Genomic DNA, 120063 nt, shown 5'->3' with positions numbered 1-120063 from the left:
AGGAATGAGCACTTGGCTACGGAGGCTCAGGAAGCTGAGCTGTTCATCCTGGGAAGGGAATTTCGCATACAAACCCCAAAACTGTGTGCCAGTGTCTGAAGGGGCCTGCCAAGAAGCCAGAGTGGGACTTTTCGCCAGTAATTGTAATGATAAGAGTAACAAGGAATAATGAGTACAGATCGAAAAAGGAGAAGTTTAGATTAGTTATTGGGAAGAATTCTTTTATTGTAGGAGTGGTGAGCTCACAGGTTGCTCAGCGAAGTTGTGGATGCCCCAACCCTGTCAGTGTTCGAGGGCAGATTGGATGGGGCTTGGAGCAACCTGGTCTAGTGGAAGGTGTCCCTGCCCAGCAGGGGTGGAACAAGGTCGTAAAGGTCCCTTCCAGCACTTTAACATTCCGTGATTCTGTGCAATGGTTTTCTTTAGGGGCTGTCTCAAATGAAAAGGTCCCACTTGACTCATAATCGTTACTCATTTTTGGGATGGCAAAATCATACTTAATCAGTGTGTGAGGCTTCCCAGGAGCAGCTGGAATTGTGCAGTGCCACGGTAAAGCACAGAGCTGTGGCTGCACCTGAACAGCCTCTCCCTCAGGGTCAAGGTCAGTGTGGAGGCACCGAAGGCCAGGGCTGCAGTAAAGCTTTACTGTTGGGTTGCTTCATGAGCAAAACGAGTACAAGCATTTTAACATAAGCCTAGTTTGTGTTGAAAGCAGTAAAATGTGAACAGTGGTGAGCAGGACTTGAAGCAGTGAGCACGAAGCAGCTGTTTTGTGATGCTCAGCAAAGTGAGTCCGTGTGTCTGAGTGTGCTGCAGCTCTGGTTTTGTGAGGAGATTCTGCACCTCTGTAGAGACATCTGGACATCTGCAACTCTGCATCCTTGCTCTGGGTTTTCTCCTTCTGTGAACACTACTCGTGTCTAAAGTTGTTTTTGGTTGGGTTTTTTTTTGCTGTTTTCAGCGTGATCCTGTCTCCAAAGCATAAAGAATCTTTTCTCATTTATGTCTGTGATTTTCTTTCTAAGATGCACTAGTTCATGAAGACTACTTTAAAAATGTTATACCCCAATATGAAGTAATCAGATTTTTTTGGTAGTAAAATTTTTCACGTACAACCAGTTGTCTTTTGAAATGAGGGCTTTAAGAGAAGCATCAGATATAAGTTTTGTGGTAATAATTTGGAGTTAATAACACTGCAACATTGCCAGTTACTCCAATGCACTCCAGTTCTCTCTAATGTTTTAGTTAATTCTAACCTGCAGTATAGAATTTCACTATTCTACTTTTGCTGTATTACTGTGACTGCCATAAATCCAAACCCCTGGTTGTTCATAGGAGCTCTTCGAGTAGTCCTGCTCTTGGGAAGACTCTGGACAATTCACAAGGTAAGATGACTTCATTACTGGTTCCTTGCATGTGTTCTTTGATCTCCAAACAACTCAGTGTGTCAGGAGATAAAGATGATGTAAACACCCTTTTTCCTCTTCTTGGATTTTCTCTCTCCCTTTCTTCATTGTGCAGAAGTTTCCTGGATTAACTTGATTCCTTACCTCATCACCAAGCAGCTCCATGCTCCAAGAGCATGAACTGAGTTGTGCAGCTCCAGGAGCCTACGTGCGACTGTAGTTTTAAAATCCTTGTTTTAGTACTCTCAGCTGGATCAGTTTAACTCATCAATTCTTGTAGAATATAGAATTTCTGGGGTAGGAGCAGCCCTCTGAGTTAGTGGAGTGCAGCTCTTAACCCAGTACTGCCAAGGCACCTCCAAACCACGTCCCTGAGTGCCACATCAACATGTCTTAACTCCCTCCAGGGATTGTGACTCCCCACTCCCCTCCTCCAATGCTTCACAAGCTTTTCAGTGAAGACATTTTTTCCTAATATCCAATCCAAACTTCACCTGCTGCAACTTGAGGCCATTTGCACTTGTCCTATCACTTGGGAGAAGGATTGACCCCCACCTTGCTACAACTTATGGGGTCAAAATTTTCTTTGGGCATCTCTTTGTTTCTAATGACCATTTTAATATTGTTAATTCTAACCTGCAGTAACTCAAGAAGAAATTGTACTCCCTCGAAGGAAAACATGGTGAGTGTTTACTTTTGGAATCTTCACTTGGAAAAAAAAAAATCTGTGTTAGGCAGCTAAATGTAGTCTGTCCACCAAAACTGAAAAAGAAAGTTGAGGTTCCTGCATTCCTTGATGCAATGTCCCACTAGGGGTTTTCCTGCTGGTTTGGAGCTCTGAATATTCTTGATTCTTACTGCAGATTATGTACCCGACATTCCTGACATTTCTTTTAAAAGCACTTACAACGACTGCATTTTAAGCATGGTTCTATTTCTTTGTAGAAGATCACATTTGCTAAAGATCTGTAGAACCAAGTTCATTTGGCTGTTTGCATGTGAAAGTGTTTCTTCCAGCAAAATAAAACTTGATTGTTCATACCTGACTGAATAAATCCTCCTTAGAAATCACACAACTGAACAAAACGTGTTTTGTTGGGAGCACTTAAAATGGAACTGCATGATGTACAGCAAAAATTAAGTTTATGGTCAAATGGTGTCAGCATGTAAACCTAAAGTAAGGCCACCTTCACCTAAACACTTTCACTGGCCTTTCCTTGTTTGCTGAAACAACCAAAGTCTTAAGGTTGCACAGGCACAGGAGTCCTGAGATACCTGGTTTTGCTTTGGTTTATTTTTTCTTGCAAAGACATGTCTTGTAGAATGACTTAATATATTTGTCCCTTGGAGATGCTCTAGGAGCAGCATTCCAAGGAATTATTTTTGTGTCTCTTCCCTATGATCTTTCTTTGATAGTGTGTGATAAGGGCAGGAGTAATAGCTGTATAAACACAGATGCTCTTCTGGTTTTCCTCAGAATCTTTTTTTTCCTGGAGCTGTTTAAGAACTGAGGCCATTTTTGCATTTTCTCTTTCTTTGTGGGAAGTGATGTTTTCTTAGTGCAGTAAAAACATTATTTCCTAGAATTTAAAATCCTTGTGGGCTAGGATAATCCTGTGCTTGTTCTCCAAACAAAGTAATGCACAGCATTCAAAGTCTGCAGCTGAGAATTAATCCAGTTCCTTTGTGCCTAGGGATAAGCTCGCTGTGCTCCAGACCTTGGCTTCTACTGTGAACAGGGTGAGTGGTTCTGTGGGCCTGGAGATGGGTCAGGGTGTCCATTCTGTGCAATACCCTTGTGCTCAGGAGGCCTTTAATTTCTGCTTTGGCCATAAACGAGAGATGGGACTCACACCAGGGTTTTCCCTTTGGCTCAGGGTGTTCTGCTGTGTCCTTAAAGCCTCATTCATGTGCTAAGAGAGAGCTGCAGTTACCAGAGAAAGCTGCAGTGCTTTGGTAAGGCTTTCACTAACATGGGGAGAAAGTTCCTTCCCCACTTCAGCTTCCCAGTCCAGAATGTCCTTCCCAATCTCAGTCCAGAAAAGCTTTAAAAAGTGCAATGAGTGTCTGCTCTTGCTGGGCAAAACCTGGAAATGCTGTGATGCTGTTCTTAAATCCCATCTATCTTGAATTCTGGGAATTGAATCAAAAGTTGCCAAGTCCTATCAGCTTCCCAGGACTGTTACACTTGGAGTCCTACTTGTTTTGCAGGGCACTTAATGCTTGTTATGTTATAGAAAGGACCCTTTTTGTCATCATATTAGCCTGCAAGTGTGTGTGTTTAAAATGGAAATATTTTTTAAACCATTTCCAAACAGGCTAAACCTTTTTGAACAAGAGGAACTTCTGTAAAATGTGCATTGGTGATGGTTATGATGGAAGAATTCTTTGTGCCCTAAATTCCATGAGGAGGTGTGTTGTGGCTGTGCATGTAACTATAAACTTCTCATTGCTGGGCTCTTCTTTCTACAGGATCCTACTGCTGCTCATTACATGTTCCAGGATGACCCTTTCCTGATGCCAAGAAATGCAGCTAATTCTGTAGGTATTTCCTTTCACATCCTTGATAGCTTCCCTCCTGCCTTTGTCTAGGCTGTGAATGCTCCTACCTAATTGAAGCCTGGTTTTGATTACAAAAGAAAATGAGGTATCAGATTGCTTTCAGAATTTTATATTCTCTCTAAAATGAGATGATTTTGAGCTTGAGGTAGTAGTGCAGCATTTCAGATGTCTGAACTATGACTCTTGACTGAGTAACAAGGAAGTAGAATACAATGGCATTTAAAGAATAGAGATTCTTATACTGGCATGAATACCAGAATGTTTACCTGGAATGTTGTCCCTGAGATTCTAGTAAGTTGAAAATGATATGAGTTTAATTTGATCCCATCAGAATGTTCATTGTTAAAGAAAATGTTTCTTCTAATTCTCAGCCTTGTAATTTGTGTATTTCTCTGTCTTGTTCTGTCTCATTTCTATGTAGCGTCTGTATTCATTGTCAAAGGAGTCTGGGAGGAATGCTGCAAAATACATCATAAAGAACTTCCCTCAGTATTTTGACAAGACTTTTGCAGAGCCCAACGTAGCAGTAAGCTTTTGTTCTTTATTTTCATTGTATTTGTGCTTTGTCACTGAAATCTACTGTTGGACTGGTCCAAAACTAAGATAAAAGGGTAACTTTTAAGCTGTTTTATGGACAGTATTAATACAGTACTGTATTTCCATTATGTTTTTTGTGGTGGACATTTTTCCTTTAGAGTTCAGTATCATGTCAGGTTCTTGAGATAAAAGCAAGAAAAGCAGTGGTTTTCAGATGTTGCTTCCTGGCACAAAGTGAGGGATGAGGATGTGTGTAGTCCATCACCAAAAGGACTGCTGTTGTTAGGCTGCAAGCAGTGTATTGAGTGACGAGTAAGGATATCTAGGGAAGGTTTGAACTTGTGACTAGATTCCTCTGTTTGCTTTTAGTGCCTGATGCCCGAGACTCTCACACCTCAGACTGAAGGAGTGAGTGAGGAAGCTCTGAGGGAACGCATCCATCTCAGAATGGTGAAAGAGTCTGTGGACATGTTTGATCAGCTTCTGCAGGCAGGTATGTCTGCCTGCCAGGTTCTGTGGTGGAGCCCTGCTTAAATTGTGCCAAAAATACTTCAGTAGCTGCCAGAGATTGTGGAGACAATTTTGTGACTCTGTTGCTTCTTTCACAACTGCCTCTGGTCTGGTGAAGTGGTTCTCTGGAATTCCTGGAGAATCTTAGCCACTGCTTGTCTGACATGTCGCTTTGGTGAAAAGGAGAACAATTGGCTTCTTGAAGAGGAAGCAGATTAAATACTTTTGTTGATTTTGAATGTTTCATAGAAAGTGAAACATGCAAAGTGTTCTTCATAGCAGGGTGTATCCTAGGAAGAGTTATGAAAAGCACTAGAAATTTCAGATGTGTGTTGGGCTTGTGCTGCTTCACAGTTCTGACTGACAGCTGCCACTTCCTTCTCCTACTTGATCAGGAAAACTCTACCCTTTCAGTGTCTTCAGTAGAAAAACATACTCTAATTCAGTGTTAAAATTCTGTCCTGGTGTCACAGAAGGGTTAGGGACTTGCTAGAGAATGTGTTGGAAGAGAGCAAAGTGGTGTTCACAGGTTTTCTATATGGCTGTAGAGTGGTGAGCTCTTCACTTTCTCTGACTGTCTTAAATTCTCATTTCTTAAAGGTACCCCTGTGTCTTTGGAGACCACAAACAGCCTTTTAGATTTGTTATGCTTCTATGGAGATGGTGAGCCTACTCCTGAAAAAGAGCAGGAAGAAAAAGAGGGCTTGGAAGAACCAGGGGTATGGAAAACTTGTTGATCTCTATTTATTCGTTTACATAGTGGGAGTATATCAAAGTGACATCAAGATTTTTGTACTGTGTGTGTGGGAGATGCCATGAGGTGGATCAGATGCAGTCAACATTCCCAGGAGATACTTCTATTACAAAAATCCATGACTGACCTAGTAGCCACAGTAGTTTGTGTAAAACTGTTAATATGTTTGATAACACAAACATTATTCTCAATCTAGTTATTGGTTCCTGAATGTTATGATAGAAATTATTCTTATATAACCCATTAAAAAACACCTTTGGCCCACGCTGCTGAACTTCAGTTTTGTTAGCAAGTTATGTCATTTGATGTTAAATCATAATTTCACTCTGAGAAACTTCTTTTTCCAAAACGCTCTCCAGGTGGATGCTTCAGAACAGAAAACTCCAAAGAGACAATTTCAAAGAGGTTCACAGTCATCTGGCCCCAGATGGAGGTATAGAAAATGTTGCCTATATTCCCATATTCCATGGATTGTGCACTTGTGTTGTTGCTGTAGAACAGACCTAAGTCTTTTAGCAGCCCATACTCACAGGTGTTACTTGTTAAATAAACCTGTGTTTGCTGATATTTTAAAGTGTTCAAGGAAATCTGGTAGGTGACTGTAGAATAGTTTCAAGTATCACAAGTGTGATATGTGAGTGTCAGTCTTTGGGGTTGCAGCCCTTATTTTGTTCTGCATATTAAATCCTTCTCCTAAGAGTATCTTTTATTTTGTTCTTTAACATGTGTCTTGTTTATTGGTTCTAGGGAGAACAACCATGCTGAAAGGATATTTAAGATAATGCCAGAGAGGAATGCACACTCCTATTGCACAATGATCCGTGGGATGGTGAAGGTAAAGTTATTCTTCAGTGCTGGGGGATTTTTTCAGCTTTTGAGATCTCACATACTCAGAGATGGTTTATTTTTGTTTTTGCAGCACGGGGCTTATTCTAAAGCTTATGACATGTACATAGACTTGCTGAATGAAAGGCACAAAGGTGAGTGTCCCCTGGGTTTTTTTGTGCTCTCCTGAGTAGAGAAAGCCCCTGTTGGGCACAGAGTGTTTGTTCATGGCAGTGATGATTGGCGCAGGGGTACGGACCTCAGCTGGATCATGGGAGCTGAATGCAAACTGGGAATTCCAGTGCAGCTGGCGTGTGGCTGGCTCACTGGAAACAGGTTTGCATGAGACTTTGCCAGAAACTGAGCCATGCTAGAACAAACTTATTTCCTGTAGGCTGTAAATTGTCATTTAAAATGGATTATCTTACATTTTCCAGCTGATGTGCACACCTTCAATGCACTGATCAGAGCAGTCCCATATCTAAAGGAGAGGTTCACAGAAAGGTGGGAATTAGCCAAGGTAAGGAGGGTAGAGCAAAAGAGGTGGGGAATTGGTAAGAGTGGGCTCTTTTTCTAATAAGGATCTGCCTTATTAGTAAAATTTTGTAGTTGTTGGAAGACTGAAAGCAAGAACTTTGTCCCCAGATACTAATCTCTGCTGTAAAGGAAGTACAGTAGTTTAAACAGAAAAGGTAACTATGGAGGAATAGCAAATGTGAAAAAAAAAATCCAACCTGGCTTTTGCAGAGTGATTTGCCTTGTGAGAACATACCTGATCCAGGAACTGCCTGGACAGAAAGTAATTGGGGAAATTACTGCTGGGAGATAAAGTAAATGTAAAGTTTTAGATAACCACTCTTTGAATTTTAATTCATGGTGTTGTGACAGAAATGTAATTTTGAGTTTTAATGATATGTCAGTAAGGAAAAATATTATGTAACTATAAAAGTTTTCCATTGTGTTCTAGACACAGTTCTCCAGTATTTATTCTGATGTAACGTAGCCTTGGGTTTTGTTCATTCAAAATTAGATAGTACTGATTAAACAATCAGTTAAAGCAGAGGTGTTCACTTTAAGGTGGGGAGAAAGCTTAGGTTGAGGAAATGAAAGCTGAACTGTGATCCATAACGTGAGGCACTAAGAATTTGGGAATTTTGTTTTAAGGACTTGCTGACTCACATGGCTCAACAGAAAGTGCAACCAACTCTGCTAACTTTTAATTCTGTACTGAAGAGCCTGAGAAGATGTGGTGGTGTGGGCAGAACTATGTCCTTATTTGTATTAAAGGAAATGGAAGCACTTGATATAGGTAAGAGAACCGGAGTATTTATTATATGCACTGATTGTGATATTCCAGTGCCCTCTCCAGAACAGAATAGTTAACGTAGGAGTTCAGCACCACACAGAATGGTGGGGATTCCCTGACTCCAGGAGAGATGTACTTCACAAGCCACCTAAGCCAGTTCAGGTCTATAGATCTACATCTCTACAGAAAAAGGCTTTTGAGCTAGATGATGATTTTTTTCTTCCAAATAAATATTGCAGAAACTGAGAATATCTGCAGAATTAACTTGGTGTCCTGTGGGCTGTGCTTTGTCCCAGTAACATGTTTGTTGATAGGCTAAAGATTACATTCATGAGGAAAAGAAAAACTAGCTGTGAAGTATTTCTGATTTTAATTTAGAGCAGGGAAGCTTGGCTGCTCCCCCATAGAAATAGGATGCTCCAGCTGGTGGTCCAGTGTTGGATATCACCTCTCCCAGGCGGGTGTATGTGAGGTCTGGTCCAGTGTTGGGATGGGCAGGGAGAGATACTAGAGTACATTTATGCATGCTGCCTGACTGGAGGAGCAGACTGTGAACTAGAGCAATGGCACAAAGCTCAGCCAGGAGTGTTGCAGTAACTGCAATGTTTTTGCTTTCCAGAGCCCAGCCTTGCATCCTATGATCATCTCCTCTCCATGTATTACAGAGGCGGTACGTGCGCTCCCGGCTTGTGCCTTGTGTAGCAGCTGCTTTAATGCTTTTCTTGTGTGATGGGTGAAGGCAGTTCACTTACGGATTGAAAGACAACCTTTAATGGGTGTGATCTTCGTGTTCCCTGTGCTGCCTGATTCTGCTTGGGTGAAAAAAAAAGAGGATAACCTCATACAGGGAGCAAATGCTTCTCAGTCACTGTGGAGGCTGGATCTCACCACAGTGTGTGTGATTTCATATTGTGCCACTCACAGCGAGTTTGTTTTCCTGCAACAGTTCTTCTGTGCATTAGAGTTGTCATGAAAAACAACTGTGTTAGAAGGCAGGAACCCAGCTATTTAAGATCCCATGCCCACAGACTTTTGGCTATAGGAACAGAATAGGCAAAGTAGCCATAACTGCAGTCCTTGTGTTTTAAGAAATGTAAAGGAATTGCTCTGGAGTTTCTCTAGGTTTGGTTTTGGAGTTTGGGGGTTAGTTTGGTTTTGGTTTTCCCCCTTTTAAATTTTTGTTTGTTTATATATAAATATGAAGTATATTTATATAGTATACTTTAAAACCATATTACATAAAGTATAAGTACTTTTTCTGGTGCAACCTTCTAACAGACAAACTTCCAGGCCTGTTTGATTCCTTGCTAGAAAGCACTTCTGTCTTTCTGAATCTGCCCTCCTGATGTGGAAATCTTGGCAATAGCAGGACAAATTTTGGAGCAAATTATATGGCAGCTGGTGTGGAGCACCACAGAAATTACATTTGTTTAAAATTATGTTGCTTGCTCCCAATTTCATATTGTATTTGCAGACTGATGCTCTTCACAAGGAAGTTCTTGGCACAACTGAGATATGTTTGTCTCTTTGTCCCATAGTTGATGCTCAGTCATCAGACATCATCTCTGAGGTGCTAGATGAGGTTGAAAAGCGAAGTTTCACTGCTCAGGACCCTGATGATGGTAAGGATTTCAAGCTTATGTGAAAAGGTACCTGTGAATGTCAGGTAGTTTTACTAGGCTAGGATAAATGCATGCAGCTTGCTTCTCTCAGTCCCGCTGATATTTCTGGAGACAAAGAGGAAATTCCAGTCTTGGGAATTGAGCTGTGCATTCCTGCACTGGCTTCTGTGTGAAAGTAGGTGTGTAGCATGTGTGAATGAGCATTTTCAGTCTATGTGATAAAAAATCCTAGGGTTATTTACCAGAGCAGTTTAAGGAAGAGCAGTTTCATGAAATTATGCACATCAGGTGAATGGCAGGTTTTTGTTGTAGGTGTGGTGTAGGTGTGGTGTGAGTTTTAGTTCTTCCTAATCCTGTTCAGAACATGTCATAATTTATAAAAAGAAATAAATTTAAATATAATATTTATAAATGTAAATAAATTTATACAAATAAATAAAACTTCATGGGGAACTGGAGTGTGGGTCTGTAGGAGGGGAACATCCTAAACATCCCATGGTGTTACTGGCTCTTTCTGCCATTTGAAGGTACACTGCTTTGCCCTGGGAAGTTCAAAAGCCTTTCTGTAGGTTTGGAAGCAGATGCAGCTTCCATCTGAAGATGGGTTTGGCAGAGAAAGGTCTCTAGACAACGTGGTGTTAATGGAGTGTTGAAAAGCACTCTTCATCAGCTTTCTATTTTGTCTTTGGAAGGATTCCTGGAAATAGATAGAATGTTGTACCCCTCCTTCCTTTGCTTCTGTCCTGCTAGATGTGTTAAACTGTTTCTTTCTGTGCTCTGAGTTGTTGCTAGAAGTGTATAAAAATCCCCACCCAACTCATGCCACACCAAAGACTACCAAGAAAGGGAAGAGTTCAGCTATATTGTCAAACTGAGCTACAGATTGAGTTTCCAATTGAACATACCTCATCCATCCTCTGGGAGGGTGGGTTAACGAGCTGGTTTATGTCTCCTTGGAAGCTTGAAGTTAACAGACTTTTGTTTGCTCCCTTTCAGCCAACTTTTTTAACACCGCCATGCAAGTGGTAAGTGCCTCTTCCTTGCCATCAGAATTCCTTTGAGCCCCTCCAGCTGTTGAATTGCTTGTGAGTTTACATCCTGTCATACAAGGTTTAGCTTTCAGTATCTCCCATTTTCATCTGTGCTCATCACCTCCTCCTTTCTGCCATAATTTTGCAGTTCTTTGCTTGACTCCTCCCTAACTGGTAATTTGCATGCCTGTGATCTGTGCATGTACCTCTGTGACTCTTGTGAGTTACATTGGGTAACAGCTTTCAAATCTGACTGGTCTATTGCAGTGCTGTGATCTTAAGGATATCAAGCTTGCCTATCAGTTAAATAAGGCCCTGGAGAAGGGAGACAATTGGAAATTCTTGGATGTGGATCGGTCAAATGGCTACTGGTGAGTGAAGTGGAGGTGGTATTCAGCATTTTCTGTGCTGTTGTCAGCTTCCATACAAACTGGGATTCAGACACTGAGCACCAGCTGGTTATTTTATGTCCAGTTTGGGAATTAGATCCTTCATAAGAGCAGGGATTGCTTAGGATTTATTTTCAGTTTGTGGCCTGTGAACTGAAATCCAGTGTCTTGGAGCATCAGTTTATCTCAACACCCATCCAACAGCTAGAACAACCAGTTGTGGGTTCTGCCAATCTGTTGTGTACCCTGCATGGCGGCTTTGGAGGTAACAGCAAAACGGCATCATTTCTTTGTGTAGGGATGTTTTCCTAGTCAGTGCATTGGATCAAGGACTCAGGCTTGTCTTGTGAACTTACATAAGTAACAAGGTTAATTTAGTTCAGTTCTTATATCCAAAAGTTGCATTTGAGGCAGATTCAGGTACCTTAAAACTGGCACCAGGCAGGAAGATTCCTTTTTTAATATATTTTAAAACAGAGTGGTCTAATTAGTTCTGCCAATAATCTAGTGTCAGCATTAAACTATTGTAAGAAACACTGCTGCTCTTCTGATTGCATGGATTGTGGCAATCAGTGAAATGTCCTTGATCTGCAATACAAATCTGAGCAGCACACCATCATCTGCTGGTACCTTCGTAATTTGCTTGATCTAATCATCACTGAATTAGGATATTTTTTTCTCTCTAGGTCGAAATTCTTTTCATTGTTGTGCATGATGGAACAAATTGAGGTGGTGTTAAAGTGGTACAAAGAAACGTCATCTTCGGTAAGCGTGTACCAGGGTAAGAGCTGCAGAGCTTTGCCATGGAGAAATGGAGCAGTGACAGGTGACTGAAATGATTCTCTTCCTTCACCAGCTCTTCTATCCAAGTCCTAAAAATATACTGGACCTCCTTCAAGCACTGGATGCAGCCAACCAGTTGGAAGTGATCCCTTCAGTCTGGGAAGGTCAGTGATGGCTACATGGCTTCATAGGCACTTTGTCTGACAGATGCCAGGAGCGGTGCAAAGCTGGAGCTAGTGCAAAGTTTGGAAACTTCCCATTGCTTGGAGTAGCCATGGTAAGGTGCAGTGCTTGCCTGTGGTACTGAATCACCTGGACCCTCTGCAGATCCTTGGTTAAGATTTAATCTAGCTCCAAAAAAATAAAAAAGAATACGAGTCACTCCTGAATCCTCAGCAGATGGTGGTGGAGGGTTCTGGCTGGGGGGGGTTGTGGGCCTCACTGTCCTGCAGGAGTGCAGGTCCATGTTCCCCCTGAGGACTGGTAATTGATGTTACAGACAGTGCTCTGTGTGTTGTTCCCTCCCTGATCCGTGACAGGGTCATCACCGCCACCAGGCTGGTCAGTGCAGGGGACCTTGAGGGCCTTTATCACGGGGAGTAGTTGGGCTGTCACCCAGAAATCTTGAGACCAGCAGGGAAGGCAAGAAGAAATCAGATTAGTTCATGTATTTGGTGCATAGGATCTGATAATGAGGGGAAAGAAAGGGAACTAAATGTGACCAGCTCAGTCGCAGAGCATGGTTCTGCCTTGTTAAAGTGTGCTGACCATATTGCCAGGATTTGGGAACAGGGGTACTGGTCACACCTACCAACTACTGCCTCTCTCTAAACAGATGTGAAACAGCTGGGGTTTAGCAGGAGACAAGACCTGTTGGAGGAGTTCTTGTCTTTGATGAGCAGGGACCAGCACCCCAGTGAGGTAAGGAAGCTGATAACACCCATGAAGAGCTGAGCCCCCACACAGCCACTTGCTGTGAGATGGTGGAGGGAACTGGGGCAGTAAAAGGGCAGAGCTCAAGCTCAGTTACCATTTCCCATCAAAGGCGGGTGTTCAGCCATCCCTAGGAAGGCCAGGCTCCTGGAAAGCTCATGTATAACAGTTACTTGGGAAGTCAAACACCATCACTCCAAATTAACCCCCGTTCCTCCTTTTCCCTGCTTTATCTGCTGAGCATGACATCCTGTGGTCTGCAATATCCCATGGGCATTTAGGGTCAGCTGTCTCAGAGGTGTCCCCTCCCAGTCCTTGTTGTGCCACACACCCTGTGCACCCCCAGCCCACTCCCTGGTGGTGGAACCCTGATGCTCTTTAAGCACTGCCCAGCAATAAGAAAAATATCCCTGTGTCTCAACATACTTCCCATCTTAAATATAAAACACAGCCCCATAGTAAGAAAGAAGAAACTGAAGAAATTTCACTCTATCCCAGCCAAAATCAGCACAGAAGCTCAGTAGAGAGTAGTGGTGTCTCCCTAGACTGGGTAAATGCTGTATCCCTGGTCAGTCCTAGAGATCCAGTTCCAGTGCATCTGCCACTGCAAATTTTCAGATCCATGTGAGCTTATCCAGGCCTGGTGAACCACTTGGATTGTCTTCAGCCTATAAAGAAACCTCACATTAACAGAGCAGGATCCCTTCTTACCAGGGTTTGGAGAAGTGATGCAGCCCAACCAGCCATATCTCTGGGGAAGCACATGGCAGAATTGAGGGATTTTTGCTAAGGATTTCATTGCAGTAATTGCTTTCTCAAGCTGAAGGGTGTTGAAGGCGAATACAGCTGTGCCTGCAAAGCCACCCTGGAGCTTGCCTAGTGGGGACAGCCTCCTGACAGAAGTGACAGATTTGTCTCCCAGTGTAATGATTCTTAATTCACAAATTTAAATCATATACAGAGCAAGCCTATAGGAGCTGCAGGAGAAATTGCCCTGAAAAGCTTCTGTTCATTTCAGAGGTTTTGTTCTTCATAGCACAATGTTTTCACAGATTCAGCTGGCATTTGCCAATTGTGCTGAAGAAATCAAAGCTGTCCATGAGGCTGCTGGGCCGGGGCAGGTCCCGCTGGAGTGGACAGGGAGTGCTCTGGGCCATGTCGTGGTGCTGTTTGCCAGGGTTGGGAGAACCCAGGATGCCTGGTACGTGTGGGCTCTCTGAGCTCTGGGCTTGCTGACACTGCAACTCAAGGCTTAATCACAAAAAGCAAAAGCTAATGACCTATGCCTTGGAATGGCAGTGCAGACAAAGGGAGGGGATAAAGCCTGCAGGGAATGTGATGGGGTTTTTCCCTTGTTATTGTTCCTTCATGACACCAGGTGACAGTTGTCTGTCTTAAAAATGGTTTAGAATCTAGTGTAGTATCTGGTGTAGAGCTTTGTACAGCCACTTATGGCAAGTTGTGGTCTGATCCTGAGCACTGCTGAGTGCCTACAACTCACCATTTTTGATTTTTAGAACTCATTGGAATTCAAGCTGATAAAGAGATTAATTAGTTTAATTAAATTTTTAATTAGCAGCAGTCCTAATCAAAACTCTAAATAGGCTACTTTTAGTACTCTAATAGGTAGAATTTACTGTCCTGTATGCTCTAAAGTTGAAATACAGGTTAAAATATCTAGCTTCTGATTAAAGGTTTTGAGCTATTTTCTGTTAAATGCAGATGTTCAGTGTACAGTGATTAATTTGAAACACAGAAGTAGCAACAAAGAGTCCATTAAAATACTAAAAATATGTCGTATTTTAAAGGAAAATTGCCACCAGCTACACTTACCATTTTCTGCAGAGTGTAAGATACTTTGTGTTAAACTAATCAGTGAGGTTAGCTCATACAGATTGCATTTGCAAGGATACAGCATGAGATCCACGGGGAAGATTGTTTCATGAATTTGAGCTTAGCTGTGTTTCAGTGGAGGCTCATCCATCAGGTTGAATATCTGTGTGTTCCTGTTATGTGCAGTTTTAAACTTAATGATTTTGTTTTCTTTTGAACAGGAACATGATGGAGCATTTCCAGAAAATCAATAGGATTCCCACGTAAGTATTTTTAGGTTCTTCACTTACTGAGTCTCCCCTTTGGCTGAGATCCTGAATTAAGGGATGAAGGAATAGTTTGGGATGAAAGGGACTTTTAAAGATCAGGTAGTCCAGCCTCCAGTTGTAACTAATAGTAGTAGTCCATTTATTTCCAGAACATGAATGTGTGTCTGTCCCTGTGAGCATGGCTGTTTGTTTATCCAGTGGAAATATTCCAAGAGCTTTCTGTCTTGGAATACCTGTTTCAAGCATGTTGAAAGTGCAGAGTGGGAGGGACTGAAGTGGTTGGTGTCTGAAGCTCTGGGCCATGGAGAGCAGTGCCACTGATGAACTCAGCTGTGCAAATCAGACTGAGCAGGACCCACAAATACCTGGTTTCATGTGCTCAGAAATATCCCAGTATGCTCTTAACCAAGCACGGGTGTTTCAGAGGTGCCTGGATTTCTGAAGACAAGTCTGTTGAGTCAAATGCTAAATCTTAGGTGGTTCCCTGTTAGGCTACACCAGCTTGCTTGTCTTGGGATTCTGGAGGAGGGAATTGTTTGAAGTAGAACACAACTTGTAAGGAATAGTAATGGGTTTTGTTTGGGTGTGGGATTTTTTTTAAAATAAAGTTGGAGCTTGCCCCAGTGAGCACCATGAGGGTGTGTGGTACCAAAGGCTGCACACCTAGTGGCACTCTGTGCCTGTTCTCTTCTGCTGGGACAGAAGTTCCCAAACTTACCACATAGCCTTCCCTCTGTACCAGAGGTGAAGTTCCTGGCAGGAGCAGAGATGAACTGGTTGATCTGAAAATGTCACCTTCTCTCCCTCTCTAAAGCATGGGCTATAAATTAATGGGCACCTCTCCTGTGACTCTGAGAACAGTCACCATTTGCCTTTGCAGTGAAAAGGTGATGGACGAGTTCTTGAACTGTGCTAAGCAAAACAATTGCCCAGATGAGGCAATTAAGATTGTAAAGCTGGCAGCATCCCTTGGGCTTCCTTTATCTCAAAGGCTGAAAAGCAGAACAGAAGAGGAATTTCAACTCTCTGAAACACAGAAGTAAGTTGGAATGTTTCATGTTACTGCTGAAGGGGTACAGTAGACAGGGTCTTGGTGGGGCAACATCTTTGGAAAGGCTTCTCTGACAAGGGAGCAGACAGCTGGCTTCAGAATGATGTGCTGGTGTGTTGACTCCAGGACTGAAATGGTCCCTCAGTTTTTGATTCCATGCTGTATCCATCCCACCTAGGAGGAAAGGGAATTTTCCATGGTGGGGTTAGCCTTACCCACTGCTCAGTCCTGCTATTGCCTTCCTTTCCTGGAATCTTTTCCTAGCTGGGTCTGGCTGCCTGAAGACACTGCAGCCCAGTAAAAGCAGGAGGGTGGTGCAGGATGGCCTTGCATGTGGCTGCCAGGTTCTGAGGCTTGTGGTCACCTCTCACTGCACTGCTGTAGCAAGCCCAGGTGATCCTCAAATGGTGATCGGGGCTTGAGGGACCAGTTTGGAGCCAGATGTGCTCCAAGGGAATAAATACCAGCACCCCTGACAGCTGGCTCACCACCTGGAGGGCAGCTGAAGGAGTTGGCTTTTCCAAGAGGATGTGCTTCCACCAAATGCTGGGTGCACTTGTCCTTTGGGGACAGTAGGCATTAGACAGCCCATAATATTCTGTGTTTGCCTTGTGTTTTGGGATCTCTCTTCTCAAGCACAAGTCACAACAGTGACTGATGACTGCTCTGTTTGACATCACAGGAAGGCACTGGAGAGTATCAAGTGGGATGGTGACAGCAGCGACAGTGACAGTGACAGTAGTGACAGTGACCGACTGTCCCTCTTCCTCTTGGGAAAACTGGGAGCAACTGTTGCCATGATACCAGGAGGCTTTGGAAGGAGTGGAATTACTGAAGGAATGGCTTCTGGGAGGTGCTGCAGCACTCATGAATGCTCGGAGTGTTCTGATACGGGACCTGCGTGGCAAGACGCCGTCCTCACGTGCCAGGTGGCAGCTGTTAAATCCTCTTGGTGATGTGGGACACAGCGTGGGCTACCCCAGGTCTGCTCCCCAGCACCCCTGCAAGAGCTGGCTCCTGATAAACAGCATCACTGGGGGTGGAGGGTGCAGGGAGAGGGGTGCTGTGCGCCCTGGGGGTTGCTCAGGCAGGCACAAGACTAACACAGCTTCAGCAAGACTTCTTGTGGGCCTCCTGTCACTCAACCCTGCACCAGATGTCACTCCTTTCCATCTAACTTTGCTGAACTACTTAAATACTGAGTTTACTCTGTATATAAACACTGAAGTAATGCAATACTCGGCACCTGTGGTGTTATTCCTCATCCTTTTGGTGTTTTGGGACAGGTGTTGGAGTCTGGATGTTAAATTACACTTTGTACAGCTGGAAACTGTCTCTAATAAATGACTGATATTAAAGCTGGCTGTATTCTGATAATGCTTGAGCAAAAACTGGTTGAACCAAAGTTTACCTTTCTGGTAGAAATACCTGATGTTCTAGAACTATGGCAGAGCAGCTCTGACAAGAAACCTACCAGGGCAGAAATCCAGGACAGGATGTGTTCTTACACCAGTTTTGTACATATCCTATACTCAAAGATAAATTCTTTTTTTTTTTTTTTAATGCTGTACAAATTAATAAATCACATCAGTGAGGTCTTGCTTTCTTGCTCCTCGAAAGAAGTAAATTAGAGTTTTAACTCTTTAGGTCATGGAGAAAGACTGAGCTTTGTACTGCCCAGCTGCAGTTATGTTTAAACAGGAGACTTAAACAGCAGCAGCAAGTGGTTGAAGTCTTGTTTTATTCAGCTGACAAAGTGGCAAATGATTAATGGCAGGTTACAAACATTATTTTGGTTCGATCACAAGCCCACTTGGTAAGATGGGGAAACATTAATTCTTACACAAATTGTAGGGAAGCTTCCTGAAGTTGGTTGTCATGACAACTCAAAACCAACAAAAATACAACAGATGGTGAAATTAAATACAGTGCAAGGAAACAAGACGGTACCCGTGCTTTGATTTACTGCTTCCAGCCCCTGCCAACAGCTCTGTTTGAACCCTCAGGAGATCATGGGATTTCTCTCTGGCCCAGAACAGCTGAACTGCCTCCAAGCTCCAATCCTAGCTCACTGCACTTGAGTTGTTCCCAACCCCACAGCACTGGCGTATGCTGTCAAGATATCCACAATCTGTTTGGTTTCTAGGGTCATGCGCGCTTCCGTGAGCCAGTCGTGTGCCACCCTCCTCGACTCCCCTCGTAACTGGTTGACAAATTTGGCCGCCAGCTCCAGGTCTCCGTGCTCGATGCAGTAGGAAGCGTAAGACAGTAACTTAAACGTGTCGAGGTCGTCGGGGCTGAGCTCAGCTGGTGGCTTCAGCTGCTGAGGGTGGAACACCAGCAGCGACTGCAGGTAGGACAGGAAGTATTGGTACAGGCTGTTCCTCGTCTCGTCGATCATGGCCACTCGTTTTGCCAGTTTTTGGACTGTGTAGAAGCGTGCTCTGAGGGCCTCCTCGCTGTACACGCCCCGCGTCAGGGACTCCTCTGGCAGAGCTGCTGTTAAGGCTTCCGTGAAGGCGTTGTCGGCGCAGCTGGCTTTGATGGCCTTCACCGCGCTGCCCAGGGGCTCCGTGGGACTGTCCCCCGTGCCTGACCTCATGCAGTATTTGAGCGCTTCCACAGAGAGCCACAGTTGATGGGCCTTCCTGGCCTCCTCTTCTGCTACTGCGTGACCTGCAAGGGAAGCCAAGAAGGGGCTCTAGTTGGGCACGTGTGGCTTTGAGAACAAGCAGCAAGAGCCATCCCTCTCCACCCTCTGCTTTCCAAAGCAGCCAACCCATCAGCATGTGCTCTAAAGCAGGTCTGTCCCACAGTTTAGAGCCAGAACAAGAAAACTTTTGAAAGAACCACCTCGGACTTCACTCATCTGGGATTTGCTGGGCGCTCAGCAGTGTGAATTACATGCCTAAGCCTGGGTTTAGATGCCCAAGTTTGGGCAAGGGGCCTTTGGGGAACACAGTTTTAGTCCTTAAAAAAGAGGAATTCAGTGCTCACTCTCGACTGCTTGCTCAATTCCCTTCAGCCTGGCATAGGCGGTGTTTATATCCAAGGTGAAGTTGTCAAGCTGTTCCTGAGTAAGGCGTCTGAACTGCATCTCCTGTTCACTGAGCTTCTCTGATAGGTTCTGAAACAGTGCAACAGAAGTAACAGAAACAGCTGGTTAGTAATATTTACCTTATTTTTAAGACATTTCTATAAATCTGTTGTCCTTGTTAGGGCCAATGCATACAGTAAATATACCAGTAAGAAACCTTATTGGGGTGAATTTAACGCTGCACTTACTCCAAAAATTTATCACCTATAGCAAAAGCTTTTCAGACAAGTCTGAATAAAACCTACACATTGAGTCACTCAGTATCACCTCAAGGTAAGCTTGCTTCCCTCCCCAGCCCCCATTTCAATCCCTTGGAACATGTTTCAGGACTCTTGTCATATGAAACCTGTGCTTTGCAAGGGTTTGAATATCCCTTTAATTCCCCTGGGGACTCCTCTCCCTTACCTGCTCAAATTCCACCTTTAGATCCTGCTCCTGGATCTTCAGGACGTCTCTGAGGTGGTCGGTGTGGGCAGCAGCCTGGCGCCGGAGCTGGGTCCGCATTTCGGTCTCCATCACCTCCCGCACCTCTTCCACCTGCACACACACGAGGGGTGTAATGCACCAGCACTGCTCAGCTGCTTGTCACACACTGTCACAGGATCACACCAGTGATGGCTGAGGATACATGTCAGAGCAGTAGCACTGACAGAGCGTCTCTTTCAGCCTAAAGACCTGTTGAGGTCCAGTTTCACAGCTGACCCTTTTCCTAGGGATGTTAAGGAATAGATTCCTGGTTCACCATGTGAGTAACTGCTGGTTACTCAGTAGGCACTTAGTGCAGCTACCAAAACAGTATATAAAAAATACATTAACATGTCAAATCAAACACTCAAACACTTTTGGAGGCTGGTTTATAAACGAGCTTCTGAGCCAAAGAGACTTTACCTTTTCCCAGTGTAGCCCTATAATGGCCACACAAGGTCAGATCAAACACTGAAATTGTCAGTGACAGTGGTGAGGCACTGGCACAGAGTGCCCAGAGAACCTGAGGCTGCCCAAACTCCTTCCCAAGATCATATTCAATGGGGCTTGGAGCAACCTGGTCTAGTGGAAGCTGTCCCTGCCCATGGCAGGAGGGTGGAACAAGGTGATCTTGAAGGTCTCTTCTAACCCAAATCATCCTAGGATTTATTTTGATCCAGTAATTCCATCTCCAACAGGAGCCAAGTAACTTCACAAAGTCATTCCCTGTATGATTTCACCCTTCTAACATTACAGCAGTTTCCTTGCTCAACATTTCCTTTTCATGTTTAGCCTGGGGGTTACCCATGTGAAGTCTCCCACGACCCAGAATATCCCAGCTGTCCCTCTGGCCTTTTCCATTAACTCTTCCACCTTCTTTTTGACCCAAAGATTTAACCAGGTGCTTTATCCACTTTACCTTCCTCTCCTGTTCTAATTCAATCTCATTTTTGTGACGCTCCAGCGCTTTGGCCACAGCTGCCTCAAATGCTTTTTTATCTTCAAGTTTCTGCTTCTCCAGGGCGGTTTCGATGTGCTGCTGCTCGCGCACGCGCTGCTCCGCCAGCTCCCGGTTCAGCTGGTCGATGCGCCGGTGGGCGTGCGCGATCAGGGAGTTCAGGTCATCTGTGGACAGCTGCCCAGCTGAAGGGAACACAGGGCATGAGGGGAGGATGGGAACCGCAGGGAAACTGCTGCAGTGCCCCCCCGCCTCCCACTCAAGTGCTCTGGGGCTCCAAGGGGTTATTGGCCAGAGAGCTTGTTCTAGGGAAGGTCTCTGAGCACTTCAAGCCCTTGACCTGTGCTAATGCCCACCTGAGACCACTTTCTGAACTCTATTTTCATTCCAGGAGAGAAATTATCTTAGTTTCTTCCAAATTATTCCCAGCTGTAATTTACACTTCCATATCCATGTCACACTCAGAGACTGTCAACAGCTCTGTCATTTCTTGGTTTTTACACCACCACATATTTTCCCCTCTGCCAGCACACAGAGCAGCAGGGACTGTCACTGTGAGGGACAGACAGAATTACATTTTCTCTTCAAGTCCTCCAGATGAACTGCTCCTAATCAGATTTTTTACCCCAGATTGTACCTTTCATGTTTGGCTACTCAGAGGGCAGCACAATTCACAACCACATTGTACCTGGGACAGGAGGACCCAAGCTAACCCTGCAGCATTTGGTGACCTGAGAAGAGCTTTATAAAATGCTGCAGCTCATTTTGCACTGGCTGCAAGTTAAATCATCTGTATGGAAAGCTGGGACTACTTGGGGAAGCATTCCTGAAGGGTCTAAAAGCAAGCAAGATTGCACAGTCCTTCAGACACCTTGCTGCTGAGTGCTGGAGAAAGGAGTGGCACAGGAGGACTTGGAGCAGTGGTGCTCATTGTCCAGTGGGAAAGGTGGCCAAGCTCAGCTGTTGGATGTAACAGTGTTACAAAAAAGACTTGTTTGTGGTTTAAGCCAAGTGTGCAACATGACTGGAAGGGGTCCCAAGGCGTACCTCAGCCTGGAATGTTCGAGGAATGCCACATTTCACTCTTTGTTGATAACTGCCTGTAACTTAAAGCCATGCCCCACACAAACATAAAAAGGACAAAGAGAAGAGATAACTTTCAAGGGACAGGAACAAGTGACAGTAACTCACCTAAGTCAGTTATCTCTGTAACAGAAAGAAGTTGGGAAAGTTAGTGCACATTCACTACAGCAAGGCAGTCATGCAGAAGTAAAATAGGAAACTAAGCTTATCTACAGTGATTTAAACATGAGACCAAGTCCTTAGGAATTCAGGAAGAACAGTATGTGGAGTATAAAAGCCTCTGTATTACAGCAAGATGTAGCCCAAGACACCCCAACCACTAAAACCACCTTGGAAACCCACAGATGGACACTCGAATTCAGCCAAAGCAAGGAACAGAAGTTTGAAGTGGGTAAGTGCAGCAGGACACTGGAAATTTTAGTCTGCCATTTTTAGGGTCTTACAAACAGAAGCAGTTGGTAAAGAAACAAACTCCCCAGTGGCAGTGAGAGTCAGGGACCCCAACAAGTCTGCCCCATTCAGCAAGCCACACCAGTAAGAAATGAGGCACATGGAAGCCACCAGGAGCTTCCCTTTCCTCCCACACAAGGGCAGTGATCACAAAACCCAAGATTTTGTCCTGTGCAAGGAAAGGCAGCTCCATCCCCAGGGAGCCTAAATAAGTTTGTTCTCTTCAGAACTAGTAACACCCCAAAAGCAAACTCCACAAACAATTTGTTAATTTCAAATATTTTCCCCACATATAATGGATGTGAAGTTGGCTGTTTTTTTAAATGAAAACTGACCATTCCAAAGGTCTGGTGTATTGATTTAGCCAGGAAAAATTATTTTGTGGACTAAGGTCCACATTCCTAAAGCATAAAGTAGAATTAAGAAAATGTGTTGTAATTCTGCAATGTATACTGCAAGAAAATATTAAGGCAATACTGACACTTCTTTCAAATGACAATTACTACTTCTACGACTAAGGTCCACATTCCTAAAGCATAAAGTAGAATTAAGAAAATCTGTTGTAATTCTGCATTGTATACTGCAAGAAAAATATTAAGGCAATACTGACACTTTTTTCAAATGACAATTACTACTTCTATAAAAAAAATCTGTAACTTGGAAATAAAGCCTTAACAGCTGCCTCTGAACACATCAGCTAGAAAAGTCTGAGATCATTTAGCACATTTATGTTGAAACCTGACTGGAAATATCTGGAAATCTGGGGTTTTTAGGGAACTAATTTTTTTTAACTACCACAGACAGTAATTGTTCCATGGACATACCACACGTGGGTTCTTGCAGGAGCTCATCCACAGTAATGGTGAACACACACAATCCACCTCCTGCAACTGTGCTTATCTTTAAAATGAAAGCAGCTAAGGTGAGCAAGGGCACCTGTGGCAAGGAGTGTGCAGGGAGCACTACTGGGGGTGAGCTGACTGTTCACTGCTTTTGTGCAGCACTGGTGTTGCTACAGGTGTGTTACTGTGTCAGTTTGGTTCAGAAATAAAATGTACTGGGGCAGGCAGGGTATAAACAATGAAACCTCTCCCTTTCAGTGATGATGTAGAAAAATTCAGGAAGTTCTTTATCACCCTGTAACAATGGTGTTTTATAATACCTCTAATCACAGTCAAGCAAGTATTTGATTACTGCTTAACATCAGATTTGATTGAAATCTGGAATGACCTGGCTCCCTTCCTGAAATACGAGGGAGGGGAGAGATATTCATACAACTAATATGACATTTATCACACAAGAGCCATGTTTTGTGATACTTCCCAAACAGCACAGAGAGAACTGATTCTCTTCATAACACCTGCTTTAGATTATTTAATTTAGTTGTGAAATCATTTTCACTTCAGACCAACCACATACTGTGAAAATTTGAAAACTGGGATGGTGGACATTGAGTGGTCATGCTCTACAAACCACAGTGCAACAAGCACAAGGCAACCCCTCTCCAATGGGAGACTTACTCATCCCCTTCCAGCCAGGCTTCACATCGGGGGTGATGCTGTCCAGCTCCTTCTGGAACTCCTCTCTGGCTTTGGCCACCAGCTCGTGGTACTGAGCCACGATCTTGGCCTCAGACTGTGCTGCCTGAACCTGAAACAAACAAGGGTGAGATTAATTTGTTTATCAAGGCAAAGGTTGAAATTGAAGGCATGTATCATTTAAAGCCAAGCCCTGGCATACTGGCACATATCAACCCCAGCCCAAGCAAGGCAAACTCACTTGGGAGAGCACAGAAACCCACCCTGTCATATTAAACCTCTCTCACACAATAATTATTTGCTGGAACTTTAACTAATCCATTTTGCCTCATATGCCCACTGCAGCTACACAGCCAGTCTGTAGCCTGGACAGGACCAAGAGTACCTTGAATTCAGTTTATATCTTAAACATCCCCAGCTCCTTCTCTCTGCTCACAGCCATCATACAGGCCTAGTAAGCGATGCCTGTGATTGCTGCTATCCTCAGTGAGTTCTGATGTTCCCACTATCAGGCTATATTCACTCCAAACACACCTGATGAATTACCAGCTGTCCTGCAAAAGGAGATAAACTTCACCTTTGCATTTCTTTCCCAGTCTTCTGAACTTCAAAGTGATTTACCATCAAGTCATTAATTAGCACACATTGAACTCCTCCCTAACCTTGTGGTAAATTACCTTGGAATCAAGTGGGAAGAATTACAAGTTGCCAACAGACAGGACTGGGACCATCAAGCCACCTGGAAGCTCTTTCAAGACAGAGATCAAGTTTTCATGAAGATCTTGCCATGTCTGATTACTGGCAGTACAACCAGCTCAAAGCCCGAGCACAGCTACAAGAGGATGGATTTACAATTCACAATGCACTGGAAGGGGTCACAGCACTGAGCCTGTCTGAGCCCAAGAAGGCACAGGGTGGGATTCTTGGGGTGTCCTGTGCAGAACCAGGAGTTGGACTCAACGACCCTGATGTGTCCCTTCCAACTCAGCATATTCTGTGATTCTATGAAATATCTCACTCCCTGCAGAGGATTTGGGAATGGGTGGTCTGCACAAATTGCCAAGGAGACCCTGCTCTAGAAGCAATTTTAAACAGTCTGAGGAAGCCTTACCTTTTTCACCACATTGTCCAAGTCCACAATCATGTGATGGAGATTTTCTTCTGCAGCAACAATGTGAGGTTTGGCTCCTGCCAGCTGAGACTTCTTGGCCCTCTCGATGACACCCTTTGTCTTCTCTAACTCCTCTCTGAAAAGAGAAGCAGCTGCTAAGTGTAACATACACAGGGCTTATCACCCCAAAGAAAATTTACTTTATGCTGTTGGTATTCACAGGAACAACTACTGGGTAACTCTACTGGTGCTTCCTATCTACCAACTCTACGATACTTTGACTAAGGATTACTTTTTTCCCACAGCCTGAAACCTAAAAATGTCAGTGTGGCTATTCCATGTAAAATGAGAATTATTTATACTGCAATTAGTAATCAGGATTTAGCTAGAGGGAAAATGGAAGTTCACTGAAAGGAGTTAACATTAGTAAAACTAGAATTAGAGATTAAAATTAGGTTAGAATTATACAGCAGACATTTCCAGCACGTAATAGCAGCAAGGAAACATTTTTAATATAGATGGCTTACGCTTGCAGAAGTGTTTTGGACATGGTGACTGGTGGAGATTAATGAGGATGGGAGAGAATTTATAGGGCTCTGTAAAGATAATTATGTTTTTTTGTAATTAGGAAAGAAATGCTTTCCTCTAGCATAATTGGAAATCAAGGAAAAAGTGAAAAATGTTCCTTTTCTAAATCCATTCAAACCAATGGAGGTTTCCAATGACTTCATTAGAATAAGGAACAAGCTTTAAAATAAGTAAATTAAGAAAATAAATAAAAGCAAAGATATCCAGTAGAGCAATAGAGAATGAAAGCTGCTGCATGTGGGGTTTCCATTAGCTTTGTTTAACAACGACTCCCACTAATTTCAGTCAGCCCAGCAACATCAGAGATAAGGGAAGTTTATAATGTGATAGCAACCATGCAGCTTCAAGAATGATGTTGCCTCTCAGCCTTAGAAGCATCAAAGGGCTTCCAAATTTATTTCTAACCTGGGCATCTTGGAGATACTGTTTGTCATTTTATTTCTGCTCCTTCAGTGCTCACAGACCAGACTCAGGACACATCAACACAGGTCAAACAAACCCCAGGGTATGAGCAGTGCTGCCATTCAGAATTCAAGTTTTTCTTAGGCATGTGCTCAGTAAAAATCAAATTGCTTAAAAGCAATTCTGTGGACACAGGGAACTGCCAAAGGATGCTGCAAGGTTTAATTTTTTCATTACAACTAAAAGAAGCTGGTGATGTTATTGACTCCATACACGAGTGCAGTCATGGAGTCATCCTCAAACTGTTTGGGATGGAGGGGACTTCAGAGATCATCTCATTCCACCCCCTGCCATGGACACGGACACCTTCCACTGGAACAGGTCACTCAGAGCCCCATCCAACCTGGCCTGGAACACCTCCAGGGATGGGGCAGCCACAGCTTTTCTGTGCAAACTGTGCCAGGGCCTCACCACCTTCACAGGGAAAAATTTCTTCCTAATATCAAATCTAAATCTGCCCTCTGTCAGTTGAAGCCATTCCCCCTTGTTCTGCCTTTGTAAAAAGTCCCTCCCCAGTTCTCTTGTATCCCCTTTAGGTGCTAGGGTGCTTGAAGGTCTCCCCAGAGCCTTCTCTTCTCCAGGCTGAAGTCCTTATGTTTATTATTAACAAAATTATTCAACAATAATACTAAACGGACTGTGGATTTTTTTTTCATCTTCCTTGAACTTACCAGCACTCTAATTTAGTAATAAGGAGGTAAGTTCTTAAAAAGAACAGGACTGTTTCAGACTCTCTGCTACAGGGAGGACTTTGTGCACAGGCACCCAAGGTTTGCACATGTCAAATTAAAATGCTCCTGGCTAATGAGTATTAAACCATTTTTTGATATGGCACAAACAGACCATTCCATATGAACACAGACAACTCCATACTTTCTAGAAACTCATCTGGTGTTTGCCAGCCCTCACATGAGCAATGTCACTTTTTACTCCAAGACTTCAATCCAGCAACTCACTTGGCTTTCAGAAGGGCATCAGCAGCTTCATCCACGGCTCTCCTGCGGTCCTTCAGCGCCTCCTCCAGCGTGCGCCACTGCGAGGATTTCTTCCCCCCGGCGTCCTGGGAAGCACAGACTCCTCATTAGGGTCAGCACCACCACTGAACAACAGCTGCCACACAGTGGAAGCCGGGTCACTGAACATTTCCCTCAAACTGAGCACCATTCTTGTGTTTTTCAACAGCACAGCTGGAAGCTTTACAAGTGATGGTTCTCTTCCAACGTTTTGGTTTGGTTTTGTTTGATTCTTAATGGGTTTTTTTATCCTGAGCCACAGACCTTTATTCACCCAGAAGAGTCTACATGAGAATCACTGTAAGCTGCACAATGTATTGTGGGAAAATCTCCTCATGTATTAAAATACTTTAATACTTTAAAATTGCTTTTAAGCTTAATACTTAAAGTACAATAATACTTTAAAGTTGGTTGATTTAAAATTAAGCTTGGTAATCTTAGTAAGTTTAAAGGAATCTTTTAAGGCAGTTATTTTACTAACTACTAGATTAAGTCTTGAGTGCTTGGTTGGTTGCCCATGTGCCTGCTAACTGAGTAACAACTGAATTTTATCTCTGCTGCAGAACTGAATGGGCAGTGGCAGACCCACACAAACCCTGGCATGAGCACACCACCAGTGTTATCACTTGTACATCCCCTTCCTATTTCCTGACAAGAAACAAACAATCCAGAAAGAGGATGTTGGCAAAGGGAAAAAGTTCAATGGAATTATTGGGGTGGACAGCATGATCTTAACTTGGTAAAGAGTCTTGTGAATTAAAATAAAATTAATTAAAATACAGTGTGAAAACTATTAAATGTCTTAACTTGAATTCTCTTCTTGCAAAAAGAAAATAGAGGAGTTGGGAAAAAAAACCCCAAACAACAAAATTCAAAATCAAAACCACTGTATTATTTGATTGTACCACATTTCACAAGTGGAAAGGTGAGTTAAAACTGTGATAAAGGCATTGCAAGAAATTATTCCAAGTTTATTTTTAATTCAGATTGAAGTTTTGCTGAACCCAATGAAAAAGAAAAAAATTGTCCCCACTTGTCCAATTTACCTCAGAATCATCCATGGCATCCTTCAGTATTTGGGAATGGGCATTCACTGCTTGCACAGCTGACTCCTGAGCAGTGATGGCCTGAAGGGTTACACGAGCAGTTGTGTTTAGGGCTCCTTCTAGAGTTGCTGCAAGGGCTGGGAAAAAAAAGTCAGTTAAACAATAAAGAAAAGAATTTTATAATTAGTAAAATAATATGTTACAGCCTCTACATCTCTTGAATTATTTTCTATGATCTAAAAGGGCTGGTCAGTTTGGGAATTAAACAGCAGCCTAGAGAAGAAGATCACCAAAATGCTCTCCTCATTTAGAGCAGAGGTATTGATGAGAGCAAAACATCACCCAGTGGAAGACCTCTCCCATGGGACTGCAGGGGGGTGCAGGTATATCCCATGTTCACTTGTTCTAATGGTTCTGGAAACAAATTTTCATCTCTTCCTTGAACCCTGAAGTCTATTCCAACCTCAATTTTTCCATAATTCTTCTATTCTCAGTTATTTATGAGTGGGGGGAAGAAGCTTCACCACCACTCCCTGTGCCAACTCAACACAGGGACAACAGCCAAGAGGTGTGTAAGGAGCTTAGGACTATAAAGTCAGTCCAATTCCACAGTTCTGTCCCATGCAACACACAGGAACAGTGACAGTGTGGACTTACCTGATACCTTCTCTTGCTCCTCTTTGTCTTGCTGGGCAAGCCGGGCTGCAACTTCTTCTGGTGGCCGTTCTTTGATAGCATGGGAACCTTCGTGTTGTTTACCTGTTCAGAAGTAAAAAAAGAGTCAAACTGCTTAAGTGGAGAGTCCCAATTAGTGTACAGAGGTTACTTGTAGGGATGTAACTTTATCAAAACTGATTTTTGTAGTTGGTATCACTTCGTAGATCTGACTTCTGCTCAAAGCCATGCTGGAACTACCTGAAGAATCTTTATAAGCATAACTACAAACCCAGTCTCACAACTTAAAGACAAGAGCATGGACACCTCACATGCATTTGGAGATTCTCCATTGTCTAGTTACAAAATTATACAAGACTCAGAAGTCAAAGGCAAAGCAAGAAGTGAGAAACACTTACAGAGCCAAGGTTAAATTTCAAGTGAATCTCCATTCTTGCTTTTTCTTAGTTCTCCTCTGGCATGCTTACAGAGTCCAACCAAAACAACGAAGGATGAGTGAGAAGGCTATGGTGGATCACAACTATACTCCATTCCCTTGCCTACAACCACTTAAAATGCCTTTAAGAGTGAGAATTGACCTAAGTAATGCTTTCAAGATCAACAGCAAGTTGCATCTGAACTGAGGAGACAGCCCAGAGCTCTCAACCTCAAGCTGCAACAAAACCCATCAGGTCACCTCTGAATAATGCTGATGTTACTCTGCAGCATGTATTTAACCCTGGTATGCTTTCTATGAAATGTTCATAACTAGAAAAATTAATATAACCTAATCTCATCTGGAAGAGACCATCATCTCAAGGCTGGTGTCTCTTGTTGAGCTTAACAATAAACACAGTTTCCTCACCACAAGGCACAGAAACTCACACCTTTCAACAATGACAAATACCAACACAGAAGCAAGAATGCATGCACATGAAGCTAGAGGATTTGGGTTGTCTTCATTGTATTCACATAGTTTTTTTCACCTTCTTCAGTCTGTATCTCCGGAGCTGGCACTGACACGGCTACCCCTGTTGCAGAGATGATCTGTGCTGCAGCCTTGCCTGCTGTTAAACACAGTTGCAGAACACACCAGTTAGTACAGCTGGGGAGATGGCCTCCATCTGCCAGAGCAGGATGGCCAGAGCATCTTTGGTCAGGGGCCTGCTGAGCTGGTGAAGAGGGGCTTAAACCAAGGCTGCTGGGAGAGGGGGCCCAGGAAAAGGGGACCTCATGTCATGGAGACATGATGGGATGGCAACTGTGACTGGAGGGTTGGAATGGATGAAGGCTCTTCAGGAAGGCCTGGCAGGGGAGACAAGGAGAGCAATTATCCCCTTTGTCAATGACCAACTGGAGCAAATGGAGCTCTGCCTGGGATGGAAGAGGAGCCAACCAAGAGTTTATGGGTCAGGATTAAAGGGAGGGCAGGGATAGGTGACATTACATTGGGGGTCTGCTGCAGGATGACAGAGGAGATGAGACCCTCCAGTGAGGGAGCAGCATTGCTGAATAAGAGAAGAGCAAGTGACATCACCTCTCTGGATTTCAGAAATTTGAAGTGGCATTTGCCACTGTCTTACATGACATCCTTATCTATGAACTGGAGAGACATGGATCTGATGGATGAACCACTCTGTAGATAAGGCACTGGCTGGATGGTTGTACTCAAGGAGTTGTGGTCAATGGCTCATGTCCAATGGATACCGGTGATAAGTGTGCTCCTCGAGGTCACTGTTGGGACCAGGACTGTTAAACATCTTTGGTAGTGACCTGGGCAGTGGGACTGATGCACCCTCAACAGGTTTGCGGATGACATCCAGCTGAGCTGTGCAGTCACACAATGAAGGGAAGGGATGTTCATCCACAGGGACTTGGAGAGGCTCGAGAGGTGGGACTGTGTGAGCCTCATGAAGCTCAACAAGACCAAATGCAACATCCTGCACTTGGACTGGGGCAAGTCCAAGCACAAACACAGGCTGGGGGGAGAATGCATCAAGAACAGCCCCCAGGAGAAGGACTTTGGGGTGCTGGTGGATGAGAGGCTCAACATGACCTTGCCACGTGCACAGGCAGTCCAGAAACCACCTGTGTGCTGGCTGGACCCCCATCAGTGTGGGCAGCAGGTCAAGGGAGGATTCTGCCCCTCTACTCTGCTCTGGTGAGGCCCCACCTGCAGGGCTGCATCCACCTCTGGGCCCCCCACACAAGGAGGAAATGGATCTGTTGGAGCAAGTCCAGAGGGGGCCACAAAGATGCTCAGGGGGCTGGAGCCCCTCTGCTGTGGAGACAGGTTGGGAGAGCTGGTTGTGTTCAGCATGGAGAAGGCTCCAGGGACACCTTCAATTACCTTCCAGTTTCTACATGAGAGCTGGAGATGGTCTTCTACAAAGGCATGGAGTGACAGGACAAGGGGGAAGGGTTTCACACTGACAGAGGACAGGGTTAGATCAGATATTAGGAAGAAATTCTTTATTGTGAGGGTGGTGAGGCACTGCACCAGGCTGCCCAGAGAAGCTGTGGTTGCCCCATCCCTGGAAGTGCTCATGGCCAGGTTGGATGTGCCTTTTGGGTCTAGTGGAAGGTGTGCTGGCCCTTGGCAGGGGGTTGAAATTAGATGATTTTTAAGCTCTCTTCCAAACCACTCCATCTAAGTGCTATAATATAATAACAGGGCTATAAGACTTAATTTTTTCCTCTGTAGAAAAATATTAATTGGATATGGATATTATTTCCAGAAGAAGATGATTTCCTGGATAAACAGCAACAAGATATTAGTTACACATACACAGAGCCATTAGATATAAATGTAAAAAGACATCACAAGTGCTCCTCTCTAAATGAGCTCCATTTGATCTGGCTTTACAGTAGCCCAGTAATTATCCTAAATTAAGTATCTTGTGCTGGCAAGACCCTCAGAGTCCAGCATCTGAAGTTCTCTTCCTGCTGAGTCTCACATCTAAACTAAGCAGGTTAATAATTATTTATCTCAGATTCCAAATATCCTCTAAATTAAATACAATTCTTAAAAAAGGGAAAAAAAAGCTAAACCCACTTTATGCAAATGTTATGACTTGGAAATAAAAAAAAACATTAATTCTAAGAAATTACAATATTTACCTTAAACCATTCAAAGGACAATTTTAATCTACTCTACCATACATGATGCAGGAGATCATTAGGTGATTTGCTTCTTTGTACATGACACTCTATAAATTTACCTCCTTTTTCCTCTGTAGGAGCAGCACCTTCTGGCTTGCCTATCTGGGATTTGGGAGCAGGCTGTTTAGACTCTTTCATTACTTCTGCTACAGATGAGATCTTCAGTGGACCTTGATGTATCTTGAAACATCAGAAATAAGAAATATCATCAGTTTTTCAAACAGCTTGGATTTCACCAATTCCAGTATAATTTTCCATATCCAAGTGTCTGTGCCATAAATCTGAGCTTCAAAGTGCAATTTAAAACAGCCATATAATGCCTTGATTTTTAATTCAGAAGGAATTTTTACAATTTTCTCCTCTCCAAAAATGCAGTTAGAACTGTGGTAGTTTTCACTATAAACAAATATTTATTAAATTATGCATAAAAACAAATAGTTTCATGCCCCAAATATTCCAAGCACTTCTGAGTGTGTTGAATGTAGAAACCATTAAGTTTGGCTTCACTGATTTCCTGTTGAAAGGCTTCAGATGCTGGTGGTTGGGGCACATAAACACTGAAACACAGAGTATTGTGACATTTTATGATATTAATCCCTTAACATCCATTGTGGAAAGCCACAAGGTAAATATAAAACCATCTGAGTTAGAGCCATGACTGGGGAGTTGATAACTCTGCTGATCAATCTGGTTTGCAAAATTCCCTAGTGCCTGGGAGGCACCAAGAGCTTGGATGATCACACAAACTGCAGCTAAAATGAGAAGAGAGAAAATTTTATTGACTGATATTTGCCCACTCATTAAGAACAGCTTTCTTAAAATTAAATTTAAAATATTTTCAGTTTGCTGAAGGCCAAATGGCTTCTGAAAGCTCAAAACCATGGCCAGATTAGATTTTCAGTATACTTGATTACTGGGAAGTTTCCTTTCACATGGAGGAGCAGAGAAACTTCCAGGTTTCAATTTCCAGAGTTGTGCCAAAGGCAGTATCAGATTTTCCTTTCTCCAGGGTAGTGCCACTAAGATTTCAAATCATTATGCTTATACCTGGCTCTGTACCATTCAAATCTTTACTTATTCAAGAATGTTCTCAGTCCTCTTTAAAATAAGTTCATTTAGAGTAAGTTTTGTAATTCTGCTACACCACTAACTAATTGAACAGCAGTTAAATTCCAGCCTATCACCCACCTCTCTCTGTCCCCATTTAATTTCTGAGTAAGCAGAGCAGCTATTCAGTTGGGATTCTATTAGATTGCTTTACTGTAAATACAAACAAGTTTTACAACCCACACACCACAATCATGAGATGGTAATGGGAAATGTACAAGCATCACTTTTGCAGCACCAAGTAGGAACTGAGTTCCTAACTCTTAAAGCTTAATTTAAGGAATCTTAATTCTTCAACTTTTAAAATTCTTAGCACAAAGCAATATTAATCAGAATTTGAAACCTAAGTGCAGACACTCTTTAAAAAACAGGTTAAGTGGATGTGTGGGGGTGGATGGGAAACACTTACTGGTTTCTTTGACACTGGTGTGCTGGAAGGTGCAGGGCCAAGTGCCATCTCAAAGAGTTTGTCAGAGTAGGGAATGGCCTTCTCCACGCTCTCCCTGAACTGTCTGTCATAGCTGGCATACAGGACGGTCCCACCTATCCCTCCTCCCACAAACAGCAGACCTGCACCAATGATTTTGCCCACAGAAACGCTGAGAAGGAAAGAAGAGTGAAAGGGATGTAAATTACATAAATAAATAAATAAATAAATTATATTGTGAACATCAAACAGTTTGTGAGTCTTCAGCTTACAGCTGGGGACCACCACTCTGTTCCAGAACCTGCTTTAAATCACCTTCAGCCTGGTACAACACTGGTTAGTGACTAACCCAAAGGTAAGATGCCAGCCCACAACTTCCATGATAAATATTGATCATCTTCATTTTCTTCATCTAAATCTGACTGAACCAAACAAGGAACACGCCCCATGACAACAGGATTTACCCCACAGAGAAATCCCACTTCCAGGAGTCTGCTGTCATGTGAAACCAAGGAGCAGAGCCCCTGTTGGTCAGCCAGAACCAGTCCCACCCCCAGACCCCGCTACGTACCCGGACTCCCCGGAGTGGGTGGCATATCCGCGGTACAGCCGCGATGGACGGAGCGAGGCTCTCACACACCGACTGTTCTGTAGGGAGGAGGCAGGGCCACAGTGAGACAGGGAAACATCTCCCTCCCAACAGCAGCACTGGGCTGATTGACTCCATTGCCACAACCTCAGTGTGTCTGTAGGAAAGCTGAGAGCAGCACTACAACGTTGAACTCTTTTCTGTGAAACATGGAGAGCTTTCCCATGTGCTACTGTATTTGTAAGGACCCTCGTGGCAGGGAGGAATGATGAATCTGACTCCATGTTCTCAGAAGGCTAATTTACTACTTTATAATACTGTGTTATACTAAAGAATACTATACTACACTAAAGAATACAGAAAGGACACTTACTGAATGTTAAAAAGATAATAATGAAAACTCGTGACTCTCTCCAGAGTCTGACACAGCCTGGCCCTGATTGGCCAAAGAGTGAAAACAACTCACAGCAGAATCCAGTGAAACAATCACCTGTGGGTGAACAATCTCCAAACACATTCCACATGAGCACAACACAGGAGAAGCAAAGGAGATAAGAATTGTTTTCCTTTTTCTCTGAGGCTTCTCAGCTTCCCAGGAAAAAAATCCTGGGCAAAGTGACTTTTCACAGAATGTGAATGCCACAATGTGCAGCTTCCAGGTTCAGAGCTTTTTAAGAAGTCATTCAATTCTTTGAAAAATGAATTGAAAATTTGAAAAATGAGAAGGAATAAACCCCTACCCCAGCTGCTTTCTGCATTTATTTTGCTGATTTATGTGCTGGGCAGTACAACTGGGTTAGTTTCAGATGCATTTCAACCTCACATACTAGAACAACTCAGTGTGAGTGGGACAGAACACAACAACAGCTGTTTAAATGCTTCAAACTACTTTTAATTCTTAAGATATACAAGCAATTCTCCTTTAGCTTCCAAACCAAGACCACTACTTTAAAAGAATTAATAACATGCACACTTTCCAGACAGACATCAGATTATAATATAAATTAAATTAGTATATGAAGAGTGATATTTTATTATATTCTACTTAACAAGATCCACATTACCAAGATTTTTATCTTCTCTGAAGGACTGGTTAAGCTAGTCTAAGCCTACAGAAGAAAACACACTGTTGGCCTCAGAGGTTTTTTCCCCCACATGGGAATTACTAACAGGGAAATACAGGACTCATGAGAAATCAAAGTGCAAGGCACAAAAAGAACTTTTCCCACAGTTGAGGTATTTTGCCCAACAGGGAATTTTTATTTTAAAAAAGAAAAAACTGGGAGATGCTTCACTACAACACAATCCCAAAAGACAAGTTTCTATATTTCCTTTTGCACATGGCAATAACATGCACAACTCTTGTGGTTTATGTCCTATCCCTGTCCAGCAGCACAGACAGGAAAAGGCAGGAACACTGCATTCTTATTCTTTCCACAAAGGCAGCCAAAACATTTTTAATTAGCAGCAGGAGCACATGTACAGCAAGAGGAAGAGTGCTCCTCTTGCCCCTGAGACCTCCAGGAGCCCTCACTGTGGGAGGTTTTCTGGATTATGATGGACAGAAAGGGCAACAAAATAATAAATATCTTCTGTAACATTTTTGATTTTCTGACTTGACTGCTCCAGGAGCACTTCCTGAGGCTTCACTGCTCCTTTCAAGGGGAATTTCACTAATAAAAGCCTCACAAATGATTTTGTTATCAACTTCTGAATGTGCTCCTGACTCTCTCTCTATGTCCCTATTACACCATGAAGCACAGGAGGAGCAAATAATCCAGTATTATGCATACAGCTCAATCCAACAAAATGAGAAGGGGAAAATACCCTGATTTTCTATTCATCAATTCAGACTGAATTTCCAGTCCCTTCCAACACTTTGGGACTGTGCTATTTTGCCTGATGCTCCCCTGGAAATAAATCATCACTTCTGAGCTCCTGGCCAGGCTTTCTGGAGGTGATCCCACCCTGCAGCACTGTCACTCCCACATCCTTGCTGGGGCTGGACCTGCCCTCTGGTCAATCCTGTTGGCTAAAACCCTTACTCACTCCTGGTGATGGCAAACATCTGGCTCCACACCTTCAGCAAACATCAGCTCCTGCCCTCGGGATCAGGCTGTGCCCAGGGAGCCACCAAAGCAGAGGAGAACACCTGCTTCTCTTAGCTCAGCAGTTATGTTTCATACACCAGGAGGGATTTTTTGGAGGAATGCTTGATTTTAGTCCAGATGCCCTTTGGAGCAGATGATCTTCTGAGATCTCTTCCAAGCTGGACTGTTCTAGAATTAGCCAAATCCTCATTTCTGTTTTTTCATCAGGATGAGAGGAACCAAAACACAAGCCCTCCACCTCTGGCACTGGAACTCTCACACGTGCAGCAATGGGAGCAGTAATCAAACCCTAAACAAGCCCTCACCAACTCAATCTTTCAAGTCACTGCAACAAATTTCCTCAGCTGGCCAGAGGAACAGCAAATGGAAATCTGTAGGTACCCATGTTTTATGAACAGAAGCCAAATTCTTCCTCCCTCACATCCAGATACACTAATACCTCCAAAAATCACTGATTTTTTTTAATAATTTTTTTAAATAAGTACTGCTCTTTTGGCCACCAAAATAGTATTGCTTGTATTTGCTGTACCACCATAATATGGAAATTAGGAAGTAATTTCCAATCTCCCCTTTGCAAAATTTCCAGGACTTTGTAAATTTTCAGACCCTTGTCATTTATTTCTAATAATGCCTCAAAGAATTTTGGAGAAATTCATCACATGTGCTTTGCAGTGCCCTTCAAAAGGCAGAAATAAACCAATTTTTGTCCTGCAGAAGACAGAAAATTCTTTGGATGAGGCAGCATGGACACAGCAAGGATGCCCACAGCAAGGGCACTGCAGGGCAGCTGTTTCTATTTCTTCCTTCTCCTCCAGCAGCTCTACATAATATTTGTTTCACTCAACTTTTTAAATACTTATTCTTTTGCCTTCATTACCTACTATTTAATCACCACAATAATCACTTAGCAGGGCACATCACACCTTCACTCTGGTTAATATTATGAGCCCAGTGATTAGGGACATTTAAGGATATCCAAGTGAGCTCACTCTGGCACGGCAGAACATCATTAAACAAATTAAATTTGCTTTGCAGGCTTATACTTTATATGTAACTTCAAATAACCATGGCCAGGACACACTATCCTCTGCTCATTCAGCTCCAGCTCAACCTCTCTTAGGCACCAGGCTCGAGTATCCTGATCCAGAATTTCTGTAACACAGGATTTGTGCACTTAGAAAGAGCAAACCAGAAACTTCAGAGAAGTTTTTCTTCATTAAGACACAGATCAGGTACAACAAGGACATCTCACCACAGAACTCTGATTTCCCATCATTCCAGACTTCTGCCAAATATCACATACTTTTACTAAAAGCCCTGTTCATTTCACAGAACATTTCAAAAATACTTCAAGAGAAAAGTCTCTCTGCAGCACTGCATGTGTAGCAGAAAACATTTCTGAAAGCAATGAAGATCCCCTTCTCTCAAAGCCACTTCAATTTACTTGTTACAAGTTTAGCGATGCTCCACACACAGAGCTCACAGTAGGAAAGAATGAATAAAGAGCTCACAGAAAAAAATGAAAGTAGGAAAAAATGAATAACAGGAAAGAGGGAAGGAAAGAATGAATAAAGTTTTCCCAGTCTCCACCACAAACTCTCTGGTACAGATATCAAACTTCAGAGAGTGCTGTGGCATCTGTGTTTGCACAGTTCTTAGGGATAAATCCTGCCCTGTGAGGGTGGTGTGGTGGTTCCCCAGAGAAAATGTGGATGCCCTCTATCCCTGGAAGTGTCCACGGCCAGGCTGGACAGGGCTTGGAGCAACCTGGGATAGTGGAAGGTGTCCCTGCCCAGGGCAAGGGGTTTGGAATGAGAAAGTCTTAAGGTCTTTTCCAATCCAAACCACTCTGTGACTCTTTCACCAAATATTTATAGCCCGATGACCAACTTCCAGCTGCAAAGCACCACCCTGGCTGTTCTGGAGCTGTACAGTCATTCCAGACATATTCTGTTAAAGCCAAGCACATGCAAATAGCCTCGAGTGATAAGTATCTGCCAAAGCCTGGTTTCTGTCTTCTCAACGTCCAGATGAAACTTTCCACAGCCAGGCAAACCCAGAGCCTTTTTTCAGTGGGCATCAGGTGACCAAAGGACTCTCCAGCCCCGGAGAGCAGCAGAGGAAATGCAGCTGCTGCAGTGGGAAAGGCTTTAGAGAGAAGAACCTACAGCTTCTCCTTTGCTACATCGTGTGAACGGAGGGTAATGAACACTGGGATGGAAAACAGGATATAAAAGTGATCGAATCAGGTTATTTTTTATCAGGCAGCTAAAACACAATTTGGGGCCTTGGTAAACGAGTCACTCTCACCTATAAACCTCTGTGGCTTCCTAAAGTTGGCCTACTGCTTTAAAAAGGCTCCAGAGCACATCACCACCCTTATCTCCGCTGATAAGGAGAGGCAAAGGTCCAGGACACAAAGCACGAGTCCCACGGGCACTTCTGCCCTGGGCATCGCGTGTTGTGTCCCACCGTGGGGACGGAAGGACCCCCTTACACATGAGCGCTGACACCACCCGTGTCCCCACGCCACACACCGCGCCGGTCCCGACCCTTCGTGGGGCCGGACCCGGCGGGCTCCGGAGGGGCTGCGCGGAGGCCGCGCCGGGGAAGGCAAGGTCACGTCCTTCCCGCCCAGGAGCGCGCCTGCCTCCCACCCACGCGCCATCCGTGCGGGGCCGCCGGGCCGTGCGCGTCCCCACCGAGGCCCCGCCGGCCCCCGGGCCACGCCCGCGGCTCCCGGCGTTGTCCCGGGGTGTGGGGGGCCGGGAGAAGCGGAGAGGAGCTCCGGGCCCAGCGCGGCCATGGAGGCCGAGACTACAGGCCCCAGCAAGCAACACGGCACCCCGCCACCCCATTAAGGACTAAGAGTCCCGGCGTCCCTTGCGGCAGTGCCACATTCCGTCCCGGGCTGTCCTGCCGCGGTGCACGCTGGGACTGGTAGTACACCCCACCCACCAGCGCCCGCCCCCCGCCTCCGTTGGCGGCCGCGGCCGCCCGTCAAAGGCTGCTCAGCCAATCACGGCCCGCGCGTGCGGAGTCATTCAGCGCGCGCCGAGTCGCGGTCACAGGGACTCCTCCATCCCCGCAGGCCTGGCCCGGCCGCACCGCTCGCAGGGCTGGTCACAGCGGGGGTGGGTCGCGGGGTTCCCCCGGGGAAAGCTCACCTGCTTGGCCGCGGCGAGCCCCGCTCGGCGGCACGCCCGCAGCATGGCTCGGAGCGGCGGCCGGCGCGGCCCGCGGGAAGGCGCCTTGCGCGGGTCCTGCCGGCGCCGCCTCCGTCCCCCCCTTCAGCGGGCACTGCGCCTGCGCGGGCGCTCCCGCCCCGCCAGGGGGCGGCCGCGCGTGACGGGTCTCGCGTGGCCAATGGGAGGACGGGCACGGGCCGCGCGACGCCGGCGGGGCGGGGTGGGGCCCGAGCGCGGGGGCGCGTGCTCACCCGGGACCTTCGGGGCGCGGGCGGGACAGAATAAAATAAAAATAAAAATGAAAATCACAGAATGGCTCAGGTCGGATGGGACCACAGTTGGTCGTCTGGTCCAACCTCCCTGCTTAAGCAGAGTCATCGCAGAGCACGCGGCACAGGAGTGCAACCAGAGAGCTCTGGAATGTCTCCGGTGAGGGACGCTCCGCACCCGCTCTGGGCACCGCGGCCCCGTGCCCGGTCACTGCCCTGTGAGGGAGCTCTTCCGCACGGTCCGGTGACGCTCCTGGGCATCGGCTGCTGCCCATTCCCGCTTATCCCATTGCCCGGCACCACCGAGCAGAGCCCGGTCCCTGCTCCGAGCGCTGACAGAGCACAAAAACATTCGGACACTGACGGGCATGATGAGTGTCCTTCCCGCGGCTGAGCAGCCCCAGCTCTCTCAGCCTGTCCCCCAGTCTGAGTGTAACACAGCACATTTTATAGCGTTTATCAACAATTTACAGCTGTAACCTTTCACAGCTCGCTCATAAACCTTCTCTCGCTCAGAGCACTCAGGAGCCATTTTTATCTCATCCTTCAACCAGTCCGGCCAGGCTTCTGAAGAGAAAAAAATCAGAATACACCAGTAATGCGCACAAACAATGAGTTAAATCCACCTGGCGCGTTTTGTAGGAGACTTTACTAACAGATCCCCGGGGGCGGAGGCTCGGTGTGTGCCGGTCCCTAAAGGAGACGGCTGCGCGGGGGGAAGGAGCGGGAGCGGGGCGGACGAGGAGGACCCGGGGGCTGTGAGGGATCCCGAGTCCGGTGCGGAACCATGCTCCGCTGCGGGATCCCGAGTCCGGTGCGGAACCATGGCTCCGCTGCGGGATCCCGACTCCGGTGGGGGGCCCCGGCTCCGGTGTGAGATCCGCAGTCCGGTGCGGGATCCCGGCTCCGGTGTGAGATCCCCAGTCCGGTGCGGGATCCCGGCTCCGGTGTGAGATCCCCAGTCCGGTGCGGGATCCCGGCTCCGCTGCGGCCGCCGCCCCCGTGGGCGGGACGCGGCGCGGCCCCGCCCGGCGCAGCGTGGCCATGGCTATGGCGGCGGCCCGCGGGGCCCTGGCGGGTCGGTACCGGGGCGGTTTCGGTGTCGGGGCTGGGGGTGTCTGGCTGGGATGTTTGTGCTGAGGCTCTCCCGTGTCCCCGCAGGGATCCTGCGGCGCTGGGCTCCCCGCGCGCTCCCGCTCGGCGGCCCCTCCGCCCGGTGCGTGGGGCGCGGACCGGCCCCGGCCCCGCTCTGGACCCCGCGGCTGCTGAGCGAGAACCGGCCCCGGGCAGGGACCCCCTCGGTGCTCAGCAGGTGCGGCTACGCGGCTTCTCCCTCGTGCGAAAAACCCTTAAAAGGGACATACACGTGTGTGTATATATATATATAAAATATATATATATATATATATACACGTATATATATACAGATATACACGGATGCGTTTCTCTCTATATATGTTATATATATGTACTTAATATATATTTCTATTTGCATACCTTATATATTTTAGATGCATGATATTGTTTCATATCAATATAAATAATTTGAAATACGATATATTTCAAATATGTGTGTATATATATGTATATAACTATATTTTATGTTAAAATGTGTTTATACATAAATACATTTAGGAATATATATTTTATTCCGCTACATATGCATTACATAATATGTAATATACTGTGGAATTATTATGTATCCTATAACATGTACAATTTATCATCGTGTGTATTAATATTATATTGTTAATATAGTCTATGTTATATTTAATAATATAATATGTAGTATTATATTACATATGCAATATGGGTAGTATATATGTTGAAATTCCTCCATATATATATATTAATATTGTAGAATCATAGGTTGGAAAAGACCTCTAAGATCATCAAGTCCAACCCTTACTCCAGCACTGCCAAGGCCAGCACTAAATCGTGTCCTCAAGTGCCACATCTGCACAGATTTTACATCCCTCCAGGGATGGAGACCTGTCCATTGCCCTGGGCAATCTCTGCCAGTGCTTGACAACCCCTTCTGTGAAGAAAGTTTTCCCTGGAGTCAATCTAAACCTCCCCTGGCAAAACTTTCTCTTTTCCTGTTGCTTCTTGGGAGAAGAGACTGACCTCATTCCCCATATATATATAAACAACATACAGAGATAGACAGACAGACAGACATATGTATAATATTTAGATTTCAGTCTGACACTCTTGGGCACCTTTTCACTCTGCAGTGGGTCTGTGTTAGCCCCAAAGCTTCCCACTTCAGTCACCATTAATGCTTGAAGCAGAAGGTAAATTAGGATACTCTTTGTAGCCATATTTTACAATTAGTCTTGTAATCACTACAGTTTCTCTTGCTGCTCATGGGTGTTGGACTAGATGATTTATGAGGTCCTTTCCAACTGAAACTATTTTGTGACTAATATTGTAAAAGTAATTTCTGAATCCAAGTAACAGCTGAATATTGGCTTCTGAGTGTTTGACTGCTTTTAGTAGATTAAGAAAAGGTGCTCTGTGTGGAATAATAAGTTTGAGCTGAATTTTGACAAGAGTCCAGCCCTGCCATTGTTATTCTACACCCATTAGATGCTGTGCTATAATATTAGATGAGTCCTTGTTACCCTTCAAACAAGCCCCAGCTCTTCTGATCTCCCTGTGTGTGATAAAGGCAGTGATTTCTTTTAGAAAAAGGTGTTTCATTCCTGTTCTGTTTTCCTCTTCACCCTGGGGTTGGTTTGGTTTTTTTTTAGTGTCACACCTCTGCTTCCAAGTTTACTCCAGCAGCCAGCGAGGAGCCTCACCTACTGCAGCCTACGGAAAGGGAAGAGGAAAAGTGTGAAAGCTGTGGTCAAAAGGTTCCTCCGGCTGCACAACGGCCTCTGGGTCAGGAGAAAGGTGAGGTTTTTTGGATAATGAGAGCCTGTTCTTTACAGTCAGGCTAAAGTGTTATTGTTTTCCTTCACTTGGAGGGCAGTGGCTGATGGGGAAGTTAAAAAAAGCTCTGTGGAGAGACTCCCATTTTCCTGACGAGGGGAATTTATCCAGGGTTGCTGAGCAGGTGGCTGTGTTTGTGCATTTGCAGTGAGCTGCTAAGAAGTGGGGTTTTTTGGTGTGTGTTTTCTCCTGACAGTCTGGTTACAAGAAGAAGCTGTGGAAGAAGTCAGCTGCCCAGAAGAAGCGTTTGAGGGAGTTGGTGTTGTGCACGAGGACACAGTGTAAGCTCCTGGATAAAATGACCACTTCCTTCTGGAAAAGAAGGAACTGGTACGTTGATGACCCCTTCCAGAAGTACCACGACCGCACGAACCTCCGAGTGTAGAAATCTTGGGTTTGCACATCTCTGGGAAAGGGGCAGTGGTCGTGTGCCACGGTCTGGCTTTTGGAACATACATCTGAACTGCCTGTGCTTTTTCAAATAAACGTGCATATCATCTGAGCAGAATTATGGGAATCAGTGCCCACAATAAAGGAATACTCGAATTTATCTTCATCTGCTGTTTGTTTTACTTAGCAGAGGTCAGGCTGGTCACCTACACATTCTGATGTCTGGTGGCTTCCTGTGATTGTCACGGAGGAATACACTAAACAGTACTAAAAGTGAATAATTCAACATACTTAATCTTATTTTTTAAAAATAAATATGTTTAAATAACCCCAAAATCTATTTTTCTGTATCCATACTAAGTGGTGGCTCACTGAATGGAGTCTTCTGGGGAAGAGGAAGAAGGAGAGCAGGGTCCATCTTAGCATTGTTGCCTGTCACAATAACACATTATTGCCCTGTGTCTATGCTGGAAAGTGTAGGGGGAAAAAAAAAAACCCAAACCAGAGTTTCATAGCTACATGCTGATTTTATGACTGATTTTAAAATGTTTTGGCCACCAGCTTTCATTACAATACTCACATTTTGTGTCCTCTGTTGGTTTTTTAATAGTAGAATCTATTCTTTGTGTCCTGCACAACATCCTCAAGCAGACAAGTCAGAGTAATTTCTTGTTTATTCATACTTCATACTGCACATTCCTGGTCACACATAAATGGAACAAACCCAAGGGTTTATCATGGGGTCTGTTTGGAGTGACCAGATCATCTACACCCTGTTTTTGCTAAGGGTTGGATCAGATGTTTTCTCTACAAAGCTGATACTCCAGAAAGTGTATGAAAGCAGTACTTTAAAGCATTCCCTGATCACCCATTTTTGAGCAGACAGTCCCTGGTTATCAGCCCCAGAGCTGCCTGTACAGCAGAGGTGGTTTGCTGTACAAGGCTGTAGCATTGCAATGAATTCACTAGTTACTCAGAGTGTTCAGTAGCTGTATTTTGTTCTTTTTCCAGTTCATGATACAGAAAGTTCTGAAGGACATGCAGCACTTAGTGAATACATCTATATACAGTCAGCCAGAATTCAGATAAAAATAATACAGCGATCAAAGTGATTATTCTGGCCTGCCAGATACATTGAACAGACTAAAGATGTTTGGTTTTGTTTTTTGTTCTTTTTTTTTTAATAAAGAAAAGATTAAGACTTTATTCAAGATGTATATCAAGCAGTATAACAAAACCAGCAAAACATCAACCTTTGGAATACTGTTGTAATGGCCGTCCTTGTGAGGCATCAAGTGTACCATTGTATCACAGACCTTTTCTACCCATCACAGGAAAGAAATCACACCAAGTGCACAATTATGAGCCTTAAATAGTTTGTCTAAACGCAAATCCCGACGTCTTCTCTGCTAGTTCAAATGTGCTGGATGCAAAACAGGTACCTGAAACTAACAGCAAAAGGGAGACTGTGGGTGAGGAGCACAAGGGTTCACCACGACACGAGGACTCGCCAGCAGCCAGAGGCAGCAGGTTGTTTACAGGAGGAGCATTGTCTCCAAGCAGCTTTCTCCCTCCTAGCAGGAATAAATTGCCTGGTTCTCTTTCCTTCTGTGCTGGGTTTGCACTTCCACAAGGTTTTTAGGTTGATTCATTCCAGGGTGACAGGGACACACGTGAAGTCTTTTTTTGATGGGATCCTGATTCAGCAGTTGGTGATGCTGGAGCTGCGCTGATGCTGACCCCTACGGCAGGAGAGGAGGCACAGAGGGGAGCACTGGGCTGCTCCAGGCTTATCTCTTCATAACTGCATGAGTTTATGGTAAACTGGGGAGGTCATTCACAGGCCTGTCTATTACAGACCACCTCCAGCTGCAGTTTCCCTTCCCTCAGCCTCAATTTTGTGTGCTTAAAATAATGCATATTTCACTGGAGCCTTGAGCTGGGTAAAAGCTGTTTCCTAGGGCTGGCCTGTTCTCTTCAGAGTTCCACTCTCTCAGCCCTCTCTGAGACATCAGGAGGCCTGCCCTACAGGACTGATGGTAGGGGCCAGCTGCCTGAAAGGCCCCAAAACTGGGCTTTTTAAACTGAGCCAGATCTATTTTAAACCATCAGCTGGAAGATTGCTCGATTTTAGGAGTGGAGATCTGGAAGTGCTCAGTCAACCTGCATACTCAGAGCTGGAACGGGAAGGGAGCTGAGAACTGCTCCTTTCCAACACATGTCTAGAAAGCATCCATCCATCCATCCATCCATCATCCATCCATCCATCCATCCATCCATCCATCATCCATCCATCATCCATCCATCCATCCATCCATCCATCCATCCATCCATCCATCCAGCCTCTCTCCTCTGCGGGTCCTGCACACCCCGGTTTGCCAGGAGGGGTCAGCAGCAGCGCAGGAAGGCGAATCACCAAACCGGGCTCGCTCCTTGGCAGAGGCTCCAGAGAAAAGCTGGAACAAAAGGCTTCACGGGTGGTGTTTATCCGGAACGAACACAGCAGCTGTGACACCGAACTGACAGGCTGGGGGCAGCCCCTGCTAACAACCTGTGCGAGGAAGGTGAGGAATCAAAGCGAGTGGCTGCTCTCGTCTGTACAGAGCACTGAGCACAAGGAGCACGAGGTCAGGCATTCACATGTCTGTCTATCTATATGCAAATATACAGCTCCGTTGATCATACATTTTTTTCTTTTCCAGAGATATGAAAAGGTTTATTTTTCTCATTTATACAGTGAATGTTTTGAGAGATATAAGGCAACTCCCTTGTCAACATTTCACCTCAGCACTTAAGAAATGCTAAACAGTCAAGTTTACAGTAAAACAGCAGATTAGACGCACATTAAATAGTTTTAGTGAGAATCAATGTTAATACAGCATGTCTGAGATTAGAACTTGTCAGATGTTATGCAGCTCTATGTTGTTTGGGTTATTTGGCATAATTGAGTGCAAACTTGTCAGCTTCTTTTTTATCTTACAGCAGCCCATTGCATAGCAGGGAAACATGGCTTGCTTGCAACAGGATTTTATTTTCTGCTAACTGCAGGCAGTTTTCCTATTTCTTTTTAATGTTAGCCAAAATAAATCAAATAAACTCTAAAGCTGCTTAGAAGTAAAATACATAAGCTTAGCTTCTCAAAGCTTTTGCTGAGTATCTTCCAGGGACCGACTCTTCTTTAACTGCTCTTTAGACAGGTTTGTTTGGGTTTTTTTTAAACTTACTTTCTGAAGAATTTTTCAAAATTTGCAAAATATGACTGAATCAGCACATGAAAATAAAATTCTCAGGTAATGAGGCCAAATACTGTGGCAGACACAGGAAACACCTGCTTGCTTTTTCCATTTCCTAGCCAGGTCACATAAACATTTCTGTGCGCACGTAATTTATTTCTTTCTTCCCCACACATGTAGGAAGCTGTGGGAGTGACCTCAGGGACCCACCAGATGAGCAGCTGGGATATGGATGCACACCTGGCAGAGAAATGGTTTCAAAGCCCACTTCAGAGTTATCTCTGAGCCTGGCACACTCCAGCTGGCTTTTGGCACCCTGGGCTGCTGCACCTGAGCCAGATGAACAGTGACACCATCGAGCCCCTGTGCTGATCCACTGGTGATGGCACATCCTACATAATGCTAAATCCTCTTCTAGTCTATGTGACAGGTCTGAGAGCAAACACAAAGGGTCACGTAATTAACTTATGTGTGAATCTCACATGCTCAACACTTACAAGAGACACCAACTTGAAGCACAAATACACAAACCCTACCATGTCTTCCTCTTCTTTTATATTTCCCATTTATATATGGATACAAATAAACCACTCCATCTGGTTCTTGTGGTTCTAACCAAACTCCATGCTACAGGAGAAACTCCAGGCTTCAAAAAGCAGCTCAGACCCAGCACCCTCCTCTGCTCATGCAAGCAGAACAGCAGCCCCTCAGCAGCAGAGCAGAGTGCTGGGACTGGCACTGTTGCAGCAGGGGAGAAAGGTGTGTTTTCCCTTGGAAATGCATCACTAAAGCAATTCTAATTTCTGTTGCTGCAGCTTGCTTAAGCCTGGCTTGCTCACACTTTAAAACTCACAGTAGAACATTGGCCACAAATGGTGGGATTTAGTTCTTCTATGCATCATTTTCCATAAAATACTCTCCTGGCTCAGGCTGATCGAAATTAGGACTCTCCCTTCATTACATCATTGAAACAATTTTTTTTTCTCTTGCACATCTCTTCCTCATCCTCTGTAAGTGGTTCTGTCTCTGTGGGTTTAGCACAATGGTTTTCTCAGAACATGTGATTTACTTGCAGAAAAACGCAGTTGCAGCTCAGCTTTTGCTAACAAATCTTGGACATTTTGTACAGTCAGAGTACTTTGACATTTGTTACATCATTCACAGTCTTGAGGAGGAAGGGAGGAAAGAGAAATCCATGGGTTCTGCAAATCCACTTCATCCATGATAAAGCCATAAATAAATACACTGTCAATGTAGCATCATGAGTAACTGATTATTGTTGTTTCCTCTGGGCATTCACAGAGCAAGAGCTATGCAGACACAAATGAAACTGTAAATGTACACTGTGGGTGGGTGCACACTCTGCAAACCAAACCAGGACCCCTCACCTGCAGGTGCCTGCCAGACTGTCCTACCCACGTCAGGGACAAACAGCAGCGTGCCACAGAAGGATGCGGAGAGAGGAGGAGAAAGGCCATGTCTACAGTGCTGTGATCAAAGCACATCCATCCCACTGCTGCTTCCTACGTTATGAACGAGTAGCTCTTTAAGGCAGAAGAGAGACATTCTGTGGATCTTGGTGCTATTGGCTCATTGCACTCACATTGTTTCAGTGGCAGAGGACGAGGTACTTTTCTTCCTGAAGCGAGGTCTAAGAGTCCTAGGCGGTGCCTGCAGAGAAACAAGACAAAACTTCAGACGCATAGTAGGAAACATTTTTTTTTTCCTTACAACTCACCCATCTTTGTGGGACCTCTGTGGCAAGGATGCTGTTCCATGCATGAAGTAATGCAGAAGTTTTGGCCATGAAGATCAGTTGTGAATGGCCAGCTGTGGACTAATCTCTTTAAGAAACCTGTTGTACACCCAGGTTACATCAACACATTTCCCTCTGGTGCTTGGTTACAAGTGTGGCTAAAGATTGCTAATAACTCAACAGTTGAAAGAGCCAGGTCAAACTGGTGCCATTTACAGCAGCTCATGGATCTAGAGATCAAACTGGTGACAAGAGCCAGTTCTGGTGTCTCCCAGCCCATCCTGCCCTGCCCAACCCATCCACAGCTCCTTGGAAGGTACAGCTCATGGCATTACAAAGCTTAAGGGTTTCCCAAGGTGGAACACACCAGGCTTGTAATTCTCATGAGGTAGAACTCCTTAAAATCACCCTCTTGCTTGGGAAAGAGGCCAGACAAAATCTGTTGAAATTATTTTAGAAACCAGCTATTGGAATTCTGCCTTGTAGTCAGCTGGTGCAGAGCTTTCACAAGGAGCCCTGACTGCCCAGGAGGAGGCAGACCGACTCCATGAATTTGGTTTCCTGTGGTTAACTCTGTTCTCCAGACTCAGACATTAGTTAGGCCAGCAAAAAATGAAAGAAAAAGCCCTAATCTGCAGAGCCTACTTGTCTCAGAAGAGTTCTGGTGTGGCATTGTGTCTCATGAGCTTCACAACAAGAAATGGTTATCAGATGTTGTAACAGGGCATGGACTCTCAGTGTGGAGGCCTGTCACTGCATCAAGTAGCACTGCAAGGTGTGGTAGGCTCTTCTACTCCATTTGCACAAACATCCAAAGCCTTGTTTTCTTAATAGCATTAACCCATATTTACCTGTAAGGGCCTGACAGGACCAAAGCAAAGACTTTTCTGTTTTACAGGACTTTCAAAACCAAGACCATGCCATGTTTCTGCGCTCCCATGATGCAGCAAAGTATAACTATTCATATAGACAAGGGACTGCAGCACGGTGAGGTTTTGTTTAGACTCCACCTAAATCTCCATTTTTTCTAGCTTGACCATAAACCAAAGTACTTTTTCACAGAGATGGGATTAATCCAACATTTCACCCCATCTTCCAAGCCTGAAATCTTACCCCAGGTCCGTGCAGTGAATCCCCAACAGCACAACAGATCTGGATGGGATGGCTGTGCCCAGAAAGCACAGCTGGAGCAGAGGTGAGGAGCAAAACTGCTATGCACAGCAGCAATGGATCCCACACCACACCTGGCTCCACAGCTGCTGGCTCAGAGGAGCTCTCTGTAAACCAGGAACCCAGGGACACAGCCAGACAACTTGAGCAGCACCTCCTGCAGCTTGGGACGAGGCTGCTCTTGGGGAAACCATGTGGCTCTTAAAGCAAAGCTGTCATTAACTGCACGGCCAAGGCTCTTAAACGGGGCATGAACAGCTCTGCCTCCTTTGGGAGGCCACTGGACAGCTCTGGGAGTAGCTGGAGGGGCTGCACCTTTCCATGGCTAGAACAGAGCAGCCCAGGCTTTGGTGAAAGCCCCCCCAGGTAGGAGAGCCCAGCAGAAGGGATTGCAGCAGCTGACCAAACCACACTGCTCTGCTCCCTCACACTGAGCCAAGGGAAGGAGGGAACCAGCTCAGCTTCCCACGGGTGGAGATCTCAGCTGCTGGCTGTGGCTCCATCCACCCTGCCCAGATCTTCAAGGAGTCTTTGCCTACAGCATCTCCCACAGAGGTTTTTACTTCCTCCATAATAAAATGTTGCTAAAATTTTGACAAATCAGGGTGAGATCTGCATTTCCTTTAGTTCTTTTGTTTCCAGGAAGCAACTTAAAGGGTATTTAGTGAGTTTAGACCAAAGACAGGTGTTTGTTCAGTTGAAGATTCCAGCTGAAGAATCAAGGAATGTCAGAAGGAGAAGCCTTGACAATATGGAAGTACCTCAAGGGGTTGATCCTTCTTTTTGGGCCTTTTGTTCAGGGATGCACAATCGTTCTCTTCATCATCTGAGAACACTGAGCCTTTTGTTTCACAGTTTGTCTCAGGTGGCTTCTCATACCTAATGTCCACACTTATTTCACCTATTTAACACAGCCATTTGCAGCCTAAATGTGAAGACACGGGATGAGGAAATCAGTGATGGTTTGATTACACAAACGTCACTCACTGCAAAGCCATGCATCTTCCAGGGATTAATAGACAGAAGGGCCACACATCACACTCTAATAATAGCAGCTGTGGGGTTAGAAATCAGTAGGCTCTTGTTTACAAAGCCATTATAAAGTCTATTTTGATTATTTTACACAGAATTGAGACTAAATTCACAGCTTTTGATGTTTGGGAGGTTGACACTATAAAGAGATTTTTTTGTTTGTTTGCTCAGGGATAAATAAAATAACTGATTTCTTGAATTGCTGGTTCCATCCATAGCTCCTGCATCTACTGCTTCCTCTAGAAGACTCCAAATGGGTGTTGAAGTCCTCTGGTGAGCACTGAGACCTGCCTGGGATGCAGAAATAGGAAACACAGCAGCACTTACAGACTTGAAACTGAGTGGTCAAGGCAAGCACTCAGTCTGAGATCCACTGAAGTTTTCAAAAAGCTTCACCAGGCATTGAATGGACCCTCATCAAGTGGGAGTGTTGCTGGAAAACCAGTGCAGGGCAAAGTCTCTCTTCTGTCACTCTGGAGTAAATGTGGTGGAGCATTATCTCTGCTGATGTTCCTGAAGGCAGTTTATGACCTCATAACTTCAAACCACAAACACTTGGTGGTTCTTACCCTTGGAATTTATGGCACAATCTTTGTGGGACTGGTTGTGTTACACAACACAATCCATTTGCTGCCTAAATACACACAGTAAATGAGACAGTATTTTTAATGACCAGCCCAAAGCAAGAGGTACAGAAGAGGAAACTCAACATGACCAAGTTTCCTGCTCTTACCAGCAGGGCTGGAGGTTCCTCTGTTTAATTGAGAAGGCTTTTTTGATTCCAAAACATGGTAGCAGGGGAACTATTTGTTTAAGTGGCACTAATCAGAATTACTGGGTCTATACTTTGTTGCATGAACATACATAGAAATAATGCTCTGTGCTTCTTGTCTCAGCCTGACTGTAAGAGTCTGCTGGACCAAAGACTGAACCCCAAAGACTGAAACCAAAGAGGACTCTTAAACATCTAATACTTACTAATCCCTCTTGATTCTTAAAGCCCAAAATAAATGAGTTCTTCGACAGCTCTTCCAGTAGGGTAACAGACAGAGGGGAAATGATTTGGCTACAGCAACACCACGAGTCACGAGCAGTCACTGGGGCTCTCCCCAGTGCAGATTAAAGTCAGCAGCTAATCAGTCTCAGCCACAGGATGCAGCTGCTGCTCGAGACAGCAGCCTGTGCACACCATCATCCTCTGCCCACTGACCCTGTGCTTCTACCCCTTTATCACCATTCACATGGGCAGGCTGGAAGACACCACTGCAGGTTTTCAGGAAGAGCTGGAAGTTGACCTTTTCCCCAGCGGTACTGAAGATGTTGATAGTCACATTGCAGAGGGGCCAGGAATAATGCTGAAATGTTTTTGTTCTGTGTAGGACTGTAGTGTGAATACTGCACTGTAGGGAGAATTAAATGTTCTCTAGACCACATGGCAAAACAGTAGAGGAATGTTTTAGTTTACTATTTTATCCCTCCACTTGGGAAGTGATCTACCCAGGAGCAGCCTAGCTTAGATTCTCTTGGATGTGGAAGCTGTTCTTTGCTGCCTGCCTAAGCCAAATCAAAATTCAGTCAAGTTTAGTAGAAGTGGGTCAGAACTTCTTTTAATGGCCTCACTGAGGTTTGCACAGTGACCCAACAACACACCTCCAGCCATGTGCCAGTGAGAACAGACAGGGGCTTTCACCAGGAAAAAGGGCTTTGAATGGGACGGGATGGAGGGGTACTGGAGACCCAGAGTTGGGGTGGTCAGTGACCAGAGTGAGGAGACACTGGCTGCTGAGGCTGAGTGAACAGAATCATGACAATGTGCCATGCTGCCATTCCACGACCAGCCACTCCACTGGAAAAGGAGACAGAAGGAACTGTCAGCCTGATAATGCTCCTGTGAATCCCATGGCTTTGCAGCATACACTGCTTTCTTCATTACTGTTCTCTCTCTTAAATTAGATGCTGGGCAGAAAAGATACCCAGTGAGCTCTGCCACCCGTGTCACCTCCACAGCAGGCACAGTCTCCTGCAGGCTTTTCCATTCTCCCATCAGTCCAAGCATCACATCCATGTCCTGAAGCTGCTTCCACGAAGATCAAGAGGAGAGCTCAGCCTCCAAGCTGGTCCATACTGCTTTGATTCCTGCAGCTGAGTGGTCTGTAAAGTTCACTGGAAGTTGGGCTGATGCCCTTTTCTTCCCTGCTCCACGTCATTGTGAGTGGGACACTGAAAACCAGCCAAATGGGAAGCAGTTTAGCTTCAGCCTCACTGAACTGGAAAAAGCAAAATGGGCTCTCCTCGGCTTTTCCATTACTTTTCTGGCCATGGATGAGAAAAGATCTTTAATACACACGGCACTTTCCTTCAGACCTGGAACAAGAAGGGAGGACTCCCTGCCCATCCTGCCTTGGGATGGACATGTGTATTTTGAGCAGCCCAAGCTCATATTGATCTGCCAGCCTTTGTCCCACATTTGTGGAAGCATTCTGCTGTTCTGGGATAGCAGAGAACTCATCTCTGAAGAGCAGCTGCTGTGTGAGCCCCAGCTCTGAAATTGTTGTTTTTTGTAAATATGGTGATGATATGATAAAAAACTGATTTTCTGACACCAAGAGAGTGAGTAAAAGTGTAAAGTAGGGGTTAATCAGAAGAACAAACACACATGTGAGGAACTGCTGAGAAGGGAGATGGAGGTTTAAAGTGAATGAAAGGGTTCTGGATTTGTTACCAGAGAAGGTAAAGACTGAGGAGCACAACATTGCCAGGGCTGGAGCATGCATTTTGAGGACAGCACTTGGCCTTGGGTGACCTCCTGTGTGTTTCTAAGAGCCATTTTTATGATCTGAGGCTGCAGGGCCTCAGGTCACTATCAGATGTCCCCAAAGGAGCAGAGTCAGCAGTGTGTGCTGCTCCAGGGAACAGCCAACAACCCAGGGACTGTCACAGCCAGGAGGTGGCTGCGTAAAAACATGGATCATACACAGACCTTTGCCCTGGCTCTGTCTGGGAGCCTCTCACTCCCCATCCCAGGGTGGGCTGTGTTTTAGGTGTTACATTTAAGGCTCCACAGCTTTGTGTGAAGGGGCAGAAGTGGCAGATGGGCTGGTGTTCCAGGACTAAAGGTGCTGCTGCCTCTTGCAGCACCTTTTCAGTGCACAGACCAGATTACACTCCTCTCTACACTAAAGCAAGATAGAATCTGTTTACAGTCTAAGGAAATGGATTATTCCAGTCAATTCCCTTAATTCCAGTTCCTATCATTCCATCATAATTCCTCCCAAAGGAACTGATACAACCAACACATTGTGTGGGAAGCCCTGAAAATGGGCACATTTCAAGTTAAAGCAGACATTTGAGTGCTCTGCAGAGGTGGGACCTGAGCTGTTACTGCACCTCAAGGAACAACCCAGCACAGACCAGGAAATGTAGGGCCAGATCATTGCAATCTATGATTCAACAAGGCTAAGAAATTTCACTTGCAAAACTCTTTCTACAGCAGTATCTGGGATTCAGTAGTGTGCTGGTTCAGCAATCACTTTGGTTCAGACTCTGGTCCATGCTGCCATGTAAATCTGTAGCAAATTTCTGTGGATTTTCATGAGTACAACAGAAATCAGGACCTGGTCCACTTTAAGTGCAAGTGAACTTAACTTGCACTTTGATCTAGATCCTCTGACAAATCTGGACACTTAAGTACAGTTACAGTGGGAATCAGGCAACTTTGACATTGGACCTCCCCTTATTTTGCTAGGCACAGTATTTCCATCACTTGAATTCCTTGCAACAATGGGGAAAACCACAGTCACAGACTACACAAACCAAGAGGGAGGTATTGTATTCTTGTAATGGAAGGTAAAGTCACTCCAAAGTTAAGACTTTCCAGGGCATCATTCATGTAAAGAGGTTTGCACACCACTTAATAAGCACAGGAGAAGAGATATTTATTATACGATGGCCATCAGCTTCTTTCCCCTGCAACAAAGATAAATTCACCATCATTTCCAAAAGACATTGACCCAAGTCCTGTACTTCCCCAGCAGTTTTCATTGCCAAACCAAAGAGTTAGGAGCAGCCAACTACACCAGCACACACTGCCCAGGAGCCACCAAACAGAGGCAGACATCCTTTCCAAAGCTGGAGTCAAATGCAACCAAAGCAAACAAGCCTAATTACATCAACAAAGTCATCCGTTAATGAAAACACATCCCACAAATGAGTGAGTTGTTAAATGCTAGTCTATTCCAAACACCTTAGAGGAAAATTCATGCAATCTGTAACACTTACATCAGAGTCCCATAATATTTACATAGAGAAAAAGAAAGAATAAACTGTTAGGAGAAAACATTTGGGTGCAGAGGGGGAAGGAGCATTGTTTCAGAACACAGAAATATTCATCTTCGCTTTTATCATATCTGTCATTCAGCTGAAGTTTATTAAACAGTAATTAATGTTTTCACTTTCTGCTGGTACAATGCAAATGTACTTAAAAACTACTGATTTTCTGTGATTTTTTTTTCTTCCCTGAAGTAACCAAAATACGTCTGAAACTATTTTTAAATCCCAAAAAGAAAATCACAAATTGCTATTCAGAAATACCAGCGCAAAGTGATGCAAACCAGCCCTGTAAAAATTTGCTTCAGTATTTAGTAAAGGGAAATTTTAAGGAACAAAATGCCTAGAGCAACAGAAAATTGCTGTTTGTTCTTTAAGTTCAATAAGGTTAAAAGAAATCCTCTGAATAAGAGCTGGAAGCAAAACTGGCTAAGAACCAAAATAAAACCACCTACACCATTTAATTGAATTAGTTCAGAGATGTACAATCAGCCCCGTTGACATAAAGTCAATTAGTGTTTTTAAAGCACTTTCCACTGTAATAACTCATGTGCACTTCTGAGCATACCACAAAGAAAGGGTTGGATTCAGCTAATAGACCAATGAGGTGATTTATTTAAAGCACAATTAAGTGGATGTCCCATCGAGGTCCTTGGTGAGCTGCACTGCTGGTGGGTGTGATCTGTCACCTTGTGGAGCACAACCCTGCAGTGCACACCCAAACCTGACCCGTTCATCACAAATGTCCCTGCACATTTCTCACACTGCCTAAGGCTTCTGATCAGCATTTTAATATTAAATGCCCCCTCAAATACTTGCAGTCTCAACAATTCTCCTGATATACAGCTGATTCTCCAATTCATGAGAGATAGATTTATTCTCTGCAAGAATTAAAATGGTTTCTCCCTCTCAACCATGCCCCAGGTCTTTGCAACAGCACCTAAGAGACATTAGTTGAGAGAACACCACCAAACATATTTTGTTACTTCTTAAATGCCGGTCCCAAGCAAGACTTTTTAATACTGAGCAGCGTTTAAGCATTTGCCAGGCACTGCCAAAAGACAAACAGATATCCCTGGAGATTTTCACTCTGTTCTCTCTGAAAGGGAAAAAGAGCTCTTACATAATTGTACCATTGCTCCTGAATGCTGCAGCCTGACTTTCCACACAACACAAAGGAGATAAATCAGAAACTCGGGTTAAAACCTGGAAGGAGTTCCACCAGCAAAGGCCTGGCCAGGAACAAAAGCAAGAGGAGCTGGCATAGGAGCTGTCAAAAAGATGTGCTGGAGTACATCTGTCAAACAGGCTTGTGTTTTAGTGAAGCTGCCCAGAGGAGAGGAGGATGAATGTCCTGAATTGCATCAATGCTCTGTCATGTGCAGACTGTGAGGCCAGTGGGAGTGATCCAGCTGGGCAGGAAAGGGCTCTTCTGTGGAGCTTCAGCACAGAGAATCCCACCAGTGCTGACAGGGACAGTCCTGGTCCAGAGCAGAGCAGCCCATCAGCCCCCAGCCCATCACTGCTGACAGGGACAGTCCTGCTCTAGAGCAGAGCAGCCCATCAGCCCATCACTGCTGAGGCAGACATCCTTTCCAAAGCTGGAGTCAAATGCAACCAAAGCAAACAAGCCTAATTACATCAACAAAGTCATCCGTTAATGAAAACACATCCCACAAATGAGTGAGTTGTTAAATGCTAGTCTATTCCAAACACCTTAGAGGAAAATTCATGCAATCTGTAACACTTACATCAGAGTCCCATAATATTTACATAGAGAAAAAGAAAGAATAAACTGTTAGGAGAAAACATTTGGGTGCAGAGGGGGAAGGAGCATTGTTTCAGAACACAGAAATATTCATCTTCGCTTTTATCATATCTGTCATTCAGCTGAAGTTTATTAAACAGTAATTAATGTTTTCACTTTCTGCTGGTACAATGCAAATGTACTTAAAAACTACTGATTTTCTGTGATTTTTTTTTCTTCCCTGAAGTAACCAAAATACGTCTGAAACTATTTTTAAATCCCAAAAAGAAAATCACAAATTGCTATTCAGAAATACCAGCGCAAAGTGATGCAAACCAGCCCTGTAAAAATTTGCTTCAGTATTTAGTAAAGGGAAATTTTAAGGAACAAAATGCCTAGAGCAACAGAAAATTGCTGTTTGTTCTTTAAGTTCAATAAGGTTAAAAGAAATCCTCTGAATAAGAGCTGGAAGCAAAACTGGCTAAGAACCAAAATAAAACCACCTACACCATTTAATTGAATTAGTTCAGAGATGTACAATCAGCCCCGTTGACATAAAGTCAATTAGTGTTTTTAAAGCACTTTCCACTGTAATAACTCATGTGCACTTCTGAGCATACCACAAAGAAAGGGTTGGATTCAGCTAATAGACCAATGAGGTGATTTATTTAAAGCACAATTAAGTGGATGTCCCATCGAGGTCCTTGGTGAGCTGCACTGCTGGTGGGTGTGATCTGTCACCTTGTGGAGCACAACCCTGCAGTGCACACCCAAACCTGACCCGTTCATCACAAATGTCCCTGCACATTTCTCACACTGCCTAAGGCTTCTGATCAGCATTTTAATATTAAATGCCCCCTCAAATACTTGCAGTCTCAACAATTCTCCTGATATACAGCTGATTCTCCAATTCATGAGAGATAGATTTATTCTCTGCAAGAATTAAAATGGTTTCTCCCTCTCAACCATGCCCCAGGTCTTTGCAACAGCACCTAAGAGACATTAGTTGAGAGAACACCACCAAACATATTTTGTTACTTCTTAAATGCCGGTCCCAAGCAAGACTTTTTAATACTGAGCAGCGTTTAAGCATTTGCCAGGCACTGCCAAAAGACAAACAGATATCCCTGGAGATTTTCACTCTGTTCTCTCTGAAAGGGAAAAAGAGCTCTTACATAATTGTACCATTGCTCCTGAATGCTGCAGCCTGACTTTCCACACAACACAAAGGAGATAAATCAGAAACTCGGGTTAAAACCTGGAAGGAGTTCCACCAGCAAAGGCCTGGCCAGGAACAAAAGCAAGAGGAGCTGGCATAGGAGCTGTCAAAAAGATGTGCTGGAGTACATCTGTCAAACAGGCTTGTGTTTTAGTGAAGCTGCCCAGAGCAGAGGAGGATGAATGTCCTGAATTGCATCAATGCTCTGTCATGTGCAGACTGTGAGGCCAGTGGGAGTGATCCAGCTGGGCAGGAAAGGGCTCTTCTGTGGAGCTTCAGCACAGAGAATCCCACCAGTGCTGACAGGGACAGTCCTGGTCCAGAGCAGAGCAGCCCATCAGCCCCCAGTCCATCACTGCTGACAGGGACAGTCCTGCTCTAGAGCAGAGCAGCCCATCAGCCCATCACTGCTGACAGGACAGTTCTGCTCTAGAGCAGCCCATCAGCCCCAGTCCATCACTGCTGACAGGGACAGTCCTGCTCCAGAGCAGCCCATCAGCCCCCAGCCCATCACTGCTGACAGGGACAGTCCTGCTCTAGAGCAGAGCAGCCCATCAGCCCCAGTCCATCACTGCTGACAGGGACAGTTCCAGCTCAGAGGGCTCAGCCTGGCCTTCAGGCCCTGCAGAAATGCAGAAATGCACACTCCATGGCACCTGCAGGCCCCATTCTCCTGACACCTTCTCTCAGGGTGTCATCTAGGGAGCAGAATACTTGGACATTTGCACCACCAGCCTGTGCTCTCCTAAGAGCTGAGGAGGTTTCTGTGAGTCAGAGAGTGAAATAATTGAGTTTTACCTGCAAGAGCATTAATGCAACTGCTCCTGCCAAAAAGATTGCACCAAGGCTCTAAAGCAGCTTTTAATATCCCTGCTTGAGGAAAGACTTGACTATCTGCCCATTTAGATTATAAACTCTTTGGAAATGAGAACTGTTAATGATGGGACACTGAAACTGGCTACACTAAAGCTTGCACCAAGAGAAGATGAGTGCCAATAGCTCAAGGCAACTTAGTCCTAGCTAAACAAAATTAGATTCTTTCTTCCCCCAGCTTTTTGTGGCCTTGAAAAATCTTCACATGACGTAGTCAGCTCTCCAAGCTACCAAAGATGCACTTACAAAGGAGCATTTTAATGGCAGGCCACTGTCTGAGAGTGCATTAATGTATCTATTGCCTTGGAGACAGAGAAAGGGCAGCCTGTGGAGACAGAATGAACCCTCTATGACACAGAGCCTTGGCACATCCCTATTGACATGGTCTAAGGGACTGGATTATGCTGGAAGGGGGCAGGAATAGTAAAACAAGCCAATGTGAAAGACAGGGGATGCAATTTCAACAAGATCTAAATTACTTTGGGTTTAATTCATAAACATATTGGACTGATTGCTGCTTTAGCATCATTAAAAGACTGTTCTAAGATTACCTCATGACTGTTAAGCCCATAAGGATTCAGTGATTCTTTTTATAAATAACACTTTGGAATCAAATCCATAAAATAGGTTTAGGCTAAAATTAGAAGAGTTCTAATAAAATGCCCTGTGAATACAAGTGTTTCAACAGACACCACCTTAAACATGCTTCGTTGTCCTGCACAATGGCACACCCACCCAGAAAAGGAAGGGTAACAAATCAAATATGAGGGTGGGTTTGCCACCCACTCAGGGTGCAGGGAGGCTGTGCCAGGCTGGAACCATCAGGCTCCAAGCACAGGGCTCTGGCACCAGGTGCAGGGCTGTGGGAAGGCACAGGTGGCTGCAGCACGGTGGCAGCACTCTGATCCTTTAGTCTTTCTGCTGCTGTTTCCACGTTGATTAGTGTGCAAAATACACAAAAAGCACATGAGATGAGAAGAAAAGGAGTTACAAAGGTTTTTTTGCTTCTACCAACATGAGACACTGCCAGTCTGTAGTTCTTTTTTCTCCCCAGACAAGCTGCTTGGCAGTCCCATCCTCTGGCATGCCCAAATTGGAGTTCTCCCACTCCTTTCATCTGTCACTGGGAAAAAAATGCAGAAGTGACATGTCTGGGCTCTTAGCAACCGAGCTAACTGGCACAGCACTGAAAAGACCACTGGCAGCTAAACCATTCACTGCACTCCGACATTTGTAAACACAATAAATGCTGGGGACAGTGGGGACATTTTTCAAAAATGCTTCTGCCAGAGACTGTATCAGGGAGAGTCAGTTCAAGCCTATTTTGTCTTACCAGGGTCTGCTGCTGGAATTTACCACATACCCTATTCACCCCAAACACAAACATGCTCTCCACCAATGGAGAAACATGTGCCAATCCTTAGGGAACAGAGCAAAACAGCCCAGGGCTGGGCTGATGAGGTTCTGCTCTTGCTGCATTCCCAGTGGATTTACACCAGCACTGGGGGACATGGGGCAGAGGAGTTACTCTGCACAGCAAGGACATGGCACATCCTCTAGAAGAGAAATGAATGAAGATCTACTCCAGAGGAACAATCCCCATCCTTGGGTAACACAGGTCAGTATGGTGAGAAGCACTGAGATTCTTGCCATGAGCACACACACAGCTCCCACACCCGCTCACAGCCTGGCCTTCCCCTGCTTTGCCCCCCTGGTGTTAGGAAACCCAGTGAGCAAGAGCATCAGGAGCAAGCCAGGCTGGGGAATGCAGCCATGCCCAAAAGGGATGCATGGACAGCAGGACACAGAAATCCAGCACTCACCTCTGAGGAGTCGGCATACCGAGCAACACGTGCACACTGAAAGAGGAGCTGAGCGTTAGGAACTCGTCGGTGAAGCCACTCACTCTTAGAAAACACTTGGCACCTTCTTGAAGTGCACTTCAAGGCCTGGTGTGCAGAGGGAGATGAGTGTCTCCACGGACCAGCATGGAGCACAGACTCAGGAATGTGCCTCATGTCAGGCTGTGTCCATATGGGTGTTAAGGATGGGATTAGATACAACTCCCTGGTGCTGTTCTCAGACCACTGAACAGAAGTAACTCCTGTCTGGAGGGACCTGGGATAAGTAATCTTGGAGCATGGATGCACAACCCAGTGCAAAAGGCTGTGTGATAACACAGGGTGCAATACTGGGATTTGTAAGGCTGTGTGTCTGGATTATTTCAGTAGATTTAGAATTCTGGTAGAAGTCTGGCTGCTGCAGCCACTCACACAGCTTCTAAAGGAATCTATCCACACACCCCTGATCTTCCTAAACCAGGAGGGTCCTACAGGAATTAATATCCTGATGGAATTGCCATAAGAATGAAAGCATCCAGGGGTATTGCATTGCACCCTTCAGCGAAAGCAGGTGATTCATAACTGTTCATGAACATGTGTGAAGTTTACAGCTTCATCTTGAGCACAGTTTGTGTTCCAGGAAACAGCCTAAATTTTCAGTTTGAGCCTTTCATTTTAGTGCTCACAGTGGCATCAATGATTCCACATTAAAGAAAGGTTTTGAAGAAGAAAAGGGTTTGAGCTCTGTACGATTTTTTTTAGTTATGATTATCCTGCACTGGGGACACTGGAAGTTCTTCTATAGTTTCACAGTCATTTTAAAGCAGCACCATTGAAAGCAGATGTCTCACTGTCCCTTGCACTCTGGCCTCCACCTCCTTGTCCCATTGCTGATGTCTGTGCTGCTGCTCTCCACTGGCTTGAGGATCTGATCCAGGTCAAGAGCATCTTGGAAGCAAGGGATAGCATTTAACTTAAACAATTCCTTGACTGGGGTCAGCATGTAAAAATAAGATTTAAATTCATCCAAAGGAAAAGACAGATGGGCCAGAGGCAAGCAGCTGGGTGGACTGAGTGGGAGTGCTGCCTCACATTGGCTGGATGCTGCTGTGAAACTATGGGCTTCATCAAGAGATCTGCTGTGGGTTCAGCCTCTGATCTTACACAGATCACAGTTTTATGAGAGTTTGTTCTCTGGGAGTTCATGCAACATATATCTGGGTTGTTCTCACACATCTTTCTGGTGGATGGGGACTGAATACCCAAACACAACCTGACTGCTGATGTTCCCCCACTTTTGTTCTGCACTGCAAAGCCTTCGGTCCTTCAGCACAAGACCAAAAAACCAGCTTTGATTCTCTCCTGCGCAGAGGAATGGAGAGTATCAGAAAGCACACTGTCCATTTCTGCTTTGAAATCATTCCAGATAAGAATGATCTTACCCTGGGACAAGCTTAAGCAGAAAGAACACTGGGTTTGGGCAATACAGAGGGTGTCTGCATTGTTTGTGATCCTCTGCGCCAGGCAGCATCAGCTCTGGACACTGACTGTCCTGTGATGCACCACAAATTAAGGTAATGCTGTAAGGTGAAGAAGTGCAAAAGTTCCTGTTAGTAAAGACAAGTCTGTATGTGGATTATTACTGGACATTTGCCAGAACAACAGGATTCCCTTGAAAAATATTTGGAAATATTGTTCTGGAATTTACACTTTTCCATAACAATGCACAGCCACATGACATTTACAGTTCCCAAAGGAAAGAGGCAGTTCTGCCTGTGGAAAGGGCACAGGTTGGAACAGGCATTGAAGTAAAATGTCACAGTCCATCATCTGGGTGCCAGGACAATAAACTGAGAAATGCTGAACCAAGAGTGAAGTGAAAAATCAGATGAAGAGGTGGTGGGCCTGCTACATGGAAGAAGAGGCTTGTGTGTCCTTGGTGCCCATCAAAGGAAGGTGTGCACATCTCCCTGGAGCTGGTGCCTCATGGGGTGTGCTGTTTGTGGGGTCAGCAGCCACCCACAAATCATGGCAAAAGCAGCTTCTGCCTCTTTATGTCATCTGGGTGTGGCTTTTGACTGGGTGTGAGGAGGAGGAGAAGGCTCTTTCTGTGTGTGAACACACCTAGAGCCCACTGTGTGCTGAGCAGTCCTGCTCCTGCAGAAGGAACATCCCCACAGCACAACTGCACAATGGACAGGCACCACTGAAAGGCAGCAAAGACAGCAAAAGGTAAAGCTGTCTCAAAGGCAGCTCTTGCTTATTGTATTTCTTGGCCTCATAAGACACTCTTCAGCAAGCAAAAAAAAAAAAAAAAAACCAAAAAAAAAAAAAAAAAAAAAAAACAAAAAACAAAAAAAAAACCCCTTTGCTGTATCTGCTTGAGGCTGTTACAAAATGGCAAACTCTTCACACAGTACTTTGTGTCAAGAGGGGATTCAAAGAATCACAAACCCATCTAAGCAGCACTATTCACATTACAAAAATAACAGCAATGGAAACAAAAGAAGCTGAGTGTCTGTTTAGCCTGGTCCTACAGCCAGCTTTTGTCCTCAGCCACAGCCCACTGGTGTCAGGAGAGCCTTTTCTCATGCTTCAGTGGGCTTGGAAACATGCCCAAGAGTTGTGAAACCAGAACCTGAACCACTTGCTGGTGCTCACAGGGGGCTGGGGGTTTAACACCAACAAAACTGAATTTTGGCACTCCCTTCTGTGCAGAAAAGACAACAGACCTCTCCCTATCCCCCTGTCTTTCCAAAACACTTTATTTCAGATATCACATCTGCTCTTAAACACAGCAGTCACACAACAGGATTGGAACCAGCTACACCAAGCTGCACACCAGGTCTGGCTGTGTGCCCCCTGCTCAGGGCGTGGGACCCACATAAACAACTCTGAGCTCAACCTAAAGAGCCTCTCTTCTCCCAAGTGGGGTCAGCTCTCAGCATCCTCCATGCCAGGTCCTGTGTGATGACAGGGGTTTAGCTTTCATTGGCTAATTTAGTTAACATGCATTTTTATGTTCAGACATCATTGTTCCAGCTATACCTTAATCCTAACCATATGAGTTTCAGAGCTCTCATCAAAAAGGGATGGTGGTTTTGGTGTGTGTTTCTTTCCTGAGTGCTTAATCTAAAATTCTATAATAGCAAGGTTATTAGCCCTCAGAAACTGAGCTCTGCTGTGTTGTCAGTCAAAGAAAACACACCAGGTGAGAACATGGCTCTGTGTTTTTCACTGTGAGCATAACCTTTAAAAGTCCAGCCCTCAGCTAATCCCCTGAATTAGTGTGGTAACAAAGAGATCAAGGAGCAGGCACAATTCTGGCTGGCAGCAGTCAAGGACAATCAACATAAGCCTCCTTTGAATTCTATAAAACTTTGGGGTTTGTTTTGGGAATCATTATCCTCCTATTTAAAGGTTTCTCTTAGAACACCAGGAATGGAGCATTTACAGAAGGAAAGGGTAAGATGTTTCCTTTTTTGTTGGTTCGTTTCTTAATGTTGCTAATATAATTTGTGGATTTGCAGTGGGACTAGGATGGAAGGAAAAAAGAGAGGGAAATACCTCTAAAAACAAACAAAACAAAAAAAAAGCAAAAAAAAAATCTACTTTGAGTCTTCTTTGGGGGATAAGCTGCTGATGTAAGAGGTGATAGAGCATCAGGAAAATAGAAGTACAGAATGCAGCTTCTGTAATTCACAAGAAAAATCCTCTATTTAAAATGTCAATACCCTCATGCCAAACACACAGTCTAGGTCATTTTTGCTGACTCCATCTGATGTCACATTGACTATGTCCCACTATTTCTAAAGCAGGTAAAAAACCAGAGGAGTTCAATGTTTCTGTGAGGCAGTGGGGACACCTGACAGGGACATTTATGCCATCTGAGGGCTTTGAGACAGGAGAAAGGGCTGTGTGCTGTTCTGTAGTGACTGCTCATGCACCTTCTCACATATGCATACATCACATGTATACATAACACACTAAGGGGCAGAGGCAAATTCTATCTATCCCTTAACTATGTCCAGCTCTCTAATTAAACAAATATGAAAGGTGGAATGATGGAACTATGTCTGGGATTAGTGTGACCAGAGAAGTGTCATGTCACCAGAATATGGCCCCCAGGACGTGGCACAGTTTGGATGACACATCACAGCTTACACACACACAGGACAGCTGACTCTGATCAATTCTCCCCTCCTGACATTCTGACTACACACAAAATGGTGCCACATGAAACAGCACAAGGACTGGAGAGAACAGAACTGTATCTTTCACTTCCTGTGATCAAAAGTGAGAGCAAAGCTCGTGGCTGGAGTCTCCCACCACCTGCAAGAGGAGTCTGTTTGTATTCTCTGCAGGTGGAGAATTAAGCCCCTCAATGAAATCACCAAGTGAGATGAGACGGATAGAGGTCTTGGAAGATTTTGCAAATTTGTGCAGTTTCCATTTAAAAAAAAAAATTAAACTCAAAATCTCAAATTACTTGAATCCAAAATTTGTGATGAGCACTTAGTCTGAGTTCCACACATTTATGAACAATTTTTCAGAGATTCTTTCTGAGATCCTTGTGCACTATGGACACAAAACCAGACCAAAATTAAAAACTCTTGTGTCTTGAGACAGAGGTTTGTGGCCAGGTGAGCTGACTTCACTGTCTCAAGAGCAAAACTACAAAGGTTTCTCTACTCAATGTGGAACTAAGATAAGTAAATTATGGTTTATTTGTGTCATTATTTATTTTTGTCTAAATATGTGACTTTTTAAAGACTTTTATATTCTGCATGTAAACACTGTATTTTCAGACTGATTACGTCAAGAGAAGTGTACACAAGGCCTTATATAAAGATGAGAATAAAACCACTGTGCACCAACATTTCAGTTTACCCATAAAGAAAATGTATTCAACAGATAATGTTTTAAAAAACAAGGAGAAGTATGATTCACAGAATTTGTAAAAGGCTTGAAGGATACTCTTTAGGAAGCATGAGACAGGGCATTTCTAATACCATTCCAAAACTAAAGCAAATTAGAAGGGGTAGCAACTACCCAGGCTTGAAACAGTGCAACTGTTTGCACAGACCTCAACACACACAAGTTGAAACTGCTGAATTTCTGACTTGCCAGCATATGTTTCACAAGCTACCAAGTGCAACACGCCTGCAACTTTCCATGGCTTCTCATCACAGCACTGGAGTTGAGTGATCTTTGGTGGTGTGTGGGAATCCCAGAAGCCATCTGGAGCTACCTCCTTGGGATAACCCTCCATGTCTCAGCTTTTGAGATCTAATCTGCAAGCTATCTCCAGTTAAATGTTTTGGATTTGGACTCAAAAAGGTTTCTTTAACCAAGCTTAAAATAAATTTTTTAACGGAATCCTCAGGAATGGATCTTATTTACAACATGATACTTCTTCCCTTTGTTCTTTCAGAATTAGAAAACAAACTGTTGTCCTTAGGAGACACCATTTTTTCAGCATGGCTTGCAGCCCCCAGCCCAACTTTCCAGCTCAGGTTGCAAAGACTGAATCTAGCTTCTCTGCACACTCAAGTCTCATCCTTGGTACCAGCCAGGAATAGTAACCATCAAATGATGATATTGTTTTTTTCTCCTAAGTGCCAAGAGACTCAACGGCATGTCTGTGTCCTGGGAATTCTGGTATGTGCTGCCTGCAGTGTCCGTTTCTCTCTGCTCCTGCCAAGGGCATGACTTCATTGAACACTGTCATATTCCAGACAGCACAACACTGAAAATAACACTGGCACTTACCTGAGCTGCCAGTGCCTTCTGATGCACTTCTGGATGGTTTTGGGTGGCTCTGTTTGCTACTTGTTCGTACAGTGACCGAAGGAGGAACGGTGCTGCTGCTGTCTCCACGAATGCTCGAGAGATCCTGCATGCTGAAGCTCCGTAGTCTCTCAGACAGGGCTCCCTGTCCCTAGGTAAACAAGCAAGTCAATAACACAAAGTTAGATCCAACATTTTGAGACCTTTTGCTCTCTTGGAAGAGAAAAAATTGTGTGGTCCAGTGACCTAAAGATGAGAAAAATATGTTGCTAAAAGCATCGTTCCCTCTCTTGGCTCTTCCTTTTGGAGTGGTTCTATGGCAAACATCTCTGATTCTTCACTGTGAGCACAGAGCAGCCTTGGCCATGTGTAAAGGAGCAGGATGTTGCTTTATCTTTCTAGTAGGTACTTTCCTTCACTAGGAATGAGTCAAACAGATGCTTGGCTTCAGAATCACAATTAAATGGCCTGTGTCAAAATAACTTTCTTTTAAAGTTAACCATCTATGATGATATTCACCCAGCCGTTCTCAGCAATACATAACATTTCCAGAGCACAGAAAATTTGAAATTTTAAGCTAATAAAAAGATATTGTTAAATTGCAAGAACTATAACAATGCTTTTTTCATGCAGCTTAATGAAGAAATCAACTAATGCGATATTTTTCTTTCTTTTTAAGCTAATTCTCAATCTGACAACAGAGATATTCCTTGGTGAAAGGAATGTAACTGTAAAGGATGGGTTGGTTAAGTGACACTTTCTATTAAAACTGCACCCCACCGAAAGGTTGACTGTAAGTATTCTGTAACCCTCATACTACACTACAGCCCTAAAGTAGGAACACCAGAAAAATCAATACATACAGAATCAGAACTTTTGAGCTACATTAAATGACATTCAGAATATAAATTGCATAACTGATTACATAAATTACATTTATGTTTTAACTTTTTATTGGGGGGGGGATCTGAAAGAGGCTTCATAGCACATAGTCTTGAAAAAAATACTAAAGTAAACACATAGAGCCTGATTCTAACATTCTTTCTGCAACTGTAAATTAGGAAAAAAATCAATGGATGGTTTCACTGAGATGAAATGAGAAAGAAGGCAAATAACAGACAGTAAATACTGTCCTGTTTAACAAAAAGATAAGGCAACCTATAGCAATTCACCCACCACTTTCATCTGGACTTGTATTTGTCCAAGCAGCACAGGCTGACCACTGCCACAGGACTTAGGCTGGGCTGGAGCAGAACACATCAGTGCTCCCTTTTGGGCTGCAGCTTTGAGTATCCTGGCCCAGGGTGCAGGGCAAGGCCAGTGGAGAGCTCACTCTGGTGCTGCTCTGGCAGAGAGGAAGGACTCATCCTGAACATCTACAATCAAAGGCAAAACTGGACACATTCCTTGCTAAAGCTGTTGGGCAACACTGCCTGTCCTCTATGCACTGGCATTGATCCATTGGGAAGGCAAAGCAATAATTTACCTACTGTTTTGTCAACACCACTTCAGAAATTCTGCATGCACAGTAAAGGAAAATCAGTGCCTCCACCTGATACAAATTCCTCAGCACTTTACTTTTAGGGTGTGTAAGTAGAGAGGGCATCAGGTGCTGATACCTACAGTCACTGTGACAGTCTGCACTTTTTACATTCAAGAAAAGTGACAGACCAGTAATCTCCAACTTTTCAGCCTGAAGCTTTTTGTACAAGAAAAATGAGTTCAAACTTCCTTCTCAACTCCACATTTAGTTTTCCTGCAGACTGTTACAGAGAAGCAGCAGACTTACTTTGCTCTTTCCCACTAGCCTACTCTACTTTTGAAAGCATTTGAAATTGATGGGGCTTCTTTGCTCAAATACCAAGACATATTATGTTGCTGATTTTGTATGCATGGCAGTGGAGTCCTTAGAACTTATATTGTGCTAAACTCTCACCTCTGCCCTCACGTTCTCCACACTGGCACAAGTGTTGATGCCTGAATTTTGGCTACTCCTGCCAGTGGCTGAGCCACTCTTGGGGTATGTTCTCACTCCAAGAGGCATCTCCAGTTAATCCTCCTGGGCCAGTGTAAGCTACATTTACTCTGCAAATGTTCCTGGGCTGGTAACTGTAGTTGCCTTGCATGGCTGGTCAGCTGGGTGAGATCTCAGCTGCCCAGAGCTCAGTGCAGCTCTGGATGGGTTTTGGAACCTGCACTGAATTCCTGCACAGACACCCTATTCTCAGTGACCGATTCAAAGCCAACACAAGATATCCTACCCTGCAGCCTGATTACAAGAGGCAGATCTCCAGTGAGAGCAATGTGACCATTAAATAATATTTTGCTATTGCAGAATGACTGGGCCAGCAGAGCCAGAGGGTTAGCAACTGATGAACTGTAACTTGAGTGCTGTATTCCTCCCTCACAGCCAGCTCAAGTGTCAGCAGGGCTCAGGCTTTTCACCTCCCCCCAGCTGCTCTGCTCAGCCAGCTAACCCAAATTCCATTTCAGTCCAGCCAGCAATTTATGTGTGTGGACATGAGTCAGGTTAGAGATGAGATTTCATGTGTCAGACCAACCTGGCAGGGAAGATGACACCAACACATAGAAAATGAAGAAGATGTGTTAATATTTTTGCACTGCACCTTGTGATATAGCAGCATAGAATGATCAAAGGCCCCAGGAGAGCTTTGAACCAGGGATCTGATATGTGCCTGTCATCTACGGGTACATCAGCATGTAATACAGACCCTTGAGCACAGACTGAAGCAGCTGAACTAAACAACTTTGACTTTCTCCAGGAAAAAAAGAACTGAAGTTGCTTTTTCTTAATTTTTGCTTCATTTAACCTGAATTTCTAACAACAAAAATAAAGATGGTTTATAATATAGGTAGTAGCAAAATATTACTGTTACTGTTTCTACCATTTTATGAAATAATTTTTCCAAGTATCAGAAATGGCAAGAACAGCAAAGGCCTGGGCTGAGTGAAGTGAATTGAACACCTGTGAAAACCTGCAGAGTTCCATTTCCTTTCTTTGGCCTTTGTAGGGATAAACTTAATTTACTTGCTCCTAGAATACAGTGTAACACTCACAGTTCTTGCCCAGTTACCATATTTTTACTTGACCCCAAATAGAAATATGACAGAAATTACCACAGAATGAGGATGGTTTCAGAGTTAAATGGAAAATATTGTTTACCAACCTTTATTTCCCTGCCATATAAGCAGCTGGTGTATATGAAATCACAAACATTTGAAAAACCAGCATGATGAGGGTTTGCAGAGCTGTATTTCAGAAATAAAGACTTTATCCAGATGAAATGTTTATTATTCCACAAAAAGACTTATCTTTTATTAGCAAAAGAAAATAACAAGTTAATAGCTTTATTTCTCAACAGAATAAATTTAGCATAGCACATGTTTTGGGCTGTGTTTTTTCAAAACAATCACGTGGAAGATGAAGAGCAGCTGTTTGGGGGAATTTTTGTTTACTGTTGTGATCATGATCATGCAGATGCTCTTCCAACTGCTATGGACATGAGAGATACCCCAGGAATTTCAGCACAGAGAGAGGATCCAGCTCCTGAAGCTATGCCTGTGCTGCAGGCCAGAGGCATGTTTGCAGCACATCCCCACAGATCTGGGCTGGTTTTATCCTAGAGAGTGTGACAGCAGTAACATCATGACAGTAGCTGTAGTAACACCATTTCACTGTGTCAGCAGGGAAACTGCTCAATGTTATTACAAAGCCTCCTGAAAACTGTGACTGGGAGGGCTGTGGGACTAAGGATGGCACCACCTCTCTCTCCTCCTCACTGAACACCAACAATTGCCAGGATGATTGTGCTGGCAGTGTGGGACCTGTGTTTTCAGGATTTTAGAGGACACAAGCATGAAATGGTGCTGGAAAACTGAGCCTTAACTTCCCTGGGCACAAGACTCCCTGCCTGGACTCAACTTCTCATCCAGCTTCTCTTCAGACATGGACCACTCCTGTGGAATGGCAATTCTGCTTTTACAGGCAGTGAGTTTGCTAGACAGTGAGGTTCTGGGGAACACAGGGGGGAACAGGTGTCTCTCTGTTCCCTGATCACTGCAGTGCATCTGTCCCCAAATTCATCTGATTGTGCCCATAGGAGAAGGTACAGCACAAACTGATAGTGGAGCTCTTCAGGCTTCCTTTCCCCAGGATCTACCAAACTCACAAGTTCTCTTTTTACAGAGAAGAGCCAGGGCTCAGTGCTACTGAATAGGATAAAAGACAAACACTAAAAAGGACATGGTAATATCACTGCCCAGTCACTGCTATCACTTGGTATCAACCTTATTTAGATTCATGACTGCACCAACAGTTTGAGGACATTGGCCACCAAGACAAGCTGCAGAAGTTCATTTGTGATTCTAAGTGAAATTAAAGTTCCTATCCACAATGCATAGTAATTAATCTCAAACTAATTTAAGTATATCTGCCTCATTTGGTCAAAATGACAGTAATATAAAATTCCTTCCTCACCCAGATCTAATACACTGTCTCCTTTTTGCTTTAAAGACTATGACAAAACAATATTAAAACACTGAGCTTCCAGAGCCAGAAACCTGCACACTGCCTTCCTCTTCGTGTTGCAGACATCACCATCATCATCTCCAAAAAACAAACATCAGCCTCTCTGGGTCCAGAGCACAAACACTGATGCAACCAGTATTTGCCTGGAGGGATCAGAAATACTTTCAAAAAACTGACATCTGCATTGTGACAAGTACTGCAAAAGATACTCCATGAGAAAGAGCTGAAACTGTCTTAATTTCTTTCACCACTTTATAATCAATATTTGCATTCCCATTTGAACTAAAACTTTTTAGAGGAAGACACATTTAGGAGTCTGGGAAAAACTGGGTTTAAATTCAATGGAATTATTCACTATAAATACTTCACTAACGTATGTAGGTGGCTAAAGCTACAGTACATAAAAATAAACACATAATTTAAAAATCTGCAATTTATATAACAGTCCCATTGAATATGATCTAAATATAAACAAATAACAGTGTCTAGATCTTATCATTGCTTCAGTCTGAAAATATGAAAGAATTCTGTAAACATTATTTAGGCTTCAAAACATCTCTAATACCTACAAATTCCATTTTGCAGCTGTGGAAACTATGACACAGCATGACAAATCAGGAACCCAAAATTGCCAAGTCACTAAAGAGAAGCTTTTAATACAATCAGTGTTAATGCAGTATGGCACCTCCTGGCCTTTTGTCTCTTAGGATCAGCAGTTAATGGACAAGCAAGGGAACACTAAGTCACACTTCCAGCACAATCCTCAATCTGTTAATGTTCTCCTCTCCTTTTGCTGTGACTGTGGTTAGCAGTTCTCCCCCACAGATGCCTGCATGCACATTGCAGCCTCCATCCTGCCAGTACTACAAAGTGTAGAGCACATTCCCAGGATGCCAGCTGGGGCTGCGGTGTCAGCAGGACTGCCCCAACCACACCTGTCAGAGATCCTTCCAAAGCTCCACTGCAGCCCCAGCCATCCTCACAGGGATCACAGCACAGGGAGAGAGGCTCCCTTCATCCATTAGTGAGAACACAACAGCACACACAGCAGCTTGGCCAATGAAGCAGCAATCAGCCCAGTTAAATGAGTGTTCCATGTAAAAGCTCCCTGCCTGGAGCTGGAGTCTCTTCCACTGCCAGCAGAGGACTTGGAAGGCAATTTGCTGATGAGATCAAGGACAGGCTTTTAAAGCTCAGGACGCAGGATCTACCCACTGGAAGCAGAGCAGACAGCATTTGGCCTCAGACCAATCTCAGCTGAAAACAGTCCAAACTAGTCTAACATCTAGTCTAACAACTAGTCTAACAGGGAGCAGACATTAGTTAGGGGTTAGTAAAAGCACTCAGCAGATTACCTGCCCTTTTTTCTGGTCCCAATACAAGTGTAAATGGAGTAGCTGAGAGACCTAGCAAAGGGAAAAAAGAGAGCCATTGTGGCAACACACATAAAAGCTTTGAGAATAAGATCTATTTGAAGCATAAGTAATTGAGGTGAGACATGAACATGACACTGGGCACCATGTGGAGGGACTCACATACACATAAAAAGCAGGACACCCACCTGTGGACTACACCTAGGTCCTCCATTCCTCAGCTTCCCCAGAGAGATGGTGAAAGCACTCCATAACCCCAGCTGACAAGGCATCGCCTAACATGTGTTTTTAAAGAGTACGGCAAATTATAAACACAATGGGCTGCTACTCCACTCCTTGCACTTGATTGATGCTTCCCACTGGAGAAATCCCCAGTGCCAGGCCTAATGACTAATTTAGGCACAGGATTATGTGAGGGACACGTGGCAGTCATTTTAGTCCTGGTGACTGACAGTTCTCCTGAGCAGTAGGGTGACAGTAGGGAATTGCTCACGGCAGTGAGCAGGAGTTTGCACACAGAAGCTTCCTCATGTCTGGCTGCAGGCAGGCCCTGAGCAAAACCATCAGCTTTATGGTCTGAGCACAGGCAGGAGTGAAGGAGTAAATTGCTTCTGCCACCATATGAACACAAACATCCTACAAGCAATATCCTTATTTATGGCCAGGGTCTGCGTGCCATGCCTAGTCTAGAAGAGCTACCTGTTTGGAAATAAAGACTCAAAGGGAAACCAGCTGACGTTAATGTTGATGGTGGAAACGTAATTTCATCCACCCTTTTTGTTTGTGCAGTTAATTTCCTCTCCAGGGAACTCTTTGTTATTGTTTTTCCCACACTAGTCTCTCTGTATAAATTTATTTTTTGGTTCTGCTGTCCTGTGCATTCAGTGAGTGTTGTTTGCTTGTTGGAGACACCAACCAAACAGCCATGAAAGAGAAACTGGAAAGAGTTACCTGGATTGTAACTCAAACAGCACTAGGATTCTATAGATTTGTGAAAAACAGATTCTTAAAGACTTCTGAATAAAAGATGCATCACACATGACAAGAATACTTCACAAAGTACTGTAATCAGTGGCATGCTACCATATATTTTAAGAAAGCCATTTGTTATTCCTCTTTATTGGCGCAAAATAGCTCCAAGATCTTTGAATTTGGATCCCAAATGCAGATTCTTTAAAGGAAGCTACTTTCAAAAGTAACAAGCTCAGCCCCTCTGAGACGAATGCAAAGTGTCCCCAAAGGCTTCTCAGACTGTGAACTCTAAATCACTCCTGACCTCTGCAGCTCTAGGCCATGTTACTGATGAGGGCACATGATGTGGCCAGCACAGATGTGGTGCTAAGCAGATTGGTCAGAACTGTGCTCCCATATGTTTGCTCAGCAAAGGAGCACTCTCCCTCTGAGCATTGGGATCTAATCATTACAAAGAGGCTTTATCAAGCATCTTAAGGGAAAGGATGCTCCCCACCCCTGCCTCCCTCTCCCAGTTCAAGTGCAGTTCTCCACTGTTATGTCATAAAAGGCAGTGTGTCTCTCCCACACAAGTATTTTTCTCCCAGTTTCCACAGTAAATAGGTCTAAAATTGCATGGTAAATTATGGATCTAAATATTGATTTTCAGGCAATTGCACTGGCTACACCAGCTGGATATTAAAAATTACTTAAAAGATGATGTTTGTGTAAAGAGGATAAAGCCTAAATCATCACCAGCATTCCCCTCCCAGTGTTCTGGTTTAAAATCCAGCAAATGCACTGAAAAACTTTCTGATAAATTTCTTGGGCTAAAGGGCCTTCAGGTAATGAAGCTATAACCCTCCAGGGGAAGGTGAGCCCAAGGGTGGAAATAGAAATGAATAGAATGGAAATGCCAGCCCAGACAGGCGGTTTGGGAACCGCTGAGGCTGCACTGCTGGGCATTAGTGAAGCAGGTGGATGCACACCCTGACCCTCCTGCCTGTCTGCGTGCCTGCTCCTCTGAGCGATACGCGCAGCGACTGCTGCCTCCCCGCGAGCCGCATTCCCCACGCATGACAGGCTCCTGGGCTGTTTCTCAGACTTATTAGGCACAAATGGGCTTTTCACTGACACCAGTCATGTGTGCCTGCTCCCTCCACCTCTTTTATCTTCTCCTGCCGAGGCTCTGCACCCACTGCCAGCACCACGCTGTGCCCCACTCCCCTGTGTAAAAGCAGGCACGGCACCAGCTGCTCTGCCACCTTACCTACAGAAGGGCAGGAGGAAAGCAGGGGAAGGTGCATTGTCAGAAACCTCTGGAGTACACTGATCTGTTGGCATGGGGTGTTTTCTCCAAATCTCCTTTGAAAAGCAGTGTTGAGGCTGAAACTTGAGGATGGTTAAGTGGTTGGGAGCAGGATTTGTCTTCAGGTGGGGAAAGATGTGGGTCTGTTTGGCAGAATTGGTTTGTTCAGGGTGGGGAATAAGGATACATCCAAACAGGATCTGGGAAACTCAGGAGCTTGAAAGAGAGAGTGAGAGAGCTGGGGGAGAGTATAAAACTGGTGATGTGTGGGTTGTAGAAAGACAGGAGGCAATGGCAGGGCTGGGCAGGCTTCTGGGAAAGCAAGCAGGGATAGAGGAGCTGGGGACTGGGGACATGGCAAAGCAGCAGGTGGTAGCAGGCTCAGGGTGACAGGTGGAGGATAAGTGTTGGGAGTGTGGTGACAGCAAGGGAGTACATGCAAGTGTGCTGGAGAAGGCTGGTGCTGCTTCCAAGCCACTGGAGCTTCTCCTTGCTGCAGCCATTTGTGTCCCAGCTGCTTACACTGAAACCTGACTGGTGGCAGTGAAAAGCCCACTTATGCCCAGGATCCATCTGATGGTTGCACTGCCTGGCCAAGGCCTTGAAGCAGCCCTGCTGCTGCTGCTCCCTTCTGCTGTGACTCAAATGCAAGCTTGTTTTCCTTCCACCAAAGTATGCTGGAAAGATGGTGGTGGTCAGGGCTCTTCAGGAATGGAAATGGCTGAATTAGCTGGAACTAACTGAAAACACACAAAGAGCAGCAGGATTTACTGCCTGGTCATTTAATCCTACCACTTAGGATTGACCCACTTGAAGTCACCACATGTGACAGAATCACCAAGTGGTGAGGACAGGATTAGAGCCCCAAATGAGATTATGCTCCTTGGTGGGGGATGTGAGCTGCTAGGGGCAGGGAAAAGATCTGTGTTGAGCACCTACCAGGAGTAATAAACCAAATATCCAACATTCTGTTTGTCTAGTGAGCATCAAAAATAGACTCTCCAGAGAGAGAGAAAACACCCAAGTGAGCCAGCTGGGCAGACCCAGGGTGCTTGGGACACTGACAGCTCCTCAGCCTGTAAAATGAACTGGCACAGGTTTGTGCCAGCATTAGCACAACTGTGGCTTCAAAACAGAACAGGGGCAGGCAGCAGGAGGAGGGGGAAGGACAAGCCTGCAGTTGGCTAACTGAAACCACAGGGTATTTAAGATAAAAAAAAGGGAAAGGGACAGGGGATCAGAGGTAAGGAAGGTGTGGCTGTGCACAGCTTGCAGCAGCTTAGCCTGCAGTAAATATATAAGCAGCAGCCTGTCACACACCAGTGGTAATCAGAGAGGTAGATGCATTGTGCTGCACAAGTAAAAAGATGATGGGTAAACAGGATGGATTAAAAAATACAATGGACAAAAATAATGGATAAAAAAAAATGATGGATGAAAAGAATTAAAAGATGGACTTCACCCAAAGATCTTATCATGAAAGACAAAAGACCATGATGGATCACAGCTCAGACAGAAAGGAGAGGACAGGGCTAGGCACAGCATGAGACAGGTTCTCCAGGTATAGGAGCCTTTAGATTTCAGCTAATTTACTGAAAACAGATCTGTACAGAGTCCCTTTCCAGCCCAGCAGCTCACTTTGTATTGCCACTACGTGAAGATGATTTGCAAAGCCTGAAGGTCCATTTCTGCATAGAAAACCATCTTTTCCTCCCCCAGTAATCCAAGTGAAGCAGTAAATAATCCTCACATTCACTTGCTGGTAAAAGCCATGTTTTCCATGGAAGCTGCAGGAGCTCAGTGCTACTGAATAAATCATCATCTCTGTAGGTTCCAATTGTAACACAATCCTTTAAAGGCTGAGACCAAATGAACTCACTTTCCTGCTACACTCAACACTTATCACAGACTAGCTGGATACCCTTAAATCTTGGCATTGGAAGAGCCACGAGAAGCCTTAGAAATAGTATTCTCTTTCCTCCTTCCCTGGAAACTTCCCCCTAAGGACAACACTGCAGTCTGGTCTGGCATCTGTCTGCTCAAAGTGTTTTCCAGACAATTAGCAATTTAAACTTCTCTCACGCAGGATGATCTGGCTCAGTTATACCTTCTCAAGTGAACAAGGAAGGGCGTTGACATGCAGTTGACAGCAGCTGAAAACCAGAAACAGCTCCCACCCCTGCCTGTTGTACCACTCCTCTCTGGGAAACAGCTCCCTCCTCAGCAGGGACAGCTACATGGAGACACATCCACACCCACCCAGTCACATCCTGGGTACCTGAGGAACCCCAGCTCAGCAGCCCTGCCCTGCAGCTCACCAGGCTGTAATTCACACCAGGCTGCTCTCCCTGCCAGAACAGCAGCACATTCCATCTCAGAAGGGCAAGGGATAGAAGCTGCTTTAACCATCCCTGGATATTACACTGGGAACAGATTGGGGTGTACTTCCATGGACAGAACAGCTAATCTGTCTGCTTCCCAAGACCAGGAAGGGATGATCTTGCTTTGCTTTTCTCTGACCATGCTCCTCACAGTGCAGTTCAATCCCTTTCCTTATGCTGGCTCAGCCACTCAAGATAAGTTTATGGGCTCAAAAGAACATACCCCTTTCTTTTTCTTTCAGGATTAACTTTCTGATAGATTAGAGATAACCTTAGGAGGTCCAAAATGCTGGTGCACCCTGGGAGCTGGAGCACTACCCCATTTTGGAGGAGGAGAGCTGTCAGATTGGCTCACTCTCTGTTGGATCTGCACCCTTAGGCACACAGAAACAAGCAACTTGCTGAAGGCCACAAGCCAAAGTAGTGAAGGAAGCCAGGGATCCTATTTTTTCCTCATACATTCAGAGTAATTTAAATGTTAAGGCTGAAGGAAATACTTGAACAGTCCTCGCTTTCTTGCAAAAATCAATCAATCTTTCTATAACCTCTTAATCTTATTAACAAATCCTTTTCCCCTCCCCAAAGTAGTGTGCAAGAAAGACTCTTCTGGCCCATTTACAGGTTGCAATGTCTTAACAGTTTTCTCTCAAGTTGTGTTGGCAGATGTGCAATACAATAATACCACATGAGTCACAGAGTTGTTTTCTTCCACCACTGAATGGGGAGCTTCATCAACTACGAAAAACAACACCATCCTTGTACATGGAGACTCTTCCCTCTCTTCCCCATTGCCACTGGAGCCACATTTTAAGGCAGAGAGAGTCTTAAGAAAAACAGCAGAAAAGTGGAATAGTAGGAAGGAAAACTGTGGTGCTGGCTGTTCATTCCAGTTGAACAGCTGATGCAGACACTGTTGCAGTCCTGATGGAGGAACAGGTTGGCACTGTGGGTTTGGGTTACTGCTGAGCTTCTCATATTCAGGAGCTACCTAGACAGGAGCCAGAATTCCTTTGGGATTCACACATAGTTTCTCACTGTGTCCTAAAAACAGCTCTAGCACAGACAGTCTGCTGCACCTTGTAGGAAGGGGCTCAGAGCAAAGGCAGTGCTGCAAAACTGGCATTCCTAGAGCCTATTTATGTCCCCAGTGTGACTTCTTCAGGCTTACATGGCAGCAGCAAAAGTGTTAAGTGTCCTGGAGGCATCACAAAAATGTTATTTCATTGGGCATAAGATACACAGCACTGCCCTAGCTTCATGTTTATCCCAGGTTTCAGTCCAAATTTGGTTTATCTCCCAGTCCCTGGGTTAGAAGAGTTTCCCTACTGAAGAACAACAGCTCAGGAGAGGACAGGCTGGACAATATAGTCTGCACAATGCTAGGCAGGGAAAAAGGAGACAATTTTTGGGTTTAGCATATCTTTGTGATCCCATGAGCATGGCACACCCTTTGGGCTCCCCCTTTCTGTAATACCTTGCTTTCAACAGGCTTTATAAGCTTTATGGTATTTGGACTCCCAAGGATACATTATGCATTTTTTGCAGGAAGTAAGGCCAAGACATACTAAAGTGATGTGCCTTAAGTAATAGGAAAAGCATTTGGCAGATGAAAATAACTTCCTTCAACTCCCATTCTCATGTTGTTCCTACTACCAGTACCCTCCTTGTCCATATGTTTCTAACTATCCTTTTGCAACAGGCATGGTAGCCAAGTCTCAGCCCCAAAACACACTATGCACATCAACTCTAAGCCCATGGCCAGAGGGCAGGACCTCGAAATGCAGTTATCAAGTGCTTGCAGCTTTTATGCAAGAAAAGGAACAACAGATAACAGCTATTTTATGGGTTTGGCTCTAAGCCAGGAAGAGAATATAGGACACATCCCTTCAGAGGAGACCCCTCATCCAATATCTACTCATCCTGCAGAAGCAACTAATGGCACTTCCCATTCACTCTTATATAACATCCCAGCAGAGAATTATACAACACTTATTATATGTTGTTATGTGTGTGCCTTACAGAAGAACTTTTAGCCTTCATGAACTTCATCTTCTTTCTTGTTACTACACAAAATTATAGGTCACGATACAAAATAACGAGAGAACCCTTACCCCCACCATCTCTCCCCCTTCACACTGTGGCTGCTGCTGGCAGTGGATGCAGAGAAGATGTTAATGAGTCCCCTTTACCTTTGAAGCTGCCATGACAGCTGCTGTGGCTGCAACGTTCAGCCCCCGCTTCCCAAAGTGCACAAGGGCATCGTAGCTCCGGTCTTTCGCCTGGATGAGGCAGTCATCGATCTCCTGTCAGAGCAGAACACAAAACAAACAATTAAAAAAAGCACAAGAAGGACAAGTTCAGGCTTATGCTCCCAGCCTCAAACTCTCGGCAGAGTCAGGTCATACTTTATGGAGGCAGATGTCCTCCATGTCCTCTGCTGTGGCTGGAAAGAAGTTCACAGCCAACACTTGCAAAGAGGAAAAGTTTGCTGGGGGGCAGTAACTCCCATTGCAGGATTGGGGAACTCTTTATTCTACAAATGGATGATTGGGACCCAAAGTTGGGGTCCTGGAAGCAAGAGAAATCTTCCTGAACAACATGGACTGATAGCCATTTGCAAACCATGCACTCCAAAGACAAATAGGATTGCCTCATGGTTAAAAATATTCATATGATGACACTGGGCAGCTGAAGCTGCACTGCCCTTTGTCCAGGACAGGTGGTCTCAGAAATATCTGGGATATTTCTGCACATCACAGCAGTGCCCAGCTTCAGATGCCCATGGAATTGGTTTCCCAGAGCTTCTGGACTTTGATGTTGCTCAATATACAGTGAAAGAGTTAGGGAGGTTCCTGCCCTCATTGTCTCCCTCAGGACACTGGGGTCTGGATGATAATGATAGCAAAGGCTTCTAGTTCTCAGCTGGTGCATGTGCTGGGTTAGTAGGGCCTGGAGGCTGTGAGGAGCTGCTGGCTGCTCTCCCTATTCCCCATAGGTAAGAGGTGGCAACTCAAAATGCATGAGCCCTTCTTGGGAGAAGCACAAGCAAAGGGAAGCAGAGACAAGGGACTGATTCCCACTGTCCCTCTTGGACAGGACTGAGATCCAACTGTTCCTTCACTGCCTGTGGCTAAAGGGAGAGCTTTCATTTCCAAGTTGCCAGTGCAGGAAACAGTTACTCACTCAGCAGTTTTCATGTTGGTTTGTGGCAATAGCTGTTCTTAGTCCATTTATTCTCATGAGCCAAATGGATCTGCCTAACAGTGTCCCATTCACAACCACAGGAATCTCCCAGGCAGGCAAATAATCCAAGTTGTAATGTCCCCCTCCCAAAATTAGCATCTTTAATTTGAGCAAGACATTTTTTAATCTAGGACCTCCACCGGCTATGTGCCTTTTTTCACCACACTACACAGACATGCATGTGCTTGCTAAGCCCATTTTAGACTGCCTGGGCTGTTTGTCTCATTGCTGTACAATGTTTTAGACAGAACAAAGTTGAGGAGTCCTGGCTGCCAGACCAAGTTTCTCTGTTTGTTATATCCAGCCACAACAGAGCACTGTAGCTATAATCAGCCAGTACACGCAAAGCAGCTCAGGAGGTATTTTTATCCTACTCCCTCCCACCTTCTCAACTGCACCAAAATGAGTTAATAAGTGTGAGTGCACTGAACAGATGCCAGTATTTAAAAACACAACAGCCACAAAGAACAAAAACACCAACCAAAAAGAGGGGATCAAATTATAGAGGAAGAGAATGCATAACTCCCGATCCTTCCACGAAAATGAATGATACAGGGACTGGAATAAACACACCATAGTTCTGTTCCACTCAGAGAGGATCCAGGCACCTGTGATTACCTTTTCTTTTGAAGACAGGGTTGGGTGAACGAATTTCCTGTACAGGAGGCTGGAGCCTTTTGTGTATGGAGACAGCAGCCAAGCTACAAAGGCTATTTTGAGTTCATAGTAGAATGGAAACCTAGAAGAAAAAGAGGGTTAGTGTCTGCTCCCAATTTAACCACTTAATTAGAGATGTTCAGCACAGGTAGAGATTTGCCAACCTAGCTCAAGGCAGCTTTTGCTTACCAAAAAAATCTAAGGATTAAAGTGTATTGATTCAGTTTTGAGCACATCTCAATCATATGGGTGAATCTTTGTTTGGTTATCAGGACCTTTATTAAATGGTCTGCAAGAGACTCTGACATGTGCTAAGAGGAGCTTTCTAAATGCAAAAATCACAGGTGCTGCCTTCACAGTATCCCCAGTCATTGTAAGCATAGACCAAACCAGCAAACCAATATTTCATTGATATGTATTTATGCACTTTCCATCTCCCTGCCTCTCAGCTTTTAAGCTAACACTTGCACGGCTGAAACTGAAATACAAGAGCCTTTGCTGTCCAAGAAACATAAAGGTGCAGATCCATGCTGACTTTCAGGTAGGGCTGCAAAATATGGAGGACATTAACAACAGGACATCCTTTAGCTGTAACAAGCAGCCAGGGACATCCTGAGATTAAATTTTCCAGACCTTTTTCTGGAGGGCAGAGCCCAGAGCTCAAGACTGGCCACCCAGCAGCATCTTCATTCGGGCAGGCATATTGCTGCCAGCAGTGTGATGAACAATTGTTACTCCTTGCAAGCAAGAGCAGTGCAGAGACCTGTGATGGCTGTGGACCAGCCCAGCTGGACCCAGACAGGCTCCTGCTGTGCCACTGTGTCACTGAGCCAGCTGGGCCAGCCAGCACCCAGGTCTGACACCACGGGCAATGCTGCAATGCTCCTCTGAGCATGGATGTGCCAGGTTGATCTCCCACCTCACTGAGCATCTCCACAGCACACTTGATTTCACAGGCTGGATGAGCCCTCTGCCGCTCCTCTTGGCAGACCCACATAATTCATCCTCCAAAAAAACCCACAAAGCTCCAGATGAAGACAGAAGAGGTAGATCTGCATGCAAATTAGATGGGCATTGATGTTTTTATCTCCTTTTCAATAGATCTGACATGTTGCCAAGTTGTCCAGATTTCCTTCATCTGGAGCACTCACTCAAGGCATGCAGTGCTGTGCAGGAACAGGCTGTAAGGGCCATGCACTACAGTTGCATTTTCATCCTAAAGTCTACTGATCTCACTGGTTTCTGGTAGAAAGGCCTTACTATAAAGCAACAAACACTTTCCAACCTGAGCATCCAAAATACACTGAAACTAATAAATGGGCATTTATGTACTCTCATCCTGACAGAGGTCACCAGGAGTCCTTCCACTGGCCACATCAGTGCTGAATGTCACTGTCCTCCATCAAACCAGAAACCCAGCCTAACCAGGAATGTGCCAGGCAAAACATCCCAGGAACAACCACCCACACAGCAACCTGCAAAGTCTTGCAGGGCTGTTTGTACCTGATCCACAGTCTGTGTATTTACTGTAGGATACAGCCAGGCAAGTCTAAAACTCAGCCTGTAGCTAAATCAACTGTTATTTATGTGATGACCTCTGCAGCATCCAACTGGGCAGTCAGCTGTGCCTCTCTGACAGGCAGGGCCTGAGACTCCAGTAATGATTTCCCACTAATGAGACACCACTGAGCCTTTCCACTTCTTTCTTTTTTTCTGTGACAGCACTGAGAAAGGAAGCATGTCTCCTGCAGACAAAAACCATCTATGCACTTGAAACTGCTGAACCCCTGTACAGGAGTCAGTGGCACCTTTGTGTGCCATTTTTCCCCTTGTAAACATTTCCATTTTCTTTTCATCTCATGCCAAAGAGCCTCTCCCCTCTGGTGCTTACCAGCAAAGAAAGATATCCGTGAATGTCTCTGCTGTCGTGAAGAGCGCGAATATGATCCAGTACATCATCCATTTGACCTGGTAAACAAAAACAGTCTCAAACTATCTCTTACAGGCACAAGTACACAGAATAACTCTCACAGAAAAAGAAATTCTTACCTCCTCACCCTCCCCACTGTGTATTTAGCAATTACTGTGGACTTGAAGGTGCCAGTTTGCCCCACTTCAGCACGTAACACGTGTCAGATTTACACAGCCCTTGGGAAGGTGACTGTGGCCTTTAGGACTGGTCTCAGGAAAAGAAGAGACTCTGTCCTTACAGAAACTCCACTGGCCAGTAGAGCATGACAGCCCTATCACAGGGCATTAAAAATCTCTCTTAGCTCATGCTAATAGCAAATGTTAATATAAGGTTGTTGGCCAAACTCCAGTTAAGACAAAATGTAATTACTTACATAATACCTACAGCCAGCAAAAGGCAAAGAGGTAACTGTCCATCCCATAATTCAGGGCTCAGGAGCACAATCAACCCACTACAACTTACTGACTCAGTGGGCAGCCCTGTAGTGGCTGTGCCTGCTCCCACCCATACCCAGTGCAGTGACAAGGGCAAGGGCAATAGTTTAAATCCCTTGCCTTAGGCTTAGGGAGGAATGTTTTACTTCACTCTGGGAGTGAGAGCATGTGCTGGGCTGTCTCTGTTCAACTGGAGAAACTCCACTGTCAGGGACGATGGTTTCCTTGGGGGTGACAGCAAGAGAGTCTTTGAGGATAGTGACTCAGTCAGATAAACTGTAGCACCTCAAGTAATTCAGGAATTTGGAAATTTTTTGTCACTGAGCACTAAATGGCGTCTAAAAGCACAGGTCAACTATTCTGAAGTATGTAGTATTGGTTCTTCTTAGGATGGAAAAAGATGGTGAGACAAAGGCTGTTAATTTAACTGACAACTGTTGTTTAATTAGGTGTATTTGAAAATGGAGATCCCTAAGCAGCTTTGCTGGAATATTAAAAAGCTTAAGTAAGTAAAACCCATGAAAATCCATGAAAATCCATGAATTAGAGAATTGAACCATGTTAGCTAAGGCTGGTACAATTGCAATAGGCTAAGGAAAGGCTGGAGGGAAGACAGTACAGGAGGGATACCTACACCAGGTGCTGCTCTGGGGAATGGAAGATAGAGGTGTCAATAAATCTGGATCTCACCAGCTGGGAAATGATATCTCCATCTTCTCCCCCATACAGTGGGGACAGTACTGATAATCTCCATCTCCCTGTAGGTGCTGGAATTATTACCTGAGCATCTGTCACTGTGCGCTACATCACTGCTCTCCTGGGATTTATATTTATGTGCATATTTATATCTATATGTAGTGTTACAACAATAATGGCACTGCCAAATGCCTGAGAGCATCATCTTCCTAGTGCAGCTTCTGCCAGACTTCTTATGTAACTGTGACTCCTCAGAGCCTCAGTGCCAACATGGCTCTCTCAGCTAGACATGACTGCCAGCAAAACTCTTAAACACAAACCAAGACCTGGTGTGGATGGGCTTGGATCAGCCTAAAACATTCATCAAAATTACTTTTACTTAAAACATTCATCAAAATTACTATTACCAAGCAGAACAAAATTACTTTAGACTGATGTAAGTTTTCATTAATAAGTAAAGGTTTGTCCTGTGTCAGTGTAAATTATTACTTCATTTATATTTTTTTTTTAATCAGGCCTCAATGAATACATTGTCACAACTGCTATATTAAACTGAAATAAATTGTAAGGGCAGACCAGGTCTTAGATCAGCTGTTCTCACATTTGCGTCACAACCACAAGTGTCTGATGTGAGTTCCTCTTTTACAATTAAATTTCCAACAGGAATTGGACCCTTCAACAAAATATCTTCTAGTAAGAGACCATGGAAACATTAAGTATCAGAGGCAGACACTGCTTGGAGATGCTTGTGCACATCTTCAGCATTTTCAGGCAAAGAGGCCCTGAGAAACACTGCTGTGCAAGGGCTGCAGAGGCATCTTACCTTAAGTATCTGCTGTGTTCTGTAACACTTATGATTCTCAAAACACCCAAAACCATTTTCTGAAGGAGGAAAATTACAAACAAAACTCTTAGCAGCCACAGTGAGTCCCAGACTGAGTTTGCACTAAAGATTTAATGGGATAGACATGTATGCTGTTATCCAGATGAGAAAATGGGCTCGTTATCCCTGGGGTCTTGAGAGGATTGAAGAGTCAAGATCTGGAAGCTGAGCTGGGTTCAATGAAATTAAAAGAGCTCAGGTTGTGAAGGGCACTACAAATCCTACAGGACCCCAATAGCATCCAAGTGCTCTTGATTCTCCCTCATTTCACTTTCACTGATGGCCCCATATGCCTTTAGAAACCAGGGCCCAGGGAAGATTTTTCAGCAAAAAGAAAAAAGAGAGCACACCCAGCTGCTAGACCTGCCTGTAAATAGGTCACTCTGCAAGGAAGGATGTTTCTGTCTGAGGATTCAGTCATATGTACTTCTACTTGCCTCCTCTTATCCTTGTTTTGAATAAGCAGTTAAAGCTTCAAGGCTTTTTGAAAAGGCTTTGATTTATGCTGCTCTTCAGAAACAAAGAAGAGCACACAAAGCTCTGGATGCCAAATGCCTTTTAAGTCAGCTGTATATCTCACCACCAGAGGAGCAGCACGCATTTGTCAAGGAGCACATCAGCTCTGCACTGGAGCCAGGAGCACAAACCCAAGTCTCATTTGTGCCCAGAAATCAACCATTCCACCTTCAGGCCAGTCTGCCCCTTGCACTGCTTTATGAGCTTTCCCAGAATACAGACAACACTTTTCCAATGTGGTGAGGAGCAATCTTAGCAAACACCCCCCCAGCACAGCCACAAACCTCATTACTCACATATTCTTTGATGTCCTTTGATTTCACGGCTTTGTAAGAATAATATGCAGGATAAAGTGTGCCAAATATAAGCCTGGAAAAAACAAACAAACAATAAATGGATTAAATTGATTTCCTGTCACAGGGAAAGATTTTTTTTTCCCCGTCTGTGTTTTAAATGTGGGTTTTGCACTGGTAAAAAGTGTTAGGATTTGATTTAAGCTTGAGTGCACTAAGTACAGCACAGGAGTGATTTTGCATCACTGAATTCAGAGCAGCTATTGCCAGTGACTTGAATGAAGAGCAGAGATTCAGGCTGTTTTTCCTTTTGCAATGGTTTCCAAAGCTGTACCTTATGAGTTACACACAAAACAAAGTAATCAAACCAAACAAAAAAGGGCACCACCACACATTCAAAAGGAAATTAGAAGTCTGATCTTGCAACAATCTACTGCAACGCCAGGAATATGGGAGTATTGCTTTCAGAGAGAGAATTATTTGTCTAAAATCCCTTCCACCTCTATTCAGTACTCTGAAAAGCTGGCAGATGATAAAGCAGGATCCAGGATCTACTGGTGCAAGGGTTTGGGTGCCTTATCCTACATTAAACCTGGTACAGAGAAGAACCTTGCACTGTTCAGTAAAGTCAATTTAGGCTCATGAAAGGAGGAGGAATCTGCCCACCAAGATATGCCAACATGATCAAGCCTAAAAATCCCAGCTCTGCTGTTCTTTCAGACAGCTTCCTTTCATTTTCAAGTCTGAAAGGGATGCTGTCAGCTTCAAGATCTCATGTAAGAAAGAAACAAGGATCTGTAAGTTAAAAATAGCACTACTGAGAAAAACACATGGAGAATTTTTTATACTAGGTTCTCTCTGCATCACTGCCTACATGCTTATTCACTTGGATTATTCTGGACGTAAGCATAGGCTTGTCAAAACCACTCTGCCCTGCCCAGGTTTTAGTCAGTTTTATTCAAAGCAGGAGGATGATGCTGCAAAGTCTAAATTTAATAGATTGCAGGGTAATGTTTATTGGCTTGCAACTACCCATCTTTCCGTTGAAGCTTTTGCTTTAAATTCACACAACTGTTTCCTCTGCTCCTGGGAATGAAAATGATCAATGCTTCAATCCCTAATTGTGGAGCCACATGGACCCACAGTCATCTTTTTCCACCCTGCCAGCAGTGAGTGTGTGCCGAGGGACTCGTAATTACAGTCAAGTCCATTACGTGTATAAGACATTAAAAATTAACACTCTGGGATATGGTGCACCATCATACTTCCCGGAGCTCAGGAAGGTATTTATGAAAGAATGGGGTGAGCCAGCACACATCTTGATTTCCAAAGCAATGACCAAAGGCAATTTGCCTGCTATTCATCATGCTCACTGTAGCATGGCTTAGCAGAACGTGAAGCACAATGCAGACTTCAGAGAAGCAGCTACTGAGTGAGGAGATTCAACATTTTACAGAGGCTTCACACTGGTTCCAAAAAGCTTTGCTGGAAGTAGTCAGCTCCAAACCTATTTCACTCAGAGGGGCTTGTGCTACCTGCAAGGATCAGATACAAACACTCAGAAAGATCCTGGGAAACCAAAAGCGTTTTTGTGCCTTGCAGTATCCCACCAAACAGCAACATGCGTTAAGGCAAGGATGAACACACACACAGTGGCTTGATCCTGTTCTCACTGAGATATAACAAATATTCCAAGTTCAGTGGTAGCAGGACCTAATCCAAAGAAGGAAGAGTTCACAAAAGGAAGAAAGCTACAATACTCAGAAAATAACAGCTGAGCACATGAAAAATATTTTTGGCTCTCCTTATAAAATGCACTGCAATGCTGTTCTTCCTTCTTGGCCTAGGCTGGCTGCTATCTCACACTTTTGTTTCCTGCAAGTAATCACTGAATGATTGATATTCATTTCCTCAGTTTGTGCTGGTAACAGAAAGTCACTGGATCCTGAACAAGCAAATGGTTTATAGGAATACCAGAAAATAATTAGTTGCAGACAATAAATACTTGGGGAAAAAATCCTGTGAGGGAAGGAAATTGCAATAATTTTGCATGTGCAGGGCAAGGGATTGTTAATAAGGTGACACAATCTCCCTAAACTGGAGATTCAGAGTTTCACTGATTTGCCTTGCAGTGTGTTGTGTGCATATATGGACATTTATTACTGCTGTGGTTTACCAGACTGAAAATTGTTTTAAGGAATGTTGGAAGTCAGTCTTGTCACTGCTGTGGCCTACTAAGTGGCTTGGGGTCACAGTCTCTGGGTACATGCTACAAATGGAAGACAAAAGATATTTGGGCATTTCTGTAAAGTATATTCAGGGTTTTTAAGGCAAATATTTGCATATAGGGATATTCCAAAAAGTGTCTTGAAGTTACTGTCTTCAACTGGCTTTGGATTAGGGTTGAGTGCAATTGATTTAATTCAAACACACACATCAATCCTGCATCTCTTCCCTCAGTTCCTCTACCCTGCTGAAGACAATAATTCTCACTTCCCCCTCATCCAAGCTTCCTGTGTAGTTAAAGTTATTGTTGATTCCTGCCTTCCTTCATCTCCATGCTCAGAATGTTGCCAAATCACTCCTTCTGCACGCTACATACAAACCTGAGGCTGACCCTTTGTCCCTCCTTTGTCCCTTGAAAGCCATAAATTCTTTCCTTGTCCAAGTCTCCTTTCCACCTCCTTTGTGTGGTCTCTACCCCACCTGGATGCACCTGTGTTTAAACCTCTCTCTTCTGTAACAGTCACCCCCACTCCCAGCCTAACAAGCTGAAGTAACTTATCTTTGCTTTCCATGCCTGAAAAACGCTGTTCCTAACCCCTGTTGGTTTGCTCTTTTATCACATCCTACCTCGGATCCTTCTCTCCTTTAATGACTGCAGTGCCACCACCCTCTCCCTCTGCTGTTCCCTGCTTGTATTCTCCCACACCCTGGAGCTCCTGTGCTCCTTGCTCCCCCATAGCACATCATTTCACTGCCTCCAAAACAAGCTGTTCCCTGGCAGTCATCCTGACAGCCCCCAGTCTGAGACAGCAGCCACACCAATTCCAACCATATCATTCCCCAGTCCTCCTCATCTCTATATTCTTCTTCTGCCACGCTTCTGATGTTCTCTGAAGCAGATCACAGGACCTTCAGCTTTCTTCCCACATCCCCAAAATCACAGGACTGCCCCTCAGTTCCCTCCCACAGCGGCCAGCTGAGCTGGGACTCAGATGTGCTGTGAGTCCTTCTGTGTTACAGGCACTGTCTGTCTGCCTGGTGCTGGCCAGCCAAATTAATGACCTACTATGGAGTCAGCACTGCAGCTTTTACCTCCTGGCAGACACTGCTATAAAACAGTCTCCTATCCAGCAGCTAATTCTTAGGAATAATGTAGGAAATTTATATTTGAGACCTCTCTGATCCATCTATTTTGGCCACAACCACTTTGCAGATCTAAAAGTTTTGCAGCAGTGGAAAAACAGAAAACTTAAGTCTCATTTCCTTAGGAAACCAGAATCAACCCACTCCCCACCCATTTCCATCTTTCAAATCTTCTTTGAATGAGCTGTGTACCCAAGAAAGCCTTGGCCCTTTTACCTTCTGTGCAGAAGCAGATATCCTGATCATCAAACCTCCCAGGACTTGAGCAGAATAGCTGCTACATTTAAAGCTACAGAAATGTTCTGCAGTCTGGGCTAAAGCAAGCACACACCCTCAGGGTACAGAGAGAGGCAAGGAAGTGGTGAAGTCCATCAGTGAGTTAGGAAAAGCTCACTTGCAGCACTAAACAAATAACCACAACAGTCTGACAGTTCTTACACTGCTTTGTGCTGGAGGTCTACACCAATTACAATCACCTTGAAGAGGGACAAAACAGCAGCTGTAAATAAATCACTGAAGAGTCAAATAATTGTGCAACAGGAGGCAAAAATCTAAGTAAAAGGTTAGTCTGCCTAAAGAATAGGATAAGGATTAATGCTGAAAATCCGATAATCCTATTAGGCACCTCAGCAGCAGCAATCCCCAGCCTGGATCATTACATGTGCTTCCGGTCATTCTTTGTCAAAAGGGAGACACAAAGGCAGGAAAGACAGGGAAAAGACAGGGAAAGTGGAAGTGCACTGGGGAGGATCCATACAGGGACTGTAAAGGCTGTAATTGTTTCTTTTGCAACAAAGACAAATAACTGAGGTTACTTACTCCTCCTGATGCAGTGTAAGAGGATGCTCAACTCAATAAAGAGAACAAAGGCAAAAGGAGGGGAGAAACCCCCCGTACCACCAGGAGATATTATGTGGAATGGATGGACTGCATTTATTAATATAATTACATTATGTAGGATTTGGGTTTCATTATTGAATTTTACCATTAAATGACACAGGAAAGGATGAAGCTTCCCATATTGTGGGGTTTCCTGATTTTCAGGGGAATAGTAAAGCAATTGAACTGTTGGCTCCTCTTTAACAAACCCTGGCATATTCCAGGGGAGCAGAAGCACCACCAGCAAAGCTCTTTTTTCTCCACTTACCAGGACAGCCACAGTCAGACCTGGCTGTTATATCCTTCTGTTCCTTCTCTGGATCTGCTGGAGCAGTGGCCTGACCATCACAGAGCACAGGCTATCCCAGATGTGACAGTATTCCTGAACAGAATCTAGACTACAGTCTGGGGAACAGCCTCAGAGCTGCCACCACGACCTGGGAGGATCCCACGGGACATCTTGGGTTCTGATTTGGTGATGCTGCTTTCCTCATGAAAAAGTCATTTACCCACAAAATTAACTCTCACGCTCCATAAAGTAGCCACTGAAATAAATGGAAAGGCTCTTAGTGATTCTCAGGAGTTCTTGCCAGGACTCAGGTTACCTCCAGAAATGCCTGCACATCCACTCCCTTGAGCACTTTTAACCACAGGGGTATTTTCTGGGTAGCAACCTACTGTTACAAATATACCAGCACGGGCTATCTACATCCCAAGCCATCCAAGTTTTGCTCCTCTAGTTACCATGCCACCAGCAGTGTTTGGGCTGCCCAAACACTTAGAACATTGTACCATCACAACACAAATAGAACAGCCCTTATTTTACTCATAAATAACAAATGTTCCCATTTCATGGGTACACAGCAGCCAAGACAGCAACTTCTGTGCACAGGGATGGACACACATTTAGGAATCATTGAGATATTTCCTATTTTCTCAACATGTTCACTGGCTAGTGCGTGCTTCTTACACAGAGAGCAAAAGCTGAGCTGTCACCATGCCAGCATTCTTCAATGATACCACCAAGAAGGGTGCCAATAGGTTTGTGTTCTTTATTATCAGTCCTAATTAATGTTCACATAGTGCCAGATTAAAAATAAACAGCGCTGTCTTCACACTGAAGGTTCCTGGTTGAAATCCAGTAGTCAGGGATGTGAAAATAAGCAGTACACAAGGCAAAGAAAGGGTTAATTTGAGTCTGTGACAGGCCAAATGCCTGATATTCAAGAAGGGGCTGGGGGGAGGAAGCACCAGCTGCAGAGGAGGTTCTGGGCTATATTCCCTAGGAGGTGGCTCCTGCAAATTCTTTGCAGTCAGTGTGCAGCAGAATGGTGGCACCAGGGAAGTCAGGAACTTGCCTGCTCACCCTCAGGGTGACAGCTGACACCGTCCCCACCTTGGGCCCCAAGAGATATGGATACCTGACCATGCCAGACTGACATCCTGATACACTCTGAGAACACTCATGACAAAAATATCTCTCAAGGAAAGCGCTGAGTCCTGATACCCCTGAGACAGATGAGGCTCACTTCAAACTCCACTTGCAACTTGAATCAAACATCCTTATGGGGCTGCTTCAGTGCCCAAGGACAAACGTGCAGGTGTGCCCATGTCACTCAGCCAGTCATGCACTGCCTTTGCAGGTAAAGCTCCACTTGTACAGCCACCCAGCACATTCCTCTGCACCTCCTTGGTGACCTGCTTAGCTCTTGTGACCTGCTAAGACCATGTCCTCACACCCGCACTTCCAAAGCAGATACACACCCACACCAAAGGAGCAAAAGGCACACCCAGGAGAGCTCTAACACAAAGATGCTCTGCTTTCCATCCAGATCCATCTCTGATTTCTCAGCCAGGTTACTACAGAAGCAAAGTGAAACTTCATCATGGTTAACATAACCTAATGGCTGGTGAAACCCAGTTGCTCCTCCTGGCATAACTGCAGGGCACAGGGATGCCCACCTGGCCTTCCAGCAGAAACAGCAAGTCAAGGACTGTCCTTGATGCTTCTAATTTAAGCAGCCTTCATCTTCCCAAAGCAGCACATATTCCTCTCCAGTTGTCATGACCTGTTTTTGCTTTCCTCAGCCAGGGCACTCCTCACACAGGAGCTGGCAGATGGCGAGGCACAAACAGGTGAAGAAACATAGCAGTGGGGATGGGTGGAGAAACTGGCCCCAGCCAGCCTGGAGCTGTCACAAAACTACACTTGGGTGGTTTGAGAGGCTGCTCAGCAGAAGGAGACCTGGGGATGCTGGTTGACAACCAGCTGGAAATGACCCTGCAGTGTGCCCAGGTGGCCAAGAAGGCAAATGAAATTCTGGCCTGTATCAGCAGTAGTGTGGCCAGCAATTCCAGGGAACTGATTGTCCCCCTGTGCTGGACATTGGTGAGGACACATCTCAAGTGCTGTTTTCAGTTTTGAGCCCTAAAAGGACATTGAGATGCTGGAGCATGTCCAGAGATGTGCAACAAAGCTGGTGAAGGGCTTAGATGACATGTCCTATGAGGAGCAGTTCAGGGAAACTGGGATGTTTAGTCTGGAGAAAGAGGAGGCTCAAAGAGACTTTGCTGCTCTTTAGAACTGGCAGGAAGCTGTAGCGAGGTGGGGTTGGTCTCCTCTGCTGTGTCTATAGCGAAACTGGGGATGCTGGTTGACAACCAGCTGGGAATGACCCAGTGTGCCCAGGTGGCCAAGAAGGCAAATGAAATTCTGGCCTGTATCAGCAGTAGTGTGGCCAGCAATTCCAGGGAACTGATTGTCCCCCTGTGCTGGACATTGGTGAGGACACATCTCAAGTGCTGTGTTCAGTTTTGAGCCCTAAAAGGACATTGAGATGCTGGAGCATGTCCAGAGATGTGCAACAAAGCTGGTGAAGGGCTTAGATGACATGTCCTATGAGGAGCAGTTCAGGGAAATCAGGATGTTTAGTCTGGAGAAAGGAGGCTCAAAGAGACTTTGCTGCTCTTTAGAACTGGCAGGAAGCTGTAGCGAGGTGGGGTTGGTCTCCTCTGCTGTGTCTATAGCAAAAGGCTGAGAGAAAATGGCACCAATGGAGGTTCAAATTAGATATTAGAAAAAAAAATTACTTGAAGAGTGGTTAGGCATTGGAATAAGTTGCCAAAGAAGGTGGTGAGTCACCATCTCTGGAAGTATTCAAGAGGCGTCTCAATGTGGCACTTGGGGAGATGGTTTAGGGGTGACTGTGGTTGTCTGGGGTTGGCAGTTGGACTGGATGATCTTGAAGGTCTCTTTCAACCTTGATTCTGTGAACTATCACATTTGTTCACATTGAAATCCTACATTCAGACTGGTCTAAACAAGACCAGTCCCCACTGTTCCCCTTTCCACACTTCCTGTAACAAGAAGAAGATAGAAATGCTAAAATAACTCTCTTACTGATGGAGAGACCTTGTTAAATATTGGGATTGTTATGATAGTGCACGTGATGCCTACTAAAGCCTGACATTCCTAGAAAAACTACCAGCAGTGAAGGGTCTTTGCAGCATTATGTTTACATGGGTACCCTTGAGTATCATATTTAAAGTCCATTCAAGATTAGGCAGGTACTTAACCCTACCCAGGGTTAAGTTCCAGACTCTCTTCAAACTCAGGCAGAATTCTATCAATTTACACTCAAGCCAACACTTGAAAATTCTCCTTCAGAACAGAGAATGCCTGTGTGGCTGCTATAAAAATACCCCACAGCTCTACAGCTATTTTAGGAAGCAAATTCCTTGCAGGTGGAGGTTTACTAAGCTGGTCTGTTCTACTTCACTCTGCCATCAGCGGAGCTGCCAGGCCCAGAGCGCTGATGAGAGAGAGGAATTTGTTGTCACCCAGACAATGCTTGAAAAGGGGTCTGTGTGGAGAGAGTGTGGGGCTGGTGTGGGGCCTGTGGGAAGCTGCAGTAAACAAGAACACTGTGGCTGGCACAGCCCAAGAGGCTCTGCCTGGCAGAGATAGGGTTTTGGGGTTTTATTTGCCGCTGCTCCTCCCCTCTCCGCAGGAGAAAACAGCCCCCGGCCCCAGCTCACTGCCAGCGCTGGAACAGCCCACAGCTTCATCACTCTTTGGGGGAAGAAGAAGCAATCAATCAAAGGGTGATACTAAGGGCAATAAAATCCTTTTAGAAAAGAAAACATTCCTGTTGTGTGACCGGGTCAGATCTTCACCCAGCTCCACTGTTCCAAAAAGGCAGGGCTCATGGTCTGTGTGCCCCGATGTTTTCCCTATCTGCTACTGACCGTGTGGTTCCGGCTTTGAGAGCTTTGTTTTTTTCCAAGCCAAATAAATTTGGCAATTTGAAAACTAAATGGTATGTTTTAGATGGGAAGGGCTGCTTTTCCTGACTCTGGAGAGGGGGATGTTTATGTGGGAAAAAGCTTTTTTAGAAGCACTGATATTATATTCCAGAGATGACAGATGGTCCAAAATTTGCATTGTGGGTTAGCCTACAGATTTATGGTAGGCTCATGATATGAAAAGGAACAGATAAACTTATAACCTAACCAAACTAATTTCTAGGCTAAAAAAAGGTACAAACTGTGGATTGCTTATCAACAGAGAAGCTCCACATTATTTTCATAGAAAACCACATCATGTTGAAAGTATTATTTTGGAACTATTTTGACTGATACTATGTGAATCACCTTTTAGGAAGTGTAACCACATGCAGAAATCCTAATTGAGAGCATAATCCTACTACATTCTCTGTATCTGAAAACTCAGTTCAGGTTATGGAAGACTTCCACCATCAAACCATAAGTGCTACCACTGTCTGAGGAAGTGGTGAGAAACACAAAAGCTCCTGTTCTTCTACCCCTCACTGAAAGACAGCTTTAGACTTCTTGTGGTGTACTCTTGGAACAGGAATAAAAAATTCAATTAAACCATAACACATCCAAATCAATTGCAAATAACCTCCTTAGAGTATTGTTACTTCAGCTTCCCAGGGACAGAACATTACTAGAAGTGCTTAACTAAATGCAAGGAATATTTCAGCTCAATGTAATTTCAAAATTATTCCAGAAAATCTCTTTGGCCCAAATACTCAGCTAAAGCAATGAAAAATACTGACTTTCCATGGATTACCAATGACTCAATCTGTTGTAACAGATCAAGCAGTCCCAAGGTTGCTGTGAGTACCTCTGGGCCTTGGAGCTCTCCAGAAGCTCTTGGAGGAGGACAGAAACCCAGGGTAGATCTCTCCATCAGCCAAGGAGAGCAGTTTGGTGCAGAAACAGGTATCAGGCATACTCATGGCAGCTTGGTGCCAAACAGCCTGAGGTGAAATCTTACTGCTGTTCCAGCCCCCTGCCATGGGCAGGGCCACCTTCCACTAGTATGGTGGATATGGTGGATGCTGGTAAATTAACAGTAAGCAGCATAACTCCTTCCATCAGGAACTGACTTTCTTCCATCTCCAAGGACTCCAGAACATTAACCAGAAAACCCAGTGAGGGACCAGACTCATTGAAAACAAGTGGGACCCAACTCAGTCGTAACCTCCAGGTTCCAGAGGCAATACCTACCTCTTAGTTAAGTAAACAAACAAATAACCCACACACATCTTTAAACGTTTCTTCTCATTTTGATAATGCATCTCAAAGGAGGATTTCAAAGTGCAGTATAAATATTATTGATGTGAATATCAAAACTGGTGGCATTACTACTGATTTCTGATTATTTCTATTTAATTAGTGGTTTATGTCTATTTTAAATTGTAAGAAAGTGAGACAATAAAATCATACAGGAAGAACCATATTAGGACATGATACATCAGTGCCCAGTTTTCAACTCCAGTTTTAAAGCAAGAGTGTAGGAAAGCTAAGGCAAGATGATTCTACAGGTAATTTCAGAATATTCAGCCCAGCTCCATGCTTAGGTTAGCATGGGTATCAGAATGCCACATGCTAAATATAACAGCTGCAAAATTGCTGTGAGTTCACAGGCCATGCAGACCAAGTTTCTCTTTCTGGCCCACATACACAGATTGGTATTTCTTCTGGGTGCTATAAACATTTTAGGGAGTGGCTGGGCACCTGCTTTCTTACTAGGACCTGCATAATTTTTTATTTTAAAACACAGGAAAACAAGAAACTGTGATACAGCTTGAAAAAGAAAGACTTCTAGTCTTTTCTCACAGCTATTTAACTAGGGTTGATGGTGTGAATTTAATAGAGTTCTTTCCTCCAGGGTCTTTTGTAATTTCATTCATCCTTTTTAATCCCTCCTTTTTATACAGCTAATAACAGCATTGTAATGAAATGCATGGTGCAACTGAGATAAACATGAAGGCAGAGCTCTCCAGCTGGAGCTGAACTGATACAGAGCAGCCTCCAGTCTAACCCAGACATGAGGGAGGGGAAAGCAGAAGGAAACACGCCTCTGTTCTGAAGCCATGGACCACTAATGAATAATCAATCAGATCTGCTGGCTACACCTCTGAGTTCAGCTTCAACTACCAGGACAACTCTTTGCCTCTAATTAAAAGAAATTATAAGAAAAATGACCATTTAGTGGCTAATCCTAAATTATGGTGTTAGGATAAGTGGTACAAAACAGCAGCTGGGGCAGCCTAAATAACACCCTGACCCAGCACCTCTCAGGGCTGTCCCAGGGCAGCATCAGCCCCAGGGGGGTGACACCCATCATGACACTTTAATGGGAGAGGTTCCCCAGAGCACTTCACAGACTGGAGGTGGTTAGTACAGGGGCATGAGACTCATTATGGGATGCATGGGCAGACAGTGGACCTGGGCTCACACATGGAATGAAAAGCACACCAAAATGACAGCCCAGTGGCACCTCTTGTTTCACATCTCCTCCTTCACATACTCACCCACAATGGTCACGATGTACCTACTGAACCTTTGGAGTTCTCCTGGAGAACATATGAGACAGCCAGCACCCAGCACTTTGGCTTCTGAGCTTCCATCAATAATGCTCACTGCAGAGCAGAGGCACTTCCTCCAGGGCTGAATCTGGAGGAACCAGACTCACGCAGGAACAAAGGAGCAGAACCAATCCCCTGACAGAGATAAATCATGAGCCCCAGGCCCTGTCCAGCCAAATATTCAGTATCTTAATCTCTGGACTCCTGTTCCTGCTTGCTTACCCTTGCTTTGAAAAATTCTTTTTTTTTATATATAATCAGAATTTCCTTTGCTGTAACTTGTTTCCATTGCCTGTCCCCCTTTTGCTGTGCTTCCACAAAAATCCTTCTCTACAACAATCCTCCTCATTTTTGAGGACAGCAATGACATCTTCCCTTCATCATTTCTTATTAAGGCTGAACAAACATCCCACTCATCTGTCCTGGTGCACCATGCGCTCCAACCCTCTTCCACTGGACTCATTGCTGCCAGGGCCCTCCTTCTACCAGGGAAACTCAAATGGGATATTCTACTCCAGCCAGCAACTCTGACATCCCCCCACAGTTGTGAAATAGAGGGGAACAATCACTTTCTTCAACCTGCTGGATAATCCTTTTACTAACCCAGCCCTGTGTCGAGATCTGGAAGAGAACAGCACTACATCATTCCTATGATCAGAGGCACAGCAGGACCAGGGATCCACTCCCTGAATGATGAGGAGATTCTTCCCTGCTGCTTGGAGAACCCTCTTCCTCAGCCCCAGCACACCCTTTGCAATTAGTGCTGTCCCCAAGGAGCTAAGCTGGGGAATACCTACTGGATTGCCAAGGGAAGCATGTGAAGAATAGCACCACACTGTCAGCTCTGGGACTTCACACAGAACGGGTGCTGTTAGCAGAGCTTCAAAAAGAGGGGTAGGGAGATTAAATGAATATTTACAAACAGTGCTCTAATTCTCTTGCTTAGCCATTTCTGGTGAGCTAGAGGAACAGCTAGATTTCCTTATCTCTACAGCCACATACTCACACACAAGGCTTTGTGTCATTAACTGTGCAGTTTACTATAATGGTTTTATGGTAATGTTGTTGCATGATCTATTCTTACACAAAGCCATGAGTAGAGAGGTCATTATCAGCTTATTTACCCCTATGCCAAACACTATGGCCCACAGTACATATCTGGAGACAAAATGACACAACCTTTCTTCTGCTGGAGCTGGGAACCTCACAGGGAAAGTGAATTACCCATACATAGCTAATACTCATGCTATGATAATTTTTAAAAAGATCAAGGGCTGCAAAGCCTTGATCAAGCTAAAATTGATTTAAAGGGCTTTCTTAAATGATAATCTCCTCCCGAGCCCCTAAATTCATCCTTAGAAGTTGAAGAACTGTATTTTCATGTTAAATGAAGAAAGATTAAATGATGCTCCAAAGAAAAGTTATATTCAGCACTGTTGAGGAGTTGACATATGTTAGTAACAGGACAAATACACATTCCAGGATCCAGGAATCTTTAATTTTTCTGATCTAGTCATTCTAAAAGGCTTTTCAGGGCTGTATTTGAGGACACAACAGTACCCTAGGCACAGAAATACCAGCACCTCTGTAAGCCTTCATCATCTTCAATCAGTTCTCTCCAGGTCTTTGGGAAATAGCTGAGTTCTCAGATCCCCTTTGTACATTTTGTACTTTGTACATCAGCCCAGCTGAGCATTCCCCTGGTTGTACATCCATCATGCAGTGTTGACACACAAAAGCTGCATCTGTTGTCCTTTAACTTGCTTGGGTTGGGCAGGATATTGTCACTGTTTCTGGCTCAGGGCTTACCAGCACACAGTGTGGGTGGGCTAAGATAGCCCAGGTGGAGATTCAGTTGCCCAGCCTCCAAAATTCATGCCCATCCTCTCAGTAACACTTGCATATTGCCCAGAAGTGCAGCTGAAGTTAAATACTTCTGACTTGCAATTCACTTGGCAGGTGCATGGGACAGATACAACTCATGCACTCTGTACAGAGCATTCTAAAGTATCTTTGGTTTTGCTCAACACAGTATATATGTACAAGTGTAATACTGCAACTCAGACACATTTCCTCAGCCACTCTGGGATGTTTCTTAAAATGCAAGGCTTCTCTTCTGAACTTTGAAATCTCTCTACATCTATTTAACTTTCCTACATCATGAGTCACCTCATGAATATATTTCTGCTACAAAAAGTATAGCAGAGGTGAATATACTTCTGCTACAAAAAGACAATTTCTTTTCTATTCCTCCCAAATAATTTTATCTTTTTAAGTACCTCCAGGTTTTGTATTCCTTGACCAATATTAGTTTTATTTTTAAATTTCTGATATTTTCCAATCTTACCATAGCTTCTCCCTGAAGCTTAACAGGTTAAACACTTTTCTGTTACACCAAAGACAAGATTTCAATCCCTCTAATATTCTAGTAAGTGAAGTTTGGGTCTTTAACTAAAGATAAGAGTGAGAAAGGGGTTTCTTTTTACAGCACAGCTACTATTCACCTACATTACATTTTCTTAACAACCACCTATTACCTAAAGTGCAGGCAAGACTCAACAGCAAGGACAGGTATCTACAGAAGCATTTCATGGCACAGCAGCTCATATTGAGAGCCTTACAATAACATCTGACAATTTGAGATTTTGGACAAATTTACCTAGGGTAAAAACTTTCAGAGGAGGCTGAGATGACAGGTTGCATTGACCATGCTGGAAAATAAATGGCTTTCACCACTGGAAATCAGCAGCTTGGTCACAGCCCAGGCAGTGTGAGATCTAGAAAGAGAAATTGCAGTTTCCAGGCACTTCTTCTGTGCCACCCCCATCATTACACAGTGAGGCAATCTCACTGTGAGCACATCCTAGCAATTCCCACATTTGCTCATTTATTCTCATCAGGTGATTTCTTGGAAGCAATTACAGGAGCATTTCCATTCAAAATAAAGTATCAGGCAATAGCTTCTCAGAAAAGAGCAGGCACACAGCCTTGCAGGTTCAGAGTACAAATCAAAATATCTGATGCCCAAAGATATATGTAATATATGCACATATTCTAGAAGTTGGGATTTAACATCCAGTTTCACAATTTGATGAAGACATCAGGTCTTTAATGCCTCAATACAGCAGTATTGCTATCCAGATACTCAATCCTCCTTCTGACAGAAGATGTCATGTTCCCATTTGCATTCAATTTTGATCTCTCCCAGACTTTTCATATGTCTCTGAATTTCAGGCTTTAGCTGAGAGCCTTAGAGAGTAAAAGGGATAAGTCATGCTGCTCTCTTCTATTCTGCATTTCCCCAAACACAAATGTGTTCAGATCAAAGCCTGTGACACAGGCACAGCTCCATCCCTACACCATGAGGAATACCACTTTGTCTCAGGCTTGGTAAAGAGCCTGTGCACTGCACTATTCTGAACAGAAGGGGCTTTGCCTCTCTTCTTTCTTTTGGCTTAGAGACTTCACCTCTTTTCCATTCTCACCTTCCCTCTCACACATATACCTTTCAGCTGGCAGCTATTCAAAATATAAAATAAAATATAAACTGAGATTTAGGAGCCAGATGGAGATTCACAGAAATAAGTTGAGAGGAAAGCAAAGGGGAAGACAGCCAATTCTTCAAGGACCATTTCAGAGATTTCTAAATAAGCAGCTGCTTGAGAAAGCAGTTTGTACTTTTTGTGGGAACACCCACACTGCCTGCTATCTTATGTATGCTCTTCCATCATTTCTAATTCATTAATACTGCTGGGTTAAATGCCACAGCCCAGCGTCTGTCCTCTCTCTCGGGCAATCCTGTCACACAGGAGGATGATAATGTTGCAAGTGCCACTCTAAATACAGCATTGCTGTTTTGAAATGAAATGGTTAAACTGTTTCAAACACATGTAGCTGTATAAAATGTGTCTGGAGAACTGGATTTACACAGGCTTCAGCCATTTATGGCCTGGCTGCTCAGGGTGAGGTTTCTCAGTTTCAAGCATATACATAAATTATAATAGTGTTTGAATAGGGACTTGATTTGTTACAGCCAAGTATCTGCAAACCTCAGCAGAATAACAACTGAAAAAGAATGCTGAGCTATTCCAGTATAGCTGTATAGCACATCTGAGAGCAAAAATCTCAGGACACACTATATCAAAGAGATGAAAAATATCTCATCTATAAGTAAATCCTGTTTGATTTTACAGAATGGGTTTACACAATATTAAATACAAATTACCACAAACTACATAGAAAGCAGACTGGTTAATTAAGTACCATGCAAAATCAGGCATAGTATTTATAAATTTAAAATGCATGTCCTCCTTCATGGACTGCAGGCAAGAATCTTTCAGTGGCTGTCTGCAGTCTCTCAAGCAGCTCTGCTGATTTTGCAGTGATCTAGGAATAATATGTAGAAACAGGCAGAGGGTGTGTGTCATCAATCACATATGTCACATCCCCTCAGGCCCTGGAAATGGCTGTCAGTGAGCTGCTGGCATGCCCAGCTCTGAAAAGTCTGCAAAGCAGCAGTGGTTTAAGGTAGGCAGGATCAGGAATGAGCTCAGAGCAATGGCAGCAGCCATGGTTAGCCAGCATCCTGTGTAGCAGAGCTTCACACAAGGTACAGGCATGAAGCATGAGAGATCACAGAGTTTCAGCCTGTTTGATGTGATTAAAGTACCTTTAAAAATACATATGCTAGGGTGCAATAAGGCATTTGGATTCTTTAGATTGAATCCAAAGGGAAGGTGGTCATGCTCTTCATCCTCAGCTTTCAGTGGGTATTCCCACTTCTTAGAGAAAAGCTGGATAGTGAAGCTCATCAGAGCTCCAGAGGTCAGGTCAGAGGTGTCTTGATTACAAGCTTGGGGATGGCACATTAGATTGGCTTGGGTAGCTGAAGTGCAAGTAAAGCCATATTCCTATTTAGTGATGAAATTCCCAATACTAAAATGAAAGGATCATGACAGAATCATGCTTTTAGGAGCCCTCTATCCTTCATCTGTCACCACTCAAAAGGCAGTTTAACTCAAAACTCATAAAGAACACAAGTCCTCCATTGAACTGGCCAACTTCTGTTCCATAATATTCAATTTTCTAGGATGCAGCTGGCACCCTCTACAAGGCCCTCACCATTCTGAACTACAAACACAACCTTAGGTCTGTCACCTGGGTAGATTTACACCACTCACTGACCTCAGCAAAGTAGCATCAGTTGACACAACTCAAAGCTCTGGTATTGCCCTAGAGATGAGAAAATTATTGGGGTTTGCATTGAAACAGCATTTTTCAGCTATTTATTTAGTTTGTCTGTAGAAAATCCAGCCTTGATTCTTCTCCTTGTTTACCACAAGTCAGGACTGGAATTTTTTGGTGGCAGTTCTTGCTAAAATTTGGCAATGCACCCCTTAGCCTACTTATAAGGGCAAGATGGAGAAGCTGTAATTATTCCAGATACAAACTTCTTTTCCTCCCATCATGTACTGTGACTTATTTCTTAGTTACATTCAGAATTTCTATTGAATTTCGTCTTTTTTGTTTGGATGATCACACTTCATTTCACACAGATTTTGTAACTGATCACATGGCCATAAGGCTTTTCTGAGCACATAAAATTATAGACTTGATTGCTAGATTAGAGGAAAAGAGTTTGTGCAATTCCTGATGGATTGAAGAATCTCCAAATCTTCTAAGTGAATGTGCGGCTCCTCAATTATCTCTAAGTGTTCAGGTGCTAAGCCATCACCATGAATTCCCATCTTCGAGCCAGCTGTAGCAGAACACACCACGCACAAGGATCTCACAATGCTGTCCAAATACTGATGAAACCAGCTTCACTGAGTGAGATTGGAGATCACAAGCAGACACCAGGATAGGCAGTAGAACACAAGGATTTTTGCACACCTGTTCAAAAGGACCACAGCAGTCTCCACTGCAGGCTCATGACAGTTACAGCTTTATAAATATCCAGATATGGATGTATCTCTGAGGTAGATTATATCCTGAGAAAGCATCATTAGACCTCAGGTTCTCCATAAATCATTAGAGTCAGCAGGGGATTGGTTTGACTGATTGCACTCTGACAGTTCTGAAAAGAGGTAAGCACAGTATAACAAGCATGAGGAAATTCCTACAACATTTATGGAGGAAACAATTTACTCTTAGTTCAGTGTTTGTGGTTTTAAGGTATATTTTAAAATAGCAGCTTCCTCTCTGCATTTGATCCTATGAGAAAGACCCTTTCTGTATATAGGACAGCAGAGTGTGTTGCCATGGAAACTATTATGATCTACTTAAATTCAACAAATCCAGCCTTATGGGGTATATTCCCCTGAGTATCTCAATTCAATTATTAATGTTCTTTCTAAACAGCAACATCTTTCTGTTTTGACCAAAATCCTTATAAGCAGAATGAAAACAATAAACCTGGAAAGCAGAGTCCTTTGTTCAGCTACAAAACAGGTACAATTAAGCCAGGGAAAATGCAAACAGCCTCCAGGCTGCCCTGACAATGTGCTTTAACTCAGACCTAGACTAATTGTTTGGAAGGGGAAAAGTCTCATTCTGTGCTTGTGTCCATCATGCCTCTGGCCTCTCTGCTGTGGTTTCCAGTAAAAAATACCAGCTAGGATAGTGGGCTTTTTTTTTGCAGAGGGACATGCTCACTGGAATCTGAACACTGACCATCAATTCGTTTTCATATAACAACTTGTCTTGCAGTCATTCTCAAGTCAAACCACTCAATCTTTTTCCATTAAATATGTGACTGAACTCAAAGCCTTTTAGCCTCAGGGCAGCTCCCACCTCTCTCTTTCACATGTCACCATGAATTCTGCAGGTAGACTTAGGAGCCAGATGGTGTTGTTGAACCTGACCTAATACCAGGGATAGTTTCTTGTGGGTCATATAATCTGAGTGGCTCGTAGGTCTAAGTTTAGACATGCACAGACCACATCCTCCCAAGTGCACAGCAGAACAGGCAGCAGGACAAGCAGAACCCTTCCATGAGTAGAATGAGGCTCAAGAGCTTCAAACTGCTCATCCACAGTAGGCCCTAAGGCAGAGCAGTACCCAGAGCAGTCCTGTGGGAACTGCCCAAGCTAGAACAACCACCTCATCATGAGGGATGTTTGATGGGACCTACAGCTGGAGAGAGCAGCTCTCCTCACATGCTCACAGCAAGTGTCAGAGCATTTGTGCTGAAGACACCAAGACAAAGGTGACCATGAAATATTGTGGTGAATGAAGAAGATCATCTTCCTGTGATTGCTCTGCTCTTTACCATCACCAGGTGTGTCCCATCTGTCCTCCCTGCAAGGGTGTTCGTCCCAAAATGCCATACAAGAGTCCTGGTTTAACTTCTCCATGAGTGCTCCTCAGGGACTGACAGCCAGGACAGCTCTGCCACAGAAGAGGCTATTTTACAGTTGCCAAATCAGGAAAGAATAAATAATTTTCCCTCCTCCCACAGGGAATTTACAGCACTGCACTGAATCCAGGTTCTTTGTATTCTCATACAAAATCTGCAGCACAAGCCCTTTCCTTGGTTATTGGTTATAAGCCTCCCTCAAAACACGAGGCAAGAAATGTCTGTCAGTTTTTGGCTTTCCGGTGTAAACATTTATTTATAGGCTGGAAACAAGAAATAGAATAAATGAGCTGCATGAAAGGAACCAGCAGCATGAACACAACAGAACAGAAGTGCTTCTTCTGCAGGAGCTGCCACTGTTCGTTAATGCTGATAGCAATGGACTGCCTGGTAAATTCACAGGCAGGTACACACATGGCCCTGGCATCCCTGGGATCTGTCCAAAAAGGCACAACACTTCAGACATGAGGGGTATTCTTTGTAGCTCCTCACAAACAGGTTCTTCAATATTGGTTTGGTTCTCCTGTAAAATTTGCCATTTCTGGAAAGAAAAATATTACTATTGGCTCCATGAGAGAGAAAGGGGAAAGAGAGACTGCAGCTTTACTGACCAGTTGATGGATTCCTTCTTTGAAACTGGATGTTTATTTGTTAGCAATTAGTGCATGAGCAGCAAGGGATGCAGCAAGCAGCATCTGAAGAAACAAGTCTTTCCTAAGCATGACACCAGCTGTCCCCATCACTGCCAAGAGTAAATCTCCAACTTGACATCCAATCCTCTGCATCCATAGAAATGTGTGTCCCTTCTGAAACATAATCCTTGCTCTTCATTTCTACTTACTGTACAACCAGCTTCTCTCCTTTGATGCCATCCCTGCCCTGCTTCTGGCTCTGTGACCATTTTTACCAGCCTGCAGATCACTGCTTTACCACCCAGAGCAAGTTAAAATCTCTTGCCCTCCCCTTGTCTTCTTTCTTGTCTGCAAGAAACAAACAAACAGCAGGGTACTCTGCTAAGGAGTTAAGCCTGTTCTGAGGCTCACAGCAAAAGATGGAGTGGTTCTGTGTACAAATCTTGGGAAAGTACCACCCATGTTTCCAGCTCTGGCATGGTGCTCCAGGTCTGGAGTGCCTTCCCAAGTTCTACCTGTGGAATGAGCAGGTGTGTCCTGTAACCTCAGTCATTCTCTTCAAAAGCACACAAGTCATGGAAAGATAAAACACAGTCTTCATTTTGTCCCTTCTTCTAGCTCCTTCTCAGCACTCTGCTCACCATCTGTTTTGCCTGTATTTTATCAGTTTAAATTCTGTCTTACTACATGCATATGAAATGCCAAATCAGACCATGAACACCTTACCAGCAAGAGTGTCAGAGAGAAATTACTGAGGAACAGAGGACCAGTCTCAAGAATGATTCACCTAGAATGCAGAATTGCATGTATTCATACCTTATTTATTTTTCTGTTACTACAGAACTTAGAAGAACCAGCTAGAGACTAACCCCCACTGTCTGGTGTTGTAAGATAAAAAATACTAAATGAACTTGCTGCCCAAAAGAGTTTGCAATCTAAGTAACATACCAGTGATAACAAAAGTATGTGAGACTTTCCCTACAAAAAGCAGCATGTGATGAACTTCAACCATGGAGGTGATCTAGGGAGATTTTGCCACATGAGCCTGATTGCACGGATGCATCCCTTCATTGGGCCATTTCACCTCACAAGACCCACCTGAAATCTGAGTGGCCCCAAGTGGACAAGCCAACAAAAGGGAATCTAGACTAAGATCCTTGCTACCTAATGAAGACATAGAAGAAATATTGTCATACAAAGATTCTGCAGCAATCCAAACTGGCTAATACTTCTGCAGCTCTCAAGTCTTCATCCACCTTTAGCCTGATTAGCCTGAAAGTTCCCAAGGTATCAGCTCTGCCTGCTGAGACATGGAAGCAGAAAGACAAATGCAGTGCTCAGCATGCAGAAGCAACTGCTCAGGAAGTAGGAGGTGTGATTTTGTTTTGCTTTGCTTCATCCAATTTGTACCAAGCATTTCCCCTTGACCCAACAGCTCTCCATGCAACACACAACCCCTGATGGAAGCTCCAGCCTCACTCTGTTAACTGCAGTAAGAGCACATGAAAGTGTTTCTCAGCCTTTCCTAATCACTGGACCATCCAAACCTTTGAAAGAAACAACAGCTTACTTTATATCCCACTGTTCCTTAAGGATAGATTATAAACAGTAAGTCACATAGAATTGGCAAAATGTTGAAATGTTAATATTTTACAAAACTGTAATTCAATAAATAAAATTACAAAACTTGTAACTAAAAAAGAGTAAAAAGTGGTATATTCTATCTAAATCAGTTATTACAAAACTGCCTGTATGAGGGTTTCTGGTTCAGAGCTGAAACACTGACTGATGTTTTGTGGACTGCCAGCCATCTGTGGACCAGAGCTCAAGTACCTCGGATCTAAATCTCCCTCCTGTGATTAGGAAACCAATTTTAGGCAGTGCAATGCCTGACTTACTAGCCTGTATTAAGCAGTCTGGCTCTTGCTTTCTTGCTGACTGTTACCCTAAGGACAGCAGTGAGGATCTGAAAGGGAACAGGTTATGATTCAAAATACTTTGGCCTTTGGTTGTTTGACTACCTTAGCAGCATCTATTTAAGTCTGTAGTTTTGCTCTATCCCTCTCACACCATCAAAAATCCATACAAAAGCCACACACACATTTCCCAATTCCCTTTATCAGATTCCATTTTATTAATTTATTGAGCAAGGAGTCTGGAGGAAATATGTTACCTGTTACTCTGTGGAATACTACACACATCACTTGATCTCTGTGTGTCTTGGTGCCCTTACTTGTACAATGGCAATAAAAATCCCTCTAATGACACAACAGTAAGTTAATGCTTCAAAGTGCTTTAATATAGTGAATGGAAAGGGTCCCACAAGGGCAAATACTGTACAAAGGCAGCTGCAAAGGCCAAGCCCTTTGGCTATATCCCATAGCTGCCAGGCTGGTAAAATATCCTCCCAGAACCAGTAAGATCTGTGATGTGCACACCAGAAAACTTTCCCCACTGGGGCCAGGAGCATTTCCAGCACATCTGTGTTGAGCAGGCAAATCTGGGTCAGGGCTGCCAGAGCAGCAGCAGGCAGTGCTGTCCCCTGCAGCATGATCACACGGTCACATTTCCTACCAAGGGCACGGCAAATGTCGCACCTGCGCCGGGTGCTCCTCTGTCACTTACTGTCACCAACAGGTTCTGCCCCCTCAGCAGAGCCAAAGGCTGCAGCAGGGATGCACATGAAGTGAGCTGGCAGCCACGGAGTCCATGTGCTCTTCACACTGCAGTGCAAGCCTGCAGCCTCTTTTTGGAGGCGTTACACCACTTTTTATACAGGTAAAGTTTATCAGTAAACTGCAAGTATGGCAGGGGGTCTGCCCTTCCCCCTTCCCAGCTCCAGAGCACAGAACACTCTACTGCAAACTCATCCCACAGCCTTGGCTGGGAGCTCAAGCTGCACTTTGGATCCTTTGCTGTATTTTCAGATAATTTTACACTGCTGGTGTGAGGCCTGTAGAGAGCAATGAACACCTGAATTCCTCATGTCACCTGCCAGCACCAAGTAAATAAAGCAGGCTGTGAAGGACCCTAGTGGAGATAAGAACTGTTTTCTCTGAGCTTTCTCACAGGTTCTCAGGAAAATCCTGGGAGAGAGTTAAGTCTCTGTCTGTTCAGAGAATATGTGTATACTACAGCCCTTCACATACATGATGTATGTCAATTAAAATGCAAAGGCAGATGTATCAATAACCAATACATTATATATATATCAAGTGTTAGCAACAGCTGAAATGCTAATGCTGATGTATCAATAACCAACAGCTTGAAGCTGTGCTCTGCTTTTATGAGAGCAGTCCCTGCCTGCTTGAGTGGATCCTGTCTCTGCCTCTCACAAAGAAGACACAAGTTACCATTTTCTACCTTCAGATAATAACCATGATATAACTTTTCAGGTTTTGTTTCATTCATAAATTTCTTCAGGCTTCCTATACATATGAAAAGTGGGAGGAGGAAGGATCTGCTCAGTTTCTCTAAAATGGAAATTCTTTACAGATACAAAGATGAAATCAATGTCTGACTCAGTAGCACTATGAATTGACACCAGATGAGGATGGGATGGCCTATCTCACAGCCTTGCTAAAGCAACATCACAGCAATCAAGAAAGAGAAAGCTAACAAACTGTGATAGGGAAGGAAATTTCATGCATCAGGTTAAAGAATTCTTTGGTTCCCCTTTGATTTTGTTCAGAATCCAACTACTTCCAGGGACAGCAGGCACACAGGGATGGGAATTACCAATGTGATCTAAGGCTGCCATTCTCTTTCACATCAAAACATAAAAGATCAGAGAGGCCATTAATGATATTTTGATTTAAAAGAAAATAAATGCAGGCAAAAAAGCATAATTAAGGCTGTGGACTTTGACCATGAATAACATATTTAATCATTTTATATTAATTTGCAATGCACTTCTAAGCTTCTCACAGGAGGAATTCAAATGCTTAAGTCATCACATAGCATCATATCATCTACTGATAACCTGTCTAACCCAGCTTTGTTTCTACTGACACTTCCTTCCTACGCCACGTGTTCCACATTGAAAGTCTTTCAACAGGCACTGTGATGTGTCTAACTTTCAGAATGGGAGCCAAAAAACCTTTATTTCTGTTCTGTGTGATCCCCAAGCACATAAACCAAGTCTCATGTTTCTGAGAAAGGACAGGATTCCCATGCCAATAGACTGCATTTATACAGACCACTTTTAACTTCAAAGGGCCTGTAGACAACAGCCAAAAGTAGCTATCCAGGATTGCCAGTGCTGTGCACTGTAGCTAAACTGGTCTGCAGTAACAAAGACAGATCCCAAGTCGTTCTCCTACAGAGGCCTCTACATTTTGAGGGAAATTGAATCTCTTTTGAAATGAATAGCAATAACTTGTAGTTGTTAAGACAGACCGATGGTCCCTTCTGATCTGCCTCAGGGAAGATAAATTCACAACAGTTCATTACACTTCACAGATGAGGAAACTGAGATACAGGTGCTCCAGAATGTCCTTTGAGATGTACTCAGAGGGGAAGAACAAAAAAAGGCTGTAATTAACCCGCAAATAATGATGTTATCCCATTCTAGTTACTGTGAGAGACATAGGAACAAGTCACTCCAATATGCAACAATTCCAATTCCAGTGACCACAGGCATCCCTTGGTGGAAAAATCATCTGTAATCCACTGCCATGAGAAAAGAAATATCCCAATTTTGTTCTCACTGAGATGAGTGAAAAAACTGCCTGGGAATAGAGTCACAGGAGAATGAGAATTGAGCTCTTAGAGGAAAAAGACATCCAGGGACACGATTATCTTTTTGTTTCACATTTGTACAGCAGCTAGGGCAGATCCTGAGCATAATATCCTTGACTTTAACACACAGCCATGGCAGAGATGCTGCTCTGAAGATACAATTTCTCTTCTGAGGGTTCCCAGCACACAGCTCTGCAGGCAGAACAGAACCAGCCAGCATTCTGGACACAAAGGCCAAGCACTAAAGGTGAAATGAGGTAAGAGAAGGTTTGCAGTGAGCTGCCTGGCTTCCTGCTGAAAAAGGTGAGAAGTGCTCACAGGTTCTTCTCCTTCAGCAATGTTTTAGAAATAGAAACTGCCAGGACAGAACCAGTAACAACCAAATCAGAGACAGTGAAAGCAGTGAAGCACCAAAGAGCCAAAGCAAAGGCTTGCTTTTGTTTAAAGCCCTTTCTGTTAGCTGAGTCATATCAGACACAGCCCCTGTGGAGATCAGCAGAAGTCATAAGAGCACAAATCAACATTCACAGTGTGACTAAACCACACCACACCACTTTCTTCATCATCCTTATCAGTTAATAAGATTTAATGAAAAAACAACTACATAGGTATAAGCAGAGGGAAAAAAAGCCCAACCAGGTGGCCATTCTACTTAAGCACAGCTATCTGTACTGATGGATCAACTAGTGATTGATAATGAGATGGGGAAACTGGATTAAACAGATTAAATCTTTGCCATGATCCTAATCTGAAGACCACTGTACACCAAGGAGTCAGGGATCCAGCTCCCAGTTACTCTGAATGGTCTGTGCTGTGCTGCAGGTGGATCCTGGCTGTCTGGCCTGTGGTGGGATGCACATACCTCGAGGATGCAGGAGCAACTTGCCCATCACCTGACATTAAACCACCTGTCCATCTTTGTCTTCACCTAAGTGTAGCAACAAGCTCTCTTGTGAACATCCTTTTCATCTGGCAGTAGGAGTGATGAATGGAAATGTCTTTAGAAACAAAAAGAAAATGCTCTGAGAGTTGAAAAGATCAAAGTGTAAGGGAACCTTTCCACAGACAGATCTGCATGGTGTGCTGTGTCAGACTGGAGGGCTCCTCCATGTCAGACACCTCGGGGTTTCTGGGATCTGATGGAATGTAAAATAATTTATACTCTCCTCTTTTTTTTTTTATGCAATGCTACCTCTAGCAAATGGTGTTTTAAGCAATAATCTAAATAGTCCAAGTTTCTCACTGGGATAACAAAACAGCATTTCCTGGGGCAAAATATTCTTAAAAGGATGGATGTACACTCAGCAGTGGAAAGAAAGTGGTGACCAAGCTTGGTTTGCCCTTGGTTTCCTTGCAAAATTCTTACCTATTCTTACTTACTTTCCTTACTTATTCTTACTTATTCTTACTAAATAATTAATATTTACACTGCATATTCATTATTTGCTACTGAAAATGCAGCACAACAAACAACTGGTCCTGCCCTCTGCACAGCTGACTCCATGCTGTGACATGTTATTCAGATAACACTGAAGAGAGCAGGAAGGTCTGTGTGCTCAGCTAATTACCTGACTGGTCAACTGCTCCAGGTCCTGCCCTATCAGATTTTTACCCAGTCCATGTGTCTTAGATGAAATCATCTGTGCAGATGTGCATGTGCTGAGACAAGTAAGTTAAACTACCATCTCTGTGTAGACATTCTTTGTTCTTGAGGATTAGCTGGGTTACACAATGTGGGTTTTTTCAAAGTGGAAATTAGTCTAGTAGAGAAGAAAGAAAAGCTGCCTTAGACAATACATGCTACATCTCACATTGCTGGCAGAGATATCTGCACAGTTACACTGTTCAAATTAAATCTTTTAAATATTTAACACTCTTTCCCAGAATGAAGGGCAAGCCAAATAATGGCTAGCTGCAGTTAAATCCAGATGCCAGACCTCCAGGGGCTAAATTCAACTCTAGAGCCCCCTAAAATCTTCATATCTGACACTTAATGTCTTACTGATACAGAGACATAACTAAGATGAAGGTGAGTTTTCCTTTTGATATTTCATCTTATATGGCAAAAGAGACCTTGAAAATGCTTTTCTGGAAACATGCTGATGGTGCAACATCATGGCACGTTTCTTTCAGACAAAGAAAGTGACAGGCCCTCACAGACGCTCTAAAATAACTTAAGAGCACAACAGATGTCCTCCTGAATCTGCAGGAGAGGCATCTGTATGCATATGATGGAGAAAACTGGCAAATTATTGATCTGATGCCATCTATTAGCTTTCCCCAGTCACATTTCCAGAAGGGAGATCAGCCATCCTGCTGCCCCACCTTAAGACTGTAATCTCCCTCCTCCAGGAATTTTCCAAATTGCATCCAAAATGCCTTTTTCTCCCTAAACCTCTTCTCAGATGGAGCAGATAAATATATACCTCGAGCTTGCTCCGTTTTCCCCTGTTGCCTGGGAAGAATTTCCAGGGAATTTTTACATGTATTCCCACCTAGAGCAGTTTCAGCCATGGAAAAGCTGTAGGACAAGCGCAAAGAGCCACACGCTTCTTCTCCCAGGCTGACAGGTTAAAGGGAGAGAGAGACCATCTTTTGAGAGGATGGCCGGCAAGTTGCAAAGAGGAAAGCAATATTTGGTATTTCTTCTGCAAAACAGACAGAAGAAAGCGGTGGCGGCGGCCGGGAGACCCCGCGGCCGCCTCTCCCACGCCCCCTCGCGAGCCCCCAGCCGCGCCGAGCCCGGTAACAAAGCGCCGAGCCCAAATCCATGTCCATTTTCCCACCCGTGGATGCTCCGTTCCCCCTCCGGACCCCGAGCCCGTCCATCGCCGAGCGCCGGGCGATGTCACTCGCTCTCTTTCTCCCCTGTCACCTTGCGCCGTGCAGCGCGGCAGCGCTTTACCCTCCACCCACCCTGGTGATTTTCTCATGCTGGAAAATCCCATCTGACCCACCTACCTCCTGCCTCACCCGCCGGGCAGCCGGGCGCCCCGGCCCCGGCAACAACCTGCTAAATTTAGCCCAGTATCCAGAGCAGGGGCGAGCGGGACGGGCGGCGCGGACACCGCGCACAAACACACGCGGACATGCGGGCACACGCTGCAGGTGCCGAGCGGCAGCTACTCACACCACTAGCCTGGAGATGATCCATGAGACCATGGCGCTGCCGTGTGCCGCAGGGCTGGCTCTCCCGGCAGGGAGGGCTCGCCCGGTGTCCTCGCCCGCTGCCGGCCGCCGCCCGAGTGCGCGGGGCGGGCGGCTCGGCCATCCGGCCCCGCAGCCTCAGCGCAGCCTCACTGGCGGCACCGCCCGCAGCCAACGCGCAGCCGGGCCCAGCCGCCCACACTGGGCAGGGCCCGCAGCCGCCCCCCGCGGGAGGAGGAGGAGCCCCCCACGCTCCCCGCTCCCGCCGGACTCCCCAGAGGGAGACCCCGGCGTGTGCGCGGAGCTTTGGCGTGCAGAAGGGGTCCCTGCGCCTGCCGCGGCACCCGGCAGGTACGCGGGCGCTTCTGGAGCACGGCAGCCGAGCAGGACACGAAGGAAACCCAAGGGATTGTTCACATGAAAGGAAAGGCTCGGGGTCGAGGCGTGTCTTCGATCCATAGAAAAAGAAGGATTTCCCCGTTTCCCCCCACGCCCCGAAGTGTCCAGGCACAACGGACAAAGGTATTGGCCACACGATCCAGGTAAATTCCCATCATCATCAGTGATGACAAGCAGGAATCTCTCCTCGACATCATTTTTCATTAGCGGGTCTCACGGCTGTCAAGTCCAATTTCCATGAGGAACAGCTGCCCACACACAAAACAACATATGTTGGCTTGACCTGCAGGTTGTTCTCTTTAAGTTTCCTTTGGATTCTTTTCCTTTCTTTCACTGACACGTGCCAAATGTGGTTAGATTGCCTGAAATCATCTCCCCTGCTTTGGTTTTTCCCTTCTACTGGAAGCACACATGCCCATGACAATTCATTATGAGGTTTTGTCTTGCAGTAATCCTGAGATCTCAAGAGCAGCCCCAAACTTTACTTGGAGGTTGGTCTGTGGAGCAGCTGGCCTGTTTCTGGCATTAGATCCAGGGCTCTGGCCACCCTGTCCCTGGGTGCACTGCAGGATCCTCACCTCCATGCCAAATTGCTCTTTCTGAAGACTGGGCATCTGCAGCAAAGTGTTCCCGTCATTCTGAGACAGCACAGCTGAAAGATGCTGAAAATCTCTCATGTGTTGTGAGTAACCTGGCAAGAACTCCTGCAAGGAGAGACTGAACGTTTCAAACCAGAGACAGCAGTTCTAGGAGCCGATCACAGACTTCTCCAGTCCCAGGTTACCACAGACACCTCACAGCCCCATCCACAGTATCCAGCCTTTAGCATAGAATGGTTTGGTTGAAAGAGAACTTAAAGGTCATCTCGTTCCAACTCCCTGCCATGGGCAAGAACACCTCCCACTAGACCAGGTACCCATCCAGCTTCACCTTACACCTTACTTTTCTTCTGATTAGATCAAAAGTCCTCCATAACAGGATCACCTTTTCTCATGTTGGCTCTCTGGATCTGGTCCCCGGAAAACCAATACGTCGAGGGACGGACAGACCAAAAACCCACTGCCTTCAGGTAAAGCTGCAGGCACAGAGAGACACGCAATTAAAGTTATTAAAGTTGAGCACCTCTAGAAATTAAATTTGGGGGAAGACGCGCGCGGCTGCCCGCTCCGCTGGCCGCAGTGGGTCTGTTCCTCCAGCAGGGGGAACTTCCACCCCGCGCTGTGACCGGGAACCGGCACCTCCGCACCGCCACCGCCGCGCTTCTGCTCCCAGCGCCGGGATTCTGGGTTACACACGGGCTGCGAGCCACAGCTGCAGGTATGGGACCGCCGCACGCTCTTTCCTCAGGGACTCTAAGAGTCGAGAGTAGCAGCATCGCTCCAGCCAGCACTGGCTGCTGTACAGGCACCACAAAGGCAGGGCTGGGTGTAAGTGCTGCAAGTGTAAATTAGCCGTCCTCTCCAGGCATGCTGGCTCTAAGTGAGAACTGCCTTCTCTCCAAAAGAAGCCATTAGGTCATCCAGCCCAAATTCTTAAAGCAGTGAATCATCCTGTGGCTGTCTTGATTGTATGTCGTAGCCAAATAAGTACTTGGAAGTCTGTTATCCGAGATTTTTCCTGTGTCAGGATTATTTAGTGTGAGCTTTTAGACTGCACGTTGGCAGACAATCCACAACATTGTTACAATTAATGATGGGATATTATCAAGTACAAGGCACAGACCTCTCTGCAAGAATATTTATTTGTGTTATCACGAAAGTACACAAAACTTGCCACTTCGTACTTGCTGCATATTTCAAGCATAGTACTTGCTGCATATTTCCTGGACCAACAAGAGAAGATATTGGATCATAAAGACAGATAATACAGAGGACAACACCCAAAGCTGCAGCAAAACATTTCAGTGCTCAGGTCATAACTCAGGCTCATGTCCTCTTGAGTCCCTCCAATGCTGAGCTAAGCATCATCTCAGAGACCAACTCAGTGTGGTGGTTATCTGGGGATCGCTCCTCCCAACTCGTACATCCAGCACTTTTACACAGCACAATTTATGGTTAAATTTCATGTATATTCATTACATTCCTTGGGATAGGAGTGCTTATACAAATTACTTCCCAGAAATCATTAATAGCATTAGCATATATAACACACAAGTGCAGTGTACTCTGGTGGTTGCACTGAGGAAGGCTCCAAGTCTTCCTCAGAGCTCGTTCCGATGAAGGCCGGCAGTCGTCCTCCTTCTGCCCTTTTCACCTTTCTTTCTGAAGCATGCACAGTCCTTCGATGTCTGGCTCAGCGTTTTCTGCTGACAATAGGTTTTGTTTCTCTTATCTTGGCAAGGAGCATTCTGCTTTTCTTATCTTGACAAGGCTAAGGTGCATCCTTGCTTCTTAGGCTTGTGATTGGTATTTGTTGACTCTTAATAGTTAACTCTTGTAAGCATGAGTAATCAACTTCTTTCACTCTTGCCTCCTTCCAGCCTCTTCCAGCTCACCATGTTCACTGTAACTCCTTCCAGTTGCCATTGCTGCTGACCCCACTGCTCTTTTCTGAGCAGCAAACCTCAAAAACGTTAGAGGATTTTTTTTTGTGGCTGGCAGCATCTCTGACAGGGATAAGCAGGTCATGGACCCTTCTTGTGCTGCTGCATTGAACACAACTGGCACAATCACTACCTGATGACTGATCTTCAGCCTCAAATGTACACAGATAGTTAACAAGGCAATCTGGTGATGGCAAACCTTAGGAGCCTGACTGTAAGTGCAGGGAGCTTTACTGAAAGAGGTGTTTGGTAAACAGAGGGTGAAGGAAAGACATTCAGCTCCACTGAGTCACCAGTGGAAGGGTGACAATGCCCCCTACCTACTCCTCATGGGCTGTGTCTTAGGACAAGTCACACAGCTCTGTGCCTATGAGCTCTGCATGTGACATCCCAAGCATCCTGGAAAGAGGCTTTGCTTGAAGGAAGTCTTCCCTTTGCTGTTAAACAACCTCATCCAGTCTATAAAAAACCAAACCAAACTGAACAAACAAAAAGACTCCCAAAAAACAGAAGAGTTAAAGCATAGGAACAGATATTAATTAATTTATACAGCCAGCTCAGCAGAAATGCCATCCAATGCTCATGGAACATTTTGGAACTGCTTTAGCAGTAGAAGGTTTGGCAGTGGAAAATCCTACACAGATTGCACCATTAGATGGTCTGATTTCTGTTTCCCAAATTATAAAACAAATCAGCTTTGTTACTGAATGCAGAGCCACCACCCTTGCTGTAAATACTATGCAGTCTTCTCCTAGCAACTGCTTTTTCTGAGAAGTTCACAGCCATGGAAAAGTCAGACCCCCCAACAGCTCTACTATAATCAGACTCATTCCTCTCTGTGCCAGGGAAAGGGGATCTCTGCCTCACAGCTGAACAACAACTGCCAAGCCAGGGCTTCTTAGAACAAAAGCGTCACTGACACACATGCACAGGGCACTCTGTTACCAAATCCAGAAAAGGTCAGGAAGCAGCAAGTGCAGACAACTCTTATGTCCTCCAATGAATCAAACTTACACCAGAGGCATTTAAGAACAGCTGAAGACAACCCAGCCAAGAAATGTACCCAGGAATAGAGAAAAATATCAGAGAAAACCTCTGATAGCTGGGTGCTGAAGTTCATGTGGCAAAACCAAAACCAAAAAATTAATATAAAAAGAAATAAACTACACATAACCATAGTGCACACATTAATCATGTAGTGTTATTACAGCACCTAAAAAGTCTCAGGAGAAGAAAGATAGTTTGATCAGGAATAAATAGTCCCATCAAGGAATGCACACACACACAAACACACATATAGATAAATATATTCAGCCTCTTGAAAGATAAATGTTTGGTGTTCCACCCACTGGAATAGAATGGGTGATTCCTCGCATTTATCTCCTGACTTCTACTTGGGAAGCAAAACAAAAGAAACAAATAAATGAAAACCTCATGGGGTAACATGGACTATTAGAGCAAAAATCCAAGAAGAATGCAGCTCCTGAACACAGTGATGAAAAATACCCCTTTCTGAAATGACAGCTTTACTAACAAATATGGAGTAGACAGGAAAAGGTTAATCTTACCCATGGGGGAGAATTGTTACAGCATGGGGAGACATTCAGCATTTCCTGGCTGCTATTTCCATCTTTATTATTGAATTAACTGCTTCAGAGTTATGGTCATTAGCAAGGAGAGATTAAGAAATGGCTATTTTGTCTCAAAAGTGATGTGGTCTGGCATTTGCGCTGGGAATTGCAATTTCTGAGAAACACTCTTGATTTCAGTGACTCACTACCAGAGCTTGGGGAAAACTTGGAGACCAGCATGTCTGAATGTATCATTTGGCTTTAGGTAAACAAAATGGGAGGGTTTAGCCCAAATTATCTAAATACAAAACTCTGCAGCACAGATCTCAGCCACTGATACTCAGTATCTCAGATATTAAGCTCTGAATACCTCAGGTTGTGCATCAAAAGCATATTTTGAGAAGTCTGCTCTTTGCCTTCCATATCCTCTTCTGTAACTTTGTCCTGCTACATGTAATTTACAGGCTACAAGATGCTTCCTCTGCCTTGGAATAAATCCATGTGCTTTATATTAACTCATTAGTGGCTATGAGGTATCTGCAGACCCTCCAGCTCCATGAGAAATTATCCTAGTTCAGCATGTTTTCCATTATACTGATCAGAATCCTAGAATAATAGAATATCCTGAGATAAAAGGGACATATAAGGAACAAAGAAAATGCTTGATTTACAGCATTTTATAAATTGATGAAAGCGTATTTTAGACTGGGAATTACTTTTTCAATCTTAAAAGTCAATAAAGACATTAAAAAATTACCATTGTTACTACAGTACTTCTGACACTCAGGTTAGATTCCTTGCTCCTTGTTAGCTGCTATTTGTTACTGTTTACTTCCTAAACACCCTGCTATGGACAGTGTACAACTGAAATGTAAAAAGAATGGAAACAGTTCAATAAACCTCCCCCCCACTACATATAAGCAAAAAACCCACCCCAAACAACAACAACACAAACCAACCCAAAAATCCTTCAATAGTGACTTTGAATAATAAGGCATACTGTCAAAACTTGAAACCAGTGTGAAGACCAAGCCTATCTTAGCTTTAAAACAGGATATTTAATGGCCATGGCAAGCTTTTGTTGATGATGCATACTGAGTCAAAACTAGGGAAGGCTTTTCTTCAAATTTGCTCATGTGTCCCTCTGGGCCCTTGTTATCAGCTACCTCCAGGAAGGAGATACTGAGAAGTACAGAGCTTTGGTTTGATCCAGTGGGTCAGTCCTTTCATCCTTGCTCTGGAAGGATCGACTATTCTGAATTTTATTACTGTGCAGTGTTTAACGATGGCAACAATAGCCAATGTGCTGAAGGATGACTTGACCATATTCTTGACCTTAAAGGAGACACAGAGAGAAAGGAGGCAGGCAGTCAAGTGCCAGTGTGAACATGACGTTTGCTCAAGAGAGATACTGAGAGAAATACGGTCAGTGCACGGCCTTGAGGTTTCACTGAGGCGCCACGCCGTGCAAACAGGAATGCAAACGATAACAAGAGGCTGTAAATAACAAAAGGGGTCTCTCTGATGAGCAGAAGAGAAGTTTCCTTCAAGGAAATAGAGAAGGAATATGCAGGAGGCTATTCGTAGTCCTAATTATGTCAGGAGATTGCTGCAGACAGGTCTTAGCAGTTTCTAGAGACTGTCTTCACAGACTGATGTAATAAAAGAACTGAAGGCAATAAGAGAGGAAAGCAAAGTGGGCTTCTTCACCACCCTTGCTGAACTACCTTTAACCAACTACTTTGGTATCACAAGCACTGCTCTGTTTAGCAGTATCCTGCACACAGATGAAATCCCCCAAGCAATTACTAGGCTAATATGGCAGCGTTAAAACATATTTCAATAACTGTATAAATACTACTTAATGGTAAGTTTTACTAAAAGGCTGCTGTTGACCTTCTGGATCAGTTTAAATCCCAGCACAAAGCAGGATATGGTTTCAATTCTGTCTAGAGCCCCGAGGGAGGCAGATGGAAATGAGCTACCCTGGCACAGCTGGCAAAGATACCTTCCCATAGGAGCTGCTCAAGGTACTTGCAGGTGAGCAGCAACCTCGCTGTGAGTGCACTCATTTCTCCAGGGGTTTTCTCAGACTTCTGCAGGATTTTTCTCTTCCTCCTGTACACCAGAATACACCTGCATCCCCCATGTGTGCCCTGTTCTGTTCCTCTCAAGGTGTGGAAACCACTCACTGCCTTCTAACTGTTTTGTCCTCAGTTACAAACGTAAAGAGAAATGCTGTGTGTCAAAACACAGAGCATATTAAAGACACCAACTCTCATACACTGTATATTCATGAACATAAAATTCCACCACGCTAAGCTACTTTCAGTTTTATTCCATTTTGGAAAAAGTAAAAAGGATGATAGGGAAAAGAGGCCTCTTTTTATGGACAAGTTATGTAACTAAATTTTTTCTCTGCAGTCAGGATACATGAAAAACTTGCAGCATCATCCTGCTTCTCTCTCTCAATATGTGGCAGTAGAAAGAAGAATTAATTGTCTTCCCAAGGACAAAAAAGGCTACGTTCCAAAACGGAAACAGAAAAAAAAAAACCCACCATGATCCAAGCTGAACCATTAGAGGCTTAAAAAAAAAAAAAAAAAAAAAAAAAAAAAAGACAAAGGAAAACTTCATCCATTGTGATAAGAGTTTTCAAGTTACCTTCTACAGGCTATTTATAGAGGCCCCCCATCCCTATAAACTTTACTCCCTTCTAAAGCCTTACAATATCTCACTTTAATGCCACTATTAATGAGACCAGATAATGGTTCCTTGGCTTGCTACCTGCTTACAGCTCACAGAGGTCAAAGTGAGTGCTGTGGGCATTGCATTTAGAGAGCTCCCACTTCATATGGCTACTGAAAGTATTCTAACCTATTTCTGAACCATGCATGTCTGACTGAGGAAAGCAATAGTAGTTTTTCCCCAAAAATAGTGATCCAGTACATCTGCTTAGCACAAAATTTCAAAAGGCTACACCTGAAAATGGAAATTTAGACTCCTAGCAGTCTAGACTTCAATATCACAATGTACTCTAACGAAGAGAAAAAAAGATAACAGAAAACTGCTTTAAAAAATCAGCATCTTCATAATAATTTTAAAATAGCATTTGTCCTCAACTCCCATTTTCCATATCAGTCTCCAGCCAGAAAACTGCAAGTTCCAACTTCTCAAGCTGCTAAACGAAGCATTTGCAAATACATGTTCTCCCTCCACACTCCAGTAAGAGACTCATAACTGCAATCCATGCAGGTGATGCAGTGTTTTCTGTGCTCTCTTCTCCCTCAGACACCAGCCCAGCCATCCTCTGTTGAAAATACTTTCCAGATCTCTAAGAGCCCAAAGGTTCTCCAAGTGCCACTGAAATGAAAAGGACAAAATAGAGGCAGTGACCAGCACTGCCAGCAGCAGTGAAGGTGTATCTCTATCCCAAGGGAAGTGTGCCAGCACATCATACAGTCCTCCCAGAACTGCCCTGACACCAGTCAGGGAGCTGCTGATGAAGGTGTTGCTGTAGCAACACGGAGCATACTCTGAGGCAGCCACACAGGAATGTCCTCAGGAGCCCTGGGGATGATTTTCAACTCATGCCAAGCTCCATGCTGCTGAGGCTACACCTGACTTTGTACAACAACTGAGTCACAAGTAGCTCATGGAGGTCATTGTGCCCAACTTACAGCTCAAAGCAGGGCCAACTTTGAGCCTGCATGACACTGGGGAGGACCTTATCTCCAATAACATTTTATAAATTAGTCTAGACATGAATTTGTGACCTGTAGCAGTTACAGTGCAGTGAAAAGTAAGATAGTTTTACCCTTACAA

The 120063-nt window shown here is 44.4% G+C and overlaps 3 protein-coding genes and 1 non-coding gene across 9 annotated transcripts; 2 read left to right on the top strand and 2 right to left on the bottom strand.

Moving 5' to 3' along the window:
- Nucleotides 1-6821: 6821 nt before the first annotated feature.
- On the top strand, nt 6822-6963 carry LOC121349356. Its single transcript, XR_005954511.1, has one exon. It is a non-coding gene; the product is annotated as a small nucleolar RNA SNORD94 (small nucleolar RNA).
- A 10572-nt stretch (nt 6964-17535) lies between these two features.
- On the bottom strand, nt 17536-38995 carry IMMT (inner membrane mitochondrial protein). The gene is made up of 14 exons (XM_041481488.1): nt 38840-38995; nt 33544-33620; nt 32955-33144; nt 31498-31618; nt 28280-28381; nt 27623-27759; nt 26520-26623; nt 24514-24649; nt 23385-23514; nt 21523-21537; nt 20293-20516; nt 19314-19445; nt 18809-18938; nt 17536-18487 (listed from the first exon to the last, which is right to left on the bottom strand). The coding sequence occupies exons 1-14, from the start codon at nt 38882-38884 to the stop codon at nt 17880-17882; spliced, it is 2151 nt and encodes a 716-aa protein (XP_041337422.1). The 5' UTR covers nt 38885-38995; the 3' UTR covers nt 17536-17879.
- Nucleotides 38996-40123: 1128 nt separating this feature from the next.
- On the top strand, nt 40124-42619 carry MRPL35 (mitochondrial ribosomal protein L35). The gene is made up of 4 exons (XM_041481613.1): nt 40124-40207; nt 40291-40441; nt 41886-42030; nt 42266-42619. The coding sequence occupies exons 1-4, from the start codon at nt 40174-40176 to the stop codon at nt 42452-42454; spliced, it is 519 nt and encodes a 172-aa protein (XP_041337547.1). The 5' UTR covers nt 40124-40173; the 3' UTR covers nt 42455-42619.
- Nucleotides 42620-43432: 813 nt separating this feature from the next.
- Nucleotides 43433-111894, bottom strand: REEP1 (receptor accessory protein 1). Of its 6 annotated transcripts, none has more exons than XM_041461207.1 (10): nt 111710-111894; nt 84707-84779; nt 81801-81877; nt 79871-79991; nt 78199-78312; nt 71351-71401; nt 65429-65597; nt 59639-59674; nt 49380-49519; nt 43433-47363 (listed from the first exon to the last, which is right to left on the bottom strand). In XM_041461207.1, exons 1-10 carry the CDS (start codon nt 111739-111741, stop codon nt 47292-47294), a joined length of 885 nt encoding a protein of 294 aa, XP_041317141.1. In that variant the 5' UTR covers nt 111742-111894; the 3' UTR covers nt 43433-47291. The 6 variants fall into 6 exon arrangements, with proteins under 6 accessions (XP_041317141.1, XP_041317408.1, XP_041317234.1 ...); XM_041461474.1 differs by lacking the exon at nt 111710-111894 and adding an exon at nt 111541-111698; XM_041461300.1 differs by lacking the exon at nt 71351-71401 and having other exon boundaries at nt 111710-111891.
- Between the last annotated feature and the right edge of the window lie 8169 nt (nt 111895-120063).

Source organism: Pyrgilauda ruficollis, unplaced genomic scaffold (genome assembly GCF_017590135.1).
Source record: "Pyrgilauda ruficollis isolate IOZ18807 unplaced genomic scaffold, ASM1759013v1 scaffold1, whole genome shotgun sequence".
In the NCBI taxonomy this organism is placed as follows: Eukaryota; Metazoa; Chordata; class Aves; order Passeriformes; family Passeridae; genus Pyrgilauda; species Pyrgilauda ruficollis.
Note: the sequence above shows the minus strand (reverse complement) of the source record. Positions and strands in the feature narration are given on the sequence as shown.

What these genes read in the sequence shown, in the direction of transcription:
- IMMT (XM_041481488.1), bottom strand. Translation starts at nt 38,884, where the DNA reads ATGCTGCGGGCGTGCCGCCGAGCGGGGCTCGCCGCGGCCAAGCAG. An exon ending in CACCAGTGTCAAAGAAACCA is followed by an intron (nt 31,619 to 32,954) that starts GTAAGTGTTTCC and finishes TGATGTTTCAAG; the next exon opens with ATACATCAAGGTCCACTGAA. An exon ending in TGGACAATGTGGTGAAAAAG is followed by an intron (nt 23,515 to 24,513) that starts GTAAGGCTTCCT and finishes TGTTTGTTTCAG; the next exon opens with GTTCAGGCAGCACAGTCTGA.
- MRPL35 (XM_041481613.1), top strand. Translation starts at nt 40,174, where the DNA reads ATGGCTATGGCGGCGGCCCGCGGGGCCCTGGCGG. An exon ending in ACCCCCTCGGTGCTCAGCAG is followed by an intron (nt 40,442 to 41,885) that starts GTGCGGCTACGC and finishes GTTTTTTTTTAG; the next exon opens with TGTCACACCTCTGCTTCCAA. An exon ending in GCCTCTGGGTCAGGAGAAAG is followed by an intron (nt 42,031 to 42,265) that starts GTGAGGTTTTTT and finishes TTCTCCTGACAG; the next exon opens with TCTGGTTACAAGAAGAAGCT.
- REEP1 (XM_041461207.1), bottom strand. Translation starts at nt 111,741, where the DNA reads ATGGTCTCATGGATCATCTCCAGGCTAGTGGT. An exon ending in ACGGATATCTTTCTTTGCTG is followed by an intron (nt 79,992 to 81,800) that starts GTAAGCACCAGA and finishes TTTTTCTTCTAG; the next exon opens with GTTTCCATTCTACTATGAAC. An exon ending in CTGTCATGGCAGCTTCAAAG is followed by an intron (nt 71,402 to 78,198) that starts GTAAAGGGGACT and finishes TCCCTTTGCTAG; the next exon opens with GTCTCTCAGCTACTCCATTT.